At 42.1% G+C, this 144179-nt stretch overlaps 1 protein-coding gene across 9 annotated transcripts; it reads right to left on the bottom strand.

Annotated features, from left to right (window-relative positions):
• Nucleotides 1-79285: 79285 nt before the first annotated feature.
• Nucleotides 79286-142938, bottom strand: LOC137448283 (solute carrier family 12 member 7-like). 9 transcript variants are annotated; one of them, XM_068152616.1, is made up of 26 exons: nucleotides 142744-142934; nucleotides 125810-125904; nucleotides 124178-124300; nucleotides 121636-121782; nucleotides 120802-120856; nucleotides 118708-118838; nucleotides 116897-117138; nucleotides 114682-114893; nucleotides 108238-108405; nucleotides 106721-106819; nucleotides 106003-106060; nucleotides 103909-104083; nucleotides 100692-100810; nucleotides 99291-99389; nucleotides 97863-97982; nucleotides 95891-95995; nucleotides 94998-95166; nucleotides 92734-92929; nucleotides 91933-92102; nucleotides 91650-91781; nucleotides 88823-88930; nucleotides 86164-86283; nucleotides 83877-84058; nucleotides 82918-82932; nucleotides 81635-81768; nucleotides 79286-80446 (listed from the first exon to the last, which is right to left on the bottom strand). In XM_068152616.1, exons 1-26 carry the CDS (start codon nucleotides 142847-142849, stop codon nucleotides 80355-80357), a joined length of 3372 nt encoding a protein of 1123 aa, XP_068008717.1. In that variant the 5' UTR covers nucleotides 142850-142934; the 3' UTR covers nucleotides 79286-80354. The 9 variants fall into 9 exon arrangements, 8 of the variants coding, with proteins under 8 accessions (XP_068008717.1, XP_068008719.1, XP_068008724.1 ...); XM_068152618.1 differs by lacking the exon at nucleotides 142744-142934 and adding an exon at nucleotides 142258-142510; XM_068152623.1 differs by lacking the exon at nucleotides 142744-142934 and adding an exon at nucleotides 141980-142195.
• Nucleotides 142939-144179: the final 1241 nt, after the last annotated feature.

The raw sequence follows: 144179 nt of genomic DNA, 5'->3' as shown, positions 1-144179 counted from the left end.
AATAGGAGCAAAACATTCTTGGGGGAAAACCTAAAGGGAAAAGCCTAGCACCAGATTGCATTGGACATCTGATCTAACTTCTGGAGACAGTCAAAATGGTCCTTAGAATTCTTCCCTACCTCTTTCCTCTGCTGAGATACCTGCATTAATCTACAGCTGCATACAGCAATTCTGAGACAATTTGAATAAGAGCAAAACATTCTTGGGGTAAAACCTTAAGGGAAAAGCCTAGCACCACATTGCATTGTCCATCTGATCTAACATCTGAAGATAGTCAAAATGATCCTTAGACTACTTCACTACCCCTTTCATCTGCTGAGATACCTGCATTAATCTACAGCTGCATACAGCACTTCTGAGACAATTCGAATAGGAGCAAAACATTCTTGTGGCAAAACCTAAAGGGAAAAGCCTAGCACCACATTACATTGGCCATCTGATCTAACTTCTGGAGACCGTCAAAATGGTTCTTAGAATTCTTCCCTACCTCTTTCCTTTGCTGAGATACCTGCATTAATCCACAACTGCATACACCACTTCGGAGACAAATCGAATAGGAGGAGAACATTCTTGGGGTAAAATCTAAAGGGAAAAGCCTAGCACCACATTGCATTGGCCATCTGATCTAACATCTGAAGATAGTCAAAATGATCCTTAGACATCTTCCCTACCTCTTTCCTCTGCTGAGATACCTGCATTAATATACAGCTGCATACAGCACTTATGAGACAATTTGAATAGGAGCAAAACATTCTTGGGGTAAAACCTAAAGGGAAAAGCCCAGCACCACATTGCATTGGCCATCTGATCTAACTTCTGGAGACAGTCAAAATGGTCCTTAGAATTCTTCCCTACCTCTTTCCTTGGCTGAGATACCTGCATTAATCTACAGCTGCATACAGCACTTCTGAGACAATTCGAATAGGAGGAAAACATTCTTGGGGGAAAACCTAAAGGGAAAAGCCTAGCACCACATTGCATTGGCCATCTGATCTAACTTCTGGAGACCGTCAAAATGGTACTTAGAATTCTTCCCTACCTCCTTCCTCTGCTGAGATACCTCCACTAATCTACAGCCGCATACAGAACTTCTGAGACAATTCGAATAGGAGCAAAACATTCTTGGGGTAAAACCTAAAGTGAAAAGCCTAGCACCACATTGCATTGGCCATCTGATCTAACTTCTGGAGACAGTCAAAATGGTCCTTAGAATTCTTCCCTACCTCTTTCCTCGGCTGAGATACCTGCATTAATCTACAGCTGCATACAGCACTTCTGAGACAATTCGAATAGGAGCAAAACATTCTTGGGGGAAAACCTAAAGGGAAAAGCCTAGCACCACATTGCATTGGCCATCTGATCTAACTTCTGGAGACAGTCAAAATGGTCCTTAGAATTCTTCCCTACCTCTTTCCTCTGCTGAGATACCTGCATTAATCTACAGCTGCATACAGCAATTCTGAGACAATTCGCATAGGAGCAAAACATTCTTGGGGTAAAACCTTAAGGGAAAAGCCTAGCACCACATTGCATTGGCCATCTGATCTAACTTCTGAAGATAGCCAAAAGGATCCATAGACTTCTTCCCTACTTATTTCCTCTGCTGAGATAACTCCATTAATCTACAGCTGCATACAGCACTTCTGAGACAATTCGAATAGGAGCAAAACATTCTTGGGGTAAAACCTAAAGGGAAAAGACTAGCACCACATTGCATTGGCCATCTGATCTAACTTCTGGAGACAGTCAAAATGGTCCTTAGAATTCTTCCCTACCTCTTTCCTCTGCTGAGATAACTCCATTAATCTACAGCTGCATACAGCACTTCGGATACAATTCGAATAGGAGCAAAACATTCTTGGGGGAAAACCTAAAGGGAAAAGCCTAGCACCACATTGCATTGGCCATCTGATCTAACTTCTGGAGACAGTCAAAATGGTCCTTAGAATTCTACCCAACCTCTTTCCTCTGCTGAGATACCTGCATTAATCTACAGCTCCATACAGCACTTCTGATGCAATTCGAATTGGAGAAAAACATTCTTGGGGTAAAACCTAAAGGGAAAAGCCTAGCACCACATTGCATTGGCCATCTGATCTAACATCTGGAGATAGTCAAAATGGTCCTTAGAATTCTTCCCTACCTCTTTCCTCTGCTGAGATACCTGCATTAATCTACAGCTGCATACAGCACTTCTGAGACAATTCGAATAGGAGCAAAACATTCTTGGGGTAAAACCTAAAGGGAAAAGCCTAGCACTACAATGCATTGGCCATCTGATCTAACTTCTGAAGATAGTCAAAATGATTCTTAGACTTCTTCCCTACCTCTTTCCTCTGCTGAGATACCTGCATTCATCTATAGCTGCATACAGCACTTTAGAGACATTTCGAATAGGAGGAAAACATTCTTGGGGTAAAACTTTAAGGGAAAAGCCTAGCACCACATTGCATTGGCCATCTGATCTAACATCTGAAGATAGTCAAAATGATCCTTAGACTACTTCACTACCCCTTTCCTCGGCTGAGATACCTGCATTAATCTACAGCTGCATACAGCACTTCTGAGACAATTCGAATAGGAGCAAAACATTCTTGGGGTAAAACCTAAAGGGAAAAGCCTACACCACATTGCATTGGCCATCTGATCTATACTTCTAGAGACAGTCAAAATGGTCCTTAGAATTCTTCCCTACCTCTTTCCTCTGCTGAGATACCTCCATTAATCTACAGCTGCATACAGCTCTTCTGAGACAATTCGAATAGGAGCAAAACATTCTTGGGGTAAAACCTAAAGGGAAAAGCCTAGCACCACATTGCATTGGCCATCTGATCTATACTTCTTGAGACAGTCAAAATGGTCCTTAGAATTCTTCCCTACCTCTTCCCTCTGCTGAGATACCTGCATTAATCTACAGCTGCGTACAGCACTTCGGAGACAATTCGAATAGGAGCAAAACATTCTTGGGGTAAAACGTAAAGGGAAAAGCCTAGCACCACATTGCATTGGCCATCTGATCTATACTTCTGGAGACAGTCAAAATGGTCCTTAGAATTCTTCCCTACCTCTTTCCTCTGCTGAGATAACTCCATGAATCTACAGCTGCACACAGCACTTCGGAGACAATTCAAATAGGAGCAAAACATTCTTGGGGGAAAACCTAAAGGGAAAAGCCTAGCACCACATTGCATTGGCCATCTGATCTAACTTCTGAAGATAGTCAAAATGATCCTTAGACTTCTTCCCTACCTCTTTCCTCGACTGAGATACCTGCATTAATCTATAGCTGCATACAGCACTTCGGAGACAATTCGAATAGGAGCAAAACATTCGTGGGCTAAAACCTAAAGGGAAAAGCCTAGCACCACATTGCATTGGCCATCTCATCAAACTTCTGGAGACAGTCAAAATGGTCCTTAGAATTCTTCCCTACCTCTTTCCTCTGCTGAGATACCTGCATTAATCTACAGCTGCATACAGCACTTCGGAGAGAATTCGAATAGGAGCAAAATATTCTTGGGGTAAAACCTAAAGGGAAAAGCCTAGCACCACATTGCATTGGCCATCTGATCTAATTTCTGGAGACAGTCAAAATGGTCCTTACAATTCCTCCCTACCTCTTTCTTCTGCTGAGATACCTGCATTAATCTACAGCTGCATACAGCACTTCTGAGACAATTCGAATAGGAGCAAAACATTTTTGGCGGAAAACCTAAAGGGAAAAGCCTAGCACCACATTGCCTTGGCCATCTGATCTAACTTCTGGAGACAGTCAAAATGGTCCTTAGAATTCTTCCCTACCTCTTTCCTCTTCTGAGATACCTGCATTAATCTAGAGCTGCATACAGCACTTCTGAGACAATTCGAATAGGAGCAAAACATTCTTGGGGGAAAACCTAAAGGGAAAAGCCTAGCACCAGATTGCATTGGACATCTGATCTAACTTCTGGAGACAGTCAAAATGGTCCTTAGAATTCTTCCCTACCTCTTTCCTCTGCTGAGATACCTGCATTAATCTACAGCTGCATACAGCAATTCTGAGACAATTCGCATAGGAGCAAAACATTCTTGGGGTAAAACCTTAAGGGAAAAGCCTAGCACCACATTGCATTGTCCATCTGATCTAACATCTGAAGATAGTCAAAATGATCCTTAGACTACTTCACTACCCCTTTCATCTGCTGAGATACCTGCATTAATCTACAGCTGCATACAGCACTTCTGAGACAATTCGAATAGGAGCAAAACATTCTTGTGGCAAAACCTAAAGGGAAAAGCCTAGCACCACATTACATTGGCCATCTGATCTAACTTCTGGAGACCGTCAAAATGGTTCTTAGAATTCTTCCCTACCTCTTTCCTTTGCTGAGATACCTGCATTAATCCACAACTGCATACACCACTTCTGAGACAAATCGAATAGGAGGAGAACATTCTTGGGGTAAAATCTAAAGGGAAAAGCCTAGCACCACATTGCATTGGCCATCTGATCTAACATCTGAAGATAGTCAAAATGATCCTTAGACATCTTCCCTACCTCTTTCCTCTGCTGAGATACCTGCATTAATATACAGCTGCATACAGCACTTATGAGACAATTTGAATAGGAGCAAAACATTCTTGGGGTAAAACCTAAAGGGAAAAGCCCAGCACCACATTGCATTGGCCATCTGATCTAACTTCACGGAGACCGTCAAAATGGTCCTTAGAATTCTTCCCTACCTCTTTCCTTGGCTGAGATACCTGCATTAATCTACAGCTGCATACAGCACTTCTGAGACAATTCGAATAGGAGGAAAACATTCTTGGGGGAAAACCTAAAGGGAAAAGCCTAGCACCACATTGCATTGGCCATCTGATCTAACTTCTGGAGACCGTCAAAATGGTACTTAGAATTCTTCCCTACCTCCTTCCTCTGCTGAGATACCTCCACTAATCTACAGCCGCATACAGCACTTCTGAGACAATTCGAATAGGAGCAAAACATTCTTGGGGTAAAACCTAAAGTGAAAAGCCTAGCACCACATTGCATTGGCCATCTGATCTAACTTCTGGAGACAGTCAAAATGGTCCTTAGAATTCTTCCCTACCTCTTTCCTCTGCTGAGATACCTGCATTAATCTACAGCTGCATACAGCACTTCTGAGACAATTCGAATAGGAGCAAAACATTCTTGGGGGAAAACCTAAAGGGAAAAGCCTAGCACCACATTGCATTGGCCATCTGATCTAACTTCTGGAGACAGTCAAAATGGTCCTTAGAATTCTTCCCTACCTCTTTCCTCTGCTGAGATACCTGCATTAATCTACAGCTGCATACAGCAATTCTGAGACAATTCGAATAGGAGCAAAACATTCTTGGGGTAAAACCTAAAGGGAAAAGCCTAGCACCACATTGCATTGGCCATCTGATCTAACTTCTGAAGATAGCCAAAAGGATCCATAGACTTCTTCCCTACTTATTTCCTCTGCTGAGATAACTCCATTAATCTACAGCTGCATACAGCACTTCTGAGACAATTCGAATAGGAGCAAAACATTCTTGGGGTAAAACCTAAAGGGAAAAGACTAGCACCACATTGCATTGGCCATCTGATCTAACTTCTGGAGACAGTCAAAATGGTCCTTAGAATTCTTCCCTACCTCTTTCCTCTGCTGAGATAACTCCATTAATCTACAGCTGCATACAGCACTTCTGATGCAATACGAATAGGAGAAAAACATTCTTGGGGTAAAACCTAAAGGGAAAAGCCTAGCACCACATTGCATTGGCCATCTGATCTAACTTCTGGAGATAGTCAAAATGGTCCTTAGAATTCTTCCCTACCTCTTTCCTCTGCTGAGATACCTGCATTAATCTACATCTGCATGCAGCACTTCGGAGACAATTCGAATTGGAGCAAAACATTCTTGGGGGAAAACCTAAAGGGAAAAGCCTAGCACCACATTGCATTGGACATCTGATCTAACTTCTGGAGTCCGTCAAAATGGTCCTTAGAATTCTTCCCTACCTCTTTCCTCTGCTGAGATACCTGCATTAATCTACAGCTGCATACAGCACTTCTGAGGCAATTCGAATAGGAGCAAAACATTCTTGGGGTAAAACCTAAAGGGAAAAGCCTAGCACCACATTGCATTGGCCATCTGATCTAACATCTGGAGATAGTCAAAATGGTCCTTAGAATTCTTCCCTACCTCTTTCCTCTGCTGAGATACCTGCATTAATCTACAGCTGCATACAGCACTTCTGAGACAATTTGAATAGGAGCAAAACATTCTTGGGGTAAAACCTAAAGGGAAAAGCCTAGCACTACAATGCATTGGCCATCTGATCTAACTTCTGAAGACAGTCAAAATGATTCTTAGACTTCTTCCCTACCTCTTTCCTCTGCTGAGATACCTGCATTCATCTATAGCTGCATACAGCACTTTAGAGACATTTCGAATAGGAGGAAAACATTCTTGGGGTAAAACTTTAAGGGAAAAGCCTAGCACCACATTGCATTGGCCATCTGATCTAACATCTGAAGATAGTCAAAATGATCCTTAGACTACTTCACTACCCCTTTCCTCGGCTGAGATACCTGCATTAATCTACAGCTGCATACAGCACTTCGGAGACAATTCGAATAGGAGCAAAACATTCTTGGGGTAAAACCTAAAGGGAAAAGCCTAGCACCACATTGCATTGGCCATCTGATCTATACTTCTGGAGACAGTCAAAATGGTCCTTAGAATTCTTCCGTACCTCTTTCCTCTGCTGAGATACCTCCATTAATCTACAGCTGCATACAGCTCTTCTGAGACAATTCGAATAGGAGCAAAACATTCTTGGGGTAAAACCTAAAGGGAAAAGCCTAGCACCACATTGCATTGGCCATCTGATCTAACTTCTGGAGACCGTCAAAATGGTCCTTAGAATTCTTCCCTACCTCTTTCATCTGCTGAGATACCTGCATTAATCCACAACTGCATACAGCACTTCTGAGACAATTCGAATAGGAGCAAAACATTCTTGGGGTAAAACCTAAAGGGAAAAGCCCAGCACCACATTGCATTGGCCATCTGATCTAACATCTGAAGATAGTCAAAATGATCCTTAGACTTCTTCCCTACCTCTTTCCTCGGTTGAGGTACCTGCATTAATCTACAGATGCATACAGCACTTCTGAGACAATTCGAATAGGAGCAAAACATTCTTGGGGGAAAACCTAAAGGGAAAAGCCTAGCACCACATTGCATTGGCCATCTGATCTAACTTCTGGAGACCGTCAAAATGGTCCTTAGAATTCTTCCCTACCTCTTTCCTCTGCTGAGATAATTCCATGAATCTACAGCTGCATACAGCACTTCGGAGACAATTCGAATAGGAGCAAAACATTCTTGGGGTAAAACCTAAAGGGAAAAGCCTAGCACCACATTGCATTGGCCATCTGATCTAACTTCTGGAGACAGTCAAAATGGTCCTTACACTTCTTCCCTACCTCTTTCCTCGACTGAGATACCTGCATTAATCTATAGCTGCATACAGCACTTCTGAGGCAATTCGAATAGGAGCAAAACATTCTTGGGGTAAAACCTAAAGGGAAAAGCCTAGCACCACATTGCATTGGCCATCTGATCTAACTTCTGGTTACCGTCGTAATGGTTCTTAGAATTCTTCCCTACCTCTTTCCTCTGCTGAGATACCTGCATTAATCTACAGCTGCATACAGCACTTCTGAGACAATTCGAATAGGAGCAAAACATTCTTGGGGGAAAACCTAAAGGGAAAAGCCTAGCAACACATTGCATTGGCCATCTGATCTAACTTCTGGAGACAGTCAAAATGGTCCTTAGAATTCTTCCCTACCTCTTTCCTCTGCTGAGATAACTCCATTAATCTACAGCTGCATACAGCACTTCTGAGGCAATTCGAATAGGAGCAAAACATTCTTGGGCTAAAACCTAAAGGGAAAAGCCTAGCACCACATTGCATTGGCCATCTGATCTAACTTCTGGTTACCGTCGTAATGGTTCTTAGAATTCTTCCCTACCTCTTTCCTCTGCTGAGATACCTCCACTAATCTACAGCTGCATACAGCACTTCTGAGACAATTCGAATAGGAGCAAAACATTCTTGGGGGAAAACCTAAAGGGAAAAGCCTAGCACCACATTGCATTGGCCATCTGATCTAACTTCTGGAGACAGTCAAAATGGTCCTTAGAATTCTTCCCTACCTCTTTCCTCTGCTGAGATACCTGCATTCATCTACAGCTGCATACAGCACTTCTGAGACAATTCGAATAGGAGCAAAACATTCTTGGGGTAAAACCTAAAGGGAAAAGCCTAGCACCACATTTCATTGGCCATCTGATCTATACTTCTGGAGACAGTCAAAATGGTCCTTAGAATTCCTCCCTACATCTTTCCTCTCCTGAGATACCTGCAATTATCTACAGCTGCATACAGCACTTCTGAGACAATTCGAATAGGAGCAAAACATTCTTGGGGTAAAATCTAAAGGGAAATGCCTAGCACCACATTGCATTGGCCATCTGATCTAACTTCTGGAGACAGTCAAAATGGTCCTTAGAATTCTTCCCTACCTCTTTCCTCTGCTGAGATAACTCCATTAATCTACAGCTGCATACAGCACTTCTGAGACAATTCGAATAGGAGCAAAACATTCTTGGGGTAAAACCTAAAGGGAAAAGCCCAGCACCACATTGCATTGGCCATCTGACCTATACTTATGGAGACAGTCAAAATGGTCCTTAGAATTCTTCCCTACCTCTTTCCTCTGCTGAGATACCTGCATTCATCTACAGCTGCATACAGCACTTCGGAGACAATTCGAATAGGAGCAAAACATTCTTGGGGAAAAACCAAAAGGGAAAAGCCTAGCACCAGATTGCATTGGCCATCTGATCTAACTTCTGGAGACACTCAAAATGGTCCTTAGAATTCTTCCCTACCTCTTTCCTCTGCTGAGATACCTGCATTAATCTACAGCTGCATACAGCAATTCTGAGACAATTCGCATAGGAGCAAAACATTCTTGGGGTAAAACCTTAAGGGAAAAGCCTAGCACCACATTGCATTGGCCATCTGATCTAACTTCTGAAGATAGCCAAAAGGATCCATAGACTTCTTCCCTACTTATTTCCTCTGCTGAGATAACTCCATTAATCTACAGCTGCATACAGCACTTCTGAGACAATTCGAATAGGAGCAAAACATTCTTGGGGTAAAACCTAAAGGGAAAAGACTAGCACCACATTGCATTGGCCATCTGATCTAACTTCTGGAGACAGTCAAAATGGTCCTTAGAATTCTTCCCTACCTCTTTCCTCTGCTGAGATAACTCCATTAATCTACAGCTGCATACAGCACTTCGGATACAATTCGAATAGGAGGAAAACATTCTTGGGGGAAAACCTAAAGGGAAAAGCCTAGCACCACATTGCATTGGCCATCTGATCTAACTTCTGAAGACAGTCAAAATGGTCCTTACACTTCTTCCCTACCTCTTTCCTCGACTGAGATACCTGCATTAATCTATAGCTGCATACAGCACTTCTGAGGCAATTCGAATAGGAGCAAAACATTCTTGGGCTAAAACCTAAAGGGAAAAGCCTAGCACCACATTGCATTGGCCATCTGATCTAACTTCTGGTTACCGTCGTAATGGTTCTTAGAATTCTTCCCTACCTCTTTCCTCTGCTGAGATACCTGCATTAATCTACAGCTGCATACAGCACTTCTGAGACAATTCGAATAGGAGCAAAACATTCTTGGGGGAAAACCTAAAGGGAAAAGCCTAGCACCACATTGCATTGGCCATCTGATCTAACTTCTGGTTACCGTCGTAATGGTTCTTAGAATTCTTCCCTACCTCTTTCCTCTGCTGAGATACCTGCATTAATCTACAGCTGCATACAGCACTTCTGAGACAATTCGAATAGGAGCAAAACATTCTTGGGCTAAAACCTAAAGGGAAAAGCCTAGCACCACATTGCATTGGCCATCTGATCTAACTTCTGGAGACAGTCAAAATGGTCCTTAGAATTCTTCCCTACCTCTTTCCTCTGCTGAGATAACTCCATTAATCTACAGCTGCATACAGCACTTCTGAGACAATTCGAACAGGAGCAAAACATTCTTGGGGTAAAACCTAAAGGGAAAAGCCCAGCACCACATTGCATTGGCCATCTGACCTATACTTATGGAGACAGTCAAAATGGTCCTTAGAATTCTTCCCTACCTCTTTCCTCTGCTGAGATACCTGCATTCATCTACAGCTGCATACAGCACTTCGGAGACAATTCGAATAGGAGCAAAACATTCTTGGGGAAAAACCAAAAGGGAAAAGCCTAGCACCAGATTGCATTGGACATCTGATCTAACTTCTGGAGACAGTCAAAATGGTCCTTAGAATTCTTCCCTACCTCTTTCCTCTGCTGAGATACCTGCATTAATCTACAGCTGCATACAGCAATTCTGAGACAATTCGCATAGGAGCAAAACATTCTTGGGGTAAAACCTTAAGGGAAAAGCCTAGCACCACATTGCATTGGCCATCTGATCTAACTTCTGAAGATAGCCAAAAGGATCCATAGACTTCTTCCCTACTTATTTCCTCTGCTGAGATAACTCCTTTAATCTACAGCTGCATACAGCACTTCTGAGACGATTCGAATAGGAGCAAAACATTCTTGGGGTAAAACCTAAAGGGAAAAGACTAGCACCACATTGCATTGGCCATCTGATCTAACTTCTGGAGACAGTCAAAATGGTCCTTAGAATTCTTCCCTACCTCTTTCCTCTGCTGAGATAACTCCATTAATCTACAGCTGCATACAGCACTTCGGATACAATTCGAATAGGAGCAAAACATTCTTGGGGGAAAACCTAAAGGGAAAAGCCTAGCACCACATTGCATTGGCCATCTGATCTAACTTCTGGAGACAGTCAAAATGGTCCTTAGAATTCTTCCCCACCTCTTTCCTCTGCTGAGATACCTGCATTAATCTACAGCTCCATACAGCACTTCTGATGCAATTCGAATAGGAGAAAAACATTCTTGTGGCAAAACCTAAAGGGAAAAGCCTAGCACCACATTACATTGGCCATCTGATCTAACTTCTGGAGACCGTCAAAATGGTTCTTAGAATTCTTCCCTACCTCTTTCCTTTGCTGAGATACCTGCATTAATCCACAACTGCATACACCACTTCTGAGACAAATCGAATAGGAGGAGAACATTCTTGGGGTAAAATCTAAAGGGAAAAGCCTAGCACCACATTGCATTGGCCATCTGATCTAACATCTGAAGATAGTCAAAATGATCCTTAGACTTCTTCCCTACCTCCTTCCTCGGCTGAGATACCTGCATTAATATACAGCTGCATACAGCACTTATGAGACAATTTGAATAGGAGGAAAACATTCTTGGGGGAAAACCTAAAGGGAAAAGCCTAGCACCACATTGCATTGGCCATCTGATCTAACTGCTGGAGACAGTCAAAATGGTCCTTAGATTTCTTCCCTACCTCTTTCCTCTGCTGAGATACCTGCATTAATCTACAGCTGCATGCAGCACTTCGGACTAAATTTGAATAGGAGCAAAACATTCTTGGGGTAAAATCTAAAGGGAAAAGCCCAGCACCACATTGCATTGGCCATCTGATCTAACTTTTGGAGACCGTAAAAATGGTCCTTAGAATTCTTCCCTACCTCTTTCCTCTGCTGAGATACCTGCATTAATCTACAGCTGCATACAGCACTTCTGAGACAATTCGAATAGGAGGAAAACATTCTTGGGGGAAAACCTAAAGGGAAAAGCCTAGCACCACATTGCATTGGCCATCTGATCTAACTTCTGGAGACCGTCAAAATGGTCCTTAGAATTCTTCCCTACCTCTTTCCTCTGCTGAGATAACTCCATTAATCTACAGCTGCATACAGCACTTCTGAGACAATTCGAATAGGAGCAAAACATTCTTGGGGTAAAACCTAAAGTGAAAAGCCTAAAACCACATTGCATTGGCCATCTGATCTAACTTCTGGAGACAGTCAAAATGGTCCTTAGAATTCTTCCCTACCTCTTTCCTCTGCTGAGATACCTGCATTAATCTACAGCTGCATACAGCACTTCTGAGACAATTCGAATAGGAGGAAAACATTCTTGGGGGAAAACCTAAAGGGAAAAGCCTAGCACCACATTGCATTGGCCATCTGATCTAACTTCTGGAGACCGTCAAAATGGTCCTTAGAATTCTTCCCTACCTCTTTCCTCTGCTGAGATACCTCCACTAATCTACAGCTGCATACAGCACTTCTGAGACAATTCAAATAGGAGCAAAACATTCTTGGGGTAAAACCTAAAGTGAAAAGCCTAAAACCACATTGCATTGGCCATCTGATCTAACTTCTGGAGACAGTCAAAATGGTCCTTAGAATTCTTCCCTACCTCTTTCCTCTGCTGAGATACCTGCATTAATCTACAGCTGCATACAGCACTTCTGAGACAATTCGAATAGGAGGAAAACATTCTTGGGGGAAAACCTAAAGGGAAAAGCCTAGCACCACATTGCATTGGCCATCTGATCTAACTTCTGGAGACAGTCAAAATGGTCCTTAGAATTCTTCCCTACCTCTTTCCTCTGCTGAGATAACTCCATTAATCTATAGCTGCATACAGCACTTCTGAGACAATTCGAATAGGAGCAAAACATTCTTGGGGTAAAACCTAAAGGGAAAAGCCCAGCACCACATTGCATTGGCCATCTGACCTATACTTATGGAGACAGTCAAAATGGTCCTTAGAATTCTTCCCTACCTCTTTCCTCTGCTGAGATACCTGCATTAATCTACAGCTGCATACAGCACTTCGGAGAGAATTCGAATAGGAGCAAAACATTCTTGGGGTAAAACCTAAAGGGAAAAGCCTAGCAACACATTGCATTGGCCATCTGATCTAATTTCTGGAGACAGTCAAAATGGCCCTTACAATTCTTCCCTACCTCTTTCTTCTGCTGAGATACCTGCATTAATCTACAGCTGCATACAGCACTTCTGAGACAATTCGAATAGGAGTAAAACATTTTTGGGGGAAAACCTAAATGGAAAGGCCAAGCACCCCATTGCCTTGGCCATCTGATCTAACTTCTGGAGACAGTCAAAATGGTCCTTAGAATTCTTCCCTACCTCTTTCCTCTGCTGAGATACCTGCATTAATCTACAGCTGCATACAGCAATTCTGAGACAATTGGAATAGGAGGAAAACATTCTTGGAGGAAAACCTAAAGGGAAAAGCCTAGCACCACATTGCATTGGCCATCTGATCTAACTTCTGGAGACCGTCAAAATGGTCCTTAGAATTCTTCCCTACCTCTTTCCTCTGCTGAGATACCTGCACTAAAGTGCAGCTGCATACAGCACTTCGGAGAAAATTTGAATAGGAGCAAAACATTCTTGGGGTAAAACCTAAAGGGAAAAGCCTAGCACCACATTGCATTGGCCATCTGATCTAATATCTGAAGATAGTCAAAATGATCCTTAGACTTCTTCCCTACCTCTTTCCTCGGCTGAGATACCTGCATTAATCCACAACTGCATACAGCACTTCTGAGACAATTTGAATAAGAGCAAAACATTCTTGGGGTAAAACCTAAAGGGAAAAGCCTAGCACCACATTGCATTGGCCATCTGATCTAACTTCTGGAGACAGTCAAAATGGTCCTTAGAATTCCTACCTACCTCTTTCCTCTCCCGAGATACCTCCATTAAAATACAGCTGCATACAGTAGTTGGGAGACAATTCGAATAGGAGCAAAACATTCTTGGGGTAAAACCTAAAGGGAAAAGCCTAGCACCACATTGCATTGGCCATCTGATCTACACTTCTGGAGACAGTCAAAATGGTCCTTAGAATTCTTCCCTACCTCTTTCCTATGCTGAGATACCTGCATTAATCTACAGCGGCATACAACACTTCTGATGCAATTCGAATAGGAGCAAAATATTCTTGGGGGAAAACCTAAATGGAAAAGCCTAGCACCACATTACATTGGCCATCTGATCTAACTTCTGGAGACAGTCAAAATGGTCCTTAGAATTCTTCCCTACCTCGTTCCTCTGCTGATACCTGCTTTAATCTACAGCTGCATACAGCACTTCTGAGGCAAAGCGAATAGGAGCAAAACATTCTTGTGGCAAAACCTAAAGGGAAAAGCCTAGCACCACATTGCATTGGCCATCTGATCTAACTTCTGGCGACAGTCAAAATGGTCCTTAGAATTCCTACCTACCGCTTTCCTCTCCCGAGATACCTCCATTAATCTACAGGTGCATACAGCACTTCTGAGACAATTCGAATAGGAGCAAAACATTCTTGGGGGAAAACCTAAAGGGAAAAGCCTAGCACCACATTGCATTTGCCATCTGATCTATCTTCTGAAGATAGTCAAAATGATCCTTAGACTTCTTACCTACCTCTTTCCTCGGCTGAGATACCTGCATTAATCTATAGCTGCATACAGCACTTCTGAGACAATTCGAATAGGAGCAAAATATTCTTGGGGGAAAACCTAAATGGAAAAGCCTAGCACCACATTGCATTGGCCATCTGATCTAACTTCTGGAGACAGTCAAAATGGTCCTTAGAATTCTTCCCTACCTCTTTCCTCTGCTGAGATACCTGCATTAATCTACAGCTGCATACAGCACTTCTGAGACAATTCGAATAGGAGCAAAACATTCTTGGGGTAAAACCTAAAGGGAAAAGCCTAGCACCACATTGCTTTGGCCATGTGATCTACACTTCTGGAGACAGTCAAAATGGTCCTTAGAATTCTTCCCTACCTCTTTCCTCTGCTGAGATACCTGCATTAATCTACAGCTGCATGCAGCACTTCTGAGGCAATTCGAATAGGAGCAAAACAATCTTGGGTAAAACCTAAAGGGAAAAGCCTAGCACCACATTGCATTGGCCATCTGATCTAACATCTGAAGATAGTCAAAATGATCCTTAGACTTCTTCCCTACCTCTTTCCTCGGTTGAGATACATGCATTAATCCACAACTGCATACAGCACTTCAGAGACAATTCGAATAGGAGGAAAACATTCTAGGGGTAAAACCTTAAGGGAAAAGCCTAGCACCACATTGCATTGGCCATCTGATCTAACATCTGAAGATAGTGAAAATGATCCTTAGACTTCTTCCCTGCCTCTTTCCTCGGCTGAGATACCTGCATTAATCTACAGCTGCATACAGCACTTCCGAGGCAATTCGAATAGGAGCAAAACATTCTTGGGCTAAAACCTAAAGGGAAAAGCCTAGCACCACATTGCATTGGCCATCTGATCTAACTTCTGCAGACAGTCAAAATGGTCCTTAGAATTCTTCCCTACCTCTTTCCTCTGCTGAGATACCTGCATTAATCTACAGCTGCATACAGCACTTCTGAGACAATTCGAATAGGAGCAAAACATTCTTGGGGTAAAACCTAAAGGGAAAAGCCTAGCACCACATTGCATTGGCCATCTGATCTAACTTCTGGAGACAGTCAAAATGGTCCTTAGACTTCTTCCCTACCTCTTTCCTCGGTTGAGATACATGCATTAATCCACAACTGCATACAGCACTTCAGAGACAATTCGCATAGGAGCAAAACATTCTTGGGGTAAAACCTAAAGGGAAAAGCCTAGCACCACATTGCATTGGCCATCTGATCTAACTTCTGGAGACAGTCAAAATGGTCCTTAGAATTCTTCCCTACCTCTTTCATCTGCTGAGATACCTGCATTAATCTACAGCTGCATACAGCACTTCGGAGACTATTCGCATAGGAGCAAAACATTCTTGGGGTAAAACCTAAAGGGAAAAGCCTAGCACCACATTGCATTAGCCATCTGATCTAACATCTGAAGATAGTCAAAATGATCCTTAGACTTCTTCCCTACCTCTTTCCTCTGCTGAGATACCTGCATTAATCTACAGCTGCATACAGCACTTCTGAGGCAATTCGAATAGGAGCAAAACATTCTTGGGGTAAAACCTAAAGGGAAAAGCCTAGCACCACATTGCATTGGCCATCTGATCTAACTTCTGGAGACCGTCAAAATGGTCCTTAGAATTCTTCCCTACCTCTTTCCTCTGCTGAGATACCTGCATTAATCTACAGCTGCATACAGCACTTCGGAGACAATTCGAATAGGAGCAAAACATTCTTGGGGGAAAACCTAAAGGGAAAAGCCTAGCACCACATTGCATTGGCCATCTGATCTAACTTCTGAAGATAGTCAAAATGATCCTTAGACTTCTTCCCTACCTCTTTCCTCTGCTGAGATACCTGCATTAATCTACAGCTGCATACAGCACTTCTGAGACAATTCGAATAGGAGCAAGACATTCTTGGGGTAAAACCTAAAGGGAAAAGCCTAGCACCACATTGCATTGGCCATCTGATCTAACTTCTGGAGACAGTCAAAATGATCCTTAGACTTCTTCCCTACCTCTTTCCTCTGCTGAGATACCAGCATTAATCTACAGCTGCATACAGCACTTCTGAGGCAATTCGAATAGGAGCAAAACATTCTTGGGGTAAAACCTAAAGGGAAAAGCCTAGCACCACATTGCATTGGCCATCTGATCTAACTTCTGGAGACCGTCAAAATGGTCCTTAGAATTCTTCCCTACCTCTTTCCTCTGCTGAGATACCTGCATTAATCTACAGCTGCATACAGCACTTCGGAGACAATTCGAATAGGAGGAAAACATTCTTGGGGGAAAACCTAAAGGGAAAAGCCTAGCACCACATTGCATTGGCCATCTGATCTAACATCTGAAGATAGTCAAAATGATCCTTAGACTTCTTCCCTACCTCTTTCCTCTGCTGAGATACATGCATTAATCCACAACTGCATACAGCACTTCTGAGACAATTCGAATAGGAGGAAAACATTCTTGGGGGAAAACCTAAAGGGAAAAGCCTAGCACCACATTGCATTGGCCATCTGATCTAACTTCTGGAGACAGTCAAAATGGTCCTTAGAATTCATCCCTACCTCTTTCCTCGGTTGAGATACCTGCATTAATCTACAGCTGCATACAGCACTTCGGAGACTATTCGCATAGGAGCAAAACATTCTTGGGGTAAAACCTAAAGGGAAAAGCCTAGCACCACATTGCATTGGCCATCTGATCTAACTTCTGAAGATAGTCAAAATGATCCTTAGAATTCTTCCCTACCTCTTTCCTCGGCTGAGATACCTGCATTAATCTACAGCTGCATACAGCACTTCTGAGACAATTCGAATTGGAGCAAAACATTCTTGGGGTAAAACCTAACGGGAAAAGCCTAGCACCACATTGCATTGGCCATCTGATCTAACTTCTGGAGACAGTCAAAATTGTCCTTAGAATTCTTCCCTACCTCTTTCCTCTGCTGAGATACCTGCATTAATCTACAGCTGCATACAGCACTTCGGAGACTATTCGCATAGGAGCAAAACATTCTTGGGGTAAAACCTAAAGGGAAAAGCCTAGCACCACATTGCATTGGCCATCTGATCTAACATCTGAATATAGTCAAAATGATCCTTAGACTTCTTCCCTACCTCTTTCCTCGGTTGAGATACATGCATTAATCCACAACTGCATACAGCACTTCTGAGACAATTCGAATAGGAGGAAAACATTCTTGGGGGAAAACCTAAATGGAAAAGCCTAGCACCACATTGCATTGGCCATCTGATCTAACTTCTGGAGACAGTCAAAATGGTCCTTAGAATTCTTCCCTACCTCGTTCCTCTGCTGAGATACCTCCATTAATCTACAGCTGCATACAGCACTCCTGAGGCAAGGCGAATAGGAGCAAAACATTCTTGGGGGAAAACCTAAAGGGAAAAGCCTTGCACCACATTACATTGGCCATCTGATCTAACTCATGGAGACAGTCAAAATGGTCCTTAGAATTCTTCCCTACCTCTTTCCTCTGCTGAGATACCTGCATTAATCTACCGCTCCATACAGCACTTCTGAGGCAATTCGAATAGGAGCAAAACATTCGTGGGGGAAAACCTAAAGGGAAAAGCCTAGCACCACATTGCATTGGCCATCTGATCTAACATCTGAAGATAGTCAAAATGATCCTTAGACTTCTTCCCTACCTCTTTCCTCGGTTTAGTTACCTGCATTAATCTACAGCTGCATACAGCACTTCTGAGACAATTCGAATAGGAGCAAAACATTCTTGGGGGAAAACCTAAAGGGAAAAGCCTAGCACCACATTGCATTGGCCATCTGATCTAACTTCTGGAGACAGTCAAAATGGTCCTTAGAATTCTTCCCTACCTCTTTCATCTGCTGAGATACCTGCATTAATCTACAGCTGCATACAGCACTTCTGAGGCAATTCGAATAGGAGCAAAACATTCTTGGGGTAAAACCTAAAGGGAAAAGCCTAGCACCACATTGCATTGACCATCTGATCTAACTTCTGGAGACCGTCAAAATGGTCCTTAGAATTCTTCCCTACCTCTTTCCTCTGCTGAGATACCTGCATTAATCTACAGCTGCATACAGCACTTCGGAGACAATTCGAATAGGAGCAAAACATTCTTGGGGGAAAACCTAAAGGGAAAAGCCTAGCACCACATTGCATTTGCCATCTGATCTAACTTCTGAAGATAGTCAAAATGATCCTTAGACTTCTTCCCTACCTCTTTCCTCTGCTGAGATACCTGCATTAATCTACAGCTGCATACAGCACTTTTGAGACAATTCGAATAGGAGCAAAATATTCTTGGGGTAAAACCTAAAGGGAAAAGCCTAGCACCACATTGCATTGGCCATCTGATCTAACTTCTGGAGACAGTCAAAATGGTCCTTAGAATTCTTCCCTACCTCGTTCCTCTGCTGAGATACCTCCATTAATCTACAGCTGCATACAGCACTTCTGAGGCAATGCGAATAGGAGCAAAACATTCTTGTGGCAAAACCTAAAGGGAAAAGCCTACCACCACATTACATTGGCCATCTGATCTAACTCATGAAGACAGTCAAAATGGTCCTCTAGAATTCTTCCCTACCTCTTTCCTCTGCTGAGATACCTGCATTAATCTACAGCTGCATACAGCACTTCCGAGGCAATTCGAATAGGAGCAAAACATTCTTGGGCTAAAACCTAAAGGGAAAAGCCTAGCACCACATTGCATTGGCCATCTGATCTAACTCCTGCAGACAGTCAAAATGGTCCTTAGAATTCTTCCCTACCTCTTTCCTCTGCTGAGATACCTGCATTAATCTACAGCTGCATACAGCACTTCTGAGACAATTCGCATACAGCAAAACATTCTTGGGGTAAAACCTAAAGGGAAAAGCCTACCACCACATTGCATTGGCCATCTGATCTAACTTCTGGAGACCGTCAAAATGCTCCTTAGAATTCTTCCCTACCTCTTTCCTCTGCTGAGATACCTGCATTAATCTACAGCTGGATACAGCACTTCTGAGACAATTCGAATAGGAGCAAAACATTCTTGGGGTAAAACCTAAAGGGAAAAGCCTAGCACCACATTGCATTGGCCATCTGATCTAACTTCTGGAGACAGTCAAAATGGTCCTTAGAATTCTTCCCTACCTCTTTCCTCTGCTGAGATACCTGCATTAATCTACAGCTGCATACAGCACTTCGGAGACAATTCGCATAGGAGCAAAACATTCTTGGGGTAAAACCTAAAGGGAAAAGCCTAGCACCACATTGCATTGGCCATCTGATCTAACATCTGAAGATAGTCAAAATGATCCTTAGACTTCTTCCCTACCTCTTTCCTCGGTTTAGTTACCTGCATTAATCTACAGCTGCATACAGCACTTCACAGACAATTCGAATAGGAGCAAAACATTCTTGGGGGAAAACCTAAAGGGAAAAGCCTAGCACCACATTGCATTGGCCATCTGATCTAACTTCTGAAGATAGTCAAAATGATCCTTAGACTTCTTCCCTACCTCTTTCCTCGGCTGAGATACCTGCATTAATCTACAGCTTCATACAGCACTTCTGAGACAATTCGAATAGGAGCAAAATATTCTTGGGGGAAAACCTAAAGGGAAAAGCCTAGCACCACATTGCATTGGCCATCTGATCTAACTTCTGGAGACAGTCAAAATGGTCCTTAGAATTCTTCCCTACCTCGTTCATCTGCTGAGATACCTCCATTAATCTACAGCTGCATACAGCACTTCTGAGGCAATGCGAATAGGAGCAAAACATTCTTGTGGCAAAACCTAAAGGGAAAAGATTAGCACCACATTACATTGGCCATCTGATCTAACTCATGGAGACAGTCAAAATGGTCCTTAGAATTCTTCCCTACCTCTTTCCTCTCCTGAGATACCTGCATTAATCTACAGCTCCATACAGCACTTCCGAGGCAATTCGAATAGGAGCAAAACCTTCTTGGGCTAAAACCTAAAGGGAAAAGCCTAGCACCACATTGCATTGGCCATCTGATCCAACTTCTGCAGACAGTCAAAATGGTCCTTAGAATTCTTCCCTACCTCTTTCCTCTGCTGAGATACCTGCATTAATCTACAGCTGCATAAGCACTTCGGAGTCTATTCGCATAGGTGCAAAACATTATTGGGGTAAAACCTAAAGGGAAAAGCCTAGCACCACATTGCATTGGCCATCTGATCTAACATCTGAAGATAGTCAAAATGATCCTTAGACTTCTTCCCTACCTCTTTCCTCGGTTGAGATACATGCATTAATCCACAACTGCATACAGCACTTCTGAGACAATTCGAATAGGAGGAAAACATTCTTGGGGGAAAACCTAAAGGGAAAAGCCTAGCACCACATTGCATTGGCCATCTGATCTAACTTCTGGAGACAGTCAAAATGGTCCTTAGAATTCTTCCCTACCTCTTTCCTCTGCTGAGATACCTGCATTAATCTACAGCTGCATACAGCACTTCTGAGACAATTCGAATAGGAGCAAGACATTCTTGGGGTAAAACCTAAAGGGAAAAGCCTAGCACCACATTGCATTGGCCATCTGATCTAACTTCTGGAGACCGTCAAAATGGTCCTTAGAATTCTTCCCTACCTCTTTCCTCTGCTGAGATACCTGCATTAATCTACAGCTGCATACAGCACTTCGGAGACAATTCGAATAGGAGCAAAACATTCTTGGGGGAAAACCTAAAGGGAAAAGCCTAGCACCACATTGCATTGGCCATCTGATCTAACTTCTGAAGATAGTCAAAATGATCCTTAGACTTCTTCCCTACCTCTTTCCTCTGCTGAGATACCTGCATTAATCTCCAGCTGCATACACCACTTCTGAGACAATTCGAATAGGAGCAAAATATTCTTGGGGTAAAATCTAAAGGGAAAAGCCTAGCACCACATTGCATTGGCCATCTGATCTAACTTCTGGAGACAGTCAAAATGGTCCTTAGAATTCTTCCCTACCTCGTTCCTCTGCTGAGATACCTCCATTAATCTACAGCTGCATACAGCACTTCTGAGGCAATGCGAATAGGAGCAAAACATTCTTGTGGCAAAACCTAAAGGGAAAAGCCTAGCACCACATTACATTGGCCATCTGATCTAACTCATGGAGACAGTCAAAATGGTCCTTAGAATTCTTCCCTACCTCTTTCCTCTGCTGAGATACCTGCATTAATCTACAGCTCCATACAGCACTTCCGAGGCAATTCGAATAGGAGCAAAACATTCTTGGGCTAAAACCTAAAGGGAAAAGCCTAGCACCACATTGCATTGGCCATCTGATCTAACTTCTGCAGTCAGTCAAAATGGTCCTTAAAATTCTTCCCTACCTCTTTCCTCTGCTGAGATACCTGCATTAATCTACAGCTGCATACAGCACTTCGGAGTCTATTCGCATAGGTGCAAAACATTCTTGGGGTACAACCTAAAGGGAAAAGCCTAGCACCACATTGCATTGGCCATCTGATCTAACATCTGAAGATAGTCAAAATGATCCTTAGACTTCTTCCCTACCTCTTTCCTCGGTTGAGATACATGCATTAATCCACAACTGCATACAGCACTTCTGAGACAATTCGAATAGGAGGAAAACATTCTTGGGGGAAAACCTAAAGGGAAAAGCCTAGCACCACATTGCATTGGCCATCTGATCTAACTTCTGGAGACAATCAAAATGGTCCTTAGAATTCTTCCCTACCTCTTTCCTCTGCTGAGATACCTGCATTAATCTACACCTCCATACAGCACTTCTGAGGCAATTCGAATAGGAGCAAAACATTCTCAGGGGAAAACCTAAAGGGAAAAGCCTAGCACCACATTGCATTGGCCATCTGATCTATCTTCTCAAGATAGTCAAAAGGATCCTTAGACTTCTTGCCTACCTCTTTCCTCGGTTGAGATACATGCATTATTCCACAACTGCATACAGCACTTCTGAGACAATTCAAATAGGAGGAAAACATTCTTGGGCTAAAACCTAAAGGGAAAAGCCCAGCACCACATTGCATTGGCCATCTGATCTACACTTCTGGAGACAGTCAAAATGGTCCTTAGAATTCTTCCCTACCTCTTTCCTCTACTGAGATACCTGCATTAATCTACAGCGGCATACAGCACGTCAGAGACAATTCGAGTAGGAGCAAAACAGTCTTATGGTAAAACCGAAAGGGAAAAGCCTAGCACCACATTGCATTGGCCATCTGATCTAACTTCTGGAGACAGTCAAAATGGTCCTTAGAATTCTTCCCTACCTCGTTCCTCTGCTGAGATACCTCCATTAATCTACAGCTGCATACAGCACTTCTGAGGCAATTCGAATCGGAGCAAAACATTCTTGTGGCAAAACCTAAAGGGAAAAGCCTAGCACCACATTACATTGGCCATCTGATCTAACTCATGGAGACAGTCAAAATGGTCCTCAGAATTCTTCCCTACCTCTTTCCTCGGCTGAGATACCTGCATTAATCTACAGCTGCATACAGCCCTTCTGAGACAATTCGAATAGGAGCAAAACATTCTTGGGGTAAAACCTAAAGGGAAAAGCCTAGCACCACATTGCATTGGCCATCTGATCTAACTTCTGGAGACAGTCAAAATGGTCCTTAGAATTCTTCCCTACCTCTTTCCTCTGTTGAGATACATGCATTAATCCACAACTGCATACAGCACTTCTGAGACAATTCGAATAGGAGGAAAACATTCTTGGGGTAAAACCTAAAGGGAAAAGCCTAGCACCACATTGCATTGGCCATCTGATCTAACATCTGAAGATAGTGAAAATGATCCTTAGACTTCTTCCCTGCCTCTTTCCTCGGCTGAGATACCTGCATTAATCTACAGCTGCATACAGCAATTCTGAGACAATTCGAATAGGAGACAAACATTCTTGGGGGAAAACCTAAAGGGAAAAGCCTAGCACCACATTGCATTGGCCATCTGATCTAACTTCTGGAGACAGTCAAAATGGTCCTTAGAATTCTTCCCTACCTCTTTCCTCTGCTGAGATACCTGCATTAATCTACAGCTGCATACAGCACTTCTGAGGCAATTCGAATAGGAGCAAAACATTCTTGGGGTAAAACCTAAAGGGAAAAGCCTAGCACCACATTGCATTGGCCATCTGATCTAACTTCTGGAGACAGTCAAAATGGTCCTTAGAATTCTTCCCTACCTCTTTCCTCTGCTGAGATACCTGCATTAATCTACAGCTGCATACAGCACTTCTGAGACAATTCTAATAGGAGGAAAACATTCTTGGGGTAAAACCTAAAGGGAAAAGCCTAGCACCACATTGCATTGGCCATCTGATCTAACTTATGAAGATAGTCAAAATGATCCTTAAACTTCTTCCCTACCTCTTTCCTCGGCTGAGATACCTGCATTAATCTACAGCTGCATACAGCACTTCTGAGGCAAAGCGAATAGGAGCAAAACATTCTTGTGGCAAAACCTAAAGGGAAAAGCCTAGCACCACATTGCATTGGCCATCTGATCTAACTTCTGGAGACAGTCAAAATGGTCCTTAGAATTCTTCCCTACCTCTTTCCTCGGCTGAGATACCTGCATTAATCTACAGCTGCATACAGCACTTCTGAGACAATACGAATAGGAGCAAAACATTCTTGGGGTAAAACCTAAAGGGAAAAGCCTAGCACCACATTGCATTGGCCATCTGATCTACCTTCTGGCGACAGTCAAAATGGTCCTTAGAATTCTTCCCTACCTCTTTCCTCTGCTGAGATACCTGCATTAATCTACAGCTGCATACAGCACTTCGGAGACAATTCGAATAGGAGCAAAACATTCTTGGGGGAAAACCTAAAGGGAAAAGCCTAGCACCACATTGCATTGGCCATCTGATCTAACTTCTGGAGACAGTCAAAATGGTCCTTAGAATTCTTCCCTACCTCTTTCCTCTGCTGAGATACCTGCATTAATCTACAGCTGCATACAGCACTTCGGAGACAATTCGAATAGGAGCAAAACATTCTTGGGGGAAAACCTAAAGGGAAAAGCCTAGCACCACATTGCATTGGCCATCTGATCTAACTTCTGGAGACAGTCTAAATCGTCCTTAGAATTCTTCCCTTCCTCTTTCCTCTGCTGAGATACCTGCATTAATCTACAGCTGCATACAGCACTTCTGAGACAATTCGAATAGGAGCAAAACATTCTTGGGGGAAAACCTAAAGGGAAAAGCCTAGCACCACATTGCATTGGCCATCTGATCTAACTTCTGAAGATAGTCAAAATGATCCTTAGACTTCTTCCCTACCTCTTTCCTCGGCTGAGATACCTGCATTAATCCACAACTGCATACAGCACTTCTGAGACAATTCGAATAGGAGGAAAACATTCTTGGGGTAAAACCTAAAGGGAAAAGCCTAGCACCACATTGCATTGGCCATCTGATCTAACTTCTGGAGACAGTCAAAATGATCCTTAGACTTCTTCCCTACCTCTTTCCTCTGCTGAGATACCTGCATTAATCTACAGCTGCATACAGCACTTCTGAGGCAATTCGAATAGGAGCAAAACATTCTTGGGGTAAAACCTAAAGGGAAAAGCCTAGCACCACATTGCATTGGCCATCTGATCTAACATCTGAAGATAGTCAAAATGATCCTTAGACTTCTTCCCTACCTCTTTCCTCGGTTGAGTTACCTGCATTAATCTACAGCTGCATACAGCACTTCTGAGACAATTCGAATAGGAGCAAAACATTCTTGGGGAAAAACCTAAAGGGAAAAGCCTAGCACCACATTGCATTGGCCATCTGATCTAACTTCTGGAGACAGTCAAAATGGTCCTTAGAATTCTTCCCTACCTCTTTCCTCTGCTGAGATACCTGCATTAATCTACAGTTGCATACAGCACTTCGGAGACAATTCGAATAGGAGGAAAACATTCTTGGGGGAAAACCTAAAGGGAAAAGCCTAGCACCACATTGCATTGGCCATCTGATCTAACTCATGGAGACAGTCAAAATCGTCCTTAGAATTCTTCCCTACCTCTTTCCTCTGTTGAGATACATGCATTAATCCACAACTGCATACAGCACTTCTGAGACAATTCGAATAGGAGGAAAACATTCTTGGGGTAAAACCTAAAGGGAAAAGCGTAGCACCACATTGCATTGGCCATCTGATCTAACATCTGAAGATAGTGAAAATGATCCTTAGACTTCTTCCCTGCCTCTTTCCTCGGCTGAGATACCTGCATTAATCTACAGCTGCATACAGCAATTCTGAGACAATTCGAATAGGAGACAAACATTCTTGGGGGAAAACCTAAAGGGAAAAGCCTAGCACCACATTGCATTGGCCATCTGATCTAACTTCTGGAGACAGTCAAAATGGTCCTTAGAATTCTTCCCTACCTCTTTCCTCTGCTGAGATACCTGCATTAATCTACAGCTGCATACAGCACTTCTGAGGCAATTCGAATAGGAGCAAAACATTCTTGGGGTAAAACCTAAAGGGAAAAGCCTAGCACCACATTGCATTGGCCATCTGATCTAACTCATGGAGACAGTCAAAATGGTCCTTAGAATTCTTCCCTACCTCTTTCCTCTGCTGAGATACCTGCATTAATCTACAGCTGCATACAGCACTTCTGAGACAATTCGAATAAAAGGAAAACATTCTTGGGGGAAAACCTAAAGGGAAAAGCCTAGCACCACATTGCATTGGCCATCTGATCTAACTTATGAAGATAGTCAAAATGATCCTTAAACTTCTTCCCTACCTCTTTCCTCGGCTGAGATACCTGCATTAATCTACAGCTGCATACAGCACTTCTGAGGCAAAGCGAATAGGAGCAAAACATTCTTGTGGCAAAACCTAAAGGGAAAAGCCTAGCACCACATTGCATTGGCCATCTGATCTAACTTCTGGAGACAGTCAAAATGGTCCTTAGAATTCTTCCCTACCTCTTTCCTCGGCTGAGATACCTGCATTAATCTACAGCTGCATACAGCACTTCTGAGACAATTCGAATAGGAGCAAAACATTCTTGGGGTAAAACCTAAAGGGAAAAGCCTAGCACCACATTGCATTGGCCATCTGATCTACCTTCTGGCGACAGTCAAAATGGTCCTTAGAATTCTTCCCTACCTCTTTCCTCTGCTGAGATACCTGCATTAATCTACAGCTGCATACAGCACTTCGGAGACAATTCGAATAGGAGCAAAACATTCTTGGGGTAAAACCTAAAGGGAAAAGCCTAGCACCACATTGCATTGGCCATCTGATCTAACATCTGAAGATAGTGAAAATGATCCTTAGACTTCTTCCCTGCCTCTTTCCTCGGCTGAGATACCTGCATTAATCTACAGCTGCATGCAGCACTTCTGAGACAATACGAATAGGAGCAAAACATTCTTGGGGGAAAACCTAAAGGGAAAAGCCTAGCACCACATTGCATTGGCCATCTGATCTAACTTCTGGAGACAGTCAAAATGGTCCTTAGAATTCTTCCCTACCTCTTTCCTCTGCTGAGATACCTGCATTAATCTACAGCTGCATACAGCACTTCGGAGACAATTCGAATAGGAGCAAAACATTCTTGGGGGAAAACCTAAAGGGAAAAGCCTAGCACCACATTGCATTGGCCATCTGATCTAACTTCTGGAGACAGTCAAAATGGTCCTTAGAATTCTTCCCTACCTCTTTCCTCTGCTGAGATACCTCAATTAATCTACAGCTGCATACAGCACTTCGGAGACAATTCGAATAGGAGCAAAACATTCTTGGGGGAAAACCTAAAGGGAAAAGCCTAGCACCACATTGCATTGGCCATCTGATCTAACTTCTGGAGACAGTCTAAATGGTCCTTAGAATTCTTCCCTTCCTCTTTCCTCTGCTGAGATACCTGCATTAATCTACAGCTGCATACAGCACTTCTGAGACAATTCGAATAGGAGCAAAACATTCTTGGGGGAAAACCGAAAGGGAAAAGCCTAGCACCACATTGCATTGGCCATCTGATCTAACTTCTGAAGATAGTCAAAATGATCCTTAGACTTCTTCCCTACCTCTTTCCTCGGCTGAGATACCTGCATTAATCCACAACTGCATACAGCACTTCTGAGACAATTCGAATAGGAGGAAAACATTCTTGGGGTAAAACCTAAAGGGAAAAGCCTAGCACCACATTGCATTGGCCATCTGATCTAACTTCTGGAGACAGTCAAAATGATCCTTAGACTTCTTCCCTACCTCTTTCCTCTGCTGAGATACCTGCATTAATCTACAGCTGCATACAGCACTTCTGAGGCAATTCGAATAGGAGCAAAACATTCTTGGGGTAAAACCTAAAGGGAAAAGCCTAGCACCACATTGCATTGGCCATCTGATCTAACTTCTGGAGACAGTCAAAATGGTCCTTAGAATTCTTCCCTACCTCTTTCCTCTGCTGAGATACCTGCATTAATCTACAGCTGCATACAGCACTTCGGAGACTATTCGCATACAGCAAAACATTCTTGGGGTAAAACCTAAAGGGAAAAGCCTAGCACCACATTGCATTGGCCATCTGATCTAACATCTGAAGATAGTCAAAATGATCCTTAGACTTCTTCCCTACCTCTTTCCTCGGTTGAGTTACCTCCATTAATCTACAGCTGCATACAGCACTTCTGAGACAATTCGAATAGGAGCAAAACCTTCTTGGGGAAAAACCTAAAGGGAAAAGCCTAGCACCACATTGCATTGGCCATCTGATCTAACTTCTGGAGACAGTCAAAATGGTCCTTAGAATTCTTCCCTACCTCTTTCCTCTGCTGAGATACATGCATTAATCTACAGCTGCATACAGCACTTCTGAGACAATTCGAATAGGAGCAAAACATTCTTGGGGGAAAACCTAAAGGGAAAAGCCTAGCACCACATTGCATTGGCCATCTGATCTACACTTCTGGAGACAGTCAAAATGGTCCTTAGAATTCTTCCCTACCTCTTTCCTCTCCTGAGATACCTGCATTAATCTACAGCTGCATACAGCACTTCGGAGACAATTCGAATAGGAGGAAAACATTCTTGGGGGAAAACCTAAAGGGAAAAGCCTAGCACCACATTGCATTGGCCATCTGATCTAACATCTGAAGATAGTCAAAATGATCCTTAGACTTCTTCCCTACCTCTTTCCTCGGCTGAGATACATGCATTAATCCACAACTGCATACAGCACTTCTGAGACAATTCGAATAGGAGGAAAACATTCTTGGGGGAAAACCTAAAGGGAAAAGCCTAGCACCACATTGCATTGGCCATCTGATCTAACTTCTGGAGACAGTCAAAATGGTCCCTAGAATTCTTCCCTACCTCTTTCCTCGGTTGAGATACCTGCATTAATCTACAGCTCCATACAGCACTTCTGATGCAATTCCAATAGGAGAAAAACATTCTTGGGGTAAAACCTAAAGGGAAAAGCCTAGCACCACATTGCATTGGCCATCTGATCTAACTTCTGGAGACAGTCAAAATGGTCCTTAGAATTCTTCCCTACCTCTTTCCTCTGCTGAGATACCTCCATTAATCTACAGCTCCATACAGCACTTCGGAGACAATTCGCATAGTAGCAAAACATTCTTGGGGTAAAACCTAAAGGGAAAAGCCTAGCACCACATTGCATTGGCCATCTGATCTAACATCTGAAGATAGTCAAAATGATCCTTAGACTTCTTCCCTACCTCTTTCCTCGGTTGAGATACATGCATTAATCCACAACTGCATACAGCACTTGGGAGACAATTCGAATAGGAGGAAAACATTCTTGGGGTAAAACCTAAAGGGAAAAGCCTAGCACCACATTGCATTGGCCATCTGATCTAACTTCTGGAGACAGTCAAAATGGTCCTTAGAATTCTTCCCTACCTCTTTCCTCTGCTGAGATACCTGCATTAATCTACACCTCCATACAGCACTTCTGAGGCAATTCGAATAGGAGCAAAACATTCTCAGGGGAAAACCTAAAGGGAAAAGCCTAGCACCACATTGCATTGGCCATCTGATCTATCTTCTCAAGATAGTCAAAAGGATCCTTAGACTTCTTCCCTACCTCTTTCCTCGGTTGAGATACATGCATTATTCCACAACTGCATACAGCACTTCTGAGACAATTCGAATAGGAGGAAAACATTCTTGGGGTAAAACCTAAAGGGAAAAGCCTAGCACCACATTGCATTGGCCATCTGATCTAACATCTGAAGATAGTGAAAATGATCCTTAGACTTCTTCCCTGCCTCTTTCCTCGGCTGAGATACCTGCATTAATCTACAGCTGCATACAGCAATTCTGAGACAATTCGAATAGGAGACAAACATTCTTGGGGGAAAACCTAAAGGGAAAAGCCTAGCACCACATTGCATTGGCCATCTGATCTAACTTCTGGAGACAGTCAAAATGGTCCTTAGAATTCTTCCCTACCTCTTTCCTCTGCTGAGATACCTGCATTAATCTACAGCGGCATACAGCACGTCAGAGACAATTCGAGTAGGAGCAAAACAGTCTTATGGTAAAACCTAAAGGGAAAAGCCTAGCACCACATTGCATTGGCCATCTGATCTAACTTCTGGAGACAGTCAAAATGGTCCTTAGAATTCTTCCCTACCTCGTTCCTCTGCTGAGATACCTCCATTAATCTACAGCTGCATACAGCACTTCTGAGGCAATTCGAATCGGAGCAAAACATTCTTCTGGCAAAACCTAAAGGGAAAAGCCTAGCACCACATTACATTGGCCATCTGATCTAACTCATGGACATAGTCAAAATGGTCCTTAGAATTCTTCCCTACCTCTTTCCTCTGCTGAGATACCTGCATTAATCTACAGCTGCATACAGCACTTCTGAGACATTTCGAATAGGAGCAAAACAGTCTTATGGTAAAACCTAAAGGGAAAAACCTAGCACCACATTGCATTGGCCATCTGATCTATACTTCTGGAGACAGTCAAAATGATCCTCAGAATTCTTCCCTACCTCTTTCCTCTGCTGAAATACCTGCATTAATCTACAGCTGCATACAGCCCTTCTGAGACAATTCGAATAGGAGCAAAACATTCTTGGGGTAAAACCTAAAGGGAAAAGCCTAGCACCCCATTGCATTGGCCATCTGATCTAACTTCTGGAGACAGTCAAAATGGTCCTTAGAATTCTTCCCTACCTCTTTCCTCTGCTGAGATACCTGCATTAATCTACAGCTGCATACAGCCCTTCTGAGACAATTCGAATAGGAGGAAAACATTCTTGGGGGAAAACCTAAAGGGAAAAGCCTAGCACCACATTGCATTGGCCATCTGATCTAACTTCTGGAGACAGTCAAAATGGTCCTTAGAATTCTTTCCTACCTCTTTCCTCTGCTGAGATACCTGCATTAATCTACAGCTGCATACAGCACTTCTGAGACAATTCGAATAGAAGGAAAACATTCTTGGGGGAAAACCTAAAGGGAAAAGCCTAGCACCACATTGCATTGGCCATCTGATCTAACTTATGAAGATACTCAAAATGATCCTTAAACTTCTTCCCTACCTCTTTCCTCGGCTGAGATACCTGCATTAATCTACAGCTGCATACAGCACTTCTGAGACAATTCGAATTGGAGCAAAACATTCTTGGGGTAAAACCTACAGGGAAAAGCCTAGCACCACATTGCATTGGCCATCTGACCTAACTTCTGGAGACAGTCAAAATGAGTATTTGAATTCAGCCCTACCTCTTTCTTAAGCTGAGATACATGGTGTTCCACACTGCTGTAAAATGATTGCTTACAAGAGTGATCAAAACTAATTAAAACGTTGTGGGGTTAAAACCTAAAGGGAAAGGCCTAGCACCAAATTGCATTTGCCATCTGATCTAACTTCTGGAGTCAGTCAAAATGAGTATTTGAATTGCGCCCTAACACTTTCCCCTGCCGAGATACATGTTTGATGAATATACTGGTGATTTGTGTTAAAATTATAAGACTTAGAGTGCACTGGGATTAAGGGTCAGGATCTTGTGAGGCCTGTTTGGTGGGTAAAGGGAAAGAAACCTATCTTGCAGACTTGCAAGGATACTGTCTGGTTAATTGGAGACATCACGGCTGAGAAGGAGCTGTCTTAAAGATAAACATTCAGAACTAGGAATTTGTTTTCTTCAGATAAGAAGCCTGCACAATTGGGCATGCGTGAAAGTGGATGCTTTGACCCTTACCACACTGAATGTAGGGAGAAGGGACTTGACCACCTATTCTAAGACTCATTATCATATGCCTGCCTTCTATTTAGCATAAGTTTGCTTATGTAGATGATGTAACTATATAAGATGAAGAAAACTATTGTAAGGTTGCTTTTTAGGCGAAGTTTTGTACCCTCACATGCCCAACCGGTTGCTTTGCTTGCTTTTATTGCTTTTATTGCCTTTTTACAATCTTTTAGTGCCAATAAACGTGTTACCAAAAACTTTTACCTGGAGTCATCTATAACAAATGGTGCATTGGCCGGGAATCGTCTGAACCTTCACATCTTTTGAACTGCAAATGAAGGGGCGCCCCTCAGCATTTTCTGTGGCTTCATTGTAGTCCAAATACGGAAAGGTCAGCACGATCAGAACTCAATAAAGGCAAGCAAATAATTTTTTTTCTTTTAATTTTTTTTTCTTTTATTTTATTTTCCTTTTTTTTCTCTTTTTTTTTGGTGTTGTTTTGTTGTTTGACGTCCAATTGGAGGACGTGGACCCCATAAAACTTCGTATACGAGATCCAAGCGATGATGACCACGGTGGTGAGAATACCGCTTGGGGGGGGGAAGGATTCGGCTACATTTGTATTCGGCTACCATAGTTTGAGTGTTTGAGTCCCCTGTTTCAGGTTCTGCAAGGGGGGAGGTACGGTGGATCTGGCGCGGTGGCTCTGGCTGATAAAGAAGAGGGGTATTCGTGAGTAGGAATTATTTTGATTATTCCACTTGCATGATTATTTGTGGTACTGTTCCACTTGAATGAGTATTTGTGGTTTATTCCACTTGCCTAAGTATTTGTGGTAGCCAGGAATTGTATTCGTGAGTAGGAATAGTTTAGGCTGTTCCACTCGCATGAGTTTTTGTAGTAGCCAGGAATTGTATTCGTGAGTAGGAATTGTTTAGACTGTTCCACTCGCATGAGTTTTTGGAATTCTTTGGATTTTTTTAGTTTTTTATTTTAGTTTTATTTTATTTGTTTATTATTTGTAATATTTGTGGTAGTCAGGAGAAAATGGGACAAAAGAAGAGTAAGTCATCAAGGCAGGATGGAAAGAAGGCTTTACCTTCTATTCCTCCAGAGAGTCCGTTAGGAATGCTCATTCAATACTGGGAGGATGATGGACAGAGAAAAGGAAAATCAAAAGAAAGAATGATTCACTACTGTATGGAGGTATGGCCAAAAGAATCATTAAGACCACATGTGTTTTGGCCTATTTTTGGATCTTTTGAGGATTGGATTTGCCAAGCTTTGAACCATCATGTGAATTCTAAAAAGTGTTTTAGTAAGGAAGAAGCTGAATATGTTGCTATTTGGATTAGGGTCTCACATCCCTCTCCTGTTCCAATACTGGCATTAAAAGCTGAGGATAAGGATAAGGATAAAGACAAGGAGAAGGAGAAATGGGAACCCCTGGATAACCTACCACCACCTTTTCAGCAGAACAGGGGGCAAAGTCCCCTAAATCAAATAGCCCTGCAACCAACTTCTCCTTCACCCACCCAAACAAGAAGCAGAGTGAGGAATGACAGGAATGAACAAGAGGGAGACAGTATAGGATTGCATCCACTCAGGAAAGTGCCTATGGGGGGGCAGCAAGGAGGAATAGGGTTTGTGACTGTACCTCTCAGTACATCAGATGTCTGCAGTTTTAAGAAAGAGATGGGTACCTTGCTGGATGATCCCTTAGGTGTAGCTGAGAGACTGGACCAATTTTTGGGTCCCAATACATATACTTGGAAAGAGATGCAGTCTATTTTGAGTATTCTATTCACTGCAGAGGAAAGAAACATGATTAGACAGGCTGGTATGAGAATATGGGAAAGGCAGAATCGGGGGGGGCACCAGGAGATCAAAAGTGGCCTAATCAAGACCCTGGGTGGGACCATCAGCAGCCCCAAGGGAGACAGACTATGAGTGACCTGAGAACTATAATAATACAAGGAATTAGGGAAGCTGTTCCTAGAGGACAGAATTTTGATAAAGCTTTTAGTGACCAACAGAGGAAAGATGAATCTCCTATGGAGTGGATGGGAAAATTAAAGATTTGCACATGTACTCTGGAATAGACCCCTATCCTGCAGTTGGAGTGATATTTCTCAGGACGCAGTTTGTGGTGAAATCATGGGGAGATATTAGAAAGAAACTGGAAAAGATCAAGGATTGGCAAGACAGGGGATTAGAGGAGTTACTATGGGAAGCTCAGAAAGTATATGTAAGGAGGGATGAAGAAAAACAAAAAGCAGAGGCTAAACTGTTTGTAACTGCGGTAAGGGAAAGTCAGAAATCAGGCAGCTGCTCGGACCTTTGGGGTACTATCGATCATGGATAAAGGTGTCAGGGGCTGTATCTTCTGGGGACAAGAATATCTAATGAGTCCCCAGAAGGAGGAGGTAATTTTTTTTGGTAGATATGGGAGCAGAAAATTGATTATACAAAAGACTCCTAAGACTCCTAAGAGGGTTGAGAAGGAAAAACCCCAGCAACAGTAATTGAAGCTAAAGGGGAATCTTTTAAGGTGCTCCTGCTTGAAACTATAGAAATAGAATCTGGAAAAGGATTTGTTTAAATGATTTGTTAGTTGTTTCAGAGACTGAATACACTCTCTTGGGAGAGATCTTTTTTTGTTTTGTCAACAACAGATTACAGCTGTCCAGACTACAGAAAAAGGGTGGACGCATGTGTCACGAGTAAAAGGACACTAACCTCTGAGCCCGGAGAGATTAGAGTGACTCTACAGACAAAGCAAAACTGACATCAGCATGAATTCCACGCCACTTATACAGATGATTGGAAGCATCTCCGAGACTGCAGTTAGTGCTGACAGATAAGTACTCGATGCAATACTGTAACATCTCAGTCTGAAAGCTCTGGAACTTACAAGACAGACCCACCTCCTGAAATATGTGCAATAGCATGTGATATTGAATCTGTGTTGCAAGAAAACATTGAGGAATATCCCCATTTCATTCTGTGTATAAAACATCATAGAACTCATGGGGGATGGGTAACTTGTAAATGTTTTAAATGCTGTAAGAAATGGTCTTGTATCTCTTATAATTGAGGAGCATTTTGTCCTGAATGCTGTAACTGTAAAACTGTAAATGTAGGCCCAAAAATAGGCAGTTTGGATTGATAAATATAGAGATCTTATTTAAATCCCCATGGAAAATTCTTGAAAGGGATTGGCATAAGTGGGAAATAAAGGCTAGAGAAATTTTTAGTTAGGGATACCAAGAACAATTAGAATAGAATAGAATAGAATAGAATGGAATGGAGTAGGCCAGGTTGGAGGAGACCTTCGGGATCGTTGTGTCTGGCCTATCGACCAATCCAACCCACCTGATCAACTGGGCCATGGCACCAAGCACCCTATCGGGTCTCCTCCTGGGCACTTCCAGTGGTGGTGACTCCACCACCTCCCCAGGTGGCCCATTGCAGTGGGCAATCACTCTCTCTGTGTAGAACTTCTTCCTAACATCCAACCTGAACCTCCCCTGGTGCAGCCTGGGACTGTGTCCTCTTGTTCTGGTGCTGGCTGCCTGGGAGAGGAGACCAGCCTCTGCCTGTCTGCAGCCTTCCTTTAGGTAGTTGTGGAGAGCAGGGAGGTCTTCCCTGAGTCTCCCCTTCTCCTGCTGGGTGGCCCCAGCTCCCTCTCCTCATAGGGTTTGTGTTCCAAACCCTTCATCAACTTCATTGCCCTTCTCTGGACTCGTTCCAGCAAGTCAACATCCTTCCTAAACTGAGGGGCCCAGATCTGGACACAGTACTCGAGGTGTGGCCCAACCAGTGCAGTGTACAGGGGCAGAATGACCTCCCTGCTCCTGCTGGCCACACTGTTCCTGGAACAGGCCAGGATGCCATTGGCCCTCTTGGCTGCCTAGGCACACTACAGGCTCATGTTCAGCCTACCATCAACCAGCACCCCCAGGTCTCTCTCTGCCTGGCCACTCTTCATCCACTCTGACCCCAGTCTGTAGTACTGCATGGGGTTACTGTGACCAATGTGCAGAACCCAGCACTTGGATGTGTTCAATCTCATGCCATTGGATTCTGCCCATCTGTCCAGGTCCCTCTGCAAAGCCTCTCTACCCTCCAGCAGATCAACTCCTGCCCCAGCTTGGTGTCATTTGCAAATTTACTGATGATGGACTCAATGCCCTCATCCAGATCATCAATAAAGATGTTAAAGAGCATGGGGCCCAGCACTGATACTTGGGGCACACCACTAGTGACTGGCCACCAGCTGGATGTGGCACCATTCACCACCACTCTCTGGGCTCTGCCTCCAGCCAGTTCCTAACCCAGCTCAGTGTGCTGCTGTCCAAGCCAGGGGCTGACAGCTTGGCGAGGAGTTTGCTGTGGGGGACAGTGTCAAAAGCCTTGCTGAGGTCCAGGTAGTCTACATCCACAGGCTTCCCCACATCCACCAGGCAGTCACCTGATCATAGAAGGAGATCAGGTTTTTGAAATTGAAAGGGCTAGTAGAAGGAAAAAAGTAAGGAAGACATAAGAAAAATTATTGTACAGGATTTTGAGGGAAGAGGAATTGAAATAACAAAAGCACAATGGGAAATGGTAAACCAGCTAACTGAGGAAGCAGAGAAGAGACTCCGAATGAAATCTTAAAGTGGGTTAAGGAATCTGTGGGGCTCCTGAAGAATGTAACTGCTGCCAAGAAGACATGACACCTGGCTGCTGGTTGCACCCAGTAGGCTAAGGAGGCAGAGTTAACATATACTGGTGGAGCCTAATCTGGATCCTAACCCTATTTTTGTATAAGGAGTCCAATCAAAATCAAAGACCATGTTCCCATGTGTGGATAAATTCTCTTCTAATATTAGTAATGACAGGTAGGTTGAAAGGCCATTATGGAGCTAAGATTATAACATCATCTGAAGTAAAGGTATGAGAACAGAACAGTTATCTGCAGTTGTTGAAAGGGAGCACAGTCAGCTCAGTCAGTGGAGCATGAGACTCTTAATCTCAGGGTCATGGGTTCAAGCCTGCAGCAGACAGGCAGTAGTGTCCTTTTACTGTTGGATATGTTCCCAGCTACCTGAGAATTCAGCATACAGGTTTCCTTTGATAGGGACAGTCTTTCCTGATGTAACAGAAATACAAAAAGCATTCAAAAAACCCAGCAACTTGAGGATTGTACCAAGATTCCACAATTTCAGTTAAGGGGGAGATCACAATTTGAAGAACCCTTGGATGTAAATATACCTGTACCCTGGATGTGGGAATGTAATTTTTATAGGACAGTAATCAAAGTGTTCACAATTTATTAGTTAGGAAGAAGGAAATATGGGGAGCCATGATCAGACCAGAAAGAAAAACACATACCTAAAGGATGGCCGATACCTATTGGGTCAGGATGGTATTGGATATGTGATAAAAATGCTTATAAGGTATTACCCTTAAGCTGGTAAGGAAGATGTGCTATAGGACTGGCCTATCCTCATATCTTTATAGTAAATCAGCCACAGGAATTACTCAGGAGCTTTGCAAGAAGAACCAAGAGGGGAGCAAATCCACTACCAACCAGGCATAACAAGTTTCATAGTTTTGCTAGGAGGTTTCTACCTTGGCTTGGGGTTAGTGAACCTTAAAAAGCGATGGTAAATTTTTCTGCTACAGCTGAAATTATGATGAATGCAAGCATAGATGCAATAAAAGCTCAACAGCTTGAAGTCAATAGTCTCTCAAAACAGGTTAGCTTTGGATTTCTTACATGTTGTATGTGTAGTCATAAATGTAAGCTGTTGTAGTTATGTTAATCTGTAGTTATGTTAAGTGATTGTCGATCACAATCAAATATTACATCAGATTTCTTTGGATGATACTTCTTGTGGATATGGGATAAGTTAACTTCTTGCTTATTGAATATAAGTTGCTTTAAATAATTGTTTGTAATACCTGTTGGAATAATTGTAATACTGATCTGTGTAATTCATTGTAAATGTTGTTTTAAAATGGTAAGACCTTTAGGTAAAATTGTTTATGCCAATAAGTTACAAACAGATGGTTATGATCTGAAGGTGATCAAAATAGAGGAACTTAATTATGATCAAATTAAGAAATTTTCTGAAATATCTGGAAATTTTAACACAAATCAATGGTGACAAAAAGAAAATGGGGGATTGTGATGAATATACTGGTGATTGGTGTTAAAATTATAAGACTTAGAGTGCACTGGGATTAAGGGTCAGGATCTTGTGAGGCCTGTTGTGAGGCCTGGTAAAGGGAAAGAAACCTATCTTGCAGACTTGCAAGGATACTGTCTGGTTAATTGGAGACATCACGACTGAGAAGGAGCTGTCTTAAAGATAAACATTCAGAACTAGGAATTTGTTTTCTTCAGATAAGAAGCCTGCACAATTGGGCATGCGTGAAAGTGGATGCTTTGACCCTTACCACACTGAATGTAGGGAGAAGGGACTTGACCACCTATTCTAAGACTCATTGTCATATGCCTGCCTTCTATTTAGCATAAGTTTGCTTATGTAGATGATGTAACTATATAAGATGAAGAAAACTATTGTAAGGTTGCTTTTTAGGCGAAGTCTTGTACCCTCACATGCCCAACCGGTTGCTTTGCTTGCTTTTATTGCTTTTATTGCCTTTTTACAATCTTTTAGTGCCAATAAACGTGTTACCAAAAACGTTTACTTGAACTCATCTATAACACATGCATTAATCAACAGCTGCATACAGGACTTCTGAGGCAAATCTAATAGAAGCAAAACATTCAAGGGGTAAAACCTAAAGGGAAAAGCCTAGCACCAAATTGCATTTGCCATCTGATCTAACATCTGGAGACAGTCAAAATGATCCTTAGAATTCTTCCCTACCTCTTTCCTCTGCTGAGATACAGGGCGGTCCATGCTGCTGTAAAATGTTTGATTTCGAGACAGATCGAAACTAATGAAAACATTGTTGGGGAAAAACCTAAAGGGAAAGGCCTAGCACCAAGTTGCATTTACCAGCAGATCTAACTTCTGGAGGCAGTCAAAATGAGTATTTGAATACAGCCCTAACACTTTCCTCTGCTGAGATACATGCATTAATCTACAGCTGCATACAGCACTTCTGCGACAATTTGAATAGAAGCAAAACATTCTTCGGGTAAAACCTAAAGGGAAATGCCTAGCACCACATTGCATTTCCCATCTAAGCTAACTTCTGGAGACAGTCAAAATGATCCTTAGATTTTTCCCTACCTCTTTCCTCTGCTGAGATACAGGGCGGTCAACGCTGCTGTAAAATGTTTGATTTCGAGACAGATCGAAACTAATGAAAACATTGTTGGGGTAAAACCTAAAGGGAAAAGCCTAGCACCACATTGCATTTGCCATCTGGTCTAACTTCTAGAGACAGTCAAAATGAGTACTTGAATTCAGCACCAAACAATTTCCTCTGCTGTGATTCATGCATTAATCGGCAGCTGCATACAGCAATTCTGAGACAATTCGAATAGAAGCAAAACATTCTTGAGGTAAAACCTAAAGGGAAAAGCCTAGCACCAAATTGCATTGGCCATCTGACCTAACTTCTGGAGACAGTCAAAATGAGTATTTGAATTCAGCCCTACCTCTTTCCTCTCCTGAGATACAGGGTGGTCCACACTGCTGTAAAATGCTTGATTTCGAGAGTGATCGAAACTAATGAAAACATTCTTGGGGTAAAACCTAAAGGGAAAGGCCTAGCACCAAATTGCATTTGCCATATGATCTAACTTCAGGAGACAGTCAAAATGAGTGTTTGAATTCAGCCCTAACACTTTCCTCTGCTGAGATACATGCTTCAATCTACAGCTGCATACATCACTTCTGCGACAATTCGAATAGAAGCAAAACATTCTTGGGGTAAAACATGAAGGGAAAAGCCTGGCACCAAATTGCATTTGCCATCTGATTTAACTTCTGGAGGCAGTCAAAATGAGTATATGCAGTAAGCCGTAACACTTTCCTCTGCTGAGATACATGCTTTAAACTACAGCTGCATACAGAACTTCTGAGACAATTCGAATAAAAGCAAACCATTCTTGGGGTAAAACCTAAAGGGGAAAGCGTAGCACCAAATTGCATTTGCCATCTGATCTAACTTCTGGAGACAGTCAAAATTCAGCCCTAACACTTTCCTCTGCTGAGATACATGCTTTACTCTGCCGATGCATACAGTGCTTCTGAGAATATTCGAATAGAAGCAAAACATTCTTGGGGTAAAACCTAAAGGGAAAAGCCTAGCACCACATTGCATTTGCCATCTGGTCTAACTTCTGGAGACAGTCAAAATGGTCCTTAGAATTCTTCCCTACCTCTTTCCTCTGCTGAGATACCTGCATTAATCTACAGCTGCATACAGCACTTCTGAGACAATTCGAATAGGAGCAAAACATTCGTGGGCTAAAACCTAAAGGGAAAAGCCTAGCAGCACATTACATTGGCCATCTGAGCTAACTTCTGGAGACAGTCAAAATGGTCCTTAAAATTCTTCCATACCTCTTTCCTCTGTTGAGATACCTGCATTAATCTACAGCTGCATACAGCACTTCTGAGACAATTCGAATCGGAGCAAAACATTCTTGGGCTAAAACCTAAAGGGAAAAGCCTAGCACCACATTGCATTGGCCATCTGATCTAACTTCTGCAGACAGTCAAAATGGTCCTTAGAATTCTTCCCTACCTCTTTCCTCTGCTGAGATACCTGCATTAATCTACAGCTGCATACAGCATTTCGGAGACAATTCGAATAGAAGCAAAACATTCTTGGGGTAAAATCTAAAGAGAAAAGCCTAGCACCACATTGCATTTGCCATCTGATCTAACTTCTGGAGACAGTCAAAATGATCCTCAGAATTCTTCCTGTGGCCGGTTGACGTTGCCCCCTTTAAGAAAGGGAATATGGTGGACGGAAGTTGGTAAACGGAAGGAATAGTCTAAACTATTTCATTGGTAAAGTGGGAGGAAGCACCTTCTGAGCTGGGAGTGAAGTGGACATTTGCACGACTTTTCTATCAGTCTTGCTTCCGCCTCTTCTTCGTGCTGCAGCTTTTTCTGTGCTGGGCTTTCTGCCAAGGCTTCGGCCTTGAAGCCGATAAGATACCAGGCCTGTATTGACTCCTTTCCAATTAACACAAAACTGCTTTTAACTTCTTTCTTTCTTCTTTCTCCCTTTTTCTGACCTATTCTGGGGAAAGGGGGGGAGAGAGGGGAGAGCGGAGGTGGGGAACCCCCTCTGCCTTGAGGGGGGTCACTCTCATTTCTGTGTTACTCTGTTGTATATCTTTGTATATATTGTAGATATTGTAAATTTGTAAATATCCCCCTGCAAATCCTACATTTGCTTTGTAAATATAGCTCCACTGCTTTGCTAATTCAGCTTGCGAGTTTTTTTTTCTTTTCCCTTCAATTTTTTTTTCCCTTTTACTTTACAAGGGGGAAGGGAGGAGGCTTCTTGGCCTTGCCCTTCCACCCACCACATTTTTTTTATTGGCGCCCAACGTGGGGCAGGACATTGCTGATCGAATCGAGAGAATTCCAGTGAAAGTGAGACACATCGATGCTCACATTCCTAAGAGCAAAGCTACTGAGGAACAGCAACACAACCATCAGGCAGATCTAGCTGCAAGAGTTTCTCAAGTAGACATGGACTCTAATCTTGATCTCGACTGGAAACACCGAGGTGAGATATTCTTAGCTCGGTGGGCTCACGATTCGTCAGGACATCAAGGCAGAGATGCAACATACCAATGGGCTCGTGACAGATCCATAGACATTTCCATGGATGCTATCACACAAGTCATCCATGACTGTGACATTTGTGCTGCTATTAAGCAGGCAAAACGACTTAAGCCCTTGTGGTATGGTGACAGATGGTCCAAGTACAAGTATGGTGAAGCTTGGCAGATTGACTACATCACTCTACCACGTTCTCGTTCTGGTAAGCAATACGTGCTTACTATGGTAGAGGCAAACACTGGATGGTTGGAAACTTATCCAGTTCCACATGCAACTGCACGCAGCACCATTCTCGGTCTGGAGAGACAGATCCTGTGGAGACACGGAACTCCAGAGAGGATTGAGTCAGACAATGGAACTCATTTCAAGAACAACCTTGTAAAGAACTGGGCAAAAGAGCACGGTATTGAGTGGATATTCCACATTCCCTACTATGCACCAGCTTCAGGGAAGATTGAACGCTACAACGGTTTGTTGAAGACCACTCTCAAAGCCATGGGAGGTGGATCTTTGAAAAACTGGGAAAAACATTTAGCACAAGCAACCTGGCTGGTAAATAGTAGAGGTTCAGTGAACCGAGCTGGACCTGCACATTCAGATTTGCTACGGAAAGTAGAAGGTGATAGAGTTCCTGTTGTTAGAGAAAAGAATCTGTTAGGTAAAACTGTTTGGGTATTTTCACCCTCAGGAGAGGCTAAACCTGTCCGAGGGGTGGTTTCAGCTGAAGGTCCGGGTCACACTTATTGGGTAATGCAAGAGAATGGTGAAATTCAGTGTATTCCACAAAGAAATTTAACTTTAGCTGAAAGAGGTTAATTTCAAACTGTTGTACAGCTACATCGCGTCCAAAGGAAGAACCAACGAGGAATCTACGGTGCACGAACCCTGAGATCCCTGAGAGCCCTGAGTCAACTAAAAGACCCTGAGATTTCTCTGTTTCCCTTTTCTTTGCTTCGTCGGCGAAGAAATGAACTGTTTTCCATTTTTCTCATTTTCTGATTTTCTTGGACTTTTGAATCATCTACATCTGAGCGTAGCCGGAATGGACTATGAACTTCGCTCACGAACTGTAAATATCATTTTTGGATTGGATGGACAGTATGAACAGCCAATGAAATTGTTTAGAAGGGGTGGACTGTGGCCGGTTGACGTTGCCCCCTTAAGAAAGGGAATATGGTGGACGGAAGTTGGTAAACGGAAGGAATAGTCTAAACTATTTCATTGGTAAAGTGGGAGGAAGCACCTTCTGAGCTGGGAGTGAAGTGGACATTTGCACGACTTTTCTATCAGTCTTGCTTCCGCCTCTTCTTCGTGCTGCAGCTTTTTCTGTGCTGGGCTTTCTGCCAAGGCTTCGGCCTTGAAGCCGATAAGATACCAGGCCTGTATTGACTCCTTTCCAATTAACACAAAACTGCTTTTAACTTCTTTCTTTCTTCTTTCTCCCTTTTTCTGACCTATTCTGGGGAAAGGGGGGGAGAGAGGGGAGAGCGGAGGTGGGGAACCCCCTCTGCCTTGAGGGGGGTCACTCTCATTTCTGTGTTACTCTGTTGTATATCTTTGTATATATTGTAGATATTGTAAATTTGTAAATATCCCCCTGCAAATCCTACATTTGCTTTGTAAATATAGCTCCACTGCTTTGCTAATTCAGCTTGCGAGTTTTTTTTTCTTTTCCCTTCAATTTTTTTTTCCCTTTTACTTTACAAGGGGGAAGGGAGGACGCTTCTTGGCCTTGCCCTTCCACCCACCACACTTCCCTACCTCTTTCCTCTGCTGAGATACAGGGCGGTCCACGCTGGTGTAATATGCTTGATTTCGAGAGCGATCGAAACTAATGAATACATTGCTGGGGTAAAACCTAAAGGGAAAAGCCTAGCACCACATTGCATTGGCCATCTGATCTAACTTCTGCAGACAGTCAAAATGGTCCTTAGAATTCTTCCCTACCTCTTTCTTCTGCTGAGATACCTGCATTAATCTACAGCTGCATACAGCACTTCTGAGGCAATTCGAAGGGGAGCAAAATATTCTTGGGGTAAAACCTAAAGGGAAATGCCTAGCACCACATTGCATTTCCCATCTGAGCTAACTTCTGGAGACAGTCAAAATGATCCTTAGATTTTTCCCTACCTCTTTCCTCTGCTGAGATACAGGGCGGTCAACGCTGCTGTAAAATGTTTGATTTCGAGACAGATCGAAACTAATGAAAACATTGTTCGGGTAAAACCTAAAGGGAAAAGCCTAGCACCACATTGCATTTGCCATCTGGTCTAACTTCTAGAGACAGTCAAAATGAGTATTTGAATTCAGCACCAAACACTTTCCTCTGCTGAGATACATGCTTTACTCTGCCGATGCATACAGTGCTTCTGAGAATATTCGAATAGAAGCAAAACATTCTTGGGGTAAAACCTAAAGGGAAAAGCCTAGCACCACATTGCATTGGCCATCTGGTCTAACTTCTAGAGACAGTCAAAATGGTCCTTGGAATTCTTCCCTACCTCTTTCCTCTGCTGAGATACCTGCATTAATCTACAGCTGCATACAGCACTTCGGAGACAGTTCGAATAGGAGCAAAACATACTTGGGGGAAAACCTAAAGGGAAAAGCCTAGCACCACATTGCATTGGCCGTCTGATCTAACTTCTGAAGATAGTCAAAATGATCCTTAGAATTCTTCCCTACCTCTTTCCTCTGCTGAGATACCTGCATTAACCTACAGCTGCATACAGCACTTCGGAGACAATTCGAATAGGAGCAAAAACATTCTTGGGGGAAAACCTAAAGGGAAAAGCCTAGCACCACATTGCATTGGCCATCTGATCTAACTTCTGGAGACAGTCAAAATGGTCCTTAGAATTCTTTCCTACCTCTTTCCTCTGCCGAGATACCTGCATTAATCTACAGCTGCATACAGCACTTCGGAGACAATTCGAATAGGAGGAAAACATTCTTGGGGTAAAACCTAAAGGGAAAAGCCTAGCAGCACATTACATTGGCCATCTGATCTAACTTCTGGAGACAGTCAAAATGATCCTCAGAATTCTTCCCTACCTCTTTCCTCTGCTGAGATACAGGGCGGTCCACGCTGGTGTAATATGCTTGATTTCGAGAGCGATCGAAACTAATGAATACATTGTTGGGGTAAAACCTAAAGGGAAAAGGCTAGCACCACATTGCATTGGCCATCCGATCTAACTTCTGCAGACAGTCAAAATGGTCCTTAGAATTCTTCCCTACCTCCTTCCTCTGCTGAGATACCTGCATCAATCTACAGCTGCATACAGCACTTATGAGGCAATTCGAATAGGAGCAAAACATTCTTGGGGGAAAACCTAAAGGGAAAAGCCTAGCACCACATTGCATTGGCCATCTGATCTAACTTCTGGAGACAGTCAAAATGGTCCTTAAAATTCTTCCCTACCTCTTTCTTCTTCTGAGATACCTGCATTAGTCTACAGCTGCATACAGCACTTCTGAGACAATTCGAATAGGAGCAAAACATTCTTGAGGTAAAACCTAAAGGGAAAAGCCTAGCACCACATTGCTTTGGCCATGTGATCTACACTTCTGGAGACAGTCAAAATGGTCCTTAGAATTCTTCCCTACCTCTTTCTTCTGCTGAGATACCTGCATTAATCTACAGCTGCATACAGCATTTCTGAGGCAATTCGAAGGGGAGCAAAACATTCTTGGGGTAAAACCTAAAGGGAAATGCCTAGCACCACATTGCATTTCCCATCTGAGCTAACTTCTGGAGACAGTCAAAATGATCCTTAGATTTTTCCCTACCTCTTTCCTCTGCTGAGATACAGGGCGGTCAACGCTGCTGTAAAATGTTTGATTTCGAGACAGATCGAAACTAATGAAAACATTGTTGGGGTAAAACCTAAAGGGAAAAGCCTAGCACCACATTGCATTTGCCATCTGGTCTAACTTCTAGAGACAGCCAAAATGAGTATTAGAATTCAGCACCAAACACTTTCCTCTGCTGTGATTCATGCATTAATCGGCAGCTGCATACAGCAATTCTGAGACAATTCGAATAGAAGCAAAACATTCTTGAGGTAAAACCTAAAGGGAAAAGCCTAGCACCAAATTGCATTTGCCATCTGACCTAACTTCTGGAGACAGTCAAAATGAGTATTTGAATTCAGCCCTACCTCTTTCCTCTCCTGAGATACAGGGTGGTCCACGCTGCTGTAAAATGTTTGATTTCGAGACAGATCGAAACTAATGAAAACATGGTTGGGGTAAAACCTAAAGGGAAAAGCCTAGCACCAAATTGCATTTGCCATCTGGTCTAACTTCTAGAGACAGCCAAAATGAGTATTAGAATTCAGCACCAAACACTTTCCTCTGCTGAGATACATGCTTCAATCTACAGCTGCATACATCACTTCTGCGACAATTCGAATAGAAGCAAAACATTCTTGGGGTAAAACCTAAAGGGAAAAGCCTGGCACCAAATTGCATTTGCCATCTGATCTAACTTCTGGAGGCAGTCAAAATGAGTATATGCATTAAGCCGTAACACTTTCCTCTGCTGAGATACATACTTTAAACTACAGCTGCATACAGAACTTCTGAGACAATTCGAATAAAAGCAAACCATTCTTGGGGTAAAACCTAAAGGGAAAAGCGTAGCACCAAATTGCATTTGCCATCTGATCTAACTTTTGGAGACAGTCAAAATGATCCTTAGACTTCTTCCCTATCTGTTTCCTCTGCTGAGATACAGGGCGTTCCGCGCTCCTGTAAAATGCTTGATTTCGAAATTGATCAAAACTAATGAAAAAATTGTTGGGGCTAAACCTGAAGGGAAAGGCCTAGCACCAAGTTGCATTTACCATCTGATCTAATTTCTGGAGACAGTCAAAATGAGTATTTGAATTCAGCCCTAACACTTTCCTCTGCTGAGATACATGCTTTACTCTGCCGATGCATACAGTGCTTCTGAGAATATTCGAATAGAAGCAAAACATTCTTGGGGTAAAACCAAAAGGGAAAAGCCTAGCACCACATTGCATTGACCATCTGATCTAACTTCTGAAGATTGTCAAAATGGTCCGTAGAATTCTTCCCTACCTCTTTCCTCTGCTGAGATACCTGCATTAATCTACAGCTGCATACAGCACTTCGGAGACAATTCGAATAGGAGCAAAATATTCTTGGGGTAAAACCTAAAGGGAAAAGCCTAGCACCACATTGCATTGGCCATCTGATCTAACATCTGAAGATAGTCAAAATGATCCTTAGACTTCTTCCCTACCTCTTTCCTCTGCTGAGATACCTGCATTAATCTACAGCTGCATACAGCACTTCGGAGGCAATTCGAATAGGAGCAAAACATTCCTGGGGTAAAACCTAAAGGGAAAAGCCTAGTACCACATTGCATTGGTCATCTGATCTAACTTCTGGAGACAGTCAAAATGGTCCTTGGAATTCTTCCCTACCTCTTTCCTCTGCTGAGATACCTCCATTAATCTACAGCTGCATACAGCACTTCGGAGACAATTCGAATAGGAGCAAAACATACTTGGGGGAAAACCTAAAGGGAAAAGCCTAGCACCACATTGCATTGGCCATCTGATCTAACTTCTGAAGATAGTCAAAATGATCCTTAGAATTCTTCCCTAACTGTTTCCTCTGCTGAGATACCTGCATTAATCTACAGCTGCATACAGCACTCTAGCAGACAATTCGAATAGGAGCAAAACATTCTTGGGGTAAAACCTAAAGGGAAAAGCCTAGCACCACATTGCATTGGCCATCTGATCTAACATCTGAAGATAGTCAAAATGTTCCTTAGAATTCTTCCCTACCTCTTTCCTCTGCTGAGATACCTGCATTAATCTACAGCTGCATACAGCACTTCTGAGACAATTCGAATCGGAGCAAAACATTCTTGGGCTAAAACCTAAAGGGAAAAGCCTAGCACCACATTGCATTTGCCATCTGATCTAACTTCTGGAGACAGTCAAAATGATCCTCAGAATTCTTCCCTACCTCTTTCCTCTGCTGAGATACAGGGCGATCCACGCTGGTGTAATATGCTTGATTTCGAGAGCGATCAAAACTAATGAATACATTGTTGGGGTAAAACCTAAAGGGAAAAGCCTAGCACCACATTGCATTGGCCATCTGATCTAACTTCTGCAGACAGTCAAAATGGTCCTTAGAATTCTTCCCTACCTCCTTCCTCTGCTGAGATACCTGCATTAATCTACGGCTGCATACCGCACTTCTGAGACAATTCGAATAGGAGCAAAACATTCTTGGGGTAAAACCCAAAGGGAAAAGCGTAGCACCACATTGCATTGTCCATCTCATCTAACTTCTGCAGACAGTCAAAATGATCCTTAGACTTCTTCCCTATCTGTTTCCACTGCTGAGATACAGGGCTTTCCACGCTCCTGTAAAATGCTTGATTTCGAAATTGATCTAAACTAATGAAAAAATTGTTGGGGTTAAACCTGAAGGGAAAGGCCTAGCACCAAGTTGCATTTACCATCTGATCTAACTTCTGGAGGCAGTCAAAATGAGTATTTGAATCCAGCCCTAACACTTTCCTATGCTGAGATACATGCTTTACTCTGCCGATGCATACAGCACTTCTGAGGCAATTCGAATAGGAGCAAAACATTCTTGGGGTAAAACCAAAAGGGAAAAGCCTAGTACCACATTGCATTGGTCATCTGATCTAACTTCTGAAGACAGTCAAAATGATCCTTAGACTTCTTCCCTACCTCTTTTCTCTGCTGAGATGCCTGCATTAAACTACAGCTGCATACAGCACTTCAGAGACAATTCGAATAGGAGCAAAACATTCTTGGGGGAAAACCTAAAGGGAAAAGCCTAGCACCACATTACATTGGCCATGTGGTCTAACTTCTGGAGACAGTAAAAATGGTCCTTAGAATTCTTCCCTACCTCTTTCCTCTGCTGAGATGCCTGCATCAATCTACAGCTGCATACAGCACTTAGGAGACAATTCGAATAGGAGCGAAACATTCTTGGGGGAAAACCTAAAGGGAAAAGCCTAGCACCACATTACATTGGCCATCTGATCTAACTTCTGGAGACAGTCAAAATGGTCCTTAGAATTCTTCCCTACCTCTTACCTCTGCTCAGACACCTGCATTAATCTACAGCTGCATGCAGCACTTCAGAGACTATTCGCATAGGAGCAAAACATTCTTGGGCTAAAACCTAAAGGGAAAAGCCTAGCACCACATGGCATTGGCCATCTGATCTAACTTCTGGAGACAGTCAAAATGGTCCTTAAAATTCTTCCCTACCTCTTTCCTCTGCTGAGATACCTGCATTAATCTACAGCTGCATACAGCACTTCTGAGACAATTCGAATAGGAGCAAAACATTCTTGGGGGAAAACCTAAAGGGAAAAGCCTACCACCACATTGCATTGGCCGTCTGATCTACCTTCTGAAGATAGTCAAAATGATCCTTAGAATTCTTCCCTACCTCTTTCCTCTGCTGAGATACCTGCATTAATCTACAGCTGCATACAGCACTTCGCAGACAATTCGAATAGGAGCAAAACATTCTTGGGGGAAAACCTAAAGGGAAAAGCCTAGCACCACATTGCATTGGCCGTCTGATCTACCTTCTGAAGATAGTCAAAATGATCCTTAGAATTCTTCCCTACCTCTTTCCTCTGCTGAGATACCTGCATTAATCTACAGCTGCATACAGCACTTCGCAGACAATTCGAATAGGAGCAAAACATTCTTGGGGTAAAACCTAAAGGGAAAGGCCTAGCACCAAATTGCATTGGCCATATGATCTAACTTCTGGAGACAGTCAAAATGATCCTTAGATTTTTCCCTACCTCTTTCCTCTGCTGAGATACAGGGCGGTCAACGCTGCTGTAAAATGTTTGATTTCGAGACAGATCGAAACTAATGAAAACATTGTTGGGGTAAAACCTAAAGGGAAAAGACTAGCACCACATTGCATTTGCCATCTGGTCTAACTTCTAGAGACAGTCAAAATGAGTATTTGAATTCAGCACCAAACACTTTCCTCTGCTGTGATTCATGCATTAATCGGCAGCTGCATACAGCAATTCTGAGACAATTCGAATAGAAGCAAAACTTTCTTGAGGTAAAACCTAAAGGGAAAAGCCTAGCACCAAATTGCATTTGCCATCTGACCTAACTTCTGGAGACAGTCAAAATGAGTATTTGAATTCAGCCCTACCTCTTTCCTCTCCTGAGATACAGGGTGGTCCACGCTGCTGTAAAATGCTTGATTTCGAGAGTGATCGAAACTAATGAAAACATTCTTGGCGTAAAACCTAAAGGGAAAGGCCTAGCACCAAATTGCATTTGCCATATGATCTAACTTCAGGAGACAGTCAAAATGAGTGTTTGAATTCAGCCCTAACACTTTCCTCTGCTGAGATACATGCTTCAATCTACAGCTGCATGCATCACTTCTGCGACAATTCGAATAGAAGCAAAACATTCTTGGGGTAAAACCTGAAGGGAAAAGCCTGGCACCAAATTGCATTTGCCATCTGATCTAACTTCTGGAGGCAGTCAAAATGAGTATATGCATTAAGCCGTAACACTTTCCTCTGCTGAGATACATCCTTTAAACTACAGCTGCATACAGAACTTCTGAGACAATTCGAATAAAAGCAAACCATTCTTGGGGTAAAACCTAAAGGGAAAAGCGTAGCACCAAATTGCATTTGCCATCTGATCTAACTTCTGGAGACAGTCAAAATGATCCTTAGACTTCTTCCCTATCTGTTTCCTCTGCTGAGATACAGGGCGTTCCTCGCTCCTGTAAAATGCTTGATTTCGAAATTGATCAAAACTAATGAAAAAATTGTTGGGGTTAAACCTGAAGGGAAAGGCCTAGCACCAAGTTGCATTTACCATCTGATCTAACTTCTGGAGGCCGTCAAAATGAGTATTTGAATTCAGCCCTAACACTTTCCTCTGCTGAGATACATGCTTTAATCTGCCGATGCATACAGTGCTTCTGAGAATATTCGAATAGAAGCAAAACATTCTTGGGGTAAAACCTAAAGGGAAAAGCCTAGCAGCACATTACATTGGCCATCTGATGTAACTTCTGGAGACAGTCAAAATGGTCCTTAGAATTCTTCCCTACATCTTTCCTCTGCTGAGATACCTGCATTAATCTACAGCTGCATACAGCACTTCGGAGACAATTCGAATAGGAGCAAAATATTCTTGGGGTAAAATCTAAAGGGAAAAGCCTAGCACCACATTGCATTGGCCATCTGATCTAACTTCTGAAGATAGTCAAAATGTTTCTTAGACTTCTTCCCTACCTCTTTCCTCTGCTGAGATACCTGCATTAAACTACAGCTGCATACAGCACTTCTGAGGCAATTCGAATAGGAGCAAAACATTCTTGAGGTAAAACCTAAAGGGAAAAGCCTAGTACCACATTGCATTGGCCATCTGATCTAACTTCTGGAGACAGTCAAAATGGTCCTTGGAATTCTTCCCTACCTCTTTCCTCTGCTCTGATACCTGCATTAATCTACAGCTGCATGCAGCACTTCTGTGACAATTCGAATCGGAGCAAAACATTCTTGAGGTAAAACCTAAAGGGAAAAGCCTAGCACCACATTGCATTGGGCATCTGATCTAACATCTGAAGATAGTCAAAATGCTCCTTAGAATTCTTCCCTACCTCTTTCCTCTGCTGAGATACCTGCATTAATCTACAGCTGCATACAGCACTTCGGAGACAATTCGAATAGGAGCAAAACATTCTTGGGGGAAAACCTAAAGGGAAAAGCCTAGTACCACATTGCATTGGCCGTCTGATCTACCTTCTGGAGACAGTCAAAATGGTCCTTAGAACTCTTCCCTACCTCTTTCCTCTGCTGAGATACCTGCATTAATCTACAGCTGCATACAGCACTTCGCAGACAATTTGAATAGGAGCAAAACATTCTTGGGGGAAAACCTAAAGGGAAAAGCCTAGCACCACATTGCATTGGCCATCTGATCTAACATCTGGAGATAGTCAAAATGATCCTTAGACTTCTTCCCTACCTCTTTACTCTGCTGAGATACCTGCATCAATCAACAGCTGCATACAGCACTTCTGAGGCAATTCGAATAGGAGCAAAACATTCTTGGGGTAAAACCTAAAGGGAAAAGCCTAGCACCACATTACATTGGCCATCTGATCTAACTTCTGGAGACAGTCAAAATGGTCCTTAGAATTCTTCCCTACCTCTTTCCTCTGCTGAGATACCAGCATTAATCTACAGCTGCATGCAGCACTTCAGAGACAATTCGAATCGGAGCAAAACATTCTTGGGCTAAAACCTAAAGGGAAAAGCCTAGCACCACATGGCATTGGCCATCTGATCTAACTTCTGGAGACAGTCAAAATGGTCCTTAGAATTCTTCCCTACCTCTTTCCTCTGCTGAGATACCTGCATTAATCTACAGCTGCATGCAGCACTTCAGAGACAATTCGAAACGGAGCAAAACATTCTTGAGGTAAAACCTAAAGGGAAAGGCCTAGCACCACATGGCATTGGCCATCTGATCTAAATTCTGGAGACAGTCAAAATGGTCCTTAGAATTCTTCCCTACCTCTTTCTTCTGCTGAGATACCTGCATTAATCTACAGCTGCATACAGCACTTCTGAGACAATTCGAAGGGGAGCAAAACATTCTTGGGGGAAAACCTAAAGGGAAAAGCCTAGCACCACATTGCATTGGCCATCTGATCTAACATCTGGAGATAGTCAAAATGGTCCTTAGAATTCTTCCCTACCTCTTTCCTCTTTTGAGATACCTGCATTAATCTACAGCTGATAGAGCACTTCTGAGGCAATTCGAATAGGAGCAAAATATTCTTGGGGTAAAACCCAAAGGGAAAAGCCTAGCACCACATTGCATTGGCTATCTGATCTAACTTCTGGAGACACTCAAAATGGTCCTTACAATTCTACCCAACCTCTTTCTTCTGCGGAGATACCTGCATTAATCTACAGCTGCATACAGCACTACTGAGACAATTCGAATAGGAGCAAAACATTCTTGGGGTAAAACGTAAAGGGAAAAACCTAGCACCACATGGCATTTGCCATCTGATTTAACATCTGGAGACAGTCAAAATGCTCCTTAGAATTCTTCCCTACCTCTTTCCTCTGCTGAGATACCTGCATTAATCTACAGCTGCATACAGCACTTCTGAGGCAATTCAAATGGGAGCAAAACATTCTTGGGGTAAAACCTAAAGGGAAAAGCCTAGCACCACATTGCATTGGCCATCTGATCTAACTTCTGGAGACAGTCAAAATGCTCCTTAGAATTCTTTCCTACCTCCTTCCTCTGCTGAGATACCTGCATTAATCTACAGCTGCATACCGCAATTCTGAGACAATTCGAATAGGAGCAAAACATTCTTGGGGTAAAACCCAAAGGGAAAAGCCTAGCACCACATTGCATTGTCCATCTCATCTAACTTCTGCAGACAGTCAAAATGATCCTTAGACTTCTTCCCTATCTGTTTCCACTGCTGAGATACAGGGCTTTCCACGCTCCTGTAAAATGCTTGATTTCGAAATTGATCGAAACTAATGAAAAAATTGTTGGGGTTAAACCTGAAGGGAAAGGCCTAGCACCAAGTTGCATTTACCATCTGATCTAACTTCTGGAGGCAGTCAAAATGAGTATTTGAATTCAGCCCTAACACTTTCCTATGCTGAGATACATGCTTTACTCTGCCGATGCATACAGCACTTCTGAGGCAATTCGAATAGGAGCAAAACATTCTTGGGCTAAAACCTAAAGGGAAAAGCCTAGCAGCACATTACATTGGCCATCTGATGTAACTTCTGGAGACAGTCAAAATGGTCCTTAGAATTCTTCCCTACCTCTTTCCTCTGCTGAGATACCTGCATTAATCTACAGCTGCATACAGCACTTCTGAGACAATTCGAATAGGAGCAAAATATTCTTGGGGTAAAATCTAAAGGGAAAAGCCTAGCACCACACTGCATTGGCCATCTGATCTAACTTCTGAAGATAGTCAAAATGTTTCTTAGACTTCTTCCCTACCTCTTTCCTCTGCTGAGATACCTTCATTAAACTACAGCTGCATACAGCACTTCTGAGGCAATTCGAATAGGAGCAAAATATTCCTGGGGTAAAACCTAAAGGGAAAAGCCTAGCACCACATTGCATTGGCCATCTGATCTAACTTCTGGAGACAGTCAAAATGGTCCTTGGAATTCTTCCCTACCTCTTTCCTCTGCTGAGATACCTGCATTAATCTACAGCTGCAAACAGCACTTCGGAGACAATTCAAATAGGAGCAAAATATTCTTGGGGTAAAATCTAAAGAGAAAAGCCGAGCTCCACATTGCATTTGCCATCTGATCTTACATCTGGAGACAGTCAAAATGATCCTCAGAATTCTTCCCTACCTCTTTCCTCTGCTGAGATACAGGGCGGTCCAAGCTGGTGCAAAATGCTTGATTTCGAGAGCAATCGAAACTAATTAATACATTGTTGGGGTAAAATCTAAAGGGAAAACCCTAACACCACATTGCATTGGCCGTCTGATCTAACTTCTGAAGATTGTCAAAAGGATCCTTAGACTTCTTCCCTACCTCTTTCCTCTGCTGAGATACCTGCATTAGTCTACAGCTGCATACAGCACTTCGGAGACAATTCGAATAGGAGCAAAACATTCTTGAGGTAAAACCTAAAGGGAAAAGCCTAGCACCACATGGCATTGGCCATCTGATCTAACTTCTGGAGACAGTCAAAATGGTCCTTAGAATTCTTCCCTACCTCTTTCCTCTGCTGAGATACCTGCATTAATCTACAGCTGCATACAGCACTTCGGAGACAATTCGAATAGGAGCAAAACGTTCTTGGGGTAAAACCTAAAGGGAAAAGCCTAGCACCACATTGCATTGGCCATCTGATCTAACTTCTGAAGATAGTCAAAATGATCCTTAGTCTTCTTCCCTACCTCTTTCCTCTGCTGAGATACCTGCATCAATCTACAGCTGCATGCAGCACTTCTGAGGCAATTCGAATCGGAGCAAAACATTCTTGGGGGAAAACCTAAAGGGAAAAGCCTAGGACCACATTGCATTGGCCATCTGATCTAACTTCTGGAGACAGTCAAAATGGTCCTTAGAATTCTTCCCTAGCTCTTTCTTCTGCTGAGATACCTGCATTAATCTACAGCTGCATACAGCATTTCTGAGGCAATTCGAAGGGGAGCAAAATCTTCTTGGGGGAAAACTTAAAGGGAAAAGCCTAGCACCACATTGCATTGGCCATCTGATCTAACTTCTAGAGACAGTCAAAATGGTCCTTAAAATTCTTCCCTACCTCTTTCCTCTGCTGAGATACCTGCATTAATCTACAGCTGCATACAGCACTTCGCAGACAATTCGAATAGGAGCAAAACATTCTTGGGGGAAAACCTAAAGGGAAAAGCCTAGCACCACATTGCATTGGCCGTCTGATCTACCTTCTGAAGATAGTCAAAATGATCCTTAGAATTCTTCCCTACCTCTTTCCTCTGCTGAGATACCTGCATTAATCTACGGCTGCATACAGCACTTCGGAGACAATTCGAATAGGAGCAAAACATTCTTGGGGTAAAACCTAAAGGGAAAGGCCTAGCACCAAATTGCATTGGCCATCTGATCTAACTTCTGGAGACAGTCAAAATGATCCTTAGATTTTTCCCTACCTCTTTCCTCTGCTGAGATACAGGGCGGTCAACACTGCTGTAAAATGTTTGATTTCGAGACAGATCGAAACTAATGAAAACATTGTTGGGGTAAAACCTAAAGGGAAAAGCCTAGCACCACATTGCATTTGCCATCTGGTCTAACTTCTAGAGACAGTCAAAATGAGTATTTGAATTCAGCACCAAACACTTTCCTCTGCTGTGATTCATGCATTAATCGGCAGCTGCATACAGCAATTCTGAGACAATTCGAATAGAAGCAAAACATTCTTGAGGTAAAACCTAAAGGGAAAAGCCTAGCACCAAATTGCATTTGCCGTCTGACCTAACTTCTGGAGACAGTCAAAATGAGTATTTGAATTCAGCCCTACCTCTTTCATCTCCTGAGATACAGGGTGGTCCACGCTGCTGTAAAATGCTTGATTTCGAGAGTGATCGAAACTAATGAAAACATTCTTGGCGTAAAACCTAAAGGGAAAGGCCTAGCACCAAATTGCATTTGCCATATGATCTAACTTCAGGAGACAGTCAAAATGAGTATATGCATTAAGCCGTAACACTTTCCTCTGCTGAGATACATCCTTTAAACTACAGCTGCATACAGAATTTCTGAGACAATTCGAATAAAAGCAAACCATTCTTGGGGTAAAACCTAAAGGGAAAAGCGTAGCACCAAATTGCATTTGCCATCTGATCTAACTTCTGGAGACAGTCAAAATGATCCTTAGACTTCTTCCCTATCTGTTTCCTCTGCTGAGATACAGGGCGTTCCTCGCTCCTGTAAAATGCTTGATTTCGAAATTGATCAAAACTAATGAAAAAATTGTTGGGGTTAAACCTGAAGGGAAAGGCCTAGCACCAAGTTGCATTTACCATCTGATCTAACTTCTGGAGGCAGTCAAAATGAGTATTTGAATTCAGCCCTAACACTTTCCTCTGCTGAGATACATGCTTTACTCTGCCGATGCATACAGTGCTTCTGAGAATATTCGAATAGAAGCAAAACATTCTTGGGGTAAAACCTAAAGGGAAAAGCCTAGCACCACATTGCATTGGCCATCTGATCTAACTTCTGAAGATTGTCAAAATGGTCCGTAGAATTCTTCCCTACCTCTTTCCTCTGCTGAGCTACCTGCATTAGTCTACAGCTGCATACAGCACTTCGGAGACAATTCGAATAGGAGCAAAACATTCTTGAGGTAAAACCTAAAGGGAAAAGCCTAGCACCACATGGCATTGGCCATCTGATCTAACTTCTGGAGACAGTCAAAATGGTCCTTAGAATTCTTCCCTACCTCTTTCCTCTGCTGAGATACCTCCATTAATCTACAGCTGCATACAGCACTTCTGAGACAATTCGAATCGGAGCAAAACATTCTTGAGGTAAAACCTAAAGGGAAAAGCCTAGCACCACATGGCATTGGCCATCTGATCTAACTTCTGAAGATAGTCAAAATGATCCTTAGAATTCTTCCCTACCTCTTTCCTCTGCTGAGATACCTGCATTAATCTACAGCTGCATACAGCACTTCGCAGACAATTCGAATAGGAGCAAAACATTCTTGGGGTAAAACCTAAAGGGAAAAGCCTAGCACCACATTGCATTGGCCATCTGATCTAACATCTGAAGATAGTCAAAATGATCCTTAGAATTCTTCCCTACCTTTTACCTCTGCTGAGATACCTGCATTAATCTACAGCTGCATACAGCATTTCGGAGACAATTCGAATAGAAGCAAAACATTCTTGGGGTAAAATCTAAAGAGAAAAGCCGAGCTCCACATTGCATTTGCCATCTGATCTTACATCTGGAGACAGTCGAAATGATCCTCAGAATTCTTCCCTACCTCTTTCCTCTGCTGAGATACAGGGCGGTCCAAGCTGGTGCAAAATGCTTGATTTCGAGAGCGATCGAAACTAATGAATACATTGTTGGGGTAAAACCTAAAGGGAAAAGCCTAGCACCACATTGCATTGGCCATCTGATCTAACTTCTGGAGACAGTCAAAATGGTCCTTAGAATTCTTCCCTACCTCTTTCATCTGCTGAGATACCTGCATTAATCTACAGCTGCATACAGCACTTCTGAGGCAATTCGAATAGGAGCAAAACATTCTTGGGGGAAAACCTAAAGGGAAAAGCCTAGCACCACATGGCATTGGCCATCTGATCTAACTTCTGGAGACAGTCAAAATGGTCCTTAAAATTCTTCCCTACCTCTTTCCTCTGCTGAGATACCTGCATTCATCTACAGCTGCATGCAGCACTTCTGTGACAATTCGAATCGGAGCAAAACATTCTTGAGGTAAAACCTAAAGGGAAAAGCCTAGCACCACATGGCATTGGCCATCTGATCTAACTTCTGGAGACAGTCAAAATGGTCCTTAAAATTCCTCCCTACCTCTTTCCTCTGCTGAGATACCTGCATTCATCTACAGCTGCATGCAGCACTTCTGTGACAATTCGAATCGGAGCAAAACATTCTTGGGGTAAAACCTAAAGGGAAAAGCCTAGCACCACATTGCATTGGCCATCTGATCTAACTTCTGGAGATAGTCAAAATGATCCTTAGAATTCTTCCCTACCTCTTTCCTCTGCTGAGATACCTGCATTAATCAACAGCTTCATACAGCACTTCGGAGACAATTCGAATAGGAGCAAAACATTCTTGGGCTAAAACCTAAACGGAAAAGCCTAGCACCAAATTGCATTTGCCATCTGATCTAACTTCTGGAGACAGTCAAAATGATCCTCAGAATTCTTCCCTATCTCTTTCCTCTCCTGAGATACAGGGCGGTCCACGCTCATGTAAAATGATTGCTTTCGAGAGCGATCGAACGTTATGAAAACATTGTTGGGGTAAAACCTAAAGGGAAAGGCCTAGCACCAAATTGCATTTCCCATCTGATCTAACTTCTGGAGACAGTCAAAATGATCCTTAGAATTCTTCCCTACCTCTTTCCTATGCTGAGATACAGGCTGGTCCACACTGCTGTAAAATGATTGCTTTCGAGTGTGATCGAAACTAATGAAAACATTGTGGGGGTAAAACCTAAAGGGAAAGGCCTAGCACCAAATTGCATTTGCCATCTGATCGAAGTTCTGGAGGCAGTCAAAATGAGTATTTCAATTCAGCCCTAACACTTTCCTCTGCTGAGATTCATGCATTAATCTACAGCTGCATAGCGCACGTCTCAGGGAATTCGAATAGAAGGAAAACATTGTTGGTGTAAAACCTAAAGGTAAAAGCCTATCACCAAATTGCATTTGCCATCTGATCTAACATCTGGAGACAGTCAAAATGAGTATTTGAGCTCTACCCTAACAATTTTCTCTGCTGAGATACATTCTTTACTGTGCCGCTGCATACAGCACCTCTGAGACAAAATGAATAGAAGCAAACAATTTTTGGGGTGAAACCTAAAGGGAAATGCCTTCCACCAAATTGCATTTCCCATCTGATCTAACTTCTGGAGGCAGTCAAAATGAGTATTTGAATTCTGCCCTTACACTTTCCTCTGCTGAGATACATGCATTAATCTACAGCTGCATACAGCACTTCTGAGACAATTCAAATAGAGGCAAAACATTCTTGGCGTAAAACCTAAAGGGAAAAGCCTTGCACCAAATTGCATTTGCCATCGGATGTAACTTCTGGTGACAGTCAAAATGATCCTTAGAATTCTTCCCTACCTCTTTCCTCTGCTGAGATACAGTGTGGTCCACACTGCTGTAAAATGCTTGCTTTCGAGAGTGATCAAAACTAATGAAAACATTGTTGGGGTAAGACCTAAAGGGAAAGGCCTAGCACCAAATTGCATTTGCCATCTGATCGAAGTTCTGGAGGCAGTCAAAATGAGTATTTCAATTCAGCCCTAACACTTTCCTCTGCTGAGATACATGCATTAATCTACAGCTGCATACAGCACTTCTGCGACAATTCGAATAGAAGCAAAAAATTCTTGGGGTAAAACCTAAAGGGAAAAGCCTAGCACCACATTGCATTTGCCATCTGATCTAACTTCTGGAGACTGTCAAAATGAGTATTTCAATTCAGCCCTAACACTTTCCTCTGCTGAGATACATGCATTAATCTACAGCTGCATACAGCACTTCTGCGACCATTCGAATAGAAGCAAAACATTCTTGGGGTAAAACCTAAAGGGAAAAGCCTAGCACCAAATTGCATTGGCCATCTGATCTAACTTCTGGAGGCAGTCAAAATGATCCTTAGAATTCTTCCCTACCTCTTTCCTCTGCTGAGATACAGGGCGTTCCACACTCTGCAAGATGCTTGATTTCGAGATAGATCAAAACTACGGAAAACATTGTTGGGGTAAAACCTAAAGGGAAAAGCCTTGCACCAAATTGCATCTCTCATCTGATCTAACTTCTGGAGGCAGTCAAAATGAGTATTTGAATTCTGCCCTACCTCTTTCCTCTGCTGAGATATAGGGTGGTCCACACTGCTTCAAAATGCTTCATTTCAAGATTTGGCGAAAGTAATGAAAACATTCTTGGGGTAAAACCTAAAGGGAAAAGCCTAGCACCAAATTGCATTTGCCATCTGATCTAACTTGTGGAGGCAGTCAAAATGACTATTTGAATTCAGCCCTAACACTTTCCTCTGCTGTGATACATGCATTAATCTACAGCTGCATACAGCACATCTGAGACAATTCAAATAGAAGTAAAACATTCATGGAGTAAAACCGAAAGGGAAAAGGCTAGCACCAAATTGCATTTGCCATCTGATCTAATTTCTGGAGACAGTCAAAATTATCCTTATAATTCTTCCCTACCTCTTTCCTCTCCTGAGATGCAGGGTGGTCCACAGAGCTTCAAAATGCTTGATTTCTAGATTGATCAAAACTAATGAAAACATTGTTGGAGTAAAACCTAAAGGTAAAAGCCTAGCACCAAATTGCATTTGCCATCTGATCTAACTTCTGGAGGCAGTCAAAATGAGTATTTGAGCTCTACCCTAACACTTTTCTCTGCTGAGATACATGCTTTACTGTGCCGCTCCCTACAGCACTTCTGAGACAATACGAATAGAAGCAAACAATTCTTGCGTTGAAACCTAAAGGGAAAAGCCTAGCACCAAATTGCATTTGCCATCTGATCTAACGTCTGGAGGCAGTCAAAATGAGTATTTGAACACAGTCCCAACACTTTTCTCTGCTGAGATACATGCTTTACTGTGCAGCTGCATACAGCACTGCTGAGAGAATACATATAGAAGGAAACCATTGTTGCAGTAAAACCTGAAGGGAAAGGCCTAGCACCAAATTGCATTTGCCATCTAATCTAACTTCTGCAGACAGTCAAAATGTCTATTTGAATTCGGCCCTAACACTTTCCTCTGCTGAGATACATGAATTAATCTACAGCTGCATACAGCACTTCTGAGACAATTCGAATAAAAGCAAAACATTCATGGGGTAAAACCGAAAGGGAAAAGCCTAGCACCAAATTGCGTTTGCCATCTGATCTAACTTCTGGAGGCAGTCAAAATGAGTATTTGAATTCTACCATAACACTTTCCTCTGCTGAGATACAGGGTGGTCCAAACTGCTGCAAAATTCTTCATATCGAGATTGATCGAAACTAATGAAAACATTTGTGGGGTAAAACCTAAAGGGAAAGGCCTAGCACCAAATTGCATTTGCCATCTGATCTAACTTCTGGAGGCAGTCAAAATGAGTATTTGTATTCAGCCCTAACACTTTCCTCTGCTGAGATAAATGCTTCAATATGCAGCTGCATACAGCTCTTCTGAGACAATTCGAATGGAAGCAAAACATTCTTGAGGTAAAACCTAAAGGGAAAAGCCTAGCACCACATTGCGTTGGCCATCTTGTCTAACTTCTGGAGACAGTCAAAATGATCCTTAGAATTCTGCCCTTCCTCTTTCCTCTGCTGAGATACATGGTCGTCCACACTGCTGCAGAATGCTTGATTTCTAGATTGATCGATACTGATGCCGAATTTTGCCCCAAAAGGCAAGAATGACTGCCTAAGAGACTCAGTTTAAGTCAGATAGACAGGAGGTATTTTATTAGCAACGCGTTGGAGAAATCACTAAATGGATTTTCTCCCTTTCCCATAACAAAAGCATGTCTTTTATACAGTTTTGGACGTGGTATTGCATCAGATCACATACATAATCATATCTCTGCATACATATTCATAAGAGGCGTGGTGTAGGCGGAGCGTGGGCAGGGACATCTCTTTTGTGGATCTTCTTGGTGGTCAATTCCTGGTGTGCCTGGCTTAGTTTTACTGACTGGACAAGGCTGTTAGGGTCAGTTTGACCTTTCTGGTTCTGAATCATGCTTTCTCCGTCAGTCCTTATCACTTATCTCCTTTTTCTGTCACAGTGTCCCAGGCCTTAGCGATTTATTGCTCTATGTGGTTTGTGCTTCCTTCTATTGCTTCACATTCTCGAAAGCTATCTGTTTTGGGGCTTCATTTCCCCCTTTTTTTTCTTATAACTTACGAATTCTTTCGTCAAATTCTAATCCTATAGGGCTCTGATATGCTCGTACCATAGCCCAAACCATTTGGGTCCTTTTCATTATGATTCTTAGTCTCCACCACATACAAATATTTGTGAGAGTTAAAAAATCCAAAGCTAATCTATTCTGAGTAGATGTTTTCGAGAGACTATTGATTTCAATTTGCTGCGCTTTTATTGCATCTATGCTTGTATTCATCATGATTTCAACTGTAGCAGAAAAATTTACCACTGCTTTTTTTTTTTTTTTTTTTTTTTTTTTTTTTTTTTTCAAGTTCAAGTCTTTTCTCTCCAGTCTGATCAGATTCCACACATGGGAACGTGGTTTTTGATTTCGATTGGACTACTTATGTACAAATAGGGTTAGGATCAAAATTAGGCTCCACTAGTATATGTGAACTCTGCCTCCTCAGCCTGCTGGGGTGCAACCAGCAGCCGGGTGTATTTTCTTCTCGGCAGCAGTTACATTCTTCAGGAGCCCTACAGATTTTTTTTTTTTTTTTTTTTTTTTTTTTTTTAACTCCTTAACCCACTTCAAAATTCCATAAACCAAGGTACGGTTTGCCGATGATATCACAATAAATTCTTACACACAAAAGAGATTACAGTTAACACAAAATACCGAGTACCAAATTACAAGATTCTTGCAGACAACATAACAATGTTAGACAAACGTATAACACAAATGTATTCTCTCAGAAGCACAGTAACAACATTAAGATGAAAGAGAAATATACACCCGATTAACAAACACCCAGTGGGGACTCCAACCCCTGTTTCCAGTGGGGACTCCAAGCCCTGTTTCCAGTGGGGACTCCAAGCCCTGTTTCCAGTGGGGACTCCAACCCCTGTTTCCAGTGGGGACTCCAACCCCTGTTTCCAGTGGGGACTCCAACCCGTTTCCCAGTCAAAGCGCTTTTATCCCCAAACAAATAAACAGTAAAATACCTCTTGATTGGAGCAGGAGATGCAGGTAACCCTTTGTCCACCAACGAGCGCTGGTCCGGGGGGGGGGTCTCTTCTGACAAAAAAGTCGTCAGGGGCGCCCAGAGGGTCCCGGCCCCGGACCCGGCTCGGGAGGACCCTTTAAGGTCTGCATCTCCTGTCTGGCTCCTGCCTGGCTCGCCAGAAAATGATGCCGAATTTTGCCCCAAAAGGCAAGAATGACTGCCTAAGAGACTCAGTTTAAGTCAGATAGACAGGAGGTATTTTATTAGCAACGCGTTGGAGAAATCACTAAATGGATTTTCTCCCTTTCCCATAACAAAAGCATGTCTTTTATACAGTTTTGGACGTGGTATTGCATCAGATCACATACATAATCATATCTCTGCATACATATTCATAAGAGGCGTGGTGTAGGCGGAGCGTGGGCAGGGACATCGCTTTTGAGGATCTTCTTGGTGGTCAATTCCCGGTGTGCCTGGCTTAGTTTTACTGACTGGACAAGGCTGTTAGGGTCAGTTTGACCTTTCTGGTTCTGAATCATGCTTTCTCCGTCAGTCCTTATCACTTATCTCCTTTTTCTGTCACAGTGTCCCAGGCCTTAGCGATTTATTGCTCTATGTGGTTTGTGCTTCCTTCAATTGCTTCACATTCTCGAAAGCTATCTGTTTTGGGGCTTCAATACTAATGAAAACATTGTTGGGGTAAAACCTAAAGGGAAAAGCCTACCACCAAATTTCACTTTCCATATCATCTCAGTTTTGGCAGCAGTCAAAATGAGCATTTGATTTCTTCCCTGCCTCTTTCCTGTGCTCAGATGCATGTTATGCTTGGCAGTTGCAAGCAACTCGTTTCTGAGACAATTCAGATAGAAGCAAAACATTGTTGGGTAAAACCTAAAGGGAAAAGCCTAGCACCAAATTGCATTTGCCATATCATCTCACTTCTGGAGGCAGTCAAAATCATCCTTAGTATTCTGGCCTACCACTTTCCTTTTCTGAGATACATGCTATACTCTGGAGTTGCAAACAGCACTTTTCTGAGACAATTCAAATAGAAGCAAAACATTGTTAGGGTAAAACCAAAAGGGAAAAGCCTAGCACCAAATTGCATTTTCTCTATCATTTAATTGTGGAGACAGTCAAATGATCCTTAGAATTCTGCCCTACCTCTTTCCTGTGCTGAGATACATGGTGGTCCACACTGATGGAAAATGCTTGATTTCAATATTAATTGAAACTAATGAAAACATTGTTGGGGTAAAACCTAAAGGGAAAAGCCTAGCATCAAATTTCACTTTCCATATCATCTCACTTCTGGAGGCAGTCAATATGAGCATTGAATTCTGGCCTACCTCTTTCCTGTGCTGAGATACATGCTGTACTCTGCAGTTTCAAACAGCACTTTTCTGAGACAATTCGAATAACCACAAGCTTCAATTTTTTGTTTGAAATGTCAATTGCAGGACATAGCCAATGCACAAGCACACCTCATTCCTCAATACATCTTTCACTATTTAATTCTCTCCAGGAAAAATCAGGAACTCAAGCTCAGTTACAGATTACAAGCACAGTCGTCTTCTTTCCCATGCCCAATGAGCCACCTTTCAGCACAGCAGATTTTGAAGATGAACAGTTCTAGTTAGTTAATAATGCAGTAACATTCTGAAACTGGTGGACCACGTACAGCACCCATTCAGCATCTAGGCAACACTCTACCAGACTGCCAGGTCCCACCAGAAGATAGCACTCAGCTGAGGATTTGAAATGCTTTGTCCACCACATCAATGAGATTGTGTTAGCTTCAAATTTTTTTGGCTACCCACTTTATGAAAAAGTAATTTCTCTAACAAAAAATGTTGTGGCAGAGATTTTTGCTAAAGCAATGCTGCTGAGCAGCCATACTGGAGGTGTTCAAGAGGGGACTGGACATGGCACTTGGTGCCACGGTTTAGTAGTCATGAGATCTTGGGTGACAGGTTGGACTTGGTGATCTTCCGGGCCTTTTCCAACCTTATTGATTCTATGATTTCAGGTGCCTCACACCCTGATCTTTGCATGCTTCGTATGCTTCAAAACTTTTGAAGACCTGAGAAAACCTCAGTGTTCCCATTCCCTTCAGCAGATACACACAGGCAAATTGCAGGTTCCTCCACATTTTGGAATAAAAAACAAAATATTAAAAACCTACTGTGTCTTCTCTGGCCAAGCAATTCAATTTGAGTAAACAAAACATTTGGGTGACAAATCCACCCTTTACAAACACAGATCAGTAAATTTTGCACCATGTAAGAATTTTGACAGCTAGTCCAAGCTGGGTCCATCTAGATAGAGAGCAGGAGAACAACTTACAGCCAGCTCTTTTGCTAAGTGAGACCAAGCCCACACAAAAGTAATTTTTTTCCTTCAAGCAAGCTCTAAGTGGTAAGGTGGTTGCACATTTGTCCCCAAGGCTGCCACTTTGCAGCAACTTAACACGTACACAGTGCCCCCCCCCGCCTTTTTCCAAAGGAAATCCATTTTTGAACCATTGATAATGAGGAACCTAGGTTCCAACAGCTCCATACGGCTGGATCACACAGCGCGGTGTGATGACATCATAACCGGGAGGCAAGGGAGCGCGATGAGAGCTGTGTCATCCCTACAACAAACTGGTAGCACCCGGGGGCGTACGGAGCAATGGCGGTGAGTGGATGAGGTGCTGCAGCACTGAACTGCGGGGTTGTTCTCCACTCGCAGCAAGAGACGGGGCAGAGAGCAGCCCTATAAGGGACTGGGCCCCGCACAGCACTGGCTGCAACTGCGACTCCTCGGCTCAGCGCCGCTGGGCTTGCGTTCGCCGTCGGGCCGCACTTCCCTCCTGCGGCCAGGGTGAGGCAGGAACAGTCTGGGTTTTCTACTGCGATGTACGTACTCAGAAAAAGAAGCACATCATGACATGAGACAAATGTGTGAATAAAAAGGAAAGCTTGAAACTAGAGACCGTGAGTTATTCTGGATTCCTCAGTAAGGGACTGATGGATTTTGAAGCCAGAGTGATCATCAAGTCTGACGTCTGCAATATTACAGGAGATAAAAGCTCACTTCATTACACTAGGTCTAAACCAAGTTTATCTTACTCGAGGTTAAAACAAAACCAGAAGTAATATTTTCAAAGATATTTAAGTATTTTAAAGGTCAATATATAGAAACCACAGACAAGTTTCCCACCTTCACTGTGCTTTGCATAGTGATGTGAGAAACTGGTTATAATATTTGGCTTTCGAAAGGGGAAGTACTGGGGACCGTGGGGCTCGATCATTGGTCTGGATCGTTGGGCTGATGGCCTGTATTGTGTGGGGTATTGGGAGAGAAAGGTGAGGCGCCAACAGGTCTAAAGACTGGCCAGGTCAAAAGTGCAGGTTTTGTCTCAGTCCTGATGGAGAGGGGTGGGAGCGTGCTGGGGAATAGATGAATATGTACATTTTGATATATTAATATGTATGTTTGACATCTATATAAGTTCAACTTGTGTTGTTAGGGTGCGCCTCTAGCAAACTCACTATGCGCCCAGCGCTGTGTTGCCTTTATTTTATAATGAACTGGTTATAAATTTCAGCAGTGAGTTAGTTTCTCACAATTTGGTGACCCATATGTGATTACCCTGTCTGCAACGGCTTTTGGGGCCCTTCAGAAGGGGGGGGTGCCCCCGCCGATTTCGGCAGCCAGCAAGGAGGACCCTGGAAGCCTCTTGGAACATGGGTAGATCCAGCCAACGTTATAAGATAAAGGCAAGGGAAGGAGCTCCCGGAACTAGCCTGTAATTCTAGTGCACAAAGACCCAGGCAAGAAAAGCACTGTAAGTATTGTCTGGTTGGGCGGGTATTGAGGTCAGTGAGAGTGTGTGTGTGTGTGTGTGAGACGTGGGCTGGACAGTCCGGATCCACGAAGCGAGTGCGGAGTCCTTCTAACTGCATTTCCAATATCCTGCAAGGGACTTGGCCAGTGAAGGGACAAAGTGGTTGGTGATGGAAAGCGTGGACCTCGGGAAATGGGGCAAAGGTCAGGTATAGATCAGCCCCAGGAAACATGGGAGCAACAAGGGTACCCAGGGATATACCCCCAGACAGTCCTCTGGGGTTGCATATTGGAGGCACAATACGCAGGATAAGGATAAGGCAAAAAGGATAATGGAGGAAGGGCCTAGAGAGAAAAGTAGATTGTGGGAAGTTTGGGCATTTGAAATGAGAGTGCCCAAGGAGAAGAGATCTTAAGGTTTTTTTAAGCTTAGTTGGATCGGCTCCGGGTGGGCCTGGAGCAGGGGCCATTAGGGTAGGGGCTGCGTGTAGAGCAGCCGGAGCTGCCAGGCCAGTGTCAGTGTTTGCACCAGCACCTGTGGTAGTGCGGCGGGTGGAGCAGGAGCTGTTGCGGGGGAAGCTGCAGTGGCTGAGCCGTGCTCACCAGGGACTGGTAAAGGATCAGGCCCAAGAGGTGGCCAGGCTCAGGTTGGAGAAGGAGGGTTACTCGTGTTACCAAGGTTCCTAGAGGGGGTGTGGAGAGCGAGTTTTAGGGGCAAAAGGAGAAAGGTTTAGAGTCCCAGTAGTTAAGGATGTTAAATTGGAGACTGAAGCTAGAATTGGGCTAGGGTATATCTTAGTGTAGTACCAAGTGCAAGACGTAATTTACTAGGGAGAGATAGTTCAGTTGGACATAAGGGTAGTGAATAGAATAGAATAGAATAGAATAGAATAGAATAGAATAGAATAGAATAGAATAGAATAGAATACTAGGTTGGAAGAGACCTTCAAGATTATCGCATCCAACCTATCATCCAACACCACCCAACCAACTAAACCATGCAACCAAGCACCCTGTCAAGTCTCCTCCTGAACACCTCCAGTGATGGCGACTCCACCACCTCCTCGGACAGCCTGGGAGAAGAGACCAACCTCTGCCTGTTTACAACCTCCTTTCAGGTAGTTGTAGAGAGCAATAAGGTCACCCCTGAGTCTCCTCCTCTCCAGGCTAAGCAGCCCCAGCTCCCTCTGCCTCTCCTCATAGGGTTTGTGTTCCAAGCCCCTCACCAACTTTGTTGCCCATCTCTGGACACGATCCAGCAAGTCAACATCCTTCCTAAACTGAGGGGCCCAGAACTGGACACAGGACTCAAGGTGTGGCCAAGCCAGTGCAGTGTACAGGGGCAGAATGACCTCCCTGCTCCTTCTGGCCACACTGTTCTTGATGCAGGCCAGGATGCCATTGGCCCTCCTGGCTGCCTGGGCACACTGCAGGCTCGTGTTCAGCCTACCATCGACCAGTACCCCCAGGTCCCTCTCTACCTGGCCGCTCTCCAGCCACTCTGACCCCAGCCTGTAGCACTGCATGGGGTTGTTGTGGCCGATGTGCAGAACCCGGCACTTGGATGTGTTAAATCTCATGCCGTTGGATTCTGCCCATCTGTCCAACCTGTCAAGGTCTCTCTGCAGAGCCTTTCTACCCTCCAGCAGATCAACTCCTGCCCCCAGCTTGGTGTCATCCGCAAATTTACTGATGATCAACTCAATGCCCTCATCCAGATCATCAATAAAGATGTTAAAGAGCACAGGGCCCAGCACTGATCCCTGGAAGAGGGGCAGATGACGGTCAGAAGAAAATAGAGGGGGGTTAGGTGTAGATGATCTGTTGATCTCGGGAGAAGGGGCAATTGGGGTTGGAAGGAGGATTGTGTCTCTTCAAGCCCCAAGGCAAGGATTGTGGATAGTCGTTTTTTTACTGAAGAATTGGTGGGTGTACATGTCAATCAGGATGCATAGAATCCAGGCTGTTCAGTGAGTTTTGCCTGGGTAGGGGCCTTGGCTATGGGGTCCCAGGATTTCACTGTGGGTGGGGATTCCAGGATTCTGGATGGTAGTCAGGTGGTCTTCACAGGCCTGGAGAATTCGGGCTGTGAAGGGGCAGCATTGTTTCTACAGTCTAGGGGCTGTGGAGACTGGTCGTCCGTAGGGATCGGGCGACCAGTGCCGCGTCCCGATTTTCGGCATCCCGGTGGTGGGGGGCTCGGTTTCGGGGTTTTGGTATCCTGTGGTCCGGTTTCTGGAGGGGCCTGGGCTGTGGGGGCTGACATCATGGTGGCAGTCGCAGGTTTGACGTCCTGGTTTCCAGTGTGCCAGCGGTGGGGGACCCAGGTTCAGGAGTTTTTCGTATCCTGCAGTCAGTTCCTTAGGGGGGCTTGAACTGTGGGGGCCCGTGGCAGTCACACTCGCGGGTTTGACGTCCTGGTTTCTAGGGGGGGACCTCGGTTTGAGGGACCTGCTTTGGGAAGTTTTTTTTCCGTGGTTTCAGGCTTCTACAGGAGGGCAGGGACCTGGGCTATGGCGGGTGAGGGTTTTTTTGCGGTTTGACTTTGCAAGTGAAGCGGGGGTCGTTCATTCGCAGGGAGCGGGCCAGTGGCTCGGAGCCAGCGCTTCCAAGTGCCACCGCTCAGTTTTGATCCCCGGGCAGTAATTAGTGATCAGGAGAATGGGACAAAAGCAAGACATCAGAACTCCCTCCCATTCCCATCTCAGAGAGCACGTTAGGGATCATATTACAGTATTGGGAAAATGAGTTGAGAAAAGGAAAGTCAAAGAAAAAAATGGTTTATCTATTGATGATTGGATTTGCCAAGCTTTGAAAAAGTGTTTTAGTAGGGAAGAAGCTGAATATGCTGCTGTTTGGATTAGGGCTTCACGCCCTACCCCTGTTCCCATATTTAAGGCAAAGACAAGGAAAAGGCAGACAGGCTGGCATGAGAATATGGGAGAGGTAAAATCAGAGTGGGGGGGCCACCAAGAAATCAGAAGTGGCCTAATCAAGATCCTCAATGGGACCATCAACAGCTTCAAGGGAGACAGAACATGGGAGGTAATACAAGGAATTAAAGAAGCTATGCCCAGAAATTTTGATAAAGCCTTTAGTGAGCATCAGAGGAAGCCTCCTATGGAGTGGATGGTAAGATTAAAGAGAAGTTTGCAGCTCTAATAGATCCCAGTTCTGCAGCTGCGGTGATAGTTCTCAGGATGCAGTTTGTGGCAAAACCATGGGCAGATATTAGAAATTGGAAAAGATCGAGGATTGGCAAGACAGAGTTTTAGAGGAATTACTGCGTGAAGCTCAGAAGGTGTCTGTAAGGAGGGATGAAGAGAAACAGAAGGCAAAAGCTAGAATGTCGGTAACTGCTGTAAGGGTACTGTTGATTATTTATAGAGAGGAAAAAAAAAAGGGTAAAATTCTTATATGATAAACTAGCCCTCAATAGTAATATTAAATGGAGTCCAGAAGATGATGAGTGATTGGATAAATAAAAAGAATGTTGATTGATGCCCTGTTTTAAATTTGCCTGACATGGACAAATTGTTTGATCTTTTTGTACATCTATATGGGGTGTTGACCCAGGACTGGACTGGAAGTAAAAGTCCTGTAGGGCATTGCTCCAAGTTATTAGATTCTGTAAGTAGGTGAGGGCCAATTTGCTTATCAGCGACCTTTATTAGTAGAGGAGGCCCAGAAAGCAACTTTTTATTTTATTCTGGTCTCAGATACCACCTTTGGGATTCCTGATATATAAAATTAAAGCTGGGGGTAAAGTGTTAATAACAACTTTGAAAGGAGAGTCACCGATTTCCCCTTGGGAAGGATTTTTTCTTGGTTTTGTTAATAACAGATCCAGCTGTCCATACTGCAAAACAAGGGTGGACACGTTTTGTGAGTAAAAGGACCACTTCAGGAATGCGCCTCTGAACCTGACTGACTTGCACCTGTAACACCTCGGTCTGAAGGCTCTGGAGCCAGCAAGACAAACCCACCTTTTGAAATATCTAAATCTGCATTGCAAGAAGATATCAAGGATTTCATTCTGTGCCTAAAACATCCTGGGACTTGATGTCATTGGGGATGGGTAAAGTGTAATAGTAATGGTAAACTGGCTATTTAGAAAAGTGATGGTAAATTTTTCTGCTGCACTACAATGATGTGCTGAGAGTGTGTGTGGTTATAAATGTATGCTATTGTAGTTATGGAATTAGGTTTCCTGTGGGTTCAAAAACTTTAACTTCTTGATTAACAAATGTAAATTGGCTTGTTGGAACAATTGTAACATTGATCTGTGTAGTTATAATTTGAAGTGATTAGGACAGAGGATTCATCTATGTTCTTTGTGTTAAAGTACCAAAAACTGTTTAGCTAGTGGGACCACAGAGACTGCAATACAGAAAGGACTGGTGGATCCATCCACTGAATGGACTGTGGTGCCCCAAATGGAGGACATAAAGATGGTCATGATTTGAGTTCCAGTATCAAAATAGGAGTGGTAATGGTCCCTGCCTGAAAACATCACAAACTAGAAAAAGGCTGGGGTTCGAAATTGGTACAGCCTCCCTGGACAAGGGAAGGAGACATGGTCTGAGCAGAGCATTGGTGGGGATTGAAGGAGGCACGACTGGGTAGACCTCTGTAATTGCCATGAAGAAGATCTAGAACCATGGCCGTGGGCAGCAACCCACGGATGTGGAGAGGTCTGTCAGTCATCAGCAAGTTTGCAGATGACACCAAGTTAGGGACAGATGTTAGTCAGTTAGAGGGTAGAAAGGCTCTGCAGAGGGACCTTGACCGACTAGACAGATGGGCAGAGTCCAATGGGATGGCATTTAACAAGTCCAAGTGCAGAGTGCTGCACTTCGGGTACGGCAATCCCATGCAGAGCTACAGGCTAGGGTCGGAGTGGCTGGAGAGCTCCCAAACAGAGAGGGACCTGGGCGTGCTGATTGACAGCCACCTGAATATGAGCCAACAGTGTGCCCAAGTGGCCAAGAAGGCCAATGGCATCCTGGCCTGCATTAGGAATAGTGTGGCCAGCAGGAGCAGGGAGGTCATTGTGCCCCTGTACTCTGCTTTGGTTAGGCCGCACCTTGAGTAATGTGTGCGCCTCTAGCAAACTCGCTATGCGCCCAGTGCTGTGTGGCCTTTATTTTATAATAAAGTGGTTATAAATTTCAGCAGTGAGTTCATTTCTCACAGTGAGGATTCCTCTTTGAAATGCTCTGTTCAGTGGCAGGCACGGCTTAAAGCTTTCAGTGGTTCTACAGTTCCATCTTCTGATACACAATTTCAGGATTCTATGTAATTGCTAGCACAAAAGGCTGGAGAAAACGCCTGTCACACGTTTTAATTTACACAATTTGTGGACTGCAGCTGTCAGTGACCTAAACACACTCAACAACATATCTGGAATACAGGGCAAGCAATGCATAGTTTATGGCATGTAATTTAACATTATTATTAGACAATTTACAATTACTTAGATACATGAAAAGTTCTTCAGCAGTCTATCTGTGGTGCTACATTCACCATCCCAGGGCCACTCGGCTTGAGACCAGAGGCTTTAGTGGGAGAGGATGGAGTTATAATGAGCTGTCCCCCATCCCCAGCCCTCCCAAAGGAGAAGACTGATGTTTATAGTAGGGAGGTTCCTTCACTCAAGCACAAGCGAAGGCTATGATTTGTTCTTGCCTTTAGGGTCAGCTTGGAGGCATTATCTTATTGTTAGCATATGTAGTACTTTGTTCTCTGGACGTTTTTTATACGGGTTCCTGCTCTTTGTCCTTGAAACTCTTTTCCTTTTCACACCAGGCTTTATTTCCTTAATAACCAGTGACTGACTGTGCCTGAGTTGAGGTGAAGAGGTTATTAAATTTCTTAATATGAAATATGAATTATGAAAATATTATTTTATTAATTATCAAACTATTAATAACCAATGAATCACCAACTTATATACATGTTCTAGTGCACATTCGTGAAATAGATTCCACAAGTGGCTTAATGTTATGATTAGAACTTAATTGAACTATCTATAGTTCTGCCACTCGGCCACTAGATGGCGAATCGGCGGGACACGGGTGGCTTCTGGCTATACATATAAATATTACAATCTTTCTATGCATCAGCGCTTACTCTGCTAGACACGGATACTTTGAACTGAGTGCTAGTGGATGGAAAACACGTGGAAGATATTCGATTCCCTCCAGACAACAGGGATCGGTCCTGGACGGGGTCGGCCCTCAAAGCCAGCTTGCATGGCAGGGCGGGACGACGATGGCCAGTAGGTGGGCTTGGACGACGTGGCAGTAGGCAAAGCTACGGGGTCGGCCCAACCACGGCGATTCTCGGGCTGATGCAAACAGCCTCGGGGAGAGAATGCGGCTGCGTTAGGCGGCGGATTCTCGTTTACTGAGCTTAAAGGAGCAGCGGGACTCTCAGAGTGGTCCTGGGTTTGGTGCAGTATAGGCATGAACAATGCCTTAGTCTTCCCTGAGATTCACAGGGCTCAGAGTGGCACATGTGGAGGCTCCTCTCCCGCTACAGCGGGGCTAGGCATACGTGGACTCGGTATCGATCAAGTCCCTTCTCCCTGGCAACTGGGCAGATCCTCGGGGGTTGGTCCAGTCCTCTGGTGGCACGGTGGACTCCCCCCGTCAGTACAACTGGCTGTAGCGACGCTGAGCTCCTCAACGTCGGTCACTAAGGTCCTCCCTCTCTGCTTCTCACAATGCAGAGGCTTCCAGTATGCGTGCATGTATAACAGAAGCTAACAACAATAAGCTCAATGGCAAAGGCTGTAGCTCGAGAGTTGCTCTCTCGAGCAAGCACAGAGACAAAGCAAATGAGGGGGCAACTTGTTTACCAACTGGGGTGATACTTATAGATTCCTCGAGGCTGGGCTTGACCAATGGGCACTCTCATAAACAACTGGCTTCAGCGTATAGAAAACGTGAAGCTAGAATTATGCCCATACTTCGTGTCAGCACAAGCACTGCATGCGCTGGGTGCGTGCTGGCCTGGCTGATGCCTTGGCTTTTGTCTTCCTCCTGGAGGAGGAGGAACTTGTCCACATGCTGGGACAAGATTCAGTATCTGGGCATAATGTGCCTTCACCACATCTGTATCCCTCTGGTATCATTCTGCACCTCCGCTTCAAGGCTTCTGCTCTGATCCTGTTTGTATTCCCTTAACCAGCATTTTGATTCCTGGGCCTGTTGCAGGGCAGTTCATGCAGTTATGAAGAGGTCTGAACTGCTTCATAAAAGCTGGTTATTCTCTCACACTTTAGTTATGCCATTTTTTATTTTCACTGACTCTTACACATTTCTGAATTATCCTTTCTTTGAAACATGCCTCAGAGAAAGAATAAAAAATTGTTTGTGCTTGTTCAGAAAATTCATGCCATCAAAAGGCATTTAAGTTCCATGTTAACACATGAATAAGCTTCCCACTTAAAAGTATAGGGCTGCTTAATATGGCAGCACTGCTGGGAGGGGAACATGCTCTATTTTGCACTGTAAGTGCACCATAGGATTTGAATTATGCAGAATTCTTTTATATAAAAACAAACAAAGGGAAAAAAAGGGCGGGGGGGAGAAGCAGGATGTTTAAAACTAAACTCCAACATGAATATTTGTGTGCCAGAATAACTGCACTTGCCTTTAGAGGTGTTAAGCACTTAGCTTTTCCTGCAGAAATCAGTGAAAGTCACAAAATGTATTGTAATAATAGCAGTACTGTTATGATAAAGTAACAAAGCATAGTGGTCTAGGCTTTAATCAGTACTCAGGCAAGTAGCTGGTTTTAAGCATTAAATAAATCACTGGGTTTTAGCAATACCCTATTTTTAAAATAGAAGCAATATCTACTACTCCCAGCTTTACACAGAAGGCCTGGACAAAAAAATATTTGGAGGGGAAAAAAAAACCCACCAAACATTCTAACACATAAACTGATGATGCCTTCTTTTTTTTTTGCTTTGGGACTCAGTGGAATCCTTTTGTCTCAAATGTTAAGTGAATTTTACTTCTGATCAGGTTAGTTGGGTTTTGTTTCACTCAGAATAGAATTAACAAGGTTGGGAAAGAGATCATCGAGTCCAACCTATCACCCAACAAAATCTAACCAAATAAACCATGGCAGCAAGTGCCTCATCCAGTCTCTTCCTAAACACCTCCAGTGATGGTGACTCCAACACCTCCCTGGACAGCCCATTTCAATCGCCAATCATTCTATGAAGAACTTCTTCCTAACATCCAGCCTAAACCTACCCTGGCACCGCTTGAGACTGTGTCCTCTTGTTCTGGTGCTGGTTGTCTGGGAGAAGAGACCAAGCCCCACCTGGCTACAACCTCCCTTCAGGTAGTTGTAGAGAGCAATAAGGTCTCTCCTGAGCCTCCTCTTCTCCAGGCTAAGCAACCCCAGCTCCCTCAGCCAACCCCATGCAGTGCTACAGGCTGGGGTCAGAGTGGCTGGAGAACATCCACGTAGAAAGAGACCTGGGGGTACTGGTTGATAGTATCAGTATCACAGTATCAGTATCACAGTATCACCCAGGTTGGAAAGGACCTCGAGGATCATCGAGTCCAACCTGACACCGCAGACCCCATGACTAGACCATGGCACCAAGTGCCACGTCCAATCTCCCCTTGAATGCCTCCAGGGTCGATGACTCAACCACCTCCCTGGGTAACCCATTCCAATGCCGAATGACTCGCTCGGTGAAGAACTTCCTCCTCACCTCGAGTCTGAACCTCCCCTGGCGCAGCTTGAGACTGTGTCCCCTTGTTCTGGTGCTGGTTGCCTGGGAGAAGAGGCCAACTCCCTCCTGGCTACAACCACCCTTCAGGTAGTTGTAGAGGGCAATAAGGTCACCCCTGAGCCTCCTCTTCTCCAGGCTAAACAATCCCAGCTCCCTCAGCCTCTCCTCATAGGGCTTGTGTTCAAGGCCTCTCACCAGCCTTGTTGCCCTTCTCTGGACACGCTCAAGTGTCTCAATGTCCTTCTTAAACTGAGGAGCCCAGAACTGGACACAGTACTCAAGGTGCGGCCTAACCAGAGCAGAGTACAGGGGCACTATGACCTCCCTGCTCCTGCTGGCCACACTATTCCTAATGCAGGCCAGAATGCTATTGGCCCTCCTGGCCACCTGAGCACACTGCTGGCTCATATTCAGGTGGCTGTCGATCAGCACACCCAGGTCCCTCTCTGTCTGGGAGCTCTCCAGCCACTCCGACCCCAGCCTATAGCTCTGCATGGGATTGCCATAGCCAAAGTGCAGCACTCGGCACTTGGACTTGTTGAAAGCCATCCCATTGGACTCTGCCCATCTTTCCAGTCGGTCGAGGTCCCTCTGCAGAGCCTTTCTACCCTTTAATTGACTAACATCTGCATAGTAGGCTGAACATGAGCCAGCAGTGTGCCCAGGTGGCCAAGAAAGCCAATGGCATCCTGACCTGAATCAGGAATAGTGTGGCCAACAGGAGCAGGAAGTCATTGTGTTCCTGTACTCAGCAGTGGTTAGGCCACACCTTGAGTCCTGTGTCCAGTTCTGGGCCCCTCCGTGTAGGAAAGATGTCAGGTATTTAATTTCTTCCTTACTCTCCTCCACTCATAATATCCTTTACTGGACCATCATTTCACTACCCAGGAAGTTCTTTAATTCTCATGAGGGGTTTGATTGTTTGGTTTTTTTTTTTCAGGATTTGTACCATTTGGACTTTCCAGTTGTAGAAAGGGACATCTAAAGCTGAACACTCTCCATAAAGTTTTTTTAAAGAAAAAAAAACTTTCATGATGTGTACAGAATAAAAGTTATGATACAGAAAAATCACTTTGGCTTGCATGAATTAAAAGTAAACCTGTTTCTTAAAACTCACTGTGGGACACTGATTCTCTGACATTTATCAATGTTCTGCCGTTCATCAGCATCATTTACCACTATCATCTGCAGCACAGGTTTTACTTTTAACCCTGTCTTCACTGCCATGCTTTTTACCAGCTTGTCTGTTATGCACTCTCTAAAAACATATTTTGGGGTGTAAATTATTTTTCAATATAAAGCAAAACTTCACAAAGTCTGAAGTGTAGCTTTCTGTTTGTTTTCACCCCACCCCCTTTTTTCTTTTTTTTAAACTTAGAGGTCTTGGAAAAGACCTCAGAGATCATCAAGTCCAACCTGTCACCCAAGACATCATGACTACTAGGCCATGGCACCACTTGCCACATCCAATCCCCTCTTGAACATCTCCAGGGATGGTGACTCCACCACCTCCCTGGGCAGCACATTCCAATGGCTAACAACCCTCAGTGAAGAACTTTCTCCTAACCTCAAGTTTAAACTTCCCCTGACACTGCTTGAGACTGTGTCCTCTTGTTCTGGTGCTGGTTGCCCAGAAGAAGAGACCAACCCCCTCTCCTGGCTACAACCTCCCTTCAGGTAGTTGTAGACAGCAATAAGGTCTCCCCTGAGCCTCCTCCAGACTAAACAATCCCAGCTCCCTAGGTGTTAGAATCCACTACAATATATGGTAGAAGTCCTGTGGATGGAACAAGGGAGAAGACCTTGTTCAGGTTAGTTGAGTGCACTCAAGATCAGGTTTAGGAATAATGCCCTTTGTGTTCTCTTTCTGGCCTACCATAAGTTGAGCAATGCCAACGTGAGAAGTGCAGGTATGCAAGATAAGCCACTGATTTAGGAGAGAGAGAGAATTGTTTTCTGGACTTTCACAACATGGCTGCATGTATTAATCCTCAGCCTCTTAAGTTTCTTCAGAACATTTGACTTTGCTATGGAATGATGTGTTTGAGGAACCATAACATTATAACTAGAAGAGCAGTTAGGGGTTGTTTGAAAACTGAATTGTGGTGGGTTTGTTTTTTCCCCCCACACACTTACCTCCAAATATTTTACATGTGCTGTGGGATTCTTCTTTGGCTTTGTCCTTTATGTTCTCCTTTTAGTCTTCAGCCCAAATGCTTTATTTTAGTAGAAAATATTTGATTTAAAAAGAAAAAAAAATAATCCAAGACACAAAATATATTTGCTAATGGTTTGGGTTTTTCTGCAGGCAGATGGTTGTAGAAGGGTTGAGCATATATGGGGGGGAGAAGAAAAATTATCCTGCTTTTGCATTAGAATTCCTGACGTGCCACACTTTTGTTCTGCACTTTCCCCTATCATGTTGAGCTAAAACATTACTTAAAAATTATTACGTCACTGTAGGGGGTTGGTTATGTTGAATTGTATTACTGCTGATACTTAATTCCATGCTGCCACCTTACCAGCTTCAAAATAAAAGTGATGGATGCAGACAAGTATGAGGGGGCTTGAAGTTCAGATTGTAACATGAGAGTGTTCCTGTTCTGATTGCTGCTTTTGGGTTTCCAGGTTTGGGGTGTTGAAGTTTGGGCTGGCTGTGGGTCAGGGGGTGGGAGGGTAGGTTGCTGGCATCTGTTGCTGATTCTGCATTGTACTGTGCTTTCCTGCAAATAGGCTAAGGGGTAGTTGTGCATGGTATTATCTCATTTCCAGTACAGCTCTGTATCTCAACCCAGAATGTGGGGGTTTGTGTTACTTTCCCCTCACTTCTGTGCTGGGGGAGGAGGGCTTGTGAGAGTGGGCTACTTTGGCACCCAACCTGGGGCTTGAAAGCAGCTAGCAGTCGATTGTGGCAGGAGACAAAAGGGTTGAGAGAAGAAGCAAGATAATGAGTCAAGATCAGCTGCCTCTGTAGGGAAAAAAAAACACACACATGCAAGGAAAACAGCTCCTCTGGCAAAGGATGAGGATGAATCAAGGTCATCAGAGGAACAAGAGGAAGAGCCAGAGGTAATCACTAGGTCTTTCTCTCTGTCCTTGGCCATCTTCCAAAACCAAACTGTAGATGAAATGAGTAGCAGGCCCAGGCAATGCAAGGGAAGTCTCTTCCTCTGCCCAGGCCTGTGTTGCAGCTGTGAAGGAACTATCCCAGAAGACCCATCAACTCAAGAAGATGCTCCATTCCCCACCTGTATAGTCCCCTGTTTCAACTGAGGTACAGGTGCTTCCTTGTTTGAGGGGGTGAAGCTGGGAGGCACACAACACAGTCTACCCTGTGGATTTTCTTACATGACCATGGGGGGAACATGAGGAAGTGGGACAGAAAACCCACTTCAGTCCTAGCTGCACAAGTCTGTGACTTACAAGGAAATTCTTCCCAGAAGAACACTGCCTCAGTTTCCAGTGGAAAGTCACCCAAGAAGAGCAGACAAGCTGATACTGCTTCTGATCCTCCTGAAGGGACTCCCAAAGCATCTTCACAAGATGCAAGTGATTCCAGCCAGGGTGCCTTCTGGGATGTAGCATGCCATTCCAAGTGTTTATTTGGTGTGCCCCAGCAGTGCTTAAGAGCTATCTGAAGTCCCCTGAGTATCTTTGTGTTCCCTCTCTTGCTGTACATCAAACTACAGGAACAGATAATAGCTGCTTTCAGCTTTTTGTCCATTTGTAACATCTGTTTTGCCTTGCCTGAGGGAGCAGTGATAAAAGTGCCAGCCTTGAGCCAAGTCTCTCATTGAGCAAGAGACAGTGACTGCGTTATAAACTAATAGTTTATATATGTTTATGTAAAATAATCCTTCTACCCAAGCACTTTAGTTTTGTAAATATTGAAGACCTAAAGTGTCCAAAAAAAGGGGCAGAGTTCCAACATGCACAGAAAGTTTCTGTTGAGCACCTAAACTAAATGTTTCAACAGTTTCAAATGAAAAACCACTTAAGAGCTCATTCGGTTCAGAAAAGCAGATTTTAGAACAGCAGCACATACATACAACATGTTCGAAATATACACAGTTGAGAACAAGAGACTGCACTTTTTAAAACCAACTTGCTGTGGTTTATCAGTTGCTACAATTCTATCTGCCATGAGGTTGAGTTACTGCATCATAGACTTCCTGTGAGTTGGGTGCTCTTAGTGTAATTGTACCATAGACTAACTGCTATTACTAGGTCATGAAAAAAAATAAGCAAAACAAAAATCACCTACCTTACAGAACTTGTCAATTTACAAATTACTGTCAGCTGGAGGTTTCAGCTACCTACATATTTTAAATAGAGAAATATCATTTAAAACAAAGGTGGCAAATAAAACGAACTTTGGGAAAACACTTTATGCACATAATATACAGATTTCAGTGATTGTATACATTTCTGAAGGAAGTTTCCTGAACTAGCCCCAACAGAAGCAATAAAGCAGCATCTTAGTAAAGGAGGAAGCCAGCTTTTCCTAATAACTTTCCCTTTGGATCGATTTTAATCTTTGTTCTGCATCTAAGTAAAAAGTGGCTCATGTATCTGTTTTGAAATGCCCTTGCATTGCTATTTCCTTCCTTGTGTTTCACTACAGTTTACGAAGTTTCAGACTATGCTACATAAATATCCTAACCTAGCCACCATTAATTCACTACAGAAATATTTTCTACATGAACCTATCATAAAATATAACTCTAAATATAAATTTTTACTAGAAAAAAACCCTACCAGAATGCATCATCAGAAAATTCTGCCTGCAGGTAATTTTCAATGACCTAGGATTCTTAATGAAGCTGCACAAATTATAGCAAATAATTAAGTCTGTGGTTGGTTTTGGGCATTTGTGGTTTGGGGCTTTGTTTATTTGTCTGGTGTTTGTGTGTGTTTGTTTTTGTTGGTTTGGGGTTTTGTGTGTGTTGTTTTTGGTTGGTTGGTTTTGTTGTAGCTGTTTTGGTGGGGTCCCCCCCCTCCCCGTTTCATGTTTGGGGCAGGGGGAGTTTTTTGTTTGTTGTGGGGGGAGACTTGAATAATATACACAAATAGGTTATGAATAAATGGTGATCACTTCACGTCCACTGCCTCGGACCAAGAGAACTCTATCCAGACCTTCTGTCAGAACTTCCAAAAACTCCATGTCTGAAATACCAATGTCAAGGAATTTATTCAAAAAAGACACAAAACAACCACTGATCTCTCAAAAAGTCTGACATAATGGAAAAAAAAAAAAAAATCAAGTTCAGTAATTTCATCAGAGAGTTTGCTTGCGTCACCCTTTACTTTCCCATTATGTAACCGACTTACCTGCTCAAGTGGAAAAAAAGACCTAATTTAGGGAAAATTTCTAGTCTTGTCCTACTTATGTACAGCAAAGATAAATTAGAGATGTTAAAAGAAATCAAAAACTGAGGATTGCTTTGTATCAATTCAATTAAAAAAAACAACAACAACAAAACCCCAAACACACACCATCAGCATTTCTTAAAATTGTTTGTGGAATCAAGTCCTTTTCCTAAGGGCAAACAGGATAAGCATATCAACAAGTAAACAATAGCACAATCGCAAAAAACAAACTCCAATTTTCATAGAGTCAGTAAGGTTGGAAAAGACCTCAGAGATCATCAAGTCCAACCTGTCACCCAGCATTTCATGACTACTAGACCATGGCACCAAGTGCCACGTCCAATCCCCTCTTGAACACTCCCAGGGATGGTGACTCCACCTCCTCCATGGGCTGCACATTTCAATGGCCAATCACTCTTTCTGTGAAGAACTTCTTACTAACACCCAGCCTAAACCTCCCCTGGCACAGCCTGAGACTGTGTCCTCTTATTCTGGTGCTGGTTGCCTGGGAGAAGAGACCAAGTCCCACCTGCCCACAGCCTCTCTTCAGGTAGTTGTAGACAGCAATAAAGGTCTCCCCTGAGCCTCCTCTGTTCCAGACTAAGCAACCACAGCTTCCTCAGCCTCTCCTCATAGGGCTTGTGCTCCAAACCCCTCCCCAGCTTTGTTGCCCTTCTCTGGACACGTTCCAGCAACTCATCTTTCCAAAACTGAGAGGCCCAGAACTGGACACAGGACTCAAGGTGTGGCCTAACAAGGCTGAATACAGGGCAGAATTACTTCTCTGCTCCTGCTGGCCACACTATTCCTGATGCAGGCCAGGATGCCATTGGCCCTCTTGGCCACCTGGGCCCACTGCTGTCTCATGTTCAGCCTACTATCAACCCAGTACCCCCAGGTCCCTTTTCTGCCTGGCCGCTCTCCAGCCACTCTGTCCCCAGTCTGTAATTTCAAGAAATATCAAAATATGACAGTGGAGGATACAGTTTTCATCCCCTTTTCTGTTTTTAGGGGGTCCAGGCATATTCAGAAGAACCAGGTGAGCGTGCTGTGATTTGTTAAGCACTACTCCATTCAGCTTCACAGCCGTGTGCATTCGTCTCACATTTGACTGATTCCTAGAATGAAAACAAATGTTTGAAGTATTATCACAATACTTAGACATCTGAATTTGTATATCCCATCTATATGCACACAGAATAAGGTATTTTTCACAGACAATGATAGCTGTACACATTCAACTTGAGAATTGAGTTGTACACAAAAATTAGAGAAAAAGGAATACCTAGGTTTAAAAGCTGGTGGGGTTTTGGTTTCTTTTCTCCCCTTTGAAGAGAACATTTAACTCAGACAGTTCTAAGCAGATTGACAAGATGCACAAATCTTTCAATTATCAGTTCTCTTTTACAAAGAAGAGGCAAAAAAAAAAATTCAATAGAAATGAAGTAAAAATCACCAAGAATCCTGTTTACTGAATGATATTTAAAAGTAACTGGATTTGTACAAGAGATTCAAAACAAAAGGGTTACAAGGACACAATGGAGATATTTCAGTAATTTTGTGATATCATATGAGATTTCCATTATGGACTTTTGGAAACAGGAATGGAAGATGGCGGGGGGGGGGTGTACAAAACAGAAGACAGGGAAATGGTAGAACTGAAAACATACAGAGCATACAAAGGGAGCATTCTAAGTTTTCATAGTAAGCTCAATTTGTTAAAATCAATTGGGAAAAAGGCTTAAAACCAGGCAAAGCAGTCACAGGTCAGTTCCACCCAAGAACAATGTGTTGTAATTTTTGCATGCTGTCACACTGTATTATCTGAACGTATGTTATTTCTACACATGCATGGATTGGTAGAAAAGAGGCAAAACCCAGCATTTGATGGAATATGAAAGTTTGCTTTGTGAACAGATTAATCCTTCTTTCCCAAGTAGTTATATTACACGAGGGCTATTTTTGTGTGACTAATTAGAGAACTAAATATGACACTGGTGCAGAAGAGCACTGTCAAGTTTGGCATTGTCACAGGAAAATACACAGTGTGTGACATACCTTGAATAGAAATGCAATTATATTTAGAAGAAGACAATAACAGGATGTCACAGTGCATCACATTTTTCAGTAATAAATGCTAAATCACAGTATATGAAACAAAACATAACACATGCTCTGCAAATCATGATTTAGGATACACATATGCAAGACCACAAGAACCATGAACACTGCCTATGTTGCTCAAGCAAAATGAAGTTTAGACTTACAGATTTCCCCATTCTCTAAATTGAAGGGAAGCAAATGCACAGGAAAAAAAAAAATGTCATCAGGTACATTGATTCAACAATATTAATACAGGCATTGCAAGTCTGAATTGTAATTTCCACCCACAGCCACATAGAATAATATCTGAAATCTGTCCTGCACAAGTGTAGGGAAGCAATAGGAAATATTTCCAAGATATTAACAACCCTTCCACACTTAAGGATTCAAATATAATGTAGCCCAGAACAAAAATGGCATTTTAGAGCATAATGTGAAGTTGGGAATTAGCAGAAGACAAAACATTTCTTGGAGCTCAAAGCAAATCTCCAAAGCACCTTAGGATTTGAAGGTGCTCACTCTAAATGTACCTTCTAACTATGTCTACAAGTCCTAAATTGAAGATGTTTCCTTTACATATTAACATTTCCATTGAAGCCACAGCTTCACTTTGGGCATGTGCAGAAACCCTAGGTCATGCTTCTAACTACATTCTTCCAGAACTCAGACACGAGTGTGTGCCTGAAATACAGCATGAGGAATCAAACAAGCTGATGCCTTTTTGTCAGAGTCTTGAGACATTTCGCTTATCTAGTGCTTTGGTTCTCCTTCCAGCCCAACAGGTAATAAATGAGAAGGAAGTAAAATACAGTAATTTGTTATCAACAGGAAGAGAGAAAAAACAAACCACCATCAGGCATTTTAACATGCATGTTTACTGATACAATCCAGAAGTAGTTTACAGCTTGGACTCTGTCCTATTTAAGCTTCATTCACAACATTCTTACAAATTACTCTTTACAGCCATTGTTGTCCCACCCAAGTCCATGCTAGTTTCATAAAGACAGCACATAAGTGAAGTGCACAGAAAAACTGTCTTAAAAACAAACCCCAGAACCAACAAAAGCCCCCAGCACTCAAATACAATTAAATACACAGCTCCAAAGACTACATGGATACTTACGGCTTCATGTTGAATATATCTTTAAAGCCAGACACATTCAAATCTTTGTTTTTATGCTTTTCAGCTACAAACTTTTCTTTAGTCCAGGTCATGTGCACTTTCTCTGGTGCAGCAGCAGTCACACTCGTTTTGACTGCTGGAGTTGAGCGTGAGGCAGTGTTTCTGTCATGGATCAGCTGAGCCTGGCCAGAAAACAAGCAATGACTTCAAGACTCAGCCAAAAAGAGCATTTGTAGATTACATGTTATTAAAATTTGGAAAAGGAGTTTCACAGCAGTGTGAAACAAATACACAGACAAACGACCCTTACTCTCTGAACAAATACCAGACTGTTTTTCCACTCCCAACATGAAATAAAGCTGCTTGTAAAAACAGTTGCTTATGTCTGCAGGGCTGGGACATTAGCCTGGAGAAGGGGAGACTCAGGGGAGACCTTATTGCTGTCTACAGGGAGGTCGTAGCCAAGTGGAGGTTGGACTCTTCTCCCAGGCACTCAGCACCAGGACAAGAGGACATGGTCTCAAGCTGCACCAAAGGAGGTTTAGGCTAGATGTTAGGAAGAAGTTCTTCACAGAGAGACTGGCCATTGGAATGGGCTGCCCACAGAGGTGGTGGAGTCACCATCACTGAAGGTGTTTAGGAAGAGACTGGATGGGGTGCTTGGTACCATGGTTTAGTTGATTAGATAGTGTTGGGTGATAGGTTGGACTCTATGATCTCGAAGGTCTTTTCCAACCTGGTTAATTCTATTCTGTTGCTTTTGTATGAACTAAAATGAGGATGAATCCAGTGAGACAGTATTTGAACACTGCAGGGTGGGGATGCCAGTGAAACACTTGAAAGCCAGAGCTCCCATTCTTCACTGGTACACTTACTTTCTCAGATAATGTTGTAAACACTGTTGATCTCATGGCATGCCTTCAGTTTAACTACCAGCATGACTTTCATGATCCCAGTAACACAAAGTTGGATTGGCTGAATGGAAGACTAGATACATTCTCTTAGATTATCTAAGCATGTATGTGGATGTTAGGAAGAAATTTGTCACAGAAAGAGTGATTTGCCATTGGGATGTACTGCCCAGGAAGGTGGTGGAGTCACCATCCCTGGAGGTGGTCAAAAAGGGATTGGATGTGGCACTTGAAGCCACAGTTTAGTTAGTCATGAGGTGTCAGGTGATAGGGTGGACTTGATCTCCGAGGTCTTTTCCAACTTTATTGATTCTATGATTCTAAATTATTTCCCAAGTCCCTATGTTTGAGGATTCCCAAGTCCAGCTGTTCAGGTCTAAGGTTCACATAAACATCTATTTGATGGTATTCATACCTTCTCAGAAGATTAAATCACTAGTCAAGACTATGAATCAGAAGTTACTGTGAAAACAGTTCTATCATGAGAAGGGAGGTGTCATACAGCAGTATCTGATGAACTAACATTTCAAACTAACAACTGTAAGGTGAATTCAGTACAATGCATCAGCAGAAGAAAGTTCACCATATTTTAAAAAGACAGCAAGGTTAAGTGAAATTCTGGACCTACAGTACTTGCTTACAAAAACGCAAAGACAAGAGCAGCACATTTTGGTCAGTGCTATTTTAACACCAAATTAATCACACAATACACAACACGTTCTTCTCACACTTGATAAATGAGAAACACAAAGCTATGCAGCATTTCTACAAACTAGGCTAGATTATCTTTAGGTATTAGCAACACTTCAAGTGCACACTATGACCACTGATTAAGTCAGGTGAATTTTGAAAGGAAATCAATATGTAGAATATAATAATGACATTTATGGGCTAATAACGGCCTTTCAATAAAGATCTCATGCAAAAGCCCTAGTATAGCTATGTGGTCACCAAAACCTTCATTAGTTCAGTATAGGAACTATAAAGGAAAGCAATGCCCTGTGAAAGCATGGAATGTGTTTATTAATGAAACACACACTGTTAAGACTTTTTAAGAGCTAGAAGAGAGAGAAATACCTTTGCTTCTGGCTCTTAAGTAAAACAGATACTCTCAGAATCATGCATTTCTTTTATGGACTTAAGTGTGAGAAAAAACAGGAAGCAATTCAGGTTGCAGAAGAATCATCTAGAGGGAAGAAATACAGGGTGACACCATGAATTTTCAAAAATAGCACAATGACAATTCATTAAGAACTTTCCTAACAACAAAGGCTCAAGCTGTCCATTTGTAGTTCAGTTTGCAGTAGTGCCACTTCAAGTGTTGCAATGGGGAAGAAAAAAAGACTACAATCTATCCTGCCAGTACTATGTCCAACCATCTTCTCTTCTTGATAATCATTAGTCAGCAGTGCCTGTGCATCTTGGTCAAAGGACTGTGGACTGGAGAAGCTTTTTCTTCTGATTGAGCCTCGAGACTCATCAGTGATGCTCTGAATCTGGGACACAAAGGTTACCAGTGACAAAAACCACCCCAAAAAGAGTGTCTCCCCCCAAATGTACAGAAGAAAAAAAAAACAAAACAGATTACAGTATTCAAACCAAAAATTGTCTTCCTATTTAAATAGGTAAGATTTGGTATTGTTGCTTATTATAAAGTTGCTTTGTTTTCACAAACATGTAATGTGTTTCTATACATTGTGAGGCTCTTTGAGATGTTTAGTGGTTACTTGTATAAAGTCTTTTTGTAGAGATTTGTGAAACCACAAAGTACTTGGAATCTTTTCACCTACATGGGAACCTCATTACTTATTTGTGAGGATGATATTCCTTCACATACATGATGATTATGATGAATTAATTTTATTCAGTTACAATCAAATGTGTGGAAAAAACTGTAAGCAAATGAGAAAGTTGCTTTCTGATGCTAAGCAGTGATTTATTTCCCAGTGACTCTCAAACTCCTCACCTCCTCACCTATATGCACTCACATTTCTACCAGTCTTAACTGGCAGAAGCAATCTGCACAAGAGCACTTGCTCTGTGCGACCCAAAGTGGTGGTGGCATGGATGCCTCAACTCCACTATCTCCCCTACCTGGCCAGACAGACATTAGTCAGGGCTAGCCAGAGAAGAATGACAACCACCAGGAAGGGCATGAAGAATGTGAAAGAGTCTCTACATTTTCTTTCATCTTTTCAGTACTATTGTCATAGTCAAATAAATAAATGCTTGGCAATTGCACCTAAGTCTGCAGATCTTACTGCAGGTACGTGCTGTATTTACTTTTGAATAGCATCAACCATGTTTCTCAAAAAAGAAACAAAAAAACCTCTATCTCATGCCACAGTTCACCTGGGGGCGAGAGATAAATAAAGATCCATTTTCAAAATTGACAGAACAGGGGACAGTGAGGGTGATTCCTTAAGGAATAACAGCATGACTTTGAGGGAAACATTAAAAGAACACTGTACAAAACTAAGTTGTCCTCTTCATGACGGTCTGCACGTTGCTTGGAGAGGTACAAGCAGAAGAGTGAGGTTTAAATACTGATATGGTGCTCACCAACTACAAACTGGAATATCAGGGTTGTATTTGATTGTCTGGAGACGGATATTGAAAACAGCAATGCCAGCTTGAACTAGTGATACTAATGACAAATGTTTTGGAGGTCATGATAGAACTGGAGGAAATGGCTCAACTCATTTAAGAGAAGATAAGGTTAAGAAAGGACCTGGCACACTGAGTGCATATACAAAAACTTGTAGCTCTAGAAGCAGCAAAGGCATAACTCAATGTTTTCTGATGAAAATACAAGAACAAAATAGATGAAGACACCCTAATCAGAAGCAAGGGATGAATATGGTTTTTATTATTGAAGAAAGCAGTAAAAGTACTACGTGTTCCTGGAAATACTGAGGATTTTGCTTCAGACTGCAAAAGACAAAAAGGCTTAGGCATAACATGAGTTGCAGTTACCAGTAGACAAAGAAGAAAGAAATAATTCTAATAGTTTTATGAGCAGTGAAACACAAGCAGAGATCTCTTACTTAGCATGGGAAAAATGAATATAAACAACAAAGCCACCTCACTAAAAGAGTGCTGATGAGACAGGTAGCAGAACAAAGAATGGGGCAGAAGCACAAGCCAAAAGATGGGAATACTACATTTGCTGCTCCCCAGAGGATCACAGGGTTATAGGTTAGTCAGCCTAAATTTGGGTCCTGAAACAACAGTGGATACTTAAAACAATCAAAATAACACAGAAACAACAAAAAAAAAAAAATTAATTGAACGAGATTAAGTCCCAAACAAAGTTAAGGAGCCCAGCTAAACAACAAGACACAACACCTTAGCTACTGATACGTGTCAAGTTTGGAAGTGCTCTGGCTATATTCCACACTGACAAAGTTTTTTCTGCTAAATACTTCCACTAAACAAGAACAGAAAAAACTCTAAACATTTGTTCAAATAAAAAACAATCTCCCCCACACATATTTCAACTTTGCAAGTGAAACCTGCCTAAAGGAAAACAACATAGATATCCTGGGTTAACACAGCCTGCTCCTCACAAGCCCTGCTCCCCCCATACAGCCAGGAGAGAAAGTAACACAAACCAACCCCTCTGGGTTGACATAAGGAATTCAATGCGATAAGATGCACAATTACCTTAGCCTGTTGCAGAAAAATGCAGAAGAAGCCAGCACTAAAACTGTTCCCCCATCCAAGCACACAGCAGCCAGCCCAGTGGAAAAGCCCAACACCCCAAACCTGGAAACAGCAACCAGAACAGGAAGCCTCTCATGTTCCAATCTGAGCTTCAAGCCCCACGACAGTTTGCTCCAGCCAGCACTTTCATTTTGAAGCTGGTATGACAGCAGCATGATATTGACTACACATCAGCAGATTCAACTCAACCCATGACAGTAGAATATAGTTAGAAAAGATCTGGACTAGTTAGAATTGATCAGAAGCCATGGCCAAGAAATACTGCTTTCAGATTTTTCACAGAACACCTTGCCAAGCCCAAGTTCCTACCTCTCTTTCCCTTTCATTCTTTGATAACTGCATCTGTTTCAGCATCTGAGATCGCTGCTCCATCATAAGGGTCTTCTCATATGTGAATGCAGAAATGTCATTTTCAAACTGCAAAAGAGATGGACATAAAAAATATCAGTAAAGTACTACTTAAAGAAAAATGTTTACACAATGCACCACATTAATTCAGATCTGAATGTATTTCTGGCATTCATTCCAAGCATGCAATTGGATCAGCCATTCCTATCCTTACTCTTAAAACTTCATCTTCAAACAGCAGTCTTCTACAATGAACTATCCAGATGTGATTTTCATTTAATTGAGGTGCTTGGGACAGACTTTCTGTTGCTCTGTTCCAAGTAGGGTACAGAAATGCTGGAAACACTTAGAGTGGGTCTGCAGTGCTGCCTCATCAGCCTGTGTGCACACTTTTTCCCTTGAAAACTGTTGAGAGCCATAGAGTAATACATTGTGCTTTCACCGGTGAGAAGTCATCAGAAACAGAAACACATTCTCACATGGGCTCAAAGCTAAAACACAACAGAAAAAATGCATAGCAGATGTGTTGTAGCTGACTCTTTGTCGAGGGTTAGAGAGAAAGGCCCAACCTTCTCCCCCCCCCCCCCAAAGAGGAAAACAAAAAAAAAAAAAACCACAGCTAGCCAGCTGGAGAAGCAAAAAGGGAAATGCTATATTTACAAGCAATTTTTAGGGAATGCAGGATATATATACACAATTTACAGTATTTACAATATATACACAGAAATATACAGCAAAGTAAAAAGAACAATAATACAGGAACGAAATTCCCCCCCCTTCTGGAGGAGGGTTCCCCCCCCGTACCCCCTTCTCTCCCCTTTTTCCCCGAAGAGGGTTAGAAAGAGAGAAAAAGAGCAATTGTTAATAAAAGCAGTTATAAATTAAAGCAAAGTGTTAGTAGGCCACAGGCTTATCTGTCCAAGATCAGTCTGGCAGAGAGCCTAGAAGCAGACAAGCTGGAAAGGAGGAGGGAAGAGTGAACTGAGGAAAGTCTCAGCTGCACTCAAAACTTAAAGTTGCATTCTACCAATTAAATTCATGTAGACCTGTCTTTTGTTTACAAAACATTCAGCCACAGTGCCCCAGTACTGTCCTTTTCTTAAAGGCACAGCCTCAAACAGTCACACTCTTTAATGTGCGTCTCATTTTTTGGAAGGCACTCAGAGTGAAATATGGCCCAAAACTGTGTGTCTTATACTGTCTTCCAACCACGTCTGAGCTTTTTATAGGGCACTCTGTTCATAGCCTGCATGTGCATGCATCACAGTATTTTAATCTTATATATTCATCACTCCAAGCAAAACAAAAGGATTTATGTTACTTCATAGCTCAAAACAGTAACCAAGGGTTTGTTTTTTTTTTTTTTAATGAGAAAAGAAAATCTAAACAATTCTTAAAAGTTGGTTTATGGCCTATTAGAATGATACATATTTTGGATAGCTTTTGTTCAGTTGCAGGAACTGGTGGTATCAGAAGTTCTGAATCAGCTGACCCATCTTCATCCCACTTCCAAATGAGTTTAAAAGCTTCTTGTGTTGTACATGTTGGACACTATACTAGTCACCTTTGAGCACTGGAAAGAGTTTTTCCTTAGCTATCGAAAAGCAGATCTAGACAGACTACAGCTTTAGTCCTTTCTCTCCAGCAGTTTATGACCAGTATTTTAAAGCAGGGGAGGAATTTACAGAGTTCATTATAATCACTGTTCAACTTGATAATCTGTATTCTGTATGTTGCTGTTCAGCGCTCAAGAAGTTTGCAACACCAAAATTAAATACTCTCAGAGAAGGGCCTACCCTCCTTATTCTACAAGGATATTCATGTAGCAGTTGAAGAGATAGGCCTGTTTATTCTCTCTCATGCTGGATGCCATGGATTCTTAGATTAAGCCCATTCAGACTTCCGTGCCATTGTGTGCTAAAGGTTCAAGCTTTTTTCTTCCTGAGTGAACTATGTCAATGGACAAGTCCTCATAAATAAAGTAGACAATAAACAAATCAAAATGGCTCAGTTCTAGAACAGGGAAGTCATTCTTCCCTGTACTCAGCACTGTTCAGGCCACACCTCGAGTCCTGTGTCTAGTTCTGGATCTCTCAGTTTTGGAAAGATGTTGAGTTGCGGGAACATGTCCAGAGAAGGGCAACAAAGCTGGGGAGGGGTCTGGAGCACAAGCCCTGTGAGGAAAGGCTGAGGGAGCTGGGGTTGCTTAGCCTGGAGAAGAGGAGGCTCAGGGGAGACCTTCTTGCTCTCTACAACTACATGAAGGGATGTTGTAAACAGGTGGGACTTGGTCTCTTCTCCCAGGCAACCAGTGCCAGAACAAGAGGACACAGTCTCAGGCTGTGCCAGGGGAGATAGAGGCTGGATGTTAGGAAGAAGTCCTTAACAGAAAGAGTGATTTGCCATCAGAATGGGCTGTCCAGGGAGATGGTGGAGTCACCATCACTGGAGGTGTTTAGAAAGAGACTGAATGAGGCACTTGGTGCCATGGTTTAGTTTAGATGGTGTTGGGTGATAGGTTGGACTTGACGATCTCAAAGGTCTTTTCCAACCTGTTATATTCTATTATATTGGACAAAACCTTTAAAGTCACTAGCACATACAGTAGCATTGTGACACGTTAAAATGATGCATTAAAAACCTCCTCCCTCTGGCTGGGACTACAACCTATCCCTTTTAATATTTAGGTTCACACCAATTTCAGAAATGGTAAATCCCTTTTCACAAATTTAGTCTTGACTGCACCTAAGGAAAAAAAAAATATTAATTTCAAAATGCTGTAGCATACCATTTCAACAACTTCCACTTCAGCATTCAATCTAAGATGGTACAAGAACATTTGAAGATCCTTCTTCATTTGAATGCTGTTATCATCCATTTGAGCAACAGTGAAGATACGCATTTTACATTTTCTCCAAACCTATCAAAAAGATACATTACAAAAATTCATAACACAAGTTGTTGTGATCACTGTGCTTAACCCACCAAGGTGAAAGGGCAATGAATTCAAACTCATTAGGACTAATTCGTTCCTAGGAAAGGAAATCCTAGCCATTTTATGTTGTCCTTGCCTTGTGCTGTCGAAGGAGGAAAGGCAGTAACATCAGCATACCACCATCATGAACAATCCACCACACATCTATGCTGCCTTCAGTAAAACGTTCCTGATTTGTTGGAAATAAGTCAATGTTTTTAGCCACCAATAACGCTTGCTGAGCTGCTGTTGTTTCTCGAACAGTGTCTGCAAGGGAAAACATGACATTTGATCAAGAACTTCTAGTTTTCATTCACAGCTTTTGGCTTTGTCTTAAATTAAAAAGCTTAAATTCTCCCAGATTCTGCTGAGGCGAGTGGTTTGGAGCACAAGCCCTATGAGGAGAGGGGAGGTTTAGGCTGGATGTTAGGAAGAAGTTCTTCACAGAAAGAGTGATTGGCCATTGGAATGGGCTGCCCAGGGAGGTGGAGGAGTCACCATCACTGGAGATGTTTAGGAAGAGACTGGATGGGGCGCTTGGTGCCATGGTTTAGCTGATTAGATAGTGTTGGGTGATAGGCTGGATGTGATGATCTCAAAGGTCTTTTCCAACCTGGTTAATTCTACTCTATTCTAGAAGAGGAACATCTGGGTTTAGTGACTGACCTGCTTAAAAGAAACCACCACCAAAAAACACTCCAACACCAAAACCAAAATCACACCAAAAAAACAAGCTGAAGAGACTAAGAACTGAGAAAATCCATTCTGCATGAAATCAGATGTGAGGAAGTATTCAGTTGTCCACTGGAAGTTCAGCATCATATTTCCTTCACACAGCAAATACATTAGTTGCATAGTTACATTAAAAACACATAGGAAAAAGTCAATGGACACATACCAACAAAATTTTTCCAAGAGAAACGATTTTCTGTCTGCTTCCAGGACTGTGGCCATGCCATCAGGACTGTGTTGTGCTTCATCCCTCCTAGGCCAGCTGACTGAATCAAATAGGATATTCCATCTCTGAAACTAGGAGACACCACAATCTGGCAAAATCCTTTAGTCTTTTCTACTCCCATTAAGGCCTTAACATTCTGCAAAAGGAAGATTATGCATGGGAAACAGCATCATCAGTGATGGTAACGATCATCGTGAAAAGCGACAGCACAAGAGCAAAACATTACATAGTGCATAACCAACATCAAGAAGTTGATCATTCCAACACAGTGAATGTGATTCTATGACAAATCACCCACCATGAGCTTTTCATTACTAAATTATTCAGCCTTTTATTTCCACAGAACAATGAAAAAGATACAAGTAAAACCATGTTAAGAAAGATAAAGCAACACTGTTCAGAAAGTCAAAATTGCTGGTTGAAAAAAAAGAATCCTATGTTTGGAATGACAAGTCCTTTCTTTTTGAGATTGGAAGTGTTTGGAAAAAAAAAAAAAAATACAGTGCCCAAGCCATTAGAAGAGGCTGCCACAGCTCCTTAAACAGTTTTTTCATTAAGGGGCTAATTCTCCCAACATGGAAAAAAATTATGTGAAGGAGGCAGTTGTAATCATTGGCTGAATAATGACAAGATAAACTAAGCAAAGAGGCATGATAGATTTAATCTACCTTCAACATGGTCTCCCTTCATTTAGAATAGAATTAACCAGGTTGGAAAAACCTTTGAGATCATAAAGTCTAACCCATCACCCAACACCATCTAATCAACTAAACCATGGCATCAAGCGCCCCATCCCGTCTCTCCCATTTTGAACACCTCCAGTGATGATGACTCCACCACCTCCCTGGGCAGCCCATTCCAATGGCCAATCACTCTTTCTGTTAAGAACTTCTTCCTAACATCCAGCCTAAACCTCCCCTCTCCTCATAGGGCTTGTGCTCCAAACCCCTCCCCAGCTTTGTTGCCCTTCTCTGGACATGTTCCAGCAACTCAACATCTTTCCTAACTACACAACCAAACAATTTAAAAGTAGCATTCAAAACTACACCAAAATTGACTAGGGAACATCAGCTTGGGCACTGATTATGTTTTTATGGCATGACATCCCATTATCAATGGCTTGTGTGGAAGACCAGCATACTTTCAGAAGGAAAAACCAGCACATCAAAAACTGGATTTCTGAACACACCAAAATTCCTGTCAAAAATCATCAGGGTGAGATTTGATCACAGGAACCCTGGCAATGGCTCTGGGTGGCTTTACATCAGAAAATTAGTAGAGAAAAAAAGTCTTCAGAGAATTTGGCATCAAAGCCAACAATTCTATGTGCAAACAATATATGTGAGGACATAGTTTAAATAGATGATGGGTTTCTTTTTCAAAGAAACAAGAAAAACCTTGATTTCCAACAAATCTCCTGGAGACAGTTTTCTAGTTCAATTTTTCCAAAATCAATGAGGTCTCCAAAAGCTCCAAATTCTACAGTTCATCTTCATTTCTGTTTTAAAACCAAGCTTAACACCAGGTCTGACTTTCTAGAGAACCTTGGAGATCAGATCTCCCTTAAATTCATTCCTGTTCCCTCTCAAAAATTTATTTTCTACCTCACCCTGTCTTCACTGGAGATATGGGATAAGGATAAACGAGAAACAATGGATCTAAAGATAAATACTGCTTTGAGTGATGGAACAGAGTAAAGACTGCTCCTACTCCTCATTCTGCTATGTATTTCCAGGACAGTAACTTCATTTTCTGGATTTATACATGATATTATATATATTTCCAAGTTATTAATCCCTCACTGACCTATAGTAGATCAAAGTTACACAGGTCAAATATATGCATTTATTAGATACATTTTTAATTAATTAAATATCTTGTCTTTAAAAAGGAATTTTTTTTTTTTTTAATCCATGACTTGGCTTTTTCAAGAACATAATGATTGTGAGCCAGGGCTCTCAATGTTCAACAAAAGAAGCTAGAAATATCAGCATTGTCTCATCCTATTGGGAAATGTTACAAAACATTTTGCTGCACAACAATCTGTTCTTTATATAAAAGTTACTATTAGCGCAATCAATGAAAGTTGATGTTTTATTCAGGACTTCACAATAGTCTGGCTTAATTCAAGATACAAGTTATCCAGACTTGACATTGCAATACTAATAGAAACCACAAGTGTTTGTAAGCTGTCCTTTACATACCTCTTCAGCTTTCTGAGTTTCTGTACATTTATCCAAGTAGATTCCTTGAAGCACAGAGCCCACAATTGTCAGCCCTTTACCAGCTTTCAACTGAGAGGTGAAAGAAAGCAATCTAGGATGTTTCACCAACTGCTCACTATCCAGGTTTAACAAGACCAAAAGTTGAGGTCTGCCAAAAAAACCCAAAACAAAAAACCAACAAAAACTCAACTAGTTTCAGTTAAACACACACTTAGACATACAGAAAACCATGAAAGAATGGGAAAATGAAAGTTAACAGTTAGTAAAACACCTATCAAGAGCTTAATTTGATGGAAAGCATTCAACTACCAAGCAAGGAAGTCACAGAATCTTTGGTTTTAACTGCATATGTGAGGATGCATTACATCAATCAATATCCAATCTGCTTATTGGTAATTTTCAGTTCAGTTCTAGCAGTTACATTAACACAACAGAAGGATAACTCATCCGTAAATGAGCCAACATCAGACATTTAACAGGAATGCTCTCAGGCAACACCGCATTACATTGGTGCCTCTGAGATGAGTTCAGACTCACAGGATGTTAGGGGTTGGAAGGGACCTCAGGAGATCGAGTCCAACCCCCCCTGACAGAGCAGGGCAACAGAATCTAGCACAGGTCACACAGGAATGCATCCAAATGGGTCTTGAAAATCTCCAGAGAAGACTCCACAACCTCTCTGGGAAGCCTGTTCCAGTGTTCTGTGACCCTCACAGTGCTGCATTCTGTTACAGTAAAATAATAAGTGTTTTGATGACATCACAGCCATGTCCAAGTTAAGACATTAATGGTGAACTTGACTTTGGCATTAGCTTTAATAGTAGTACTCCCAAGAATACTTCAAAAATTGTGTGACCTTGGAATGCACTTACCTCCAGTTCTTGGTGTGAGGAGGACCATCTTCAACACGAAGCAAAGCATAGCGAGCTGCATTCAGAGACAGTCCTCGGATTCCATCACCCCATTCTTTTTCCGCTCTTCAGGATGCAGAAAACATTCAATTAAGAGCCTCACATATTTAAACAAATTAAGTCTATTTTCTCATGTAAGGGATAATAAGCCAAACAACTTTGCATGAATACACAAAAAAACACACCTTGTCTTGTAGATTTAAACCAAGAATGAAAACTAACCAAGATAAAGTAGTCTCATGGTCCCTTCAAGAGAGGTATTTATTAATATTTAACATGGTTGATTATATTCGTACTTCAAAAGGGTTTTTTCATAATCATAAGAGCTACTTAAATTGCTTTTTAGCAGTAGAATGAATAAGTGAGGGCTACTGTAAAGGAACTGGTTTCTAAGCAGCAGAATAAAGTTTGACTGTGTACCAACATCACCACTACAGCTTCCTTAACTTCCTTTCTTTCCCTGCTTCTCTCCCAAATAAGCCTGAAGTTTTATCTGCCCTCCTGACCACTTGCAATCTCACTACACTTTCCACTCCTCAGTCTCTCCAATACAAATCTACTCTATATGCCAGGGGGCCAACCAAATAAGAATGAACTGTTAGGCTAAGACATCATTTTCCTTTGTAGGTATTCTACTACAGCACGGGGTCCACCTCCCTCTTATTTGCATTCATGAATCCTCAGTGAAATGTTACCCCTAGCCTTCTTTTGAGATTTAGACAAAATAAGCCAAAAGACAAAATTAAAAACCTCTTACAAAAAAAAAAAAACAGTGTGTCAATCAAAATGTACCCAGACAGAAAGACTGATAAGCTCTTTACTTGGCTGTCCAAAAATTAAAATAAAACCTGAGGTTTTCTCCAGACAGCAGTTCTTAGAACTTTTCAAGGTGAGTTTCTCCCCACTGCCATTTGTAATGAAGTCATACTTCTGAAAAAACCCAACATAACAACAACAGCAGCTTCTTTCTACAAGGTGGATGTGCTGGCTAGGTACCAATATCCACAGAATCCATATGCAAATTTGGACGCAGATATCATTTTATGCACGTGCGTGTCTTAATACATACCAGCAGAACCTCCACCATCTAATCTGACTTCTTGGCTAAAAAAAAGGTAAATGATTTCCTAATTTACTGGGTTGAGAGAGCTGTTGCAATTCAGGAAAGCACCTAAGCTGGAAATGGAGTTATCAAAAGGTGGCGAACCCATAAAGTGGAACAGTTTATAGCAGCTGACCCACTTAAGATCTATGCTTAATCACTGATCAGAACAACAGGCCTCACTAATTTCCTGTTTCACTACCTCACTATTACTATATATTAATATATATTTTTTATATAAACAAAATCTTACTAGTCTGGACTAGAATCTTTCAGCATGAGGCATCTTTCCTTAAAAAGGGAAAGCATACGCATGTTACTGGTCACAATCACCTCTAGTGTTTGTGTATGTTATTTCGGAAGGGTTATCTTGGTTGGGGTTTTTGTGGTGGTGTTGTTTTATTTGCTTTTTTGTTTGTTTTGGGACAGGTAATTTTCAGTAGGTGCTCTGGATTGTTCAGTGCGAATCATTCTAGTAGGTGCTAAATTATACCCCCTCACCCCCCACCCCCCAAAAAAAGTAGTAGTAGTTGCTGCTTGATATTACAATGTGACATTCCTGAAGTAGCAAAACTTTATACCATAATCTCTACTCAGAAGACAATTTCCCAGCCTTATTATTTTTATTACTTCCAACTATCAAGAACTCTGGAAGAGAGCCTCCAGAGAAATTAGAACCTCAAAAACCTACAAACCTTAACAGCAACATCGTCTCACCTTGTTTCAAGGAATATTCTTAATTCTATTACTTCAGTTGTACCTATTTCACAAAGATTTTTGCTGAATATTAAAATATATTAAATATAGAATAAATAAGATATATGGTCTTACCCTCTATATTCTATGTATTTGTATATACATCCTGTGATTAGCATGGCAATCAAAGCATAGTACCAAGAGCAAATGAACATCAAGGCAAGACACAAACTCATCCCCAGGAATGAAAGAGTCCTAAAAGAAACCATTTTTTTCCATTTTTTTAAATAGGCATGCAAATATTCTGCAAAGTCAATTTATTTTTTCTTTCTAATTATTTAACTTAACTTCCAGAATGGTCTCTCTTCTTCAAAGATCATTTCATAACTGCTATATACAGTTAGTTTGTCCCTTTTAAAAATTTATATTCTGAACCTGTGTGAGACAAGTAATTTAAGTGAACTAGGTATAACAATTTACTACAGTTGTGAAACTCTATCAGTACCTCCAAAAAACATCAATGGAATAATAAAAAGGGCAACAAACAAACAAGAAAACAAAGCACCCCATAAAAAAAAAGCACAAACCCCCCACAAACACCCACGCCCTCAAATCCCAAAAGCAACCAAGACCAGCAGTCCACATGCAAGGAGGCAGTGTTCCTCCATTTGCCTCCTTGATTACTACCAGGTGTTTGCAGTGACATGCTGGGAGACAAGACAGCAATGTCTTTGGATGTTTAGGTGCCAAACCAGCAAGTCTCTGCTGAGCATATTCAAAAAGATTTTCCTGGGCTAGACCTGGGTCATTTCATGTTCACTCAATTCACTGAAAGGAAAAATGAGTAATTCTCCAATTTTTGAATTGGGCCAGCTTCTCCCCTAAAGCCTTTAGTCTCCAAGTACATTTTAGTACTGAAATTTCTCAATAGAATTACTGTTAACATGTGTATTTTCAACATGTGGTAAAAAAAAAAAAGTCAAGAAGGTTCCCTGCCTTGGCTTGACATCTTTGAACTCTTAAGCCATTTAAAAAACCTAAACAAAAATATGGACTCAGGATTTTTTGTATAATTGACCTTTACTGACTCTGTCAAGTATCCATGTATCTACCCCAGTTAGCAAACAGCGTCCAAAGCATGATATATTTTAAAAACAGTAATCATATCATTAAAGTTTTGAGTGGTTCTTTGTTTGTTTTTTTTGTTTGGTTTGTTTGTTTTTCATAACTAAAATGAAAATCAGCTTTCCGGAACATTTTATTAGTTCTGCTTATCTTTAAAAGCTAGGTGGTTGTTTTCATCATCTTTCTCGCATACTCAGAAGCTCTCTTGGCTTATATGCAATATTGAACCATCAACCCAGAGTCCATTCCCAAGCCCTCTACATTTTAGTGATCACAGCTATTTCAACACATGAAAGCAAGTGCTTCTTCTACTCAATGTATTAATCAGTTAATTTAACTCAGAACAGAGATTAGTTCATTATTGCAAGAAAAAAAAAAATATCAGTTTTGTGCTGTGTAGTTAGTTTCAACTCTTGTGAATGATGGAATATTCCCTACCAATGGTAATACTTGAAACGAGGTCTCCAGTTGGGAGTCCGCAGAAGTGTCTGAACTGCACATGCCAGATTGACAAACATGTAGCACATCAGAAAAAACCTGTTGAGAAAAATGAAGAAAAAAAGGAAAAAAGAGAGAACATTTTCTAAGTTCCAGGTTCTACACATTGGCCAGAACAACCCCATGCAGTGCTACAGGCTGGGGTCAGAGTGGCTGGAGAGCGGCCAGGCAGAAAAGGACCTGGGCGTACTGGTTGATAGTAGGCTGAACATAAGCCAGCAGTGGGCCCAGGTGGCCAAGAAGGCCAATGGCATCCTGGCCTGTATCAGGAATAGTGAGGCCAACAGAAGCAGGGAAGTCATTGTGCCCCTGTACTCAGCACTGGTCAGGCTGCACCTTGAGTCCTGTGTCCAGTTCTGGGCCCCTCAGTTTAGGAAAGATGTTGAGTTGTTGGAATGTCCAGAGAAGGGCAACAAAGCTGGGGAGGGGTTTGGAGCACAAGCCCTATGAGAAGAGGCTGAGGGAGCTGGGGGTGCTTAGGCTGGAACAGAGGAGGCTCAGGGGAGACCTTATTGCTGTCTACAACTACCTGAAGGGGGGCTGTAGCCAGGTGGGGGTTGGTCTCTTCTCTGAGACAACCAGCACCAGAGTAAGACACAGTCTCAAGCTGCACCAGGGGAGGCTTAGGCTGGATGTTAGGAAGAAGTTCTTCATAGAAAGAGTGATTTGCCATTGGAATGCACAGCCCATGGAGGAGGTGGTGGAGGGAGAGTGAGCAAGTACATGTGTGGGGTTGAGCTGTATAGCAGGGTCAGCCCATGACATACAGGATAAACTTCCAAGACAAAGTGAGTAAAATAAGTTTCAGTTCCTACCCTGCAGAATTGTTTTGAGTGTCTCCATTAGATACACTTCAGCTGAAATAACAGGAATTTATTCCAATGTCCAGGTTTTTAAAAGTTCAACGCTAGTAAAAATATGTTCAAGAGCTATCACAAAGAAAGATTTTGTGCCTAGAAATTAGCTCCAGTCAAAACATTTTGTTGTGTCATATTATAGAATCAACAAGGTTGGAAAAGACCTCAAAGATCATCAAGTCCAACCTGTCATGCAAGACCTCATGACTACTACACCATGGCACCAAGTGCCACATCCAATCCCTTCTTGAACACCTCCAGGGACGGTGACTCCACCACCTCCCCGGGCAGCACATTCCAATAGCTAACAACTCTCTGTGAAGAACTTTCTCCTCACCTCAAGCCTTATCTCCAAGATCAAATAGGAATAAATCTTATGAGAAAACAAAGCCTATCATGTCTTAAAAAAAATAAAATCATTACCCAATTGAAAAATAAAGTATTGTTTAAATGAAAAACCACAAACTACCACATTGATACTTACATGGAAAGAATTGGTGCTACACTGTCCAGTGAAGCTATCAAAATTCCTATTTCACAAATACCAGCAGTGAGGAGCAAAGCCCATGTAGGTTCTCCATTTGCTTTTCCATGACCAAATACCTAGGCAAATTTGTGTAAACAGTAAGATCAGGGAAAGTTGTTCATTATACAGTTATGAAATATGTGCAGATTGTAAACTAACAGGAACCAAAAGGTACTCATTAGTTAAGAACGAAAAATGGCATAATCAATACTACAAAAAGTCAGAAACAAAACTGCAAACCCATGCATTTACAATATGAAAATGTTTACTGAATGAGCAATGACTACATAATGTTGAAGTACTACTGCACTTGCTGTTTTAATCTAAAGTAACTTAAAATCCAAATGGTTACTCTATAAAAAGCTAATGTAGCTGAGGGCAGTATTTTTTTTGTGAGAACAAAAAGAAATGGACATCAGCTCAGTACTTGCAGACTTCAATATTGACCTTTGGAGAGGATTTAGGTAAGCCTATGATCCTGCACAAAACCCTACTAAAAATCGTTTCGCATGTGGTAATCTCTTCTTGGGGATAATTCTATCCAGCTATACTGGTGAAGAAAAATGCTTCAGCTGAAGTTCCAGCTATACTTAATCTCCTCCATGCAATTATAAAGACTAAGCCCTCCCTCCCCTTTTTCATAATGTGTTCCTTTCCAAACATTTAGGTTCTTCCCTCACTCTCCATATGATCTCTTTCCCTTTGCTTCCTGTAATACAGTAGGCTTTTAATATAAGGGAAGGAAGACGTTTTCTCTGCTCATGTTTCAAGTTTGTTTGGTTTGTTGCTTTTCTTTGATCATCTTAAATATGTCATGCCCATTCCCCTCTACTAAGCTGCTTGGATTCTATTCCTTCATTGTCCCTGGAGCACCTATGTCACTCAAAGTGCAAGCATTTCTCAAGTCCCAAATCCCTCTTCAGACATCCTTCTTCAGATACCCTGCTTCTCCAGGATTCTCTTCTCCTCACTTTCCAAGCCATACAAAATTTTTCCTTCCAATTCTTCAACTCCCTTTAAATCCAACCCTGATTAAACAGACTCATGCTCTCACCAAGTATTTTTATTTGGGATAGAGGTGAAAATTTTCATTTGTCTCTCTCAAAACAATCCAGCATACACAATTCATTGCATTATAACCCCTTCCCAGTTAAAAGTTGAATTCCATCAAGATTCTGTCCCCCCACACCAGCATACTTAGTATATTCCAGTTACAGATATAGTTCTTGCAAGTCAGGGAACATGTCACTGCTCAACTGTGAAATAAAGCAGCTGCATGTTTGATATTCTTGCATATCCTCATCATCTTTCTCCAATATTGGTAGAAAAGCTGCTCCTAAACAAAGGGAACAGCAATATAGCTTTCCAACAGACACGCTGCCAAGGCTGTGTGGGCAGAGTAGCTCAACACAGCAGAATCTGCAACAGGGCAGTTGCATTTCCTGCTAGCAGCAGCATTGCTGCAAGCACTGCAGGCAGAACATACAGGCAATTGCTGTCATTTTAGCTTGTTTACTTCTTGATTCATTAACCCTTCTGGCTCTGTCTCCTGACAGAAACAGCAGCATAAATTTCCAGTGACCATGTTCCCCTTTAGCCTAAGAGAAGGGAAAGACCTAAGATAATATCCCTACTGAAATTAGGCTTTAGCAGACAGAGCAGGAAAGCAGCAGGAGGAGAATGGAATAAAGTGATTAAAGACTATGAAAAAAGCTGGCAATAGCAGTATGACCTACTTTTAAAGAAAACCAACTCAAGTCCCACACACAAATGATAACCACCACCACCCCCAAAGCCACTAGCATTGTATTTTCTACTTTACTCTGCTTCTCAGCTATTCCAACCATCTCCTCTGACCCATTCCTTGGGCATTCCTTCCCCCTCTTCACAGAAGTCGTCTCCTTACTTTCTTATTCCCACATACCCTTTATGTCTTCCTTCCCCTCAGGTATCTCTCCCACAACTCAAATTCTCCAGCTAACTCATTTCTAATAGCCTTAGGCATAGCCTAGCTGAGGAATCTTCACACTACACAATGTTGAAAACTCATAACACTTTCCCCAAACTCAAGAACCAAACCAAACTGCTGCTGTTCTATACCTAGCCCTCCCTAACGACACTTTATAGATATCTCTGAATAGAGTCTTAAGTTAGTCACAAGGAGTAGCAGCCCCTTTTTCATATTACATACTACACCAATCTCATATGTGAGAAAGTGACTTAAAGGTCACATCTGACCAAAACTCCAGAAAGAAATTTAGGTAGAATAGGGAATACTTGAGCACAACTTTTGTCACAGAACTGGGGTGTCAAAACCACAATATAGACCTCCTAGAGATATAAAAACACATGCTCCAAATCATCCTTAGGACTCCCCACACAAAAGGGCCTACTGTCCCAGATTCAGCCCTAGCTACCTTCAGTGTCTGGGCTGTCTGCAATTCCTTTGGGTGCTAAATTGGACAACTCTGTTCTCCAAATATTCATTTACTTAGACACAATCCCAACTTTCATTCTTGAAGCTGTTTTCAGTTTTGCTCTCTACACATTGTATTTTTCCATTTTATTTATCCTCAACTCCAGTCTAGCTTTTGCAGATGCAGCCTAATAATTGTGTTAAATATCTTCCAGAAAAGGTATCTTCTATTTTCTACCTCCCTTACTCACTACTTTGAGAAAAAGGAATTACTTTTAAAACATGCACAGGGATATTGGAACAAACTTAATGTTCAGAGTCATCTTTGCTGACTTCATTTAGCCCACAATTAAAATCTTAATTTTTGTATCTCTGATATAACAACAAATACCATGCAGTTCCATACTGAGACTGAAAATCAACTATATTCACATGTTCAAGTCATAAATACAGCCTGGAGTGAAGACATTCAGTTTTTATTTGCTTCTTCATTTATTTTCCATTTACAGAAGACTTACATTTGCAGTTCTGAACCACTAACTTTTACAGGTAAAGGTAAAAACAATTGAATTGCATTGCCCAGGCATACAGGTCAAAGTTCAAACCTTGTCCTACAATGACTTGATCTATTATTGTACACAGTCAAACCTGAGCTGCAAATCTTTTGCTCACAGTTCTACAGGGATAGAAAAAAAGTCTCTCTTGTCAAAACATAAGGCATATTTGATATACGGTAAAGAAACAAATTAAAACACTCACTTGAATAAATGGTACAATGCCATCTCTTGCAATGGCCTGCAGCAGGCGGGGTGCACCAGTGAGACTCTGGAGACCAGCACCACATGTTGAAAAGAATGAACCAATCACAATAACCCATGGAGAAGGCCAGGCCAGAGTACCAACCACTAGATTTCCGTTAACTGCTTCTCCAAACCTTAGAGAAGGGAAGGGAGAAAAGGAAAACAAAAATAAACCATTAAGCATTAAAATAACTTTTACTATGGCTTCGAGCACTTTTCAACAATACACACAATGTCACAATACATACTATAAGATTTCCCAACCAGTGTAATACAGTGTTAACAGCAACAGCTAAGTTTGTACATGTGCATGTTTTAGATCCTTTTGACTACTAGGTATTAGTTTGCAGAAGCCTGTTCTAGAAGTAATATGGGTATACCCTAGGGCATAAGCAAGAGATTTGCAAACCAAAGTATTGGCCTTTCCTTTTAGTAGTTTAGTGCTGACATATGGACAATATAGAAGTGACCAGACACCACCATTTCAAGTTATCCATGTGCCTTTTGACTGCCTTGCTACCTGCTGCAAATTTTAAGTGAATATGGTATGAGCAAGTGAAAGGCTATAAAGAAAAATTAAATGTTTTATCTCTTCTCAGATTTGCTCTTAAACAGGGTCAAAGCCAACACAGTAATTGGGTTAATATAATAAGCCAGCAGTGCACATGCCCAAGCTTAGAAGCATGGTTACATACTACCTTTAACAGACAGAATAAGAAGAAACCATATTCTTCAAAGATACAGAGGGAAAAACAAGCAGTATAATCCTTTTACATTTGTACTTATACGGCTGCACATTCTTAATTCAAATCCTAATGCCTGCATTTTAGTTAAACATTGGGTGAAAACACTGTGAGAAGCTGAATGACGAACGCTGAGAAGCGTACAACCTACTGTTTCCCATGGCAGATATGGCAATCCAGATCTACCCCAAAAAGTGTCTTTAAACCAGATCAAAATTCATGCATTTTACTGTTAAAATTGCATTTCAACTAAACAAGAACTGGCAGCAGTAGACACAAGAACATGGATTCAGTACTCTTGCTACAATGCATCATGCTCCAGGGACAGATCACCTGCACTCACAGCTTTCAAAAATACATACCACACCAAACCTCCCCCCACCAGTAAATTTCAAATATGTTGCTTTCCAGTATTTGAGTTTAGTAGATACTAACTCTGTGTTAACTGATAATTCAGAATTAATTATGTCTGAAGCAGCAGCTTGATTTGGTTTGTATATTTACTTTGAAGAAAAGGAAATCAGATTTTTCACTGATGCACTGATCATTGTAAAATTAAAACTAATCCCTTGCTGCTTCTTTTATTAGCTTTGGTTAGCATCCAGCTTTCAAGTTATGGCTTTCCTTCTAGACTAAAGATAGTGTTTTGAAATAAACTGTGTCAGCACCATCTCCATAACCTTCTAAACAATGGCTCAATGCCACTGCTTCATCATCAAAAGCAGTGAAAAGAAAGCCAGACACCATCAAGGAAACAAACATAAGACTTGCCAATAGATTCATCTTAGCCACCTCAGCTTTTCCCAGGAGAGAAATGCATCAAAATCCAGAGATGTGGATTCATGCCTATCTCCATTACATTTATTACCTTTGTGCTTCATACTGTGCCTCAAATACCCTCAAGCAATTACATGGGCAAAAACTGACACAATTACTGATCATTTAAAAAACAACACATTAATGGTACATCCAAGGAAACTATATGCCTGATCCTGCACTGCAACCTCATTCAGGAATTCTTCCTTGTCATGTAACTGTCAAAACTATTTTCCTGTCTCTGTTCCTCAGAGGCATGTTACTTCTCCAAAAGTAATACTACTCTTTGCCCTCACCTATCAGCTCCACAGAGACCAGCAATGTTTTTTTTCTTTTGAGAACATTTCATTTTGCAGCGATTTCAGTTTAACTGAGAAGACTTCCCCTCCAGTTTTAACCTAAATAGATCACACAGACATCACCCAGAAGAGCCACTATTAAGTCCTATGAACATAACCCACTTGCTGTAAAATTAGAAATTGAACATGACTTACTTATCTCTTAATATCACACCTTCTATGCAGGCACCAAACAACACTATACAGGAGAGATCTGTTACAGAGAGTGAAGGAATAGTGAGCTATAAGTAATTATACAGAAAGAGAAAGCACATCATTTTTCACCAAGGGATGAAATCAAAGTGTCCATGATAATGAAATGAGGTGGGTTTTGTTTTGGTGGTTCTGTGGATTTTTAGTTTTGGGGTTTTTCATTCTTCCATGCTACAACTTTAGTTTATGGTCACTGTGACTGCCTTTGATGTGCAGTTGATTTGTGAAATACTGAGGGTAACCAGGTCATAAATCATGTAACAGGACATATTTTCTCATATATAATGAGCATTTTTGTCTTCTAGGTATTAAAGGACTATCAGTTTCTATTATTAGTTTGCTTTAAGACATTCACTGGTTATACCTAAGCTTAAGAACAAAGCAATCTGCCAGCTGAAGCAAAATGCTAAAAATCTCTACATTGCTTAATTAAACTCACCAATTATGTCTTGGAATTTGAAGCACTAGTAGAACATATATTTTTATAAATGCAAATAAAATTTGATATTTTAATATTTGGGTTTCAACAAATACTGTTTTTCAGTTTAGATTTCATGCATTTTATACTCAGGCAACTCTAATAATGTTTCAATGCAAAAACCTACACTGTTACACCTACAGAATGCACACCAGGAAAGAAAGGTCACAGCATAAAGGATACAAATAAAAGATGTAGTTGCAATGGCCAAAATTGTTCCAGTAGGAATAGATTTCTGAGCATCCTTAAGATCTCCAGATCTGTTTGAACCTGCCATAATACCTTCAGAGAGAATAAATTTATGTCATAAGACCAGTTAACACCAGCTTCATGTAAATACCTAACAGAACACATGGAAATTTAAGCCTAATTTAAAACATCATTACCAATGGAACAGGCTGTAGAAGTGTATTATAATCCTGCACAAATCCTCAAATTATAGCTTAGTTGTCTTCATAAGCTTATGTTGCCATCCATTACTGAATAAATTCCAGATAATTTAGTAAAGAAACAGAAAAACAACAAACCATGGTTTTGAAGTGTACCTTCAGAATTATTTTTAAAGCTAAGAAATAGAGTAGCAAAATTTTGTGGTTGAATGTTATATACTAACAGAGATTTACCCATTTTATGCAGCATGACCAGCTGCAATGTCTCCTAAATAGAGCTATTATCTATGTTATCTTACTGCTAAACTATTATTATGCATGCATTAAGATATGCAAGCAAATCAATAAAGTAAATTATAGAAATATAGAAACAAAATAGAGGAGCAAGCAGGAAGCACCAAAACTTTGATGAACTTGCACATACACATCTCTCTGAATCAAACAAGAACACAAAAATATTTTCCAGCAAATGCTGTGACAGAAAGGGGAAAAAAACCACCAAAAAAAAAAAAGCAAACCAAAAAACCCTGATTCTGCCCTCTTTCCTAGATTGCCCTGCCCACTGTCGGAGACAAAAACGTGGAAGCTAATATCAAGATGTTGCAGTGCAAAAGCACTGCCAAAGTACACACAATAAAAACCTAGCCACAAACTCTGATACCACAACATGTTGACAGAAGTCTGAAGTGCAGAAATGGAAGTAACATGATGGAAGAATACAAAGGGACAGCTCCATGTTGTATTCTTGTAGCAAACACTGCTGCAACTTCTTATCTGAGTTCTGTTTTGTTACTCTACATCACAAGTGTCTGGTGACAGGTAATGGACTTGATGATCTTTGAGGTCTCTTCCAACCTTGGTGATTCAGTCTCATAAGGAAAAATGTTTCTGGTTATTTCAGTCATATGTGACCTAGCAAAACACTGAACAGCTAATCTAAACCTTAAGCTGGACAAAAAAGGTCTGTACTAGTTACAGCTACAGGACAAATTTTGAACATTTAAACAAACCAAAGGCAGTTCATAGCTTGAATGCCTGAGTCGCCTTAATATTCAACTGTTCTCTCATGTTTGCATCTTATTTTGATTAGACATTTAATAACACATGGAGCTTTAGTTTTCCTTTCAGCACATAAATCCATTTCTTGTTTAAGTCCTATAACCCCCTAAAATAACCAGCTATGTCTCTCTACCACCAGAAGGTTTTAGGTACACAAGGACTTAGTATCATCAACAAACATTCACCTACTACCCCCAAAAAAACTTCAGCTATAAGTACACATCCACACTCAAGAAACACAGTTGCATCTACCTGTCACAGATGGGAAATAAATCCCTACAAGCATGGTGAAGTAGGTCATTATGTCTGTAAAAATATAAGGAAGTCCACTCATTTTTGTCTCTTCTGATCCAGCAACTGATGGTTGGTCTTTTTTCTCAACTATAGATCCTTTTTCTGAATAGGCACTCCATAGATTATCTACAAGAGGGGAAAAAAACCAACAACCAAGAATCAGTCTCAACTCTCCATGCAAGGATTTTAAGTAGTGATAATCTTTTGAAGCAAAAATCATGATGTTTCCCCGTCAAGTAAAAAAACAGCAGGTCAAAAGGAAAAATGCTTCTTATCAGTAACTTCAGTACTTTTGATCTGCTGTACAGAATAACCCTGGACAACAGTTCAGGACTCAGTTATTCATGGTGAAGGTATTCTACATGGTGATAAAAGCAGAGTAAAACTCCAGAAGAGAACTGATAAGCAAAAATCCAAACAAAAACAAACCAACACAAAAACCCCCACAGAAAACCAAACAAAAAAAAAGCCAGACCAAAGCAACCCAAACACAAACAAACAAAACCCTGAAACAAGCAAAAAATGTGCAGAATGCAGCTCAGATTCCCAAACTCAGGATGCTTGCTCAGTGAACATTGCCAGGTCAAAGAACCAGTAAAACTTTTGAAAGCTTACATTTATGGAAACACTGCTTGCGTCCCTTGACAAGATGGTGAGAACAGCCAATATTGATTCTTACTTAAAAATAAGAAAAGCTGTTGAAAAAAGCTGAGGGAGCCAGGGTTGCTTAGTCTAGAAAAGAGAAGGCTCAGAGAAGAGCTTTTTGTAGCCAGGTGGAGGTTGGTCTCTTCTCCCAGGCAACCAGCACCAGAACAAGAGGATACAGTCTCAAGCTGCACCAGGGAAGGTTTAGGCTGGATATTAAGAAGTAGTTCTTCACAGAAAGAGTGATTGGCCATTGGAATGGATTGCCCAGGGAGGTGGTGGAGTCACCATCACTGGAGGTGTTTAGGAAGAGGCTGGATGGGGTGCTTGGTGCCATGGTTTAGTTGATTAGATGGTGTTGGGTAACGGGATGGACTTTATGATCTCAAAGGTCTTTTCCAACCTGGTTAATTCTATTTTATGTGTTGAGAAACAAAGTAGACATTCTCCCTCCTCATCAGAGCCATAGGATTTTACACCACAGAAAAGCAAACAACTCCCATGGACTGCCAGAACAATGATCTCATAGCCAATTTCCATCATCTAGTACAACTTAAGGGAATGAAATACAGTATTCTTAGTCTTCATAATAGCAAGAGATCACATTTCTGTAAATGTCCCAAGATAGAGAGTTCATTGAAATAAAGAGGAACAAAGTAATCCCAGAGTTAAAACCAAAGCCATAAAAGAGTTAATTATTATTACTGCTGTTGGGGACTTACTATTCATGGGCATGTTTGGTCAGCTATTCACAGAATGATTCACCATTAGTACAATAGTCATGGAAGGTGCCTAACAAATGCATATTTAACTTATACAGGTGCTCAGTAAATGGTACAAGGACTCCACACATGCTTCCTGAGATGCTCAGGCATGATATGAGTATTTCCAGTCACAGCTGAACAAACCTGCAAGTGCAGAGTCTGCAGCTGCAATGTCTTCACACAAACCATGACATACACCATCAGTGGAGGAAAATCCCTGAGGAATTGTCATCAGACAAGTTTACATTAGGCATCGGAATGTGTGCTCACAATCAGCAAGCAGGACACATGATCCACTCAATGTATTCTTAGCATTATGTGGCACTAGGACAATTAACATGCACTGTTACACATCAGTGCTGGTTCAAAGCAACAATCATTATTGAAAAGAACTACAGTGTACACTTTGGGCAAAGTGGAAAATAATCAGCACTTAGCCTGAAACCTGCAAGAACAGTGAAAGGCCTGAGCTAACTCAGTTTACCTGAAATCGTATTGCTAACCAAGGACTGAAACATGACAAATGTGAGGCCAACTTCCTAAAGAGAGTTTCAGAGACACCAAGAAACTATAAGTTCACAGGTAGCATCTGTACATCAACAGTTCATAGCAATAAGAGCAACAGATAGAAACAGCAAACAGATGGGTGATAATTTTGAGTTCTGACAAAACCAGCATCAATTCACAGGGCTTTTTCCCCCCTTGAGTTTTGAGGAACTCAGGAAGTCCCAGCATAGCTTTTGGAAAAGAACGTTGTTGAAAGCATTCAAGTTCTTTGACAAAAACTTTAATTAAGGTGATCCACTTCATTAAGTCCACTTGCATTTCCCACATTTCTGAAAGATTCCTCACGCAAGGAACCTACAGCAACCATAGGATAAGAAAACATCAAGACTTCTCACACACATTAAAAAAAGATGTTTCAGACAGAAAACAACTGCTAAATGAATGTAAATGCAGTTTTAATTTAGGGAAACAACCAGTAAGCTTCCACAAGGGTCAGTAGCAGGATGTAACCAGGGCTCTCCAGTACACTCAAAGAGGCTGGAAAAAGGAGCTAGTAGTAAGATGGAAAACCTAGAGGTAATACTCAGATACTCAAAGTTGTAAAAGCAAAACCCATTGCAACACACAAAAAACCAACACACTATACTCAGGGAGCGCACAGAAGACAATCAATGAGCTTCACTACAGGTAAGTGTCAAGCAGTGAGCACCAGAAAGTGTATCCCTAACAGTGAGCTTTCAGCAGACTCAATGGTTGTTAGAGATCTCAGCATCAATTAACAGCAGAACAGTGAAATGCACTTTTACACACCACTGCTAGTTCAAGGCAATAATAGTGAGCAGAATCAAAGCACATTTTCCCAAATGAAGAAAAATGAGTTCTCAGCTGAAACATGCAAAAGCAGAACAGCAGTTTAAAGCTTACACCATAGCGAAAAATTAGAACACACACGTCTTCTGAACATAACAAAAGTTCAGGAGAAACGTTTCATGCTCCATTCACTGAAAATAAGAATGGGGTAAACTATAAAATACATAGAACAAGCTAAGTCACGTTTGTTGGAACAAACAACTCAGCTGAAAAGAACTTCATTTCTCCTTGAAGAAACAGATTAAGTCTGACTTTGTATGCTTAAAAAAAAAAAAAGCCTATTGCCTCATTTAGTGTGTTTTTATGTATTCATACACTTCATAATTGATATTTTAAACTGATTTAGTATGTGTAATGGGTTGGGGCAGACCCCCTCCCCACCACAGGCAGAAATAACAACTCAGACAGATTGCAAAAGTGATGGAAAGTTTAAATAGAAAACAGTGAGCGCGTACAGAAAGCCAGAAACACAGTGACAAAAGAAACCCCAAAACATACCCAGAAACATCCCATCCCCCTTGGGCCCCCAGGGCTCTTTCCTCCACCTCCCCCAACCCAGCCTTGAGCCTGGGCAGGCCCAAGGGAGGCAGCTCACGCCATTTTACCTAGGCAGCAGCAGGGGGTGAAAAAGGAAGTGAAGACCCCGCGCTGATCTATTATAGGGGAGCAGGGCATTATGGGAAATGGAATACCTGGTTTCCTGTGACCACCCCCTGGGCTGGGCCCACCCCTTGGGACCTCTCAGGTGTGGTCTGTGCAGTGGCATCCAGGCCAGCACCCAGCCAAACCACCACACACCACCCCTTATTCCATACTATAATCCCTGCACCCAAAACATATCATCAAATTAGTACTCTTCTGATGACATGTCTAGCAACAGTCCAGGTCTTCATCTGGGTGTCCTTCCACACAGTCTCTCATTCAGGCTCAAGTATCAGTCCATTTCAGTTCTCCTTCCTCATATGATTGACTCTGTATTGCTGGGAGGTTCCTTCTTCTGCAGTGTGAATTCCTTGTGGACTCAGGATATCCTGGTCACCTGGAAATACCTCACAACTTCTCAGCAGAGCCTTTATTTGCATTTAGATTTGCTCAGCAGCTTTTTTCCACCCCTGGAGCAAGCCAGTTGGAGCAATCAGGCTCCACAACCGCTTTTTTCCATCCTTCCAGGGAGCCGCAGCCGACTGCTTCCAGCTGCGGTCTGGAGCTACACAAATGCACATGGCAGGTCATCGCCCCTCCACTGGGCGTTTGCGTACCGAGGCATCACTGCATCCAGTTCACAGCCCTCCCCCAGAAGAGGGAGCAGCTGCAGCACAACTCACTGAGAAGAGAGGAGGCAGAGCCAGGTGCTTGGCGCCATTTTCGGAACATGTCTGAAAACACCAGGGAATGATTTACAGCTGCCGCTGCCGCCTGAACACAGCATGGCACAGGCAGTGCCACCACTGCTTGAACACAGCCTGGCCCAGCCCCTGCCGTCTCTGTCACTGCGATACAGAGTCAGTCACCTCCAGCCCTTCGGGCATCCAAACAGTTATTTCAGCCAGAGCCACGAACGCATTCCCAGAGCCTTTGAGAATGGCTTTCCAGCTGAAGTCCCCACTTGCCCTCGGGTTTTGGGAGCCATCATTTGTCTGCTTGTCCTGGGTGGCCATCCCCCACAGCAACAGCCGACCAACCTCGCTCTGCCTGCCGCTGCCCCTCGTCACTCCGCAGAGAACAAGGAGGAGAAGGCAGGTCTCACCTTCTTAGGCTACTCGAGCATTCTTAAGCTACCCTGAGCAGAAAGTCACAGAAAGAGCCACCCCTCGCTGTTCCCAAGCAACAGAAAGGACTTCCATGCCATTGGCCACGCACCAGGTGTCCTTCTGCAGTCCACAGGAGTTCACAGTCACCCTGACAAGAAAACTTGAGCCCCAACTTCCAAATCAGCAACATCCCACAGCTGACTTGAAACTCTCCATCTTTTGCAATCCGATCTGCAGTTCGCCACAGCAACTGGCCCCACGTTGGGCGCCAAAATGTAATGGGTTGGGGCAGACCCCCTCCCTACCATGGGCAGAAATAATGACTCAGCCAAACAGATTGAAAAAGTGATGGAAAGTTTAAATAGAAAACAGTGAGCACATACAGAAAGCCAGAAACACAGTGACAAAAGAAACCCCAAAACATACCCAGAAACATCCCATCCCCACCTGGGGGTACACCAGAACCCCCCAGGGCTCTTTCCTTTCCCTCCCCCCCCCCCCACCCAGCCTTGGGCCTGGGCAGGCCCAAGGGGGGCAGCTCATGCCATTTTACCTAGGCAGCAGGGGGGGGCAAAAGAGGAAGTGAAGACCCCGCGCTGATCTATTATAGAGGAGCAGGGCATTATGGGAATGGAATACCTGGTTTCCTGTGACCATCCCCTGGGCTGGGCCCACCCATTGGGACCTCTCAGGTGTGGTCTGTGTAGTGGCACCCAGGCCAGCACCCAGCCTAAGCCACCGCAGTATGGCAGCAGAGACTTAAGTTTCCTATGCAGAGATACATATTTACATACATCAAACCTTATTTTAGGGGGAAGTAGAAGAGATGTATCAGAACATTGATTCTGTCCCCAGAAATAGTATTTGCATACAGTACAATCCATCACCTGTTCAAAATGAAACTTATGACCCAGTGCAACTGCAATCTCAAGCTGCCACAACTGTGCAGGAACAAATAGAAGAAAACCTGCACACTTCCTAGAACATCCTGTCCAAATTCTAGATGAGAAGCTAAAAAGACTGCTTTTCTCCACATCCACCACTAACTGGATGCATCACATAGGACAAACCACAGGACTTCATTCCTCAAGGCACCCTCTATAAAGTGTAAAGAGCTTCTCCTCAAGGACAGTTTAAGAATGTGCTAACAAAGAGCTTACTAAAGTAAGTGCATTTGGCATACAAAAGAGCAAAACAAGTTTTTAAAAAGTCAGCTGTGATAAACACTTTTCCTGCCCTTTTTTTATTTCTTGATAGAACAATGTTTTTTGAAAGAGTGCTTATGAAGGTCCAATGCTGCAAACTGAAGCATTAGATACTAAGCATCTAAAACCAGGTAGAAACTTTACAGGAGTTGCTCCAGGCAGAAGTGTTGCACTCAAGCAGATTAGCTTAAAGAAGCATTGACAGACTACGCCTGAGGAGGGAAGGGTTATATCCTGACCAGAAGCATATTGAAACCCTGGCCAGTCAGACAGTTACTACATTACTGGGGACAAGCAGTACTCCAGGATGGGCTGCAAGCAGGTTGTGGCCAAAATCAACCTGCTGCAGGGATTTACTGCAGAGGCCAAGTCCTGCTCTCAACATCTGCAAAACTCTGGGCTTATGGAGGAGTAAGCAGGCTATGGTCAAGGTGTCCTTTCTCAGGCCTGCATAGGTTCTGTCTTGGTCAAGGTAAAGGGATGGCAGCCTGGTTGGATGAGGCCTTGAGACACCTCGTCTAGTAGATGTCCCTGCCCATGGCAGAGGGGTTGGAACTAGATAATCTTTAAAAGGTCCCTTCCAACCTAAACCATTATATGATTACAGAACAGCTACAGGCCAAAGGAACAAGGTTCAAATGATTGTGCTTTCCAACTTACCAGATAGAACTCCACTCATTATTCCTGGAATTCCTTGAATTTCTGTTACGTTATTGAGATTAAAGTAGTCATCACAGGTAGCATTAAGCAAAGGACTATCACAGAACAGGCTCCAAAGAGCTGTAGTCTTTGTTTCATTATTGCTCTCAGTAAATTTGGCACACACATCAAAGCTGCGTTTTGACAAGGTACGGTTTCCAAGCAGACAGATGCTACAAACAAAACAGATAAAACCAACCATGATCCTTCAATATAGTGTTGATCATTAAAACATTTTATCTGCATTGGACTTCTTCAGAAACTTGTTATTCCATCCATATTCTGGCCTATACTCATCCACTAAAATAGTATATAGCCTCTGCATATAAAACTATCATCAGACATACTTAAAACAGCAATTGCACATTTCTACTTTAAGATATTAATCAGCTACTTGGTCCTCTGATTTATTACTTGGAAAATACAATCAAAACAAGCAGCTTAGCCACTGAAGAGATGGTGATTTAGTCAGTCCATCAAGAAAGAAGTAAAATTAAATTATACTTAATGATGAGCCTGACCAAGAAAACAAACCAGTAAGATTAAGCAAGCACAACATGCCCTTTTCTAGCAAATAAATATTTGACATGGTCCTCAAAAATAGTAAAATCCAAGGGGTAGGAAATACGTCAGGAGGGCTAAATAGCAAAATTTAAGCACATTTGTGGGAATACAAATTAAAGAATCACACAGCAGGAAACAATTTAAGGACACAAAAATGAAAGAAAATTAGAAAACTCAGAACAGTTTCCAAAATACAAGTTCATAACAGGAGAGACTATGAGGATCTAGGAACACTTCTACATGAAAGATGCTTAGGAGATATTTCATTCTTAAGCAAGCCTGGCAAGGATAAATCTAATATTTATGAAGACAAGAGAAGGAAAACAAACAAAAATCAAATAAAACATTTGTGTTAAGCACATAAGTCAGAGAGCATAGTACACATCTGATACCCCTGAAGCTCAGTTACAAAGCTGATAGAAAGTACAAAGATAATACACTTGTTCTAATGCAATGTTGTAAGTCAAACAGAACACTGTGCTAGTGCAATAGGCTGTTCCTAATAGCAATTAACAGTAGATTCCCTGAGTATAGGACACCAGTGTATAGCATCACATGGAAGCTGAGCAGATTTAAGAAAGCACTGGTGATAAACCAAAACAAACATCTTGCCACTTGCCTTGCTAATTTTACTTCTAAATTGCTATTGATTTGTGGACCCTACAGCAGCATGTGTTCTGATTCAAATATATTCCAGCTTGATTCAAATGGGAAATTGTGAAGTATTTTAACATCTATACAATGGCACAAACCCGATGGAAGTTAGCAATGCCAACCTAACTAACCAAAGTGGAAACTGGCCTTTATGGTGACCATAAGAAAACTCACTTGAGGTTCTCGTTTTGAGGCAGACTGGATAAAGTTTATTGGAAAATGACCTATCATTTTTGTTACACACACACCCCAAGACAATCACATATATATCCTACAAAACAGATAGCACTCCATCACAAAACTTACCAGGCTGTTCTGCTCATGTTGTAAGCATTATTATTCTTTTTCTCTCCAAATAGAAAGACTCAAAAATACAAGTCACACAAAATTACACGAAAGTAGCTCTTGGTGAGCCATGAGAAACACAAGCCAAAGGTGTTGAGAAGCAACATGCTATGCACAACAGTAACAGCATGGCAGAAAGCCTTCACAGCAAGTGAATTTAACAGTGCAACATCTACATTTTAAGTAGAGAAAAATGGAAGTTACAAAAATTTCCTCATGATAAAGAAAGTTTGAAAGTGTCATAACTATGGTTCATAGCTACATTTCAGTAACTTTTACTTTGTTCTATTAGTTTTTGTTTAAAAAAAAAAATCATCTCTATTTACTACCAGCAAAAAGCACCTTCCTGTTCTTCTGCTGTTCATGGAATAATAGCCAATAACTAAGTAGCAAAACATTTTCCAGAGTACCATATCCCATGAACAATGAAAGATTCAGACAGGCAGCAAATGAGCACATAAATGCCTAAACCACACAAAACCTGCCTTTGAAGGCACTGTGCTTGTATTTTGAGGTTTACCTTAAAACATGAGATGGTTACAACTATTCCCTTCCTCCAAACATTTTTTGTTTGTTTTTTTAAAATAATCCACTCTAAAAATATTGCACTTACGGAAAGTCAGGTGGGTCAAAAGCAGTCTTAATAACTCCAGCATATATGGCAATGATGGAAAGAATCACACAGGCAAGGAAGACCAGTGCAAGTTTGTTGACATACTTTACTCCCACAAAGACTACTACGGCCATCAGAATGATAATACAAGTTCCATAAACTCTCATGTTGTTTAGCATGGCCTCTGTTTCTTCACTAACCTCTTCTGCTTTAAATATAGCAGCACTTGGAGTAATGTAGGTCTGCAAGAGATATGGCAAACTATCATACATGTAGTAACAAATGTATTCACAAGAAAATTTACTTCAATTTAAAAAAAAAATCTAGAATTCTATTACAGTATCAGTTTCAATCCTTCACAAACCAGTTCAGCCAATGATGTGGACATTTAGAAAAGTGTAGAGGGAAAAGGAAGGGGGAAGTGGAGGATGAAGAAAAGATAGTTTTGAGAATAAGATACTGCCTATGAAGAGAGGCTGAGGGAGCTGGGGTTACTTAGCCTGGAGAAGAGGAGGCTCAGAGGAAACCTTATTGCTGTCTACAACTACCTGAAGGGAGGTTGTAGACAGGTGGGAGTTGGTCTCTTCTCCCAGGCAACCAGCACCAGAACAAGAGGACACCGTCTAAAGCTGCGCCAGGGGAGGTTTGGGCTGGATGCTAGGAAGTTCTTCACAGAAAAAGTGATTGGCCATTGGAATGGGCTGCCCAAGGAGGTGGCGGAGTCACCATCGCTGGAGGTGTTTAGGAAGAGACTGGCTGAGGCATTTGGTGCCATGGTTTAGTTGATTAGATGGTATTAGGTTGGACTTGATGATCTCAAAGGTCTTTTCCAACCTGGTTAATTCTATTCTAGTCTTATCTAGCTTCTCTCCTATTTAGGAGCTTACTCTCCTCAAACTCAAGTATCTGACTGAGAGAAAACTACTAAGGACCTGAAGGGGTGATAGCTATTGACAAAAATTAAAATAAGAAACCTAAAAACTAGCTCAAACACTCATCTCAAACCAGACAAATCCATCACCGAAAGAACGTGAACAGCAATTTGTAGATTCATAGAATGGCTTAGGCTGGAAATGACCTTAAAGACCATCTAGTTCCACCCCTCTGGCCAAGGACAGGGACATCTTCCACTACACCAGGTGGCTCAAGGCCTCATCCAACCTGGTATTGAACACCTTCACAACCTCCCTGGGCAACCTGTTGCAGTGTGTCACTGTAAAGAATTTCTAACATCCAGTCAAAATCTGCTGTCCTCAAGCTTCAGCCCTTTCCCCCCTTACCACTACCAAATTAAGTCTAAACACTACCTCCAAATTCTACCAGTAGATCTAATGTTCTTTTCTGCCAAATCTGATGAAATATTTCCATTTTTCCTCTCCAGTTCAGTTCTGTACCTTTAATTATGGAATTTTAGGTACATCTTACCAAGTTTTCCTTGTCACTCTGTAGGTGTACAGTAGCACAGGCATAATTTAATAGGACATTTGGTATTCAGAACATATCATAAAAAAGTGCAAGATGCAGTGCATCTGGTACAAAGTACTAAGTGTAGAAATCAAGTACAATTTGGTAACTGAGTAAAACAAAGTTACATCAAAACAGCCTTAATTTTTGTATGGCTGATCAGAGTTCCTTGAACTTTTCTAAAGTCACAGGCATGAGTAAATACTGACACAATGGAAATATTAGTATCAAAACACTCTTAAAATTTTCAGAAGTCACCACATGAAAATGTATTTTAGGCCAAGTGCATTCCTCAATCACTCAAAACAACCCAAGCACAATGAACGTTAAGAGAAACTAGTACTTACCAATAAAATTTCAATGGTACCAAGAATGTACATTGCTCCTGCAAAAGTTGTGCCCAAGTAGAAACAAAGTCCCACTGCTCCACCAAACTCTGGCCCTAAAGATCTTGAAATCATGTAGTAAGAGCCTCCAGCTGTGAATTAACAGAACCAAAAAGACTCCAGCCCTTTAGAGGAAGGATAGCCATAATGCACAAAAGTCTGAATCATTCAATCAACAGTAAAGATAAGTACTGCATGCATCCCCATTGAAACATTCACACCAGAACTGTACTCAGTGTCACCAAAGTGAATATCCCCATGTGTATTTGCTGGGAAAAAACAAAGGGAAATTGGAAAAAATCCACAGGCTGAAAACAATCTGAAAGTAAATTAAGAAAAGGATATGCAGGTATAAATACACGTGAATCAATCTCTTGTGAGCAACTTGGGTTAGAAGCTATGAAACAATAAAATTCCAGAGTAAGTTATTTGAGATAGGGACAAAACAGAATTTGTTTCATTAATATACATGCTTTCTCTTTTCTGTATATGAAACCATTACTACTTTCACTACAGGCATTTTTTCAGTACCATTTAAAGAGAGTTAGGGAGAGACTGCATTTTCTTTTCTATTTGTATATTGGCTCTGCCCCTGAATTTTTTCAGTTCATCTTGCTCGTATTTCCAACATACATGCATCATCTTTAAGTCATGAGACACCCATCTCCATTTACACCGTATCACTTCCTTTTCAACAAGGCTCCAAGTTTCAAGCTATTTGCCTCTTTAACTAGAACTTCCCCAACCCCTGTCAGGCATGATCCTCTCTAGTTCCCTCTCTATCTTTTCTTGAATTCATATTTGTCCCACTTATGGCAACTGAGGAAGAAAGAGGAAACAAAGTTATTTCTTTTAAATAAAGATGCACAAGGCTTTTGCAAAATCAGTACACAAATAAGAAATAGACTTCCAGTCAAAGGGCAGTCTGAAACAATTTCTCAACATGAACAAACAAGAGATTGACAAATTTATTAGGCATTGCAATTCTTTTGCTAATTATAATATTGTTACACATAACAACAAGAGAGAAGATCCTGTTACTCTTTAGGTCTCTCAGTCCTAGCTTCATATCTCTGCTTTGGAACTTCAAGCAACATTTCTGTAAGAAACTAGTACCACCATTAAAAAAAACCACCAGAACAAGCAGTAGCATAAGAGCTGCCAGCTTCCAAAGATTTGTGATACTCAAAAGCTAAGCAAAACTTTACAATGAGTTTTTAAAAATGACGGGAAAGAGCAGAATATTTTTAGATATCTGGACAGTGATAAGAATAACTAGATGTCACAATTTAAGTATTTCTGGTTTATTTCTATTTCCTATACAGTACTCTGTCCACGAAGTGCAGCCATTTACATCCTGCACAAGTTGCAGCATTTACTTTTGCCTAACAACTTAATCATCAGTTCTAGAAACTAAACTGCAGAAGCTCTGAGAGTGAAAATTATTTTAATTTAATTGGAGTTCATAAAGTCTGAACAATGGTATTATGAATGAATTAGCTGAGAAACTGAAAAGGATAGGAGCAAAGGGTAACTGATATTGGACCTAAAGTAATCAGCTTCATCTATTTATCCTGAATTTTTCAGGAGACGAGTGTAACTAAGCACTTACATAGCAAAAGATTTCTGCCAGCAGACTGGCTGCTATTCAAACAGAAAGCAATATAACCAATTCCAGTATTTAGAAATGGAATCTAGACAAATTCAGGTGGAAAACACACACACACACACCCCAAATCAGCACTCATTTGTAAGTTTGCACAAAAAAATTCTGCTTTGCATGAACCTCAGTCTCCATTAGTTTAAAATCTTAACATCTTTCATTCAAATAGAATCAAATAGCTAGTGACAAGTTTGCTACAGCTCACAGTTCCCAGAAGGTCTGGTCAAAACATTGTATCTCACCTTAAAAAGGTAATTTATACACCAGTTAAAAGAACATGTGGTCTTGACAAAAAACATTACTTCTGATATCTCAGACTACAGTAAGTTTTATCCCAGCTTTAAACTCTCGTAATTTGACCATTTGCCATTTACGATAAACTTCTTCATTACCTGGAACTACACCATTTGTTGCTATTGCACTCATGGAAATTGCTGTTAGCATGGTCTGTGGAAAGATGAAACAGAGGAAACTTAAAATTCCACAAGTTTTTCAGAAAGACAGGGCAAGACAAAGGGATCCAGGGAAAGCTGGATTTTTAAACATTCCACCCCCAAAGTTGTTGCAGCAACCAAAAATGATCACATCTTTGGTTAGAGATACGCATGTAAAGTAAGCACTAAGTTTTTCCACAAAAGATTCAGTCTTAAGTCTTTAAGACAAATAGAATACAGACCACTGGATATACTTCAAATAACACACTCATTCCAATTAAAAGTGACAAACTATGTGTTATTGTTATGACAACATAATGTTCTTGTCTCACATTCCAAAATATTGATTTATGTGGTTGAGGGACCGTCCTTGGAGGTGTTTAAGACCAGGCTGGACGAGGCTCTGGCCAGCCTGATCTAGTGTGGGGTGTCCCTGCCCATGGCATAGGGGTTGGAACTAGATGATCCTTGTGGTCCCTTCCAACCCTGAATGAAACTATGATAATATTGTGGATTGATTTGTAGTCTATATTTCACTTGGTTCTGGAAAGCAGATCTCCACATAAATCATTAAATATTTGCCAACAGCTGATATAGTAAAATCCATGTAATAAATACTTCAAACAAAAGCTTAATCAACCTAGATTCTGAATAGGCTAGAATGACGTTTCCCATGCATCTCAATTGTGCTGATATTTAATCAGTATGGAATAATCTCTGTGCTACTCATGTTAGAAGGCTGCAGTACTACTGTATCAGAGATTTGCCAACAGTAAGGAAAGATTAACTTACACAAGCACAACACATGAACACAATGATGAAAGACTCGAGAACTCCAGCTGTTCCCACAATCCACGTTAAACGTAGGAAAAGGATGACTCCCAAGATATTTTGCAAGCAGGGCAAGTACACACCAATACAAGTGCCCATACGTGGAACCTGGAAATGAAGTCACAACATTAACTGCTCTGCACTAAATTTAAGTCCATAAGCACTTTCTCATGGAAACACTTATCACAAATACTCCAGGAACAAATGCCAAATGAAACTGAAGGGTAGCTTGAGCGTGCTCAGCTTTGCTAGGCTATTCAGAGTGACTCCTGAAAAACAGAAAATTTGAGACAGCAAACCCTCTTGATCCACAGGAGTCCATATTAAATATTCACAGGGGTAGGACACCACTTGACCTGTTGATTAAAAAGCTTTACAAACTTCCTTCTTAAATATCAGTTATGGACTACTGTTGAACAGAGGTTGCTGCCATAATCAAAATGTCAAATATGATCTCCAAGAAGTTGATCACCAATTGCCCTGCAGCTGGTCCACAAAAAAAAATGTTACTTAAAAAAAGAGACAGACAAGACCAGAAGAAATGCACACCTGACTACAATTTGGTTTTGCAAAAAGTGTAAATCCTGCTGCAATGTAGTCTACTTGTTTGTACTTTGTTTGCAGGTGATCATCATGGGTGTCAAGATCTACACAAACACATTCAGGCTTCATCACTAAAATTCCAGCCTCCTACAATTCTCAAGTCAGGCCTTGGAATACTCAACTTAGAAGCAATAGTTATATACAGTAAGTTTCCAGATACAGAAGTTCTTAAATTACAACTCTGGTTGTGAAAAGGGGCAGTCAATTTAAATATGCAAGCAAACAAGTATTTGTGCTTTAGAAGTGAAAAAAAAAATATTAAGAAAACATTAAAATTTAAGTACTTAAAGGAATTATGGAACACCACTAGACTAATATTTTTAGTATCATGGGCAATATCCACATACAACATCAATGCTATGGTCTCAATTATGCCACTAAAAAAGTTCCTCTGCCAGGCTACTGTTGAACCATCACTAAATTCCAGACAGGGAACTGAAAAGACACATGCACAGAAATTGTGTTTTCAGGCCAGCATATGGTGCTCAAACAAGGTTAAGTAGACATAAGGACACAGTGTTCATTTGGCTGATCAGCTCCAAAGGGACTAACACTGTGTTGCATTAAACAGCAGCTGGATGGAAGACAGGGATCACAGTAAGGATCAAGTTGATCAGTTTCAGGGTTTTTACATCTGGGGCTGTACCTTCACAAATGAAGAATAAGCACAACACAAAAAAAAAAAAAGCCACACTAAAACTAAACAAAAAACACCACAAAAAACTAAACTCAAAGAACACCCCACACAAAGAATTGCAGGATAAGCAGAACCCTAAGACAGATTTCATTTCTCACCCTAGCCCATTGTCCTGTTACCAACTTCCTGTATTAGTCAAGTCCTAATGTAAACAGTTCCACCATAAGTCTCCCTTTCAGTTGAATAAGATCTAGTTCTAATCTTACTTTCAAGCACCTTTTCCTCAATCTGCATCTTCTGCTGTATTTCTTTTACTCATTCTTAGGTGATTCTCCTTTCTCCACAGCTCAGTGTAAAAACTGTGTAGCAGCACCCCTTCCCCTACACAGATAAGGGACTCCCAGTATGTTCTCTTTCTCCCAGTATCTACCTTAAGTTTCTTTATTTCAGTCATTATGTTCAACCACTTCCAGATCATCATCCCTCCTTGCCTGCAAATGTTTTCACTTTTTCAGGTCACATGTTTTTGAGCCAAGCTTTCCCTTTCTGAAACAGCTCCCTGCTTGCAGGGGGATCAATCCAACATCTAATTGCAGACACCAACTTTTGCAGACTTCCCATTTCTTCAGAGACACTTTGGATATCCAGTACACAATCCTTGAAGCTGCCATCTTCTAGCAAGTGTGTTTAGGGATGTGCCAAAGAGCCTTTTCCTTTCCTTACTCCACATCCCTCAACAATTATATTTCTCATGTAAGCAACAAAGTTTTCTCAAAATATGTCCATTAAGGTTTAAAAATACTTACTCCAACATACAGAAATGTGAAAGCTGCTCAAAAACTACTATCATGTTAACAGGGGCAAATATGCTTTGAAGGAGTGGTCTGTTTCATCAGAAGTTTTTCTTAAATTTCAAACAGGTTAAAAAAAAAACCCAGCCAATTAAAGTGTATTAATGAACCAGTGAAAACAAAAGGAAATCATACTATATCCTCACTAGAGGTAGAGAAAAGGTGCCAGTGCTCATAAAAGGGCAGAAGGAAAGAAAGAGGAAACTGGATGGACTACTGCCCTTACAGCAACATCCTGTTAAAAGAATGCTCAGAAGAACGGTGAATTAATACACTTCCTACTGCAACATTATTTTAAGTACAGCATTAAAATATTTGCTCCAGGTAGCATCCACATATTTTCTTTTTAGGTTGAAAAATGCTTCTCTCTGTGGCTAGCTTTGTCTCAACACCTTATCAGAAGCTTAAATACCTTGACTTCCTTTCGCTTGCTGTCTTCATCTGCTTCATGTTCCACCACCCCTTGAGTTAGGTTAGTGTAGTTTGCTAGTTTATTAAGGAGAGATGATACCATGGGATTGCTATCCATTTCTTCCTATTGAGATTAAGAATACAGTTTTTATTATTTTTTTAAGTCATAATGATACTATTTCAAATACACACTCAGCATGTCAGTTGCAATTCACCAAAATCGGCATGACAAAACACTAGTTAGCTTTCAACCAACAAGAGTTCTAAATCTTTTCTAGAAGACACATGACTATCTTGCAGTGTTTCTTCTACTTTTTTTATTTACTCTATCCTACATTCTAGCTCTACAAGCTGGTATATCGTAATGGAAGTAAAAGCAAAAGGTGATTGTTAGAGGTAAGAATCTGTTTTTGTCACAACATAGTTTTTAGGGTCAAGTCCAGCACTTTGCTTTTATCTAGAGTGGCCTCAAATAATTCCTTCAGGTACCAAAACACTCAGGGATCACTCTGAAGTCTACTGCTGCAGGCTTACATAGTTTGCACACTACTTACAAAGTACTGATTTGTTGAAAATGCAGGCACATAAGCATACCATATGTAACTGCACACATGAAGTATCATTTGACAAAGAAGTTAAACCACCTTTCTTTAGCAAATTATCTGATACAACACAAAAGTATGCTGAAACAAGTAAAATCCAGGGGAAATACAATAAAAGGATTCCAAGCAAAGCTGAACCAGAGCATTCATTCATGTGTGGAAATTCAAATGCTGGAAGGAAAATCAGGATTGCAAATGGAAAGGCATGAACTAAGGCATCTCTGTCTGAGGCATTAGGTCATGATAATCATGGTTACAACAGCCATGCTTATATAAAAAAACACCTAAACACATCAACTGAAAACATGGTAAGAATAACATTGTAGGAAACACTGAAACATGTTTACTACCAAAAAAGATGCACCTCTACAACAGCAATAGTGATGCATTCACTAGAATGCTTTCCAGGCAACACTGTAACAACAGCCTATAATCTGAGATACCTGAAAGATATAATTATACCAACAGCTATGGATTTAATGTCAGCCACTCTTCAAAGTAACTGATATAAGCACCTATTCAAAGAAGATTAGGGACAAAAAGCAGCTATGGTAAATTTAACAACACTGAGTGAAATACAACAGCCAGTTGGTTTAGTTTCACTGCTTTATGAGGTCTTTAACTTCCCCTGTTCAACATTATAGTATTGCTAATCCTTTTAAAATTGGTATTGCTTTGTTAAAACCACTAGATTTAACTTCCAGCAGCTTTTGTTAACAATTTCTGGATCCCAGCCCAACAATTTTAAACACAAAGCTCATTTCAGATCTTCACATCAGCACATACCAAAATTTACTCTTCTTGCCCGTACAGATGTACCAAAATATAAAGGAGGGCAGGGAGGGATAAATCTTTGTTACATCATTCAAATACACTGAAATGGAATGTTAGCAAGAACTAAAATACTGAAGAGTTACCAACATGATTTCCCCTCCCCACTAAATGTCAAGAGACAGAAAAATGGAGTTGGTTTGTTTTGATCATTTCACTTTAGCTGGAGGGGAAATGGGGTTTGGGGGTATTTGACTTACCTCAAAGAGAGCCATATTCTTCCCTTCATACACATTTCCTCTTTCCATCTCTGCACTGTTAATAAATGGACTACTTTCCCGGGCAACCCCATCTCCTAGTGGAAAAGGGCAACAATTAGAAACAAAAGGTTAAACCTCACAAGGTACCCTCTAAGAGAAATAGGAAATACTGGTTAAGAACTGGTTCTAAAAAATTCTAGAAGTGGCTGCCAAACATTGTTGCCTTCATCATAGGCACATGAATCCAATGTCCCCATTTAAGGAAATTAAACAGTCTAACCTTTGTATAGTGTTCTGCCTCTTCACTATTACTTATTGTTCTTTAATACATACACTGATTTCGCCCCTCTTCCCTGACTCATCTTTCCAGTTTACTTACTAGCACTCAAGAACAGAGCTTCACACCAACCTCCTGGGCAATATGGAAAAAAAAAAAAAAAAAAAAAAACACCCACACACACACCACAAACAAAATAAACCCCTAACCAACCAACAAAACAACCACCCAACATACAGTGTAAAAGGAATTATCGGAATTATCTTGTAAAGGTTGCGAGTACTCCTCCGTGACATGTTATTCTTCATCAAAACACAAATATCTTATTAATCCCCTGACCTGCACACCTCAAAAAAATACAGCCTCACTGCTTCCCCGCTCAAGGAATACGCTGTCACAACACTGGCATTTCCAAACGAGTACCCTTTCGCCTACGCCGTCCACCCTGCCCCAGCCAGGTCATCTCACCACATGAGCTCTGAGAACAAAGCCCTTGCAAACATGGACACCAGTCTCAACAGAAAGCATTACCTAAGTTGTAGTAAAGACAGGAATAGACCTCAGTTCCTCAAGCAGATGAGTGACTACAACCCTAACATACTTCCCACCACTCTCTAGAGCTCCCATGGTATCAATATACTTACCAGTATCTGACATGAAAGCCACATACTTATAGTGGGACTCAAAAAGGTAACTACCGTCCATTAGGCTTCTAGAATTACACAGTCCAGAGAAGAACTGAGATGAATTCACCCACAATTGCTGTTCCTATCCATATTAACCAGCTTTCATTTTTCTGTTTCTCTACAGTTTATAATTTGTCCCCCATGGCTGCAAGTCCTACAGCCTGGCTAGGTGCCCCTCCTTCAACAACACTCAAAGCAAGGTCAGCAGGAGCACTCAAAGACCAGCACTTCAGATTGTTTTGGAGTTCATGGAACATCTGGTTTGGTACAAGATAGGCATTTATCCTTTAACTGGCTCCATCATACTTAGAGAAAGGTTCAATTAGTTTTTCCACAGACAACAAGAGACAACCCTGTCCCCAAGCAAACACCTGCAGATTCCTCTCATTATCTCACTAAAGCATACAAGCCCTAGAACGTCTTAAGACAATACACTGTCTTCAAGACTTTTGGAATAATGTTTTTCTTTTAGCTCCATTCCCTTGTAATGTCCACAGTTTTTGGTAAACTTTTTACCAACCATTAAAAGGTACACCCTCACATTAAAATAAAAATAAGGTTGCTTGATGTCAAAGACTACACATCTGCTGATTTTCTCATCTATTGACAGCTAGTAGCTGAACTTACGATCTAAATATTATTACTCCCTTTAGGGTATTTGCAAACCTTTCAAAAAGGATTACTCCTCAAAAGCAGCCCAGAGAATTTCAAATATTGTTTTGTATTCATGCAGAGTGTAATGTCACTGGAGTTACTTCCTCAGTGGGTATCATTTAACTAATCAAAACATCACAAGGGTAGCCAAATGAATACTGTGACTCAATAGTCACAATTCCAAGGTTAAAGATTATGGTTTTGTCTTACCATTTCTGGAGGTAAAATCAGCATAACAGCACTGTAAAACCATCGGTAAAAAAAGAGTGAAGTCTCCCTTCATGTTTGTCCAATATAAAAAAGCTCAGAACCCAATGTCTCTAACAAACAAGTTTTGTCAAACACACCTAACAGACTTCAAGCTCCACTTTCCTATTCTTTAAAATCTTTTCCCAGTGCTTCCTATCAATATTCTAACTATTTTAAAGCTTTCTAACGATAGTCTTCAAAATAGTTCATCACTACCAGACTCAAGTCTCCTGTTTATTATAGTTTCCTCTTGTCATATTTTGTGAATATTGGTTTAGTTGTTGTGGCCGGTTGACGTTGCCCCCTTAAGAAAGGGAATATGGTGGACGGAAGTTGGTAAACAGAAGGAATAGTCTAAACTAATTTCATTGGTGAAGTGGGAGGAAGCACCTTCTGAGCTGGGAGTGAACTGGACATTTCCACGACTTTTCTTTCAGTCTTGCTTCCGCTCCTCCACAGTGCAGCTCTGTCTCTGTGCTGGGCTTTCTGCCAAGGCTTCGGCCTTGAAGCCGATAAGATACCAGGCCTGTATTGACTCCTTTCCAACTAACACGAACTGCTTCTAACATTTTTTTTCCTCTCTTTTCTCTCTCTTTCTATCCCACTCTGGGAAAAGGGGGGGGGAGAGAGGGGAGAGCGGAGGTGGGGAACCCCCTCTCTGCCAGAGGGGGGTTACTCTCATTTCTGTGTTACTCTGTTGTATATCTTTGTATATATTGTAGATATTGTAAATTTGTAAATATTCCCCTGCATACTCTACATTGCTTTGTAAATATAGCTCCACTGTTTTGCTAATTCAGCTTGTGAGTTTTTTTTCCCTTTCCCTTCAATTATTTTTCCCTTTTACCTTACAAGGGGGAAGGAAGGAAGCTTCTCGGCCTTACCCTTCCAAACCCACCACATTTTTTTTTTATTGGCGTACCCAACGTGCGGCAGATAATTAGTTTAATTTATTATTTGATTGATTTAGTGTTTTTCCAGCTGAATTAGCAAACATGAAGGTATTGTGGTTTGTGGAGCGATTATTCTTTTCAATTTTTGGGGCTCTGGTTTACAGATATTGTTTGGGTTTGATTTTGGATTACCTGGGTAAATATTTGGTGCGGACAATTTATATGTGGGTTATGTATAGAGTTAGACTATGGTATGGAAAATGTATTAATTTCCTATGGCCAGTGAGATACAGGAATGTTACCTCCACCACTCTCCCAATTGAGATAAAGGGTTTTAAGATTCCGCCTGAGGAGACAGTAACTTTAGGTGATGCCTGGGATCCAAAGGTGATTTATCTCATGTCTATAATTCTGCTGCTGGTGATAATTATCGTGTATCTCCTGATTTCTTTACGGCGAGAGAGAAAGGTGTCCAGAGCTTGTTTTGTTATTAAAACTAGATCAAAAAGAAAACGCCGTGGCTCTCGATCAGTCCCAGAGTCATCTAGTGACGAGGACTGTGGAGAACCCGTGTCAGTCAAAAAGAAGGCTAAAAAGTTAATTGGTAAGGCAGCTCTAAATGACTTTGCTGATTCTGGCAAGCAGCCAAGGGCATCGGCTGGTATCAACATGGCACCTACTCCTTCTCCCACTCCTTCTCCTTCTTCTCCGTCGGCCAGTAACAGAGCAACGTCACTTCCGCCCACTCCCTCGGTGGGACCGGAAGTCACTGCCCCAGCAGCTGATTTATCTCAGGACCTGTCAGCTTCCATTAAGGTGGCTGTAAATTCAAACACAGCTCCAGTCAAGATGGCTCCTTTAAAGACTAGAAGTGGAAAGGCCCAAGATGGAGAAGAAGAGGTGGAGACTGATCCTGGTGAGGGGCCTTCTACTCTAAAAGATCCTGCTCAGGAGGAAGAGAAGGTTTGTTTTAAAGATCTAGCTAACCTAGTGAGATCAAAGCAGGATAGAGATGAAGCTAGGAAAGCAGCTGGCAAAGGTGGTTCTCAGCTTAAAGAGATCCTTAGGAGAATGACAGCAGGATTATATGGGCAAAGAATTCAGGGAGATGAAGATGAAGATGATATTTTGGAATGTTCTTCTCCACGGGAGGAATTGCGAAATGTCCGTAAAGATTTCACCAGGGCAGATAAGGAGCCAGTTCTAGCTTGGCTTAGTAGGTGTTATGATACAGGTGCTTCAGCTCTAACAGTTGGAGACAAGTCAGCAGCTCAGTTAGGAACTCTCTCAAGGGACAATGGAATAGATAGACATCTAGGCGAAGCTCTCGGTAAGGTTAATCTGTGGATACGCCTTTTAATAGCGGTTGCCCTGAGATACCCTTCCCGAGATGATCTTCCATGGAACCCTAAACCCTGGACTACCATAGATGAGGGAATTAAGCGCTTGAGAGAATTTGCTGTTAGAGAGCTACTCTATGGTGAACATGAAACTCTGAATCCTGATGATGTTCCTGTGGGTATTGGTCTTGCTAAAAAGATCATCAAACTTGCTCCTTCTAATTATGCAAACATTCTGGCAAGCAGAATTGTGTCAAGAAGTTATGGTGGAGCTTCTCCTACGGTTGGCCAATTCAGTGATCAAATGAGACAATTGGAGGATAGCATGATACGTGGTTCTTTGGTGTCGGCCATTAAAACTATGTCTGGTGATATACAGAATTGCATAAGAGAGTTAAAAGATGAATTTAGAAATTCCATATCCCAATTGGCACAAAGGGATAATTTCAATTCTTCCTCCAGGTGGGTACAAGTTTCATCTGTGAGGAATACACGTCCTCCAAGGAGGTCATTCCAAAACAGGACATTCCAAAACAGGTCATTCCAAAACAGACCACCAAGGCAATCACGTAGAACTATTTGGATAACTCTGCGTGATCAGTTTGGTGAGAACATGAACCGCTGGGATGGCCAACCAACTTCTAATCTTTTCAGGAGACTGAGGGAATTGCAAAGTGGCAGAACCCAAGGTAGCAATACCAGAAGGGTAGCTGTTACTTCCACAGTTCCCCAGAACGACTCTTATGGCTCCAACAGTGGCTCCAGTTATAACATGCAAAGTTATAACCCTGCAAACTATGTGCAATGCACATGTGCACATGTTCCCCATAACTAGGGGTGCCCTGCCTCCCGCCAGGGGGAGGAGAGGGATAACAGAGATAATAGAATCTATTGGGATGTGTACATCCAGTGGCCTGGCACTTCACAATTTCAGAAGTACAGGGCCTTGGTTGACACAGGAGCTCAGTGCACCATAATACCATCAAATTATCAGGGATCAGAGTCTATAACTATTCTGGGAGTCACTGGTGGATCTCAAGAGTTAAGTAAGGTAGAGGTTAATATAAGTTTAACTGGTAAACAATGGAGGAAGCATACAGTTGTGACCGGACCTGACGCACCTTGTATTTTGGGAATTGATTTTCTGAGAGAAGGGCGTTTCAAAGACCCTAGAGGTTACAAATGGGCTTTTGGAGTAGCTTCAATAGAAATTGATGGACAAAAATTGAAGCTGTCTGCCAGACCTGAGCTTTCTGATGAATCTGCAGTTGTGGGACAACATAAGATACAGGACATTAAATTGCCGGTTGCTTCTCAGACTGTGCATCACAGACAATACAGAATCAACCGTGACTCTTTGTTGCCCATTCAGAATCTGATTCGTCAGTTGGAAAGTCAGAAAGTCGTCAGCAAAACTCATTCACCTTTCAACAGTCCAGTGTGGCCTGTGCGGAAGCAGAATGGAGACTGGTGTCTGACGGTAGACTACCGAGCCCTGAATGAAGTAACACCACCTATGAGTGCGGCAGTACCAGACATGATGGAACTACAGTATGAGCTGGAATCCAAAGAGGCCAAATGGTATGCTACCATAGACATTGCTAATGCATTTTTCTCTATTCCCATAGCAGAGGAATGCAGGCCTCAGTTTGCTTTCACCTGGAGAGGAATCCAGTACACTTTCAACAGGCTGCCAATGGGCTGGATCCACAGCTCAAGCATCTGTCATGCAGTGATCCACGATGCTCTGGAGAAAGGCGGTGCTCCAGAACACATCCAGTTCATCGATGACATCATCGTCTGGGGTAAAACTGCTGAGGAAGTCTTCGAGAAAGGTAACAAAATCATTGACATTCTTCTGAATGCAGGTTTTGCCATCAAACGAGACAAGGTGAAAGGACCCACCACAGAGATTCAGTTTCTGGGAGTGTGATGGCAGGATGGACGCCGACACATTCCAGTGGATGTGGTAAATAGTCTCTACCATGGCAAGTCCCACAAACAAGCAAGAGACCCTACGTTTCTTGGGGATAGTGGGATTTTGGAGACTGCACATTCCTGGATACAGTCAGATTGTGAAACCTCTGTATGATGTGACTCGAAAGAGAAACCATTTCCACTGGGGACCTGAACAACAGGCAGCCTTTGACCAGATAAAGCAAGAGGTAATTCAAGCAATGGGTCTGGGACCTGTCCGAGATGGTCCAGACATTAAGAACATTTTGTACACGGCTGCAAGTGACAATGGTCCAACCTGGTGCTTGTGGCAAAAAGCTCCAGGTGAGACACGTGGACGACCTCTTGGTTTCTGGAGTCGAGGTTACAGAGGTTCAGAGGCTAATTATACTCCAACAGAGAAAGAAATTTTAGCTGCCTATGAAGGAGTGAAAGCATCTTCTGAAGTGATTGGAACTGAATCACAACTTCTCTTAGCTCCCAGATTACCAGTTTTGAATTGGATGTTCAAAGGCAAAGGTTCCACACCACATCATGCCACAGACTCAACATGGTCCAAGTGGATGGCTCTGATAACACAGAGAGCTCGAATGGGAAATCTTGAAAGACCTGGTCTAGTGGAGGTGATCTCAAGTTGGCCTGAAGGCATCAACTGTGCTAAACCTCCAGAGGAGGAAGTAACTCGTGCTGAGGAAGCTCCTCCTTACAATGACCTTTCTGATGATGAAAAGAAATATGCTTTGTTCACAGACGGTTCCTGTCGTCTTGTTGGAAACAAGCGAAGGTGGAAGTCTGCAGTGTGGAGTCCAACACGCCGAGTTGCAGAGGCGAAAGATGGAGAAGGAGAATCCAGTCAGTTCGCAGAGGTAAAAGCTGTCCAGCTAGCTCTCGACGTGGCTGAACGTGAGAGATGGCCAAAGCTTTATCTCTACACCGACTCATGGATGGTAGCCAATGCTCTATGGGGTTGGCTAAAGAACTGGAAGAAGAGTGGTTGGCAGAGAAAAGGAAAACCCATTTGGGCAGCCAACCTATGGCAGGACATTGCTGATCGAATCGAGAGAATTCCAGTGAAAGTGAGACACATCGATGCTCACATTCCTAAGAGCAAAGCTACTGAGGAACAGCAACACAACCATCAGGCAGATCTAGCTGCAAGAGTTTCTCAAGTAGACATGGACTCTAATCTTGATCTCGACTGGAAACACCGAGGTGAGATATTCTTAGCTCGGTGGGCTCACGATTCGTCAGGACATCAAGGCAGAGATGCAACATAGGTGGGTTGGATACGATCTTGAAGGCCTCTTCCAACCTGGTTTATTCTATTCTATTTGATGTAACCAGCTTTATCTGTGTTAGCTCAATTTGAAAGAGGGTCAATGATGAAAAAGTGACCATATGAATGTACTGAGAAGCACTCTCATTTGCAGTTTCCTGACTAACCCAACAATTATCAACACCTTGGAACAAGCTCCTTTGGGCTTTGAGTATAGCTGTCAGCAAAATCACATTGACTGTAAATTAGAAACACCCCCTTGAGAGCGTGCTCATTTAACATGCACAGAAATACAATGTGCCTTATGGCATGCAACTCAAATTGAGATGTATTCACTATCCACTAGGAAGAACCTCAACACACAGTCCACAGCAATGACCAAGTTCATGAAATAAGCACTGTCCCAATCTTTAAGTCATTTATTAGAAAAAGACAGGACTTATGCTTTCCACAAATGCAGCAAAATCTCTGGCACATCAGGTGCAATGGAACAAATGGAAAAAACCCACATCAAAACTATTCCAGTTGCTTCCACTGCAGTCACATGGAATATGAAAAATAGGTACTTGATCTCAGGCCATTTACAGCTTCAGTTTTTAACCCTATTCCCTTGAATTCTGAAGCTTAAAGATAAATAGACAATTGATCTTTAAAGTCTTTTCCAACCTAAATGATTCCAAGTTCAACCATTAACCTAATACAAGCAAGACCATCACTCACTGTTCCTCAGCACCACATCTTTTAAATCCCTCCAGGCAGGTGACTCAGTCACTTCTCTGGCAGCCTGTTCCAGGGCTCAAAAAAGAAAAAGTCTTTCCCTCAGGCTTCTTTGAAACTGAGTCAACTCAAACTCTTCCTGGGTGTGGAGGTGGATTAAACGTACCATAACAAACAATAGCTTCTAATGTAGTTTTAGACATTCCTCTAAGCTGCACGTATTTTCAGGAATCCAAGTAAAATTTCTGCAACTGAAGTACTCCAAAAATCTATACTCACTGTTGCTTGATTTCTGAAAGCAAGTTTTAAGGGCTTACAGACAAAAATTAGTAGTCCATGTGAGGCAGTATTTTGGACCACCACTGGTGTTGAAAGATTCATAAAAAAAATCACAAAAGTCTTCCCCAGGCTTGATTGCAGCACATTTCCTCATATATGCACAAAACCCCACCTGTGAGCATGGCACTCCATTCAACCCAACATAAGGTGATCAAAGACCAAGCTCCAGAAACTAAGTCTGCTCCCCCAACCCCTACTTCAAAAATTGTTATTACTAATAGTTTTTTCCATCTCCTGTGGAACGTTCACTCATCATCGCACAACTTAGTGCATACTGATGGGGCAGCAGACAAACTAAAGCCATACATTTCCCAGAAACCTGTCTGGCATTTTCCATCAGATACTCAAGCACTGTGATGAGTGTAGCTATATTCATATGGAAATTAGCTGCAACAAATTAAGTTTCTTTCCTACATGAGATAAACAGTGCAAGCAGAGAAAGTAGGAGATATCTCAAATTCGGAAGGTAATATTCAGTGTTCATGCAGATGATCACAATATGCACTCCCATCTACCTCAGCCCTGCAACTGCCAACACAGTGCAGCTCACAAACTGCTCCAGAGTTGTGCTAGCCTCAAGTTCAGAGCTGCCAATGCCAGCAGATATTTTCTCATTTTCAAACACTAAACAAAACTAACATCAGAAGTGTGCTGGCAGATCACAATCCAAAGCATTGGTCAGAGGAACAAGACAAATACTGACAGGTAGAGTACTTTACAGGTATTTTTCAAGTTAAAAAAAATTAGGCTGATCCATTTTATATAGTGCATGACAGAATCCAAAAGCATAGCTCAAACAGGCAGAAGCCACCTTTGCCACCAAAAGAGGTGACCTCTTCATTCCTCTCACACTTACTACCCACCCATTTGTGTCCCTGCATCACACTGTTCTTCACACAAACAGAGCTATTTATCATACATGCAACAGTGGTGTGTGCTTAATAGCATGCTGTGAAAGAGGACCTCTGCCTTTTTTTGGGGTGGCTTTGCGTTTTTAAGCCATAAGTAGTGGAACCCCAGAACAGGTTGCCCAAGGAGATAGTTGAGACCCCATCCCCAGAGATACTCAAGATGAGGCTTGACAGAGCTCTGGGCAGCCTGATCTGCTTGAGGATGCCCCTACGTACTGCACAGGCGGGGGGTGGACTAGATGACCTTCAGAGGTCCCTTCCAACCCAGACCATTCTATGCTTTTGTTTTCACCCTTGCTAATCCAGTTGCTTTGTGTGTTCACTACACAAATGTCTGTGGTGTCACCAGAGACACCACAGTGCAGGAATGAGCAATTAGTGTAAGGAAAGCTGCTTCCTGAGCACTGATACCACTATTACTAAATCCTAGAGTGGTTGGCTTTCCTTCCTCTCACCCCCACACATCCTCAAAGGAAGTAGAGCATGAAAAAAAACACAACCACCACCAAAACCAAACGTGTCGCAGATAAAACAGAAACATGTTTTGTCTTAGGGAAAAATGGAAGAGCAGGGGTTCAGGGGTAGAAGGAAAAGATCATTTAAGTGATCCTAAATTTTCACTAGGATGTCTACTTCAAGGATTAAAGACCATCTATTTTGCTGTCTTTCCATAGATTGCAGAATTTAATTTCTGCATTATGCTCTTTGAAAAAAAAAAAAAAATATATATACTGAAAAATTTGATACTTTCAGGACTGAAAGTAAAAACAAAGCCTATGGATTTTTACACAGATTCAGATTTCTTAAATTACTGGAATTCTCTTCAACAAATCGTTCCTTATTTCTGTTTAAGTTTGGCTCTTTCCAAACTTCCAGCTATAACACCCTAACATGCCTTCTCAATTTAACCATTTGCCCTTCGTATTTTCTATCTGTGATGCAAACTACACTTACTAAACCATCTCAAGCTTCTTTCTGAAAACCTGAAACAGTTAAGTCTGTAGAACAACTTTCTAACCTTCAATATATTTTTTTTATGGCAACATTCTCTCCAGTTTAAATTATGCATTAAATTTTTTTCTCTCTTTTAGCTTCACAAATCAAACAGCCTTCTACCACATCTCAATCATGCTATTTACAGAAGTATAATCAATCGCCTCTACTCCAAGGATCAGGATAGCCCTCTTTACCGCAGTATTAAATAAAGCTCATACCATTCTATTCCAGTCTGACCCTTAAATCCTTTCCTTGCTGTCCATAACATACCTGTCAGTGTTATTCATACTCAAGAAATGTTCCCCTTTACCTTGCATTCAAACATATTTTGTCCAAAAAGAAAAAAAGCCAGCATCTGTTTCTCCAGTCCTGCTGCAAGAGTTTAACATCTGTATGAAATACAGAAGCAGGCTCTTTTTATATGCTTTAAAGTAAGTATTTGGTCACATTAAGAACAACCCACTACAAACTGAGAATCTGGAGATTAGATTGTTTGCACAAGGGTAAACAAGAATTCAGTGTTAATACAAAGAAGCTTAAGGCAAAAATATGTAGAATTAAAAACTCACTTGAACTGATGTACAGAAGTGTCACATCCAGTAAAGCTGTCTGTAGCAAAAACTTCCCTATCATGTGTATTTATTTCCTACATATTCAAAGTTTTGTCTGAATCTTCTTTAGTTGGCCTGCCAATCAACCTTAAACTCATTTCTTCATTTCTTCTAAGGAGCTCTAAGGAATTCTTCTAACAAACACAAGTATTCAAAAGCCACCACTTGTTTCAATTCAAATTATGTAAGGTCATCAACCTTGTTTTGATCGCATCTTGCCTCTGAATTTTTGTATTGCATGGGTATAAGAATTCAGTGCAAGCTACTTCAAACTTACAGGTTATTGGGTTTTTAAGTAAAGAAACATGTAAATGCTCTATCACCATTTTCTTGCATTATTTTTAATCGATGACTAGTACAATTTATGTACGCTATCTTGTAAAGCAGAACAAGGTGCACTTAAGTTCCTTGTAAACCTCCCTTACATAACTGAGGATTTTAATGCTACATCCATCACTCCCCTCATCAACATCACTACATTTTAGTTTTTCTTTAGTCTACTATGACAATCAAGCACAGCCTACTTCTAATAAAAACACACAGCAAAAGCTCTGTACAAGCTCTTTATATAATATCGCTGGAAGGACAGAACCCACTATTTCAGCAGAGACATTAAAATCACATTATTGCCTTTTTAAAGCGACTCACTTGGATTTTGTCCACTTTCTTCATAATCGTGTTCACTCATGATAAAGGCAAAAAAATCAAGTCATCCCCCCTCTGCTGATTCCTCACGTATCAAAAATTGAAGCAGGAAACTGACAGTTGCTTCCTCCCAGCTTTGTGTAAGACCTTAAATCCTGTTTCTTACTAGTATTGGATTAATCCTGAAACAAGTCATTAAGCCTTCATGCGGTGTGAAGCATGCACATGACACAGTCAAACTACAGGACAGCCACAGACCTCTCTAAAGGGAATTAAGCTGGAGGATTTCCGTCAGCAACACACACCATGCTTAGTGAAATGGGCAGGGTCATGTTATGAGAACATCCCACATCTTTGCCTAAGAACAAATACACATCAAGTCCTCTTGAAGTGAGTTTGATGGAAAAATACTTCCACCACACAGACCAGTACACACCAACATGCAAAATTAACCTATTCCAAAGATCTATTAAAAAGGCCAATTTTAGGCTTAAGATCTAACATGTACTTGATGCAAGTTAACAAAAGTATAGTTACTAAGCATTTATTTTACATAAGAAGTCCTTGTATTAATTGTACTTAAGATGCAGCAGATAAACATTTTAAAATGCAGTTCTAGTTACCTTTCAAGCACTCTTTTTAAAAACAAGGTATTTTGAAATTGTATAAGGGTCATAGAACCACAGAATTGTCAGGGTCGGAAGGGACCTCAAGAATTATCTAGTTCCAACCCCCCTGCCATGGGCAGGGACACCTCACACTAGATCAGGTTGCTCAGAGCCACATCCAGCCTGGCTCTAAAAAACTCCAGGGGTGGGGCTTCTACCACCTTCCTGGGCAACCTGTTCTAGGGTCTCACCACCCTCATGGTGAGGAGCTTCTTCCTAACATCCAAGCTGAATCTACCTGGCTGCATAATTTTTTTAAATTCTCTTTCAAATTAGAGACATCACTGTTTTCTACTACATGCATTAAATATTTCACACATTCTACACCAGCCTTAAAAACTTCATACAATTCTATCAAGGGGACTTGATTGTTTAGAACAGAGCAGTTCCTGTGGTCAGCCCTTTAAATTGCATTTGAAATCTGATTTCACTGAGATCCTAACAGCTACACCACAAGCACGTTCAGCTGTGGGAAGGCTGTGAAAGAGGTGAAGACTCCTTTCAAGTCCATTTCCCAAAGTTCCTCCTTCCTAGAACCAGCTCTAGTGTTTACTGGGCTCCTAAGATCATCAAAGAATCACAGAATGGCTTATGCTGGAAGAGACCTTAGAGATCATCTAATGCAACCTCCCTGCCATAGGCAGTGATGCCTCTCAACTAACCAGGTTACTCAAGGCCACACTCAACCTGGCCTTGAGTATCTCCAGAGAGAGGACATCTTCAGTCTCTGGACAATTCATTCCAGAGTCTTGCCACCCTTGTAATGAAGAATTTCTTCCTGAGATCCAATCTAAACCTATTCTCCTTCAATTCAAATCCATTTCTCACTGGAGCCAGGGCAGTAGAGAGTAACAAAGCTGGGGAAGGGCCTGAAGAGTAAATCTTACACAGAGCAACTGAAGGAGTTGGGGCTGTTTAGTTTGAAACAGAGGAGGCTGAGGGGAGACCCTCACTCTCTACAACTACCTAAAAGGGCATTGTAGAGAAGCTGGTGCTGATCTCTTTTCACAGGTAATTAGTGATAAAACAAGGGGGAAGAGCCTCAAGATGCAACTGGGTAGGTTTAGACTGGACATTAGGAAACATTTTTTCCACAGAAAGAGTGGTCAGGCATTGGAATGTGCTGCCCAGGGAGGTGGTTGAGTCAGCAACCCTGGATATGTTTAAAGGTCGTTTAAATGTGGTGCTTGGGGATATAGTTTAGGGGTGAACCTTGCAGAGTAGGGTTCTGGGTTGGACTTGGTGATCCCGACAGCCTTTTCCAACCTGAATGCTTCTGTTATTCTCTGATTTTTTTTTTTTACTACAAGTTGTCAGAGTGTGAAAGAGTACGTGGAACACAGCATCATATTTGACAACTCTTCTTCCTATGTATATCCCTAGACCCAGCTTTTAGCCAGTACTGGAAACACTGAATACTACTGGCACATGATTGCAACTAGGTAAATACTGCTATGGGGTGCTAGAAATACTAGTTCTGCTTTGAAACACCTGACATGCAGAGCTGCTAATGAAATAGATTTGACAAACTCCAAAGTCTTAGAAGCCTACCTATCTAATAGACAGTCAGTACTGATGCATAAAAAAACCCAAAACAAAAAAAGACATCCACAACAACCACCACCAGCTAAAAAACCTTGACACAAATCAAAACCAGAATGTATCATAGAACTTTATCCATGACTGCCTACAACAGACTCCTGTTTCCTTCTCTTCTTTAACCAGCTGCTGTTTCCTGGCTGTGCTTCCCTTGTAGTTTATCGTAAGCACATTAAAATACACAAGCACATATGCTTCTGCACAGGCACACAGGCCTTCTGCTACTTTGTCCATGTTTGAGTCAGCATGCTCCATCCCTCAGCGATATTGTTCAATCCAAGCATTAATCTTCACTATCAGCCTCTACTTCCCAGTACTGCTCTGGACAGTGCTAAAATCCAACCAATCAGGCATGCACGCAAGTCTCCTTCACAAATGTGAGGGTGTTGCATGACCAGAAAATACAAGACACTAGAATTTCAGATGATTGTGATGGAGTAGAGAGCATAGAGTAGGAACATAGCAGTTTACTCCATTATGGCACAGGTGAGTATCAGATAAAAAGGCAGGAAAGGGGATAAATACACAGAATAACTGATAAGTGCCTCACTAACAAGATACCAGAACTACTTTACCGGTGATCTAATGGCTACACAGCCTACAGCCTACTTTCCTCCAACAGCAGTGCTGAGAGTTTGGTGGGGGATTTTCATTGGGTTTTGCTTTACTGCAGTTAAAACTCAAGCCAGACAATTGTTTTGGAATTTCCTTAAGTCAAACAATTCTAAACTGATAAAACCCTTGACACCTGAACAACTGGAACAAAAATCATACATTGAGCTATATAAGTACAGGTGAGCCAAAGGGGAGGTTCTCGTTCTCTTTTACTTCCTTTTTAGCACTCAGCTGTACACCCCTCCCACCCTGACAACTCTAGTCATCCTCAGACTTTTTGTAGCACTTGCTCACCTTCAACGCCAAAACGGGGAAGGCATGTATTTCTCTCTGCAGTTCAGCTTTCTGCCAGTTTAGCAAGCTGAAACAGCCCAGTGAAGTGCCTGATGAACATTAACGTCAATTGCAGGAAAAGGGAAGAGAACATGCGGATGTGGGGGAAAGCAGGGTAGGAAATGTTTTACTCACTAGCCTTCTCCTCAAGGCTGGAGCAGGGAGAAAGGCAAGCACTCGCCTTTCAAGGAGCAGGCTTTTGGATGTGCATAACTAACAACAGCCTTTAGCTGTACTGGTATTTCAGAATTCCTCAAGTTTTCAGAATGAGTCAAGGAGAATTACTGCACTACATAGCATTAACAATTCTAAACATTACAGATTTACATACCACAAACATCCAAATAACACCTGAGGCAACATTAAAGCACATCTTTCCCTTCCCAAACCCCTACATCTAAGCACAATATTTAATTGATTAATGAAGTTGAAGTTCTTTGACTGTATCTTCAAGTCAATGCCTTCTCTTTTCAAAGTTTTCCTCTCTATTCCCTATGTTACAAGTACATTATGTCATATACAAATTTATTTGTGTAAGTGATATAGATCCAGAACAGAAGACTTAAATATATTTTGCAAATGCAACTGCTAGTCCACATAAATTCTACTTAATTGAATGAAGACTTTCTGTTGGCTTTTTGTTGTTTGTTGAGGTGTTTTTTTTTCCTGCATTACAAGCCCAAAGGTTAGAAATAAGCCACCACAAGAGTGCCAGCTCTGCTCTTCTCACCCTCCCAAGATTTTCAAATATTCCAAGCATTCCAGAAGCTTCATATAGCCACAATTTAACAACTCCTAACTATGCTTGTATGTATGCTCAGTATTTTGAGATGCCAACTGACCAGACATCACCCTCTGTGCTTTTGACTAGTAGTTCTACTCTAAGAAAAACTGTCCAGATTTAACACGGCTGTTATGCACCTAGCACAGGAAAAAAAAAAAAAAAAAAAAAAAAACCAACAACCTCTTGCCACAGGTAGTATAAAACTCTTACAGCTAGGTTTGAGAGGAGAAAGCTCCAATAAAAAGTTGATCGCACACTTGTTTTCATCCTTTTGCATTCACATCCCACACTACATAGTTGTACCCTTACTTATCTGTGATCTTTACCACAAGTGAAAGAAGCCGCCATTAGGAGGAACTGCCTTTTGCAAAAACCCATCTTTTCACCTGCGATCCCCCAACATTTAAAAAATAACAGCATTCAGAATAAGTATTGACTGTTAGACCGTGTCTAAGATAACGTGCAGGATCCTGCTAGCTCCGAGCGCCCGCGGCGCTTCCCACACCATACTTGGTCTTGCCGCTGCAGCACGCTTCAGAAAAAGGAAGTGTTACAGGCTTCTGAGCCAAAGCAAAAACGAGTTGTTACTTTCCTAGGAGTGCCTAGGGAGAGAGTACTCACTCCGCCATCGCCACTTGTAAAAACACCACTCATCCCGCCGCAAAAGACGGTGCCCCACAGACTCCTTATGCGCCAAGACCAGGCTTCATCCTGCTCCCCCAGGCGGCTCAGGGGCGAGGCACACACCACCACGCCACCAGGCAGCGAACACTGTTCGCAAGTCTCGGCGGCTGGCGCAGAAACACACGACCAGACACCTGGAGCAGCCTCGTTGTTCCTCGCCAGTCTGAGTCTTCCCTCTGCTCTATGTCTCTAAGTGAGCTGAAACAGGAACCCACCCGCTTTTACATAAACGGTTGGACTCAACGACTTCAAAGGTCTTTCCCAACCAGACGACTCTGTGGTCTCTACACCCGCCTTTGGCACCGCCGGCGGCATCGGTTACGGCTGCTCCTCCAGGAACCGGGGGCCTCCCACGCCGCGCCCGTCTCAGGGCTGCTCGACTCCCCCCCCGCCGCCGGAGCACTTCCTCCTCCCGGCCGTCTCGACGGCTTACGGAAGCAAAGCGAAACAAGCTTTCGGCCGCCCCCGGTGCCGGACTCTCGCGCTCTCCCGAAGCACACTTTTCCACCTGGGCAGGTAAGCCCGGTGGCGCCAGCCAAAGAGAAGTGACGCGGCCCCTCCGACAGCTCCAGGAGCCCATCGCCGGGGGGGGGAGGGGGGGGGGGAGGAGAGGCGACCGTCTCTGCGCGGCAGCCCCGCTCCCCCACACAAAGTGCCGGTGCTGCCCCCCCAGGCACTGCCCCCCTGCTCCCCTCTCTCACCAGAGCTCCGGTCTCTCTCGTCCTCTTCTTGTTCTTCCTCCTGAGGCTGCCCATCCCGCTCCTCGCCCTGCGCCTCCACCGGCACCACCGTGAAGCTGGTCGGCATGGCGCAGACGGCCCCAGGACCCGCCGGCGCCTGCTCCCCGGGCAGCGGGCAGGGTGAGCACAGCGCTGCCGCCTCCCTCACGTGAGCGCCATTTCCTCACGCAGCGGGGGCGGTGGCTCGGGGCTGGCCGCCGCCCGCCCCCGCCCCCAGCTGCCGCCGCTGCCAAGCGAGAGGCAGGGGCGAGGGGGCTGCTCGGCAGGGTGGGAACATCGTAGGTACACCGCCGATGGAACCAGCTACACCCCCGACTGAATCAGGTACACCCCTGACTGAACCGGTTACACCTCCGACTGAATCAGGTACACCCCCGACTGAACCGGTTACATCCCCGACTGAACCAGGTACATCACCGGCTGAATCAAGTACACCCTGAATAAACGAGCTACATCCCTGATCGAACCCGGTACACCCTGACTGAACTAGCTACGTCCCCGACTGAATCAGGTACACCCCCGACTGAACCAGATGCACCCTGACTGAGCGGGGCACAGCCAGATGGACTTCTGGAGGGCAATCCTTTTGCCAACAGAAGTGGTTTTGGGAGGTGAACACTCTACTGAATGCTCAGTGCTCTCCCCTGCACTGACGCACCCCCAGGAAATCCTCAGACTATGTTGGGCTGCTTTATCTTGTCACTAGTTTACGTGGTGATAGTTTATGGTGCATTTTAGTCCTTGAAGCTGGGTACACTCCTAAGGTGCTATGACAGATGGCAGCATTTCTTACACTTGCGGCTTCGGTTTACTGTATGATAATCTGCCTATTGTCTGATTTATGGAGAAGTTAAGATGGATTAAACAGCAAAGTGAAAATGTGTGTGGTCTTAGGCAGCACAGTGTTTGTCACATGGACCTCTCTGACACTGGAGGCTGGAATAGGGATTCTGCCTTTCCAGACAGTAGCTGAGACAGATCAACAAAGTTTCCAAAGTAGAAGATACTGCAGGCAGACAAGTAAAAGTCATTAGCTGAGAAACTCCCCAAATGATAAGAGGGTCCAATTATTCCAAGGACTAGTACTGATAGTCAAGGGAGAAATAGATGCACAGAAACCAGATGGTATGTTTGAACTTCAAGAATGCCATATAAAGCTGCTGAATTGTCCAGCAGGATTGTTGAAAAGACCACATTAGACAAATTTATTTTGAGACTTCAGGTTGATTTGTCACAACCAGCAGACCAGAAATTCCTCTCTTTTTGGAGAGTGGTCTTCTAGTTTAGTATCATCATTTATGAAGAAACATAGTGAAGAAAGCTATTTCTTCCAATCCTTCTCCATCCTTAGCGATATCTAAAACTTGCTGTCAGGACCCCAAGTGCACTAATAGGTC

Source organism: Melanerpes formicivorus, unplaced genomic scaffold, assembly GCF_026170545.1.
Source record: "Melanerpes formicivorus ecotype bairdi unplaced genomic scaffold, bMelFor1.0.p_v2 SCAF_24, whole genome shotgun sequence".
NCBI lineage: Eukaryota > Metazoa > Chordata > Aves > Piciformes > Picidae > Melanerpes > Melanerpes formicivorus.
Note: the sequence above shows the minus strand (reverse complement) of the source record. Positions and strands in the feature narration are given on the sequence as shown.

Excerpts from the sequence above, each read along its gene's own strand:
- LOC137448283 (XM_068152616.1), bottom strand. The coding sequence starts at position 142,849 with ATGCCGACCAGCTTCACGGTGGTGCCGGTGGAGGCGCAGGGCGAGGAG. Across the intron at positions 100,811-103,908 it reads GCATTGTACCATTTATTCAA|GTATTTGGTCATGGAAAAGC; the intron begins GTGAGTGTTTTA and ends AAATTTGCCTAG. Across the intron at positions 86,284-88,822 it reads AGAATGAAAGGGAAAGAGAG|ATTCAGAGCATCACTGATGA; the intron begins GTAGGAACTTGG and ends TTTGTGTCCCAG.